The following is a 121,896-nucleotide window of genomic DNA, read 5'->3' as shown; positions in this document are numbered from 1 at the left end:
ATTTAACATCACAAATCCCAAACTTGAAGGAGTGAAGAAAATAAGTGAAATCTGGACAGGTTAGACCAGGTGCTGCAGAAGTTGTGTGTGTGTGTGTGTATGTGTGTGTTATGTTGGGGGCAGGCATACTCGGCTATATCAAAGTGTTGGGATTCTCTGAGGGCTTGTTCCCAGACAAAAAACCATGTGAGCAAGAAACTGGAGATATTTAGAAGCAGCAAAATTCAATAACTAGATATGAAAAAGAAAAACATTTTCTAAATTTAAATAATAAAAAATAAATTGCAATAAATAATATTAAAGACTAGGTTACTTTTCTATCCTCCCTAGAGAAAGTATTAAAAAAATCATTGCTACATAAAGAACTTCTCAAAGAATATCAAGCCAAAAAATGTAGAATAAATATTATAAAACTGTATCAGGCAGTTAATGATGATACTAACAATAGTAATTTGTTAAATTTTTAAAATTGTGATGTTTATGGTATTCATCAACTTTTAAAATGTTGTAACTTGTTTTTATGTATTTTCTAAGTAAATATTCTCTTTAGTACCTAAATTTGTATTCTTTTAGTTAAAAAGGGTCCTCCAAACTGTATGATTGTCAGACCCACAAAACCTACATCTGTCACCTGTTTTATGAGTCGAATATTCTGAGTCTTCTTCAGATGAGTCGGTTTTAACTAAAGCTTATTTCTCTCCGGCATCTTCCTGCAATCTATAAGAAGTATGAACATGGTGAAGTATCTGCTTATTTCTCTATTTTCTAAAATTTCAGACATAGCAGGCATGTTGTCTGAATCCTAAATGCAATAGGCAATGATTTAACCAACTGTTTTGTTATTACATGTACCAGTTTCCTGGAACTACCACAAAATGGGTGGTTAAAAACAACAGAAATTTATTCTGTCACAGTTCTAGAGGTTAAAAGTCTGAAATCAAGGTATCAGCGGGGAATGCTCCTGGTGAAGACTCCAGGGAAGAATACTTCCTTGCCTTTCCCTAGCTTCTGGCAGTTCTCACAATCCTTGGCTTCCTTGGTTTGTAGCTGCATCACTCCAGTCTCTGCCTCCATCTTCACATGGACTTCTTCTTTGTGTCTCTGTGTGCCCCCTCCTCTTCTTATAGGGACACCAGTCATTTGATTTAGGACCCACTGTAATTTGGTATGACCTCAACTTAATTACATTTGCAAAGGCCCCATTTCCAATTAAGGTTATATTTTGAGGTTCCAGGTGGATATGAATTTTTGGAAGGCACTATTCAAACTACTCCATTACATAACAGGCACATTGTACCCCCAGATGGGGATGGAGTGATTTGCATTGTTCCCATGCCATCTTATTTCAGCAAGTTCCACATTTTAAAGTCTGTAATTGACAAGATTTCAGTTCTAAGTATAAATACTCCTAGACCTACCTCTTTGATAAACCATTATATATTCATAATATTCTAAATCGAAAATGCATTTAATACACCTAGCCACCAAATATCATAGCTTAGCCTACCCTACTTTAAATATGCTCAGAAAACTTACATTAGCCTATGGTCAGGCAAAATCATCTAACCCTAAGATTACTGTATAATAAAGTGTTGAATATATCATGTAATTTATTGAATATAGTACATGATAGACTACAGTATCATTTTTCAGTCCTCATGGTCACATGACTTGGAGCTGTGGCTCATTACTGCCGCCCAGCATCACGGGAGATTATCATCTCATATCTATAGCCTCGGAAAAGATCAAAGTGTGGTTTCTATTGAATGCATGTAGCTTTTGCATCATTGTAAAGTTGAAAAATTGTAAGTTGAGCCATAACTTGGGGACCATCTGTACAAATCTCTGCATCAATAAAAAATCTTTGAAATGAAAGTGATTGAAACTCAATTTGAGCTTGTTAGGCAAAAGGGTAAATTTATTGGCACAGTAATTATGGTAAGGACAGGGAAGATGGAACATCGAGCTAGAGGCTCTAATCTGTATTATTCTCTTCCTTCTCTTCCTGTGCTTCTTTCTAAACAGTGACTTCATTTTCTCAAGCTGGCTGAAATGATGTGCACTATCCCTCTTCCTGGGATCATAAACTCATCGTTTCATGACTAGAGAGTAAATGTTCTCAATGTAAAAGTCCTGGAAGAAGGCTAATATTCCAAGCTTGAGGAAAGTTCTCAACCATGGGCCAATTGCTGTCCTAACAGGGAGATATACTGTTTTTGCCATAGCTTAGCCATGTATGTATTCATTCTTACATCCCGGACAGTGATGGGGTCTATTACTAGAAAAAATGAGGAAAAAATCTTAGGTAGACAAAAGGCAGATGTCTACTATCAATAAATCATAGTTCCTTTCTCCATTCTCTCCTGTACTCCTCCACCTGCCTTTCACATAATACAGAGAATTGGATTAGAAATTGTATGGATCGGTCGGGTGCGGTGGCTCACGTCTGTAATGCCAGCACTTTGGGAGGCCGAGGTGGGCAGATCACCTGAGGTCAGGAGTTCCAGACCAGCCTGCTCAACATGATGAAACTCTATCTCTACTAAAAATTACAAAAAATTAGCAGGGTGAGGTGGCGGGCACCTGTAATCCCAGCTACTTGGGAAGCTGAGGCAGGAGAATTGGTTGAACCCAGGAGGCAGAGGTTGTGGTGAGCCGAGATCATGCCACTGTACTCCAGCCTGGATGACAAGAGCAAAACTCTGTCTCAAAACAAAACAAAACAAGCAAAAAAATTGTATGGATCACACAACAAATAATAGCTAAAGCTAAAAATGAAGGTGAACAGTAGTTTTTGGTTTCAGTTGCAGCGCTCAAATGCCATCTAAAAAAACAAAATACATGTGAAAAACACTCTGTGCTTGAAAGTTCAGAGACCTGAATTTCAGTCCCTGATCTGCCTCTAACATGTGATCTTGAACAAGTGACTAACATTACTCTTTCTCACTATCAATATACCTGACATTATGAAAGTCAACAAGAAAGATTTAAAAAGTAGTTTAGGAAAATCTATATTTAAAATGATAGAATGCTCTATATCTTCTGATAAAGCTGTTGATTTAAGAAAATTAAATAGGAGAGAAAGTCTTGTATAGTGAAAATATCACTTAATTTGAATTTAAGAGTTCTGATTCTGTCTGACTCTCAAGTTATTTACTGATAGGCCCCTCAAGCTGCTGCTTCTATAAAATCAGTGGGTTATATTTAGTTTATTTCTTAGGCCTCTTCCAGTTCTAATATTCCATAAAAATACAATGAAACCTTAATTATCCAAACTTTATATTGCTTGCTTCTTATAAAATGGAAATGTGTTTATCCTTCTGGAGGTTTGTAGCATTTCTTAAATCTGAAAAATTCTTGGCTACTTTCTTTTCAAATATTGTTTTAGTCCCATTTTCTTCTCCTTTCTTTCTGTACCTTGAGTAAATCTTTTAATTGTATCTGATAAGTTTCTCATGCCCTTTCTGGATTCTCCATCCTCTTAACTGTCCATGTGTCTGTTTGGGTATTTTCTTCTGACCTACCTTTTAGTTTATAAATTCTCTTATCAATTGTATATATTTTGTTTTTTTAATAAGTGAACTATGAGGTGTTTATTGATAATTTCCTTGTACATATCTTGTATTGAATTCAATGATTGTACTTAATCTTTGGGTTGATGAGTTTTTTGAGTTTGAAAATTCTATCATCATCTTTTAAAATATTGTTCTGCCACCATGTCTTTCTCTTTTCTTTGGGTCATCCAGTTACACTTATGTTTGATTTTTTAACTGTGTCCAATACATATCTTAAACACCTGGTTTTAATTTTTTTCTATTTATTTTTCTAATACTTTGCTTTTATATTTAATATTTTCTAGGGACCTGTTTTTAATTTCATAAACCTCGTGTTCTGCTTTGTTCTATCTGCCTTTAAAACCAAATAAATTTTTTTAAATTTCAGATTTCTAAAAAATTTCAGACTAAGAATGTCCACTTAATTTTTTTTTTTTTTTTTTTGAGACAGAGTCTCACTCTCTCACCCAGGCTGGAGTGCAGTGGCATAATCTTGGCTCACTGCAACCTCCACCTCCTGGGTTCAAGCGATTCTCCTGCCTCAGCCTCCTGAGTAGCTTGGATTACAGGAGCACACCACCACGTCTGGCTAATTTTTGTATTTTTAGTAGAAATGGGGTTTCACCACGTTGGTCAGGCTGATCTCAAACTCCTGACCTTGTGATCCACTCGCTTCGGCCTCCCAAAGTGCTGAGATTACAGGCATGAGCCACTGCGCCTGGTCCCACTGATTTTTTATAGCTTCTAATTTTCTGTTGAAATTCTCCCACTCCTTATCTTTTGCTTTACTTTCTTTTATCGATCAATCTAAGTATTTTAAAGTCTGAGTCTCCTGTAGAACTCTAAGTCATTATCTCTATCTTACCGGTAAGGAAACTAAAAAATTTCATGAAGAATAAAATCCACTGTACAATGCATAATATAGTCAAAGATGCTGAAAAAGAATTGGTGTCTAAATCATTATTTTTCACTTTTAATCAATAAATATTATTCCTCTTTAGAGGCGGTAAAAAAATTACCCATATAAAATATACTGAAAATAAATTTCATTAAACATTAAATGATGAATAGTTCTAAATCTCTCTATCTTTTTTGAATTCATTAACTAGCACTTCAGAGCAAAAATAATGGTAGCTTTTGTTATGGCTTCATATTTCTTTAAAATACTGACTTAAAATAGATTTCCAATCTGAGGAATAGATAAGAACTAATGCCATTTGGTTTTAAACAGAATTGTGCTGTAATCCTCAAGCTAAAGGCATAGCAAAAAAAAAAAAAAAAAAAAAAAAAAGACAACATCACTGGAAATTTGCCTCAGTCTACTTACTGTTCACCATTTAATCAGACACTTTTAAATTCTGGCAGAAAGTCTAAGGAATTCATGGATCCACCTTCTAAGCACATCAAGGAGTGCTAATACACTGGACAGTTAGAAAAATGGCAGTAGAACATCTTATTTAAACTTTTGACATAATAAAATAATTTTTTCTTGTTTTGGTAACAATATTATTAATACTTTATAGTTGTGGCATACTACAATGTTAAAGATTCAATTAAGCAAGAGAGCACCATAATACACTTTAAATAAGACTGCTGTAACTTTCACAGGCACAGTTTCAAACAAGACTAGTCAACCCTCATTACTCATTAGGACTACTTCATATAAGTCAGCTTACCAGTAAGTAGCACTTTACAAAAGCCTCCTATCTACTGACTTACCATATAGGTCTTAGGAAAAATGTTTTATTTTTGAATAGTTATATGGATACTATAAAGATGGTGACTGTTATCACTATGTTGTGAAATTTCTTGCCTTCCTTCAATTTTTTTTTTTTTAAGTGGAGAAATGATTTTCTAAAAAGTCTGAGTCTTCTAAGCATGGCTCATCTCCTGGTAAAAATTGCAGTGCCCCATTAGTTAATAATGCCATCACAAGCCGTCCTTTTCTCTCTTCTAATGTGCCAAACAAAATTTGTGCAAGTAAAAGAGCAGGGCAAAGTTTTCATACTTCATAGAGCTTTAAGTAAGTTTATTTCATAGAACTGTGGGAGTGCCAGCCAAAGAGCTTCCAGTATGAAACTTTCAGTTAGTTGCCTTTATGGAGATGGCCACTGGCAGCCTACCACGTTGGTCATGCTCTGGTGGGCAGGCAGGCAGAAGGCAGCTTGCGCAGACAGCACAGGAAAAAGGCCTTCGGATAGAGGCGGCTTCCCAGGTTTGTGAGCTGCAAGAGCCAGGGGCTCCAGTAGCACAGAGCCCGGAAATCGGGCACGCAGACGGAGCGTGCGTGCAGGCACAGGAAGTGACGCAGAGGTGATGGGTCAGGCTTAGGCTCAGGCTGTAGTGACAGCAGCTGCGTGCCGGTCTCCTGGAGTTCCTGAAGGATGGAGCCTGGGTTTTTTTTTTTTTTAATTTATTTCTAAATTTCCCCCCTTTTCCCTCTGTGTTGGTCATTTGCCGTTGTTATTTTTGGCATGTTTTATAATTTTCAGTTGCTTTTCAGAATATAGATAGCATACTGTACATTCTCTATATGATGTTCCCACAAAAGTGCTGTTTTTGTTTTTTAGTTATAAAGCACTGTGTCCGGAATTGGTGGATTCTTGGTCTCACTGACTTCAAGAATGAAGCCGCGGACCCTCGCGGTGAGTGTTACAGTTCTTAAAGGCAGCATGTCCGGAGTTTGTTCCTTCTGATATTCAGATGTGTTCGGAGTTTCTTCCTTCTGGTGGGTTCATGGTCTCGCTGGCTCAGGAGTGAACCTGCAGACCTTCGCAGTGACTGTTACAGCTCTTAAGGCGGCGAGTCTGGAGTTGTTTGTTCCTCCGGGTGAGCTCATGGTCTCGCTGGCTTCAGGAGTGAAGCTGCAGACCTTCATGGTGAGTGTTACAGCTCATAAAGGCAGCGTGGACCCAAAAAGTGAGCAGCAGCAAGATTTACTACAAAGAGCTAAAGAACAAACCTTCCACGCTCAGCAAGATTTACCACAAAGAGCTAAAGAACAAACCTTCCACAGTGTGGAAGAGGACCCCAGCGGGTTGCCACTGCTGGCTGGGGCAGCCTGCTTTTATTCTCTTACCTGGCGCCACCGACATCCTGCTGATTGGTAGAGCCCACTGGTCTGTTTTGACAGGGTGCTGATTGGTGCGTTTACAATTCCTGAGCTAGACACAAAGGTTCTCCACTTCCCCACCAGAGTAGCTAGATACAGAGGGTCGATTGGTGCATTCACAAACCCTGAGCTAGACACAGGGTGCTGATTGGTGTGTTTACAAACCTTGAGCTAGATACAGAGTGCTGATTGGTGTATTTACAATCCTTGAGCTAGACATAAAGGTTCTCCAAGGCCCCACCAGAGTAGCTAGATACAGAGTGTGGATTGGTGTATTTACAATCCCTGGGCTAGACATAAAGGTTCTCCACGTCCCCACCAGACTAAGGAACCCAGCTGGCTTCACCCAGTGGATCCCGCACTGGGGCTGCAGGTGGAGCTGCCTGCCAGTCCCGCGCCCTGCGCCCGCACTCCTCAGCCCTTGGGTGGTCGATGGGACTGGGCGCCATGGAGCAGGGGGCGGCGCTCATCAGGGAGGCTCCCGCCTCACAGGAGCCCACGGAGGGGATGGGAGGCTCAGGCATGGCGGGCTGCAGGTCCCAAGCCCTGCCCCGCGGGAAGGCAGCTAAGGCCTGGTGAGAAATCGAGCGCAGCGCCGGTGGGCTGGCACTGCTGGGGGACCCAGTACACCCTCCGCAGCCGCTGGCCCGGGTACTAAGCCTCTCATTGCCCTGCTGCTCCGAGTGCGGGGCCCACCAAGCCCACGCCCACCCGGAACTCCAGCTGGCCCGCAAGCGCCGCGCGCAGCCCTGGTTCCCACTCGCACCTCTCCCTCCACACCTCCCTGCAAGCTGAGGGAGCCGGCTCTGGCCTTGGCTAGCCCAGAAAGGGGCTCCCACAGTGCAGCGGTGGGTTGAAGGGCTCCTCAAGTGCCGCCAAAGTGGGAGCCCAGGCAGAGGAGGCGCCAAGAGTGAGCGAGGGCTGTGAGGACTGCCCACAGGCTGTCACCTCTCAGCACTTCAGTGAATGACTTTGATCCAGTTGAGACTTAGTTTTAAGCTTTGTTATACTTGACCTTTTTAATTTGCTACTTACAGGATGTGACCATTAATCTTAGAAAGTAGCTTTGCCCAAGTCCTGGACCTAGGTTTAGCACGCTCCCTCTGGATTTAATTCTAATCTCTGACTCCTCAGTGCCGTTCAGCTGCTGAAATCTCTGCTCAGCATTCAAGCTTTCTGTTTGCTGTTTCCCACTACATATCTTGAAGGCTTGCCTTGTACATGCACAAGTCAAAAATTTACCCACAATTTGAGGGAAATTAGGATGCAGATTTGGGGACACTCTCTTAGCTTCCTGTCTTTTTCAACAGTTTGCTCCTCAAATCACAGCTCCTTTGGCGTCCTGAAACGCCAGACTTTGTCTCCTCTGACGTGCGAGACTCCTGCTTTCTTCTTGGGCTCTTTTCGCCTTCACCACAACTTGGAAAATGCCCCCAGGAAAATTCCGAGGTGAATGTTGAATACATCTTGTGTGCTTCCCTTTCTCAAGGATTCTAGCTGCTCAATATTACTTGCACTGGCTCTCCAATGCCTTTAGAGGATTGTTTATATATATATTTTTTCCAATTTTTAAACTTATTTTTGGTAGGAGGTTTAGTTAAATGTAAGCTACACTGTTGATTCCAGGGCCCAACATTTTATCCAGTGAATTTTAATTTGAACAGTTTTATCATTTCTAAATGTTATTTTAAGATTTCTTTTTAATGTGTACCCAATCATTTTTAAAACCTTTTGTTGCACGTTCCCTTTGTCTTCCTTTAAACAGTTTATATTTATCTATCTATACTTATGTTTGGATTCAAATAATTCCAAAAATTCTCTCTCTCTCTCTGTGTTTTTTTTTTCTTTGTATGCTTGTGATTTCTAATATTAACCGCAGATACCTTGATGTCATTTATGGAAGTTTTAAATTTCAGAATCTTTCATTTTTAGGAAATTTGTAAACAATGGATTTTATGCATTTTTTCCTTATTTATTCTGGGTCTAGGTTTTAGGTAAGAGGGCCTTTGAGAGTTTCCAGCCTGACAATATATACTGCTTGAAACAGAAAGTTATACATTTTAATTTTGAATTGTGCTCTCTGTGGAAAACTTGAAAAGAAATAAAAATGTTTCGTGATGAACTTATGTTCACCAAGCCTCTCAGACACTTAAATGCTTTGGCTGCAGAAATTCCAAACTCAACTTATTAAACTTTTTTATTTTATAAAGCTATATATTTTAGAAAGAAATCTATCCACCTGTTAGCTGAAATTCAATTAATTGTAAAGCATTTTTTTCTTATTTAATGAAAAGAAGAATGTCTTTTTTTCCATGATTCAATAATTGAATAAGTGAAAATAAGCTTTGGTTCAGTTTGAAACTTATGACAGATTGGTAGGTGAATTATTTATCAATGAAAATGAATTATCTATAAAACTACCCAAAGCAGTCCAATACTGTCACTTGGTAGACAAATTTAGCATGGTTAGAATTGACATATTTGAGGTAAGTAGGCATGGTCTACTTAATTATACTGAGACAGATAGAACGGGAAGAATTGAGACCTGAAACTAGACATTTCTGTTTGGTTTGGGCAGATTCTCAGGGTGGCAGATGAGGAAGAAGGTGGATAACAGGATAGAAATGAAATTTTGAGAAGGGAGTCCAGCCTAGAAGGTAGGATCCTATAAGTCCCTTGACTGCTAGGCCATTGTATATCATTTTAACTGCTACTTCCAAAGTGATTTCACAATGTCTCTCACATGATAGTTGCTCCAAAAATATTTTAAATGAAAAAAATAGAATAATAGAGGAGTCTAAAGATATGACAACAAATACTTCAGTCTCTAATAAGCGATTACAGGTTTCTCCATAATAGGGAGATACCTGCCAGGAGAAATGACTAAATCCATTCAATAATTGGGTGACCTCTCCCTTGATCAAAGTCTAAATGGGCATGACCACCTCTGAATCTCCTTTTGACCATGATAAATGAATATTTCTAAGGCCTGTCTTTCCCCACCTGATAATGACAAAGCTGATTTTTTTTTTGGCATGGTAAGGGCTTGCATGTATTCATCTAATCCTCACACCAGCTCTATGAGATTGATGCCATTATTAAGAAAGGTAAAACAAGTATTCAATTATGATACCCCCCTATTTCAATTACATTGCCATGACTTACCTCATTATAGCCTCATATAGGTTACCATAGACTAGTTCTAAATTTCAAAGGCAAAATGGCCAAAGATTTGAATCCAAAGTAGCGTGCAGACTACATTCCTGATTATATTTTAAGTCTTTTGTTAAGTATAAAAGAAGATAGTGAAGCAAATTCTGGATAATTTGCTGCATTAGTAACTTAATAATACAACTGTTTCTTGAACCTGAAATCGTGTGTTGGTCAAGGAGTCTTACCAACAGTGTCTTACATCTCTTTAGAGAGTGCCTAGCCGTTAGTATCATCCTTGCAAGAAAAGAGAAAATAATGAATGAGCAATTACATCTTACAGTATATTGAGCACTGTGCTAAGTGCTTTACATATAGCATGCAATTTAATTATTAGAACCGTTCTGTGTACTAGATATAATGCTCTTAGCTTTTCAGATGAGGAAACTGGGCAAAATTAAATATCTTGCCAAAAGCACCTACCTGAGATAGGAATCTTTTTGTTTACAAATTCGTTAACTCAGTTGAATGCAGATTTATTGTCATAAATTATATTGTCTGGCTATTTCTCTAAGCAACTAGTGCAAAGATAAAACAAGGAGTTGCCTCTGAACTGATGATTACCTCAGTCAAGGGTGGCTTAATTCCCTAAAGAACTGCAGTATAATGTGCATTCTTAACCAAAGCACTGGTCATTTCCTGTGGAAAAATAATTGGAGTGTGTTATATTTAGAGAACGACATGTTCATTCTTATAAAAATATTTAATTTTTTCTCTGTGTTATACTCCTTGGTATCTTTTCATCTTTTTATTTCGGAACTCATTCCAAGCTTCTAACCAAAAGCTTTTAGGCTTATAATTTTTGGCTATGCTACATGTTACATGACCATGGGAACCCGATGACTGCCTTTTGGAAAACAGTGTGATTTTACTATAAAAGGAGTCTTTATGGATTCATAACTGGTGATGGGCTGTTGAGGATTGATTTTTCTCTGGCATTTTTCCTTAGGCAGTCCCTCCACACCCAGCCATGAGTGCTCCTGGTTTTCATTCCATGGGCTGTGAGCTGTAGTCTCTCTCAAATTCCTTCCTTTTCTGGTTTCTACATGCTGTGAACTTGCTTTGAGAAGGGGCTTGAATCTATAGAGCTGAGTAGGTGAGAGTGGGTGGCTGGGCAGGGTATGTGATGTTAACACATTCTGTGTTTTTGATCCAAAGGATAAAATATCAGGAAGGAAATGGAACTCTCATAAAGAGGGGAAAAGGAATAGAACGACCTTAGATAAACTGCAGATATTGTTTTGAATCACCTCCCAACTTTTTGCTTTTCTGTCCTTCTTCTTTTGTCATCTTTCTGTCTTCCTCCTGGCCTGCCCCATTCTTTTTGGGGCTTCTCACTGGGGCAGTCACCTGGAGGGCTTGTTTCAATATCTATATTGAAACAAGACTGTCCTCCAGTTTCCGATTCCATAAGTCTCAGGTGGGTTTTGAGGATTTTCATTTCTAACAAATTTCTAGGTGAAGCTGATGCTGCTGGTCCAGGACCACACTTTGAGAACCACTGGCCTTGGGATGTGTTTTACCATCTTAGTATGTTCATTCATTCATGCATTTGTTCATTCAGTTAATGTCCAGGCAGTGCCTTACACATTGCATACTCCCCACAGAATCCAACTTTAGTGACAAGCATTGAGTAGGTCTTCAATACATTTTAAACTGTTGTACAACGTACATTTCTCCAAGTCTCACTAGCCCATTGATACCAAGCATTCTTTGGCAGGAGTGACTTGAACTGCACTGACTTTTACCCTCTGCTTCGTAGAACAAGAACTTCAGCACCTCTCCAAAAAGCACTTATTGTGTCTTAGGGATGCTTAGTCTTGTAGTTCATATGCTTATAACCCAGGCAGTTCTGGTTACCACACACAAGCCTCTCTCATGGATGTCTTCTGTCTGTGCAGCTACTTATGGGTAACTTACTGCTGCACCTGCTGCTGTTGCTGCTTTCTATGGTAACCATGAATTACACACCATGGGAGCTACCCACCCGTGCTCCAGAAGTTGCAATACCTGAGAGGTGATGGAGAGGATGAGATGCTCCCTGACCCTGCATCATATTTTCTCACCTTGCAAGCCAATGGCTGCTGATGCTTTGATATTGCACAGAATAATGTATGAAAATATCTCCATCAGTGCCTTCCTGTAGTTCTTCTTTTCTGGTGCTTGAATCCATAGTGCTGGGGAGGTGGGCGTGGGTGAATGGGTAGGGTATGTAACATTAACCCAGTCTGTCTTTTCCAATCCAGTTTTGCTATCAATTCTTGAAACCTGTGTATGTAGTTACATACCCCAACATTGTATCAGATATGCTATATATGTCTGAATCTCAGTAGGTGATCCAACTCAGTTCCAAAACTACCAGATACAGATGAATAAAGGATTCCAAATTTCTCTCTACATTTTCTCCTGCACTTTAAGGTGTTTGTTTATAATCCCAATGCATTTCTAACATTCCAAATTTAATCTAGTGAAGCCAGGGGCCTTCCCTTCCTTTAAATGTACTCTGTAGATTTTTTTCTTTTACATAAACTATACTTTAGGTGAGGAGAGAAAAAAAATAATTTGTTGGTCTCCACTAGTTTCCTGCAAGGAGCCCAAGGGTTGAGCAGTTTTATCCAATCTTTACTCCTTTACAAACACAGAAAACTACTGCTGCGTGGGTTGTTCTGTCTATGCCAAGAATGACCTAGAGCCAGTGTGTCTGTCCTGGTTTCTCCTTTGTGTGTGTGCCCTGGGGACAGAGATGGAGAAGAGTATCGAGACCTTGAGTGCCCATTTCTGAAATAGAGAAGCTTAGTTGTCTGGATTGTGTGGGGGCTTTTTGAAGAAACCCAGAGCAACCTCCAATTTTCCGAATTCTTACTTTATTCCAGATGACTCCGAATTATCAGGTTTTAGAACTATAAAACAAATGCAAATTATTCCAATCTGCATAAATTATCTAATTATTAAGAAGTGAAATAATAACTTTATACGTGTCTATCATTTCAAATATATGCAAAATTGGCTGTCATATGTTTTATCTGTTTACCATATCATGGTATGTTCACGCAGACATCGCCCAGCTTCTGGTCATGTGACAGGACCATTCTAACACAGACACAACATCAAATAACGGAACAAACGTTCCTAGGGAAATGAGGCAAATGGATTATTGCAGGAGATTTCCATACCAGGAAAATGGAGGAAGGTGCATGGTATAATAGTAGACAGAGGAGAGAATACCTAATACAATGCAATGCCAGGCATTTTATCTGCTGGAAATATGCTTATTTGGTGTTCTCTTTGTCATATATGAGTGATTAGGCTATGGCACATAGTGTTACTTCATAGACTTGTAAGACCAGTTCTGAGGAGACGGGTGATTTTCTCCAAAACCACTTCTCCTACTGCAAATAGATGTACTAGTTTAGGTCAACAGGAATGATGTCCTTAGGGGTGAGCAATCAAGTGTCAGATAAAAAGTGCACATATTTCTATAAAATATATTTAATGTAACTTCTTTTGCATACAGTTCAAAAGACAGATACAGTATAGAGTACTATTTAACACTTTTATGACAAAACTTCAAAGACTATTAAGTTAAAAGTTTTTCAGCTGCAAGCAGGGCAGCTTGGTGCTGTCCAGGCCTGGTGTTGGAATGGATAGCAAAGGCATTAGCAAATTCCATACAATAAGTAGGGCAAAGGTTGTAGCCAGGAGCCTATGCTAATGCTGGGATTTTAATTATAATAGGGTTATGGTCCTAGAAATCAGGACTATGAGGAGCAAGGGATAGGGTCCCCCAGTAGAGGAGCCTGGGCAGCACTGAACCAGGAACAAGGTATCCATCTGCAGGTCTGCAATCTGTACAACAAACCTGGGTCAACAGTGGCAAGGAAAAACTTAATACTTAGCTTTTCAGTGATTGGAGTCCTTATATATTGTCCTTCACTTTCCCAAGGGCTCTCAGGAGATGGGCAAGCTGCCACACAGTCACAGCAATTGACACACCTGACAGGAGTGGGGAAAATGAGAGTGCTGTGGGTGGAAGAGTGAGGCCCGATTCACTATCTAATCTGGTCCAGGAGTTGTCCCAGACTGAAGGCAAATAGCCTTTACCAAACTAGGATCTTACTATTGGAAGCCTTGAAGGATTTACGGATTACTTCATTGCCAGTGAAACCTAAGACATCATTTAATTGTAAAAAGGTGTTAACTTGCTCCTAGAACTAAGTATTTAACTCATAGTACAGTGAATTATAACTCCGCACATTAGAAGCTTTTAAAACTGTGGATTCCTGGGCCCTACTTTAGATCATTTAGAATCTCTGGGAAGATGGATGGGGCCTAGACACTCATATATTTTTGAAATTTTCAGGGATTTTACTGTTCTTTAATATTTAAACTTAATTTTTAAGTGACTGAAGTAATATGCATTTTTTATTGTAAACAAATCATTTGTTCTACTCTCCTTCTATATAGATTTATAACATATATACAAGGTATAAAGAATATAAAATAAATAGCTATTTATCTACCACCTTTTCCAATTGATATTGAAGGATAAGATTGAAGGATAAGATATATATAAATATGGAAAAGTACGGAAATCACAAATGTATAGTCAATGTGTTATCCCAAAATAAACATACTTAGGTAAATCCCATCTAAATGAAGAAATAGAACATTCCCGCAATCCTGCTCTGCTCATGTTTTTTCTCCATCACCATCCTTGCCCCTCCATAAAGATATAAAAAGTCCCCAGGTAATTCTAATGATCCCTGCCATTATCTTACTGTCTACTTTTTCACTTTATTTCTCTCATTGTTTTTTAAGAAGAGAAAGTACTTTAGGCATGAGAATTATTAGTCTCTCTGATCTAATAATAATAATGAATGCTTTGAGTTCTATATGTGCACTCACAGATTATATTGTAAGTTATACATGAATGTTATATTGTGGTGACAAATTTTCAAACACTCGTTCAAGGAATTTAGCTTTATTTTTCTAAAACTAAATTAAACTTCTCTGTGTCCCATGCTACCCGATGGCAAAAAACACCTTTCCATTCAGTTTCAACAGAGACCATGAGCAATTGATGGCAATTGCTTCCACATTCGAAAATAAGATATGGATCTGCTGTGCTAAGGGAGGTGGGTTGCTGCATTGGGAAGTCTGAGGTTGCTGGAGCAAATGATGGTGACCATGTCCATTGGATCACTTGTGGGGCAGTACACAGAGGCCCAAGTTAGAAAACCAGCCTGTGGGTCAGCTTAAATGCTGCCTAAGAGAACAGCCTGGAGAGATGAGGTGATCTCAACAGAACAGGGGGCTACCAAGTTCCAAGGGACTAAGGGGCCATCAACAGCCAGCTAGAGAGATGCTTTGATAGTGGTGTCTTTGAAGTAACTATCGCAGAGTCAGCTTTACACACCTGCCAAACCTGGAGAGCTTATAAGTCAATTTGCAGCAGTATCAATGGAGTAGCAAGGCCATTTCTGCTATTATTGCTTCTCTCTCCACTACCTTGGAACAGCCAGAGCCAGGCTCAAAGTGGGGTCAGTGGCTGGGTGAGTGGTTAAGGAATAAGAGCTCTAGGCAGGAACAAAAAAGAATGTAAGATGGATTTCCTCTGTCCCTTTTCAGTAGATTTTGGTTATGCTTTTTGAGGGACTGCTATCTTCTGGATAAATTCTGGAAATTTAAAAGAAAATTTTTAAAAAATGGACTATGATATAGAATCAAACATATTAATTAGTTTATGTATATTACGTGTCTGTATGTCTATGGCTAACAACTGGAGAACTTTTACAAAAATTTAAGTATGACTGGAAAAGTCATGGGGCCTGCCTGAGTTTCCATTTAAGAAAGTTGAAAAGAGATATCAGGCCACAGAACAGGTTTCAATGGGCAGTGGGGGGAATCACTAAAACTGTGTTCTGATTGTATCTGACAAGCCCCATTTATCCACTGTATTGGCTATATCAATATGTTGGCTACAAATAATTCAGCGTGCTTGTCCTCAATTCTACCATGATAGCTTTGCTGTGGTGCAATGGTGACTATCTGTCAAGGCCTGGGCTGAGGAGAGAGGCCTCCGAGCAGTTTAATGAGGCATCATGGGGGATAAAAACAAACACATTGCTGAATATTTCAAATGATCATTCCAAGGCTGCTATCTCATTCAATCATCAGAAGAAACCGATAGGGTAAGTGCTGTTATTTTTCTTCTCTTATACATGGGGGAAACTGAGGCTGAGAGAGGTAAGATTACTTGCCACAGGGGACCACACGTAAGAGGTAAATGAGGAGAATTTAAAGCCAGTCTGCCTGGCTTCAGCCCATTCTCTGAATATCATAGTTCAGAGTAGATAGTGTAGCCTCTACTAATCCCTATTGTGGCTATAGCAGGGGACAGTGTATTGTTCTTTTTCTAGGAGACATTTTCGGAGTGGGGGTGGGAAGGTAGTCAACGAAATTTACTAACTCACACAACTCTCCCTATCTCCTAGGCATTTCTCCATGAAAAAAATAGCTCTAAAAACAGCTAGAGGAGACGTCTGCTTATTATAACTGGCCTCTGCCAAAGGCTTACTTTTAATTGTGATAGAGCCAGGTCAGTTATTCCTTTGACTGTGGCAATAATAAGATGGTTATAAAATGCAGCTTTGATATGGTTTCCTTGCAAGAAGTTCACATTTTCTATCAAGAAAATAATTCTGTGTGTATGGAAGTATGTGTCTAAGAGTTTTTGAGTGCAAATAAAATTGCTTTGATGCCTGAATTCTCACAAAGTTTAGCCAAAATATCCAGGTACTTCCAGGCTACTGTCAATATTGGGATTGCTCCTTCTCATTCCTCCATGTGGCAGGACTTTTAAACAGGAAAAAAGGACTGAGTTTAGAGTGCTGAAATAACAGCCCGATTATAATTTTTGTCAGTTTACCACTTGGACGTTTATTCTCTCCTTCCATATATATTCCAACTCCTTGCTCTTTTTGCATTGTAAAATATAGTATTTTTAGGATTATACACCATATGCTAATCTTTTACCCACTCTTCAGTATCACAACTTTCTTTCTCTGTGGGGAAGAAAAATCCCTGTCCCCTTTCTGTCTTCTTGCCTTTTGATTCTATTTGCCATAGTCTAATTGACACCCCAAGGTCATCAGCCCCTGCCTTTGTGCTAGGACACGCAAACCACCCAGGCCAATCCCTAACCTGTTTTTTCAAAAAACCTCCAATCAGAGAGAATCCACGACTCCTTTTTGTGAACTGTTGCACCGTGCAACTGCACACTATAAATGTCTTTCCTTATCTGTGTGCGCTCTTATCTCATTGTTCTATTTTTTTCCCTTCATTTATATTAACTCTTTCTTACCTTTTTTTCTGAACTTCTAGGCCTTCTCTTTCCAGAACTGGTGGAAGACAAATGAAACGGCCAAGATGGTAAGGTGAGTAGTTCCTGGGAACGCTTGTGCTCTAACCCCAAGTTATGTGGGATGGACACTCGAGGGGTGATGGCATTCCTCATTTTACAAGTTACTTACTTGGCTGCGGCTGCTCCACCAAGATAGCAAACACTCTAGATCTTTTGAACTTCATGAGACTGACATTGCTGAGTCTGTTTGCGAACAGGACACTAGAGGGCTCCCAGGGGTTAAAAATAAGTGGAAATTTATTTGAATGAAAACTGATTCTCTACGGCATTTCTTTTTTCCGAATTTAAAATTAAAGTTTATTTTGTTAACTATTGTTTTTAAAAGCTTTATATCTCTTAAAACCATGCAGCAGTCAGTTTCCAAGTTTTGCTTTGCAATCAGTAGTTTTCAAGGGAGCTTTTAAAGCTGAACTGAAATGTTTGAAATGTGGAACACTCTTGACCATGAAATATGTTCTACTTACATGCCTCAGCCTTTAAAAGTTCTTTGCATTAGAGTCAAGGATTACATTCTTCCTGGAGCCAAGCATGGGGCCAGCTGTGTAAGTAAGGTTGCTTACTAGTTTCTTCTTTTTCTTTTTAATAGTGAAAAAACAGAACTAGAGATGCTTTTATTTTCTTTCAGCTGACTTCGGTGGAAAGAAAAGAAATAAAAGGCAGTCAGAGTTGTGTTGTGTTGTGTGTGTGTATGTGTGAGAGAGAGAGAAAGAGAGGGGGAGAGAAACAGAATAAATGCAACTGCTTCCAAGATATATGGACATTTATGGCTTTGTATTATACTAACAATGTAAGCTAATGGAACATATTATTAATATGAAGAAAAATTTGTACCATTAGACTAAGAGAATATGTTTCTAAATTTTATTGTTAATACTTGCTGCTTGTACTTAGTTAATTCAGGACTTTAAAAAATAAAAATGGTATAGTTATAGAGTATTAAAAAATCATCTATTACTTGTCTGAAGTTCTTTCTGAATTTCAAAAAGGAAAAGCCCAGGTTTGTCACATTTTAATGCTTTTGCTTCAGAGTCAACTTAAATGACTCTAGGTACAAGTTATAAAACACTCTTGGATTTTTGTGGCTTGTTTTCACTACTTTAAAGTGACTATCAAATCTATACATCTATCTCGTTTCCATGTTTTTAAATTTTATTTTTAAAAACATTTAGTGGTGATATTTATGAAAGGAAATGATTACTTTTTTTCTTGACTCTTGTAGAGGAACTTAAATGGTTTGAGACTGTGACTCAGTTAACTCTGTATCCATTCATTCCCAGAAACAAGACGCATTTCTCCTTGGGGAGACTGATAATTTAAAAGGTTTGTTGTGTCAGAAACATTCCCAGCTTCATCACCAACCCTTTCCTTCCACCTCTGCCCACTGGAGACCACTTATATCCCGAAGCGGACGTGACAGCTGAAGTCAGGAAACCATGCATCACATTAGCAGGAGCCAACTGCAGACTTTAAACTTCGTTCAACATGTGGATGCGGCAGAGAAATGACCTGTCCAGACAAGCCGGGGCAGCTCATAAACTGGTTCATCTGCTCCCTGTGCGTCCCGCGGGTGTGTAAGCTCTGGAGCAGCCGGCGTCCAAGGACCCGGAGAAACCTTCTGCTGGGCACTGCCTGTGCCATCTACTTGGGCTTCCTGGTGAGCCAGGTGGGGAGGGCCTCTCTCCAGCACGGACAGGCGGCTGAGAAGGGGCCACATCGCAGCCGCGACACCGCCGAGCCATCCTTCCCTGAGATACCCCTGGATGGTACCCTGGCCCCTCCAGAGTCCCAGGGCAATGGGTCCACTCTGCAGCCCAATGTGGTGTACATTACCCTACGCTCCAAGCGCAGCAAGCCGGCCAATATCCGTGGCACCGTGAAGCCCAAGCGCAGGAAAAAGCATGCAGTGGCATCGGCTGCCCCAGGGCAGGAGGCTTTGGTGGGACCATCCCTTCAGCCGCAGGAAGCGGCAAGGGAAGCTGATGCTGTAGCACCTGGGTACGCTCAGGGAGCAAACCTGGTTAAGATTGGAGAGCGACCCTGGAGGTTGGTGCGGGGTCCGGGAGTGCGAGCCGGAGGCCCAGACTTCCTGCAGCCCAGCTCCAGGGAGAGCAACATTAGGATCTACAGCGAGAGCGCCCCCTCCTGGCTGAGCAAAGATGACATCCGAAGAATGCGACTCTTGGCGGACGGCGCAGTGGCAGGACTCCGGCCTGTGTCCTCTAAGAGCGGAGCCCGTCTGCTGGTGCTGGAGGGGGGCGCACCTGGCGCTGTGCTCCGCTGCGGCCCTAGCCCCTGTGGGCTTCTCAAGCAGCCCTTGGACATGAGTGAGGTGTTTGCCTTCCACCTAGACAGGATCCTGGGGCTCAACAGGACCCTGCCGTCTGTGAGCAGGAAAGCAGAGTTCATCCAAGGTAACAGATTCACATGCTTCGTTATTTGCAGCTGTTGGGGATTCTGGTTCATTTTCTCTTTTCCCTCACTCTCTTTCTCTAAATGATTTTTCTCCACCCACGGTTCACATTTGGACAGCAGCAGCAGCAGCGTGTCTTTCCATGCGCTTGGCATTCTTTATTTTCCCAGCCTGGGAGGATATGAGAGTTCCAGGGAGATGCTGTATTGGACATGCAAGAGTAAGCCCATACTGTATAATCTTTGCTCCCCATTTCCCTCGCTGCACTTCCCAGTGGCTTATTAAATCTAATTAAAGCCAACGGCAATTTGCATGATGAGGAGAGGAAGCTAGGCTGGAGGCAAAGAACTTGCTGACAGTCAGGCATACTATTAAATAGGTTACTATGGGAGGAAGTAGAAGTTTTTAAAAGTAAGGGGGAAGCGGGTTATGGTTCTTGAGCAGATAGAATCTTCTTAAGCGGCGCAGAGCCAGACCATGTTAGGTTCAACCCCCCCACTTTTTTTTTTTCAATGGATTTAACTTCTTTATTTAACAAATAAAAAGAATGAGCAAAAATTGGTAATTTGTTCAGTATGTATACTAACTAGCTGTGTGGTTTTATCAAGCCCCTGACTATGGTCTATTGAGCCTGTCTTTCAAGATGCTCCCTTCTTGGGTGACAAACATTTTGGCAGGTTCTAACATATGTAGCCAGTTACTGCAGTTGCCAGCAAAAGGATTGGTCTGCGGTCATGCCCATGCCATATAAAGGATATTCTCTGAATATTAAAGCTCTTCCAGGGCTTGAATACAAAGTACAATGAGTCAGTGGCTTATGTTTGAATGCAGAATGATGCCAGAAGTTACAACTTTGAATCCAGATTGGCCCAAGAGGCTAAAATGTACCCCAAAGAGATTATAAGCTGAAAGGATACTTAACTTTCTCCATGTCACCATGAAATTTAGCATTTCAGTGAGGTTCCCAGGGAGCTTAGAATGGAATGGATTAAAATCCCTGGGAGTGGCTGAGACCCAAACTGCATTTCCAATGGCTTTAGCATTATAATTTTGTTTTAGAATGGATACTCCTGGAAGTACCAGTGATTTACTTAGAAAAATTGGACATTCCTTACCGATGGTGGTTCTTGTCTAAGTGCTCCAGATTCACAGGTATGCTTTGATGTCTCAAGTTTACAAAGCAGTCCACCACAATTATGCCAATGTAAGAAACCTTCTCAAACATTTAATCTAATGTTGATAAAAATGAATTTTTATTGGGTGCCCACAGTTTGCTAAGGATTATACAAATTGATTCATATGTGTTGGCTCCTAGAATTTTCATAACAATGCTATGAAGTGAGGACTATTATTATTTCCATTTAGTAGATGAGAAAATTGAGGCTTATTGAGACAAAGTAATTGGCCTAAACTCCCACAGCTAGTAGGTGGCTAAGCTGGGTTTTGACTGTAGACCCAGAAAACTTCAGAACATAACTTCTTAGCCACTGGACTTAGGTGAATATGTAACTTATCCAAACTGGAACCGTGTGGCGTGAAAGGAGATGCTGGTGGGCATTGGGACAATGGGCACACACTGACTGTTCTGAGCAGAGTAGAGCAAAGGATCCCCCTTGTTATGCTGTAATCCCATTCATTTTCATGTCATAAAGGCCCCAGAGAGGAGAAGATGAACTCCTGTGTATATCCTGAGGCAGGGTTCTCTGATATGTCCTTTGAGCTTCCCTTAGACGCTCTTGGATGGAAGTTGGGAGAATACAGTAGTGGCTAAGAGCCTGGGCCATGGAGTTGGACTGACTAGATTTGAACTTACCAATCATATGACTTGGAAATGTTGCCATGTCTCTTTATGCCTCAGTTTCCTCAGCTGTAAAATGACAATACTGCCTACCATATGAGATTGTTGTTAGTTAATACAGGGAAAACACTTAGAACCAGTATTTGCCACAAGATAAACCTTCAATAAATATTGGTTATTATTATTATTATTGTACCAAGCACATGAGGTACCAAGTTCATTGAATTCCTCACATAATCTCCAAGTCTCATGTGATATTTTGTTATGTGATAGGACTATGACTAAAACTGCTCAGTTAAACTTTTGTAATCACAAACCCTCTTAGATATTTAATTCTTTGCTCTGAATTTCCAGCATCTTTGAGAACAAAAATTCATTTGAAGGCGGGGTTTATAATCTCAATATAGCCTGGATATTTCTCTCTCCTTTCATATGGGAGTGGTGATGGAAATAAACTAATAAGGCTATACTAATATGACTCAATTTAATAAATAAAATCCCTAAGATTATCTCTCAAACAACATTCTGTCTTTGATACCTTCTTCTACTTAGTCATTTAGAGTCACAAAGTCAGGCCAGTTTCTCCAGGGGCTCATGAAATGATTTCATATAGTTATGAATACTCTACACAATATAATTCTACTCAAGCAGACGGTTATAGTGATGCCAAGTACATAAATAGAACACTTCTGGTCATGTTATAGACAGCATTAGGTTCTCAGTATCTCTACCCATCTACCTATTTCTAGTCTTTTCCTCATTGCGTCTTTCTTCCCTGATTTCCACGGAAGAGTGTAGCTTTCTTCTAGGGCCCTCCTATTCTGTTGGTCAGAGTTTGACTTTATTTGAGCCTTGCAGCCCACCCAGGGAGGCAACAGATCTCACCTAGTTACCCAGCATCTTTTTCAGCTTGCTCTATATCATTATATTATATAATACATATTTGTATTATAATCATTTGTTTAATCATCTGTTCCTTCCCACTACTCTCTAGGTCTGTGAAGGCAAAGATACTTCCTTTAGAATTGTATTCTTTAGAATTGCATTCTTTAGAATTGCATTTCTGTGTCTTAGCAGAGAGTCTGGCCCATAGTAGATGCTCAATAAATATTTTGAACGAATGAAGGAATGCGTTCATTGCTTGTTCCTTGGACTCTAAACAGTAAAACTATACTGGAAGCCACCAGCTGCTAATACTTAGGACATGTAATAACATTTTTAGTCTTAAGTCCAGGCTGGGCTTTCTCCTGGAGGATCTCATAAGGAATTCATTGTAGAGGTAATAAAAAATGTTTTTGGTAGCCTCCTTACAATGCAAATGAAAGGTTTATAGGGCTTATTCTTGTGAGAACTATCAATGTGGTGTGTTGGCATCACACTCTAGTGTAATTTGATAATGAGTTTTCTGCAGGAGGAACAATAGGATTTAATTTAGGTATATATTTCTCTGATGATCTGGCTTGGTCTGGGAGTAGATCTTTTAATATTTGAGAGAGTGAGAAGCCAGCAAAGCCTGTAAGTAATCTACCCTAAATGTTGTTTCTGTTCTGACTTTTGATTAATGTTTATGAAAATAGATTTATATCTGGCACCAAGAAAGTGGTTAGTCTGTGTTGCAAGTTGAATTTGGATATTTAAGTTGTCTTAGTTAATTTTTCTAAGAATCCTATGCAGTAGACTTTTTTTAAAATTATACTTTAAGTTTTAGGGTACATGTGCACAATGTGCAGGTTAGTTACATATGTATACATGTGCCATGCTGGTGTGCTGCACCCATTAACTCGTCATTTAGCATTAGGTATATCTCCTAATGCTATCCCTCCCCCCTCTCCCCACCCCACAACAGTCCCCGGAGTGTGATGTTCCGCTTCCTGTGTCCATGTGTTCTCATTGTTCAATTCCCACCTATGAGTGAGAACATGCGGTGTTTGGTTTTTTGTCCCTGCGATAGTTTACTGAGAATGATGATTTCCAATTTCATCCATGTCCCTACAAAGGACATGAACTCATCATTTTTTATGGCTGCATAGTATTCCATGGTGTATATGTGCCACATTTTTAAACCTCATTTTAGAGATGAAAGAAAGGCAAGAAGACTGCTCAAGGTCATGTGATGAGTTAGTTGTCCAGCAAAAATTTTTGTCTTCTAACTTCCAAGTCTTTTCTCTTTTCATAAATCTGCTTCCCTCAACAAATCCTTTAAGGGGACCTAAGGTACTCGTCTTTCTCTATCACCACAGCCTACTAGAAAGTTTAGTTATTTAATATAATGAAACAGATGACTTATACACTGATGCACAGATATAGCTATGAGAATCTCCTTTTTTTCCTCAAGGAGACAAAGCAACCTTAACCATAGCTAAGAGTTATTGAATTTTCCTAGATATATATACCAGGTACCGTTCTAAGTACTGTGCTTGCATTATTTCATTAAATCCTCATACGAATTCTACCAGCTGCACCCAGATGTCATTATGCCTGGGGACTCTGACGAACATTTAACAAATATGGAAGTTGAGGCCCAAAGTAATTATAAAATGGATATGTGATGTGAAAAGGGAGATGTAAGAAGGAGTCAAATGCTGTGATTTGAATGATCTGCCTGCCCTAGCCTTTCAGTTAAAGCTCTCTGTTGATTTAGTCAAAAGACAAAGAGTTCCAATTATAAAGCTCATCTTTAGGTTTTTTCTAAATTGGCAGGACTGGTGTGGGTGATCCAATCAGCTAGCTCAGTTTAATCTGGGACAAGATCTTGATTGTGTGACTTGATGAGTTCTAGATGATTCTTCTTAAATACAAAAAGATGTGTGAAATTAGTGGACTTACTGGTATTGTACTTTATAACAGACTATTTTCCGACAGGTTATGCTCCAAGACAGCCTAGAAAACGAGAAGGTGCACTTGAGGCAGGGCAAGATAGTAATTAATTAGGCAGAGCCAGCGGTGTGCCACAGTGTAAGATCCAGCAGCTACCACTGGAGCAGATTTTCTTCCTATATGTTTCTGTGTAGGAAGTCTTAAAATGAATTAAAATGTAGCATCAAAGGGCCTTAAAATGTTTGTGTGCAATAATGAAGTATTTTTCAATTGTGACAAAGAATCTGGTGTGATATATCACATAGTACTTACACTGTATTTGATGTGTGTTGTCTATTATACCACCTAACAATTTTACACAGCAGATATTACTCTTATTTTAAATAGGAGAATCCTGAGGCTCACTGAGCTTATAAAATGTGCCCTACGTCACCTACCTAGAGAGCAATGAAATTGGAATTTGTGTCCAATTCTGTCTCTGACACGGAAGTTTCCTCACGTTGCTTCTGTTAACCCACACTACCTCACAAATATAACTTACTACAATTATGGGATAATGTCAAAAATGTACAAATTTTAGCATGATGGTTTCTGATTTTACCACTATGCCAACATTTCTATTTAATTTCTTTTTTCTATTTAATAATCTAACATTGACAATATTTTTACTCAAGTGCAGTATTGATGTATCATTGTGAACACTGCTACAAGTTTTTTTTAATGCAAGCCAAGGTGCCAGTGCTTACCACATTTTCTTGTTTACCATAAAAAATCACGTGTATCAATGTGATGAACATATTTGTTTTCTGCCAAATTGTCCTTGCAAGAGTCTCAAATTATTATAAAAGTCACCAGATACTGTGTGGTCCTGATACATTTCGATAATTAAAAAAGTGAAAATATCCTAAAGTATTTATCTAGCATTAGACAAAGCAGACTATGTCCATGTAAAAATCAAGAGAATAAAAACAGAGAAAACCCAGCACCCTTCTGTGATCTTTGATTTAGCAGCTTTGCCAGAGCTTCTTCTGTAGTCTGCACAGTAGTGTGAATGAATCTCGAGGGACACCATTTTGGTAGCATTTAAGCATTGTACTATTTTTCATGCCCAGCATGGAAGATGCATTGTGTGTGCTTTATTTTTAGGATGCTGCTTTATTGCCACAGAGCTGTCAGACGGAATTAAGGTAGCCTAGTTCCAGGAATTCTGTATGTCAAGGCTGCTTAGATGACAAACTGCAGGCACCCCACAAACTTCCATTTAAATTCATTGTAGATCCCAAGTTGCTCACTGTTTTCCAACTTGTATTGCCTCTTCGTATTATAAAGTAGGAGAAATATATGGTATGTTTCTCACTCTCTTTTCAAGCCTATATGAGCAGCACTGTGAGTTCTGGGTGAATGTGCAGTTGCCGAGGCAGGGGGATGGCAGCTTTGCATTTTATATTGTTTCAGGCTCTCAGGTAAGGACACGGTCATTTTACGGGGGGTGTTGAGAATAATACAGATGTCCTCACAACTTGCGAACATACTGGCTTCCAAATCCTAGAAATCTTTGACGCATAGGCAAACTTTCTGAAAATATTTATTTAGGAGTGTGTAATCATGTTTTATTTTTTAAAAAGTTGGATTGAAAGTATGTTGTGTTCTTCCTCAGAAAAGCCCTAAGGCTATTTCTTTATGAATCAAATTGAGCTGGTCAGCTTAATACATTCATTCATCAGTGAACAAAAGTTTACTGAGCCTCGGCTCTAAGCAGCGCTGTGCTCCAGTGTCCTCTTGTTTGCTCACTACATAACTTCATAGGCAAACGGGGAACCGGGCAACCTTCTCTGCTGTGCTTCTGTAATTTGTCCTTGGTCCCACACTCTGCTGGGATAAAAGGGGTGATTAATGGTTGCCACAGTACCCACAGCATAAGAGATGCATGTGCCTTAACTCCATGCAATCTATTGTCTTCTATAGGATCACATTTATCTTTTCTTCCTTTAACATGTATTTATTGAGCATCTACTATGTGCTAGCCACTATCCTAGCCACTGGGGCTGCATCAGTGAACAAAACATTCAGGAATCTCTGCTCTCGTGGCACTGACACTAGAGGGCCATGTGTGAGTACAGTGTTCTGGAGGAAATCTTCCAGTTACCGATGTGAGGATTCACTAAGCACCTTCCCAAGCTCAAGGAGGTGGGCTCTTCAGTGGGAGTGAATCTGCTGCTGTCTCTGAGTTGATGTAAGGACCACACAGGTGCAGGAGTGCTAGATAGCTCTTTCTACCTAAGTTAAAAAAGAATTGTTACAGTTCCAATGTGTTTGTAATCAATTCAATTCAATTCAATGGCATTTTTATGTGTGAGGCACTGCCCCGGGTACTAGGGAAAAGTGGTACAGTTTGTAATTTAAATAGCTTTGTGTTTGGGGGTGTGGATGGGCAATGTAGACTCCTTGCAGGTGAATCCTGATTCTGCCACTTGCTAGCTAAGTGACCTGGGATAAGTTACTTAATCTTTTTGTGCTTTATATTTTATTAGCATAATAGGGATAATGATAATAAAAACAATGATGGTAACATTACTTACCTTAGAGTTGTCATGAGAATGAAATGAGTTAATATGTATAAAATATAACATTGCTTAACGCATACTAACACTCTTTTTCTTTTTTTTTCTGAGACAGAGTCCTGCTCTGTCGTCCAGGCTGGAGTGCAGTGGTGCGATCTCGGCTCTGCAACCTCTGCCTCCTGGGTTCAAGCAATTCTCTTGCCTCAGCCTCCTGAGTAGCTGGGATTACAGGCACCTGCCACCACGCCCGGCTAATTTTTGTATTTTTAATAGAGACAGGGTTTCACCATGTTGGCTAGGCTGGTCTCAAACTCCTGACCTTGTGATCCACCTGCCTTGGTTTCCCAAAGTGCTGGGATTACAGGCGTGAGCCACTGCGCCCAGCTAACACTCTTGAATGCTACCTTTTTCTTGCCATTTCTAAGCTGATGTAGCTCTTTGTGATATGCTTCTTTAGATTTTCTTAGTTGGTTTATCTAGATTGATGTTTACTTGAGTAGAATAAATGGGCACCTAAAATTTTTATTTAAAGAAGGACCTTGGAGCTTATGGTGGATAATAGTGAGATCTCTTATTTGTGGAGTGCTAGGCAGTTTGCATCCATTATCTTATTAAATGTCACAACAGTCCCCTACATCAGATGATCTTGTACACATTTCCCGAGGGGAAACTGAGGTTGAAAGAATAATATATGTTCCCTGAAAGCCCACAGGTAGCGGGCAGTAGGGCTGGGGTACAGACATGGGTCAATAGCTTCATTCCTCAAAGCTGTGCCTTACTGCCTCCCGCTATCCCTTCACATCATATGTGAGCCTCCAGTGACTGCAGCCTGGGGCTTTCCCAGTTAATCATCCATCCAGATTGCAACCACTTTTCCCATTGCCTTGTTGCCTGATTCCTGAATGTAGCCATGATGCCTAACTGTTCCCCTTCTCATGATAGTGATCTGGGGTCAGAAGGAGAGAGGCAGTAGTGTTTCCACCACCCCTATTTTCATCGTCCCAGTATATAAGAGATACATGGGAGTGGATAGTTGAGCACAAGCTGGACAGAATGAGGGCATCAAAACCTCTGCACATCCCTGTTTCTATGTCTCAAGCTTTTCTTTAATCCTTCCCAATTCATTTGAGTGAAGACAGTGAAATTACACCTTACTAGGATGTCATGCCAGGCAAATTTTTATTCTGGGGCCATGGACCATTCCTTAGACTCTAAGAGCTATCCATGAACATTGGGGGATTCTGAAAAAATGCATTCAGAATTTTTGAGTGCTTGCTTTGTTCTAGACACTGCATCAAAAGTTGGAGATCCAGAGGACTAAGAAGTAGTCTCTGTTCTTCAGAGCTCTCAGCTTGGAAGACAGGAGACAGTGAAGCAAACCTACCTTACAAAAAAGGTGTGATAAAAACCTCAATGGAGATATTTTTAGGAGGCCCTGTAGGCACAGAGAGGGAGAATTTAGCCTAGAATGTGTATGTAGGGGGTTGAGTGGGAAATTATAAATACTTTTGGAAGAGGTAATGCCAGAACTGGTTCTTAAAAGTCACTGTGGGTGGTGTGAGAGATGGGATGGGTGCAGAAAGTATAGAGAGAATAGACTATGAAAAACGTGTGAAAGCAGAGTGTGTTCAGGAAATTGCAAATAATTCTGAAAAACAACAGATTAGGGTTTGGGGGCACGATATGAGTTAAGCTGTGGTAAGTGGTGAGTGAGTGTGTTTTATGTCCTGCAAGGAGCCTGGACTTTATCTTGCAGAAAATAGGGAGTCACTGAAGGGTTTGAAGAAAGGGAGTGATGTCATGGGCTTTGCACTGTAAGAAGTAAGAAGGTCACTGAGGTCAGGAATTCATGGCTCCTTTAACTGGATTAACAAATGCTAAATTGTCCAGGACTGAGTCACCCTGATGTGACCAAGATTTCATCTGCAAAATGTGATTGTAGAGTCTGGCACAGTGACCACATCATCACCACCCTCTGAAGTCAAATTTGATTCCTGTTTTTTAAAGTGGAATATTGAGACAGGAAGAGTCTTGGAGTTTCCATTTATACAGCAGAAGTTCAGGGCAGACCTAGAAAGCAGAAGTTACTGCCCATTTGTCAGAACAAAGAAGAACGCTTTGTTTTCAGAGGAGAACTGGCGATTTAGGTTGTTTAGGTAGTTGGTGATGAAGTCACAAGACATTCTCCTTTCCTGCTTCCTTGACTTCACACTTAGCTAACTCCTGAGGAAGTATGGAGATTATTTTAACTCAGTCAGGCCTAGAGAAAACAAACTATGAAGTGAAAAACAGTTAGATAAATAAATATATGAAACGTATTCGGAATCACCCAGAGACCTATTTCTTTTTTATTATTTAATTTAATTTTAAGTTGAAAAATAATATTTGTATATGTTTATGGGCACAATGTGATTCTTTGATATATGTTTACAATGTGGAATTATTAAATTAGGCTAATTTAAAAATCCATCACCTTATTTTTTTAAATTTAAATTTTAACATTCATTTTTTAGGCTTCTTCAAATCATAGGATTTTTTTTTTGGGTGAAACATTGTAAATATATTCTTTTAGTAATTTTGATATATACATTATATTATTATTTATTATAGTCACCATTCTGTGCAATAGATCACTAAAGCTTATCCCTCCTGTCTAACCAAAACTTTGTACCTGTTGATCAACGCTTTTCCCATCTAACCCCCTCTCCCAGCCTCTGGTAGCCACCATTCTACTCTCTACTTTTGAGTTCAACTTTTTTAGATTCCACATATAAGAGAGGTCATGCAGTATTTGTCTTTCTGTGCCTGTATTATTTAAAATAGTGTCATCCAGGTTCATCCATGTTGTCACAAATGACAGAATTTCTCCCTTTTTAAAGGGTGAATAATAGTACTCCATTATGTTTATGTAACAAAACACATTTTTCTTATCCATCTTCTGATGATGGACACCTAGGTTGCTTCCATATCTTAGCTATTATAAATAGTGCTGCAGTGAACATGGGAGTGCAGACATCTCTTCGGCATACTGATTTCAATTCCTTTGGATAGATACCCAGAATTAGGATTACTGGATAGTATGGTAATTCTATTTTTAGTTTCCTGAGAAACTTTCATACTGTTTTCCATCATGGCTGTATTAATGCACATTCCAACCAGCAGTGCTAAGGGTTCCCTTTTCTCCAAACCCTCACCAACACTTGTAATCTTTTTGTCTTTTTGATCATAGCCCTTCTAACAGGGGTGAAGTCGTATCTTATTGTGGTTTTAATTTGCTCGAGGGCAAGTCCCTAGATTCAGGACTTGTTTGGCCATATAAAATCTATGCCTATGTAATCTACAGACTCCTACCTCCCCACCTACTGTTTTTAAAAATCATGAAAACCTTATGGAACTTTATTTCTTTTCGCATTAAAGTTTTCCTTCAATGCGTTGTTGACAGTTGCGATGGGGCCCAACAGAATTTTTTTCCTATAACAAAGATGCCACTCAAGTTTGACTGGCTTTTGTTTTCTTCAATGGGTATTATAGAGTTGTTTTTAATGAAGGACTTGAGCTGGACTGTCACTTGCTTTTTATCTTGTTCACAAGGAGTCTTGGAACATGGCCCGTGCAAGAGAAAGAACTTTTGATTTCAGAGCTCAAGACTTTTCTTCTTATTTTTGCTCAGTGACAAATGCTCACAGACATTCATTGCTCCACCCAACATGCTTAGCATTCACCTATAATTCCCCAAAACCGCTCAGCCAGTGCTCAAAGTGAAGGGCATTTAATAAATCTAGACAAAGAAGATTGTGTAAAGCACTCATTCTAAGTGAATTTTCATGTTCATCTTCTCAGAAGAATGTCTTCTTTGTGCTTTTGAATAAAAAATGATTTGGGAGAGCACCAAAATTCAGCATAAATATTCAGATTTCAGAAAAAAAGAAGCTTTCCTGGCAAGTCTCATCTTTTAGGACAGCTATATAACCTTTAATTCACATGAACACCCACATATCTTTTAAAACCCGCTTTCTCACCACTGTGACAGAATTTTATCTCTTCACTTGTTGAGATTTCTCTAGAGAGTCCAGTACTGCATCATTTTGACAAACCTGAATGTGGAGAGATGAATGCTTCTCATCTCTGAAACACTTCAGGGTAAGTTGCTTTAACCAGTTTCCTGTTTTCAGAGGCAATTTTTCTGTCATCTCTTCAAATCCATCAAGGTTCATTTAATTCTTTCAAAAGCCTTATATTAAAAGAAGTGGAATTCTCCTCAACAGTAGTACTCATTGCTCTGAGATCTGGAGTTATACTGACTACTATTATTACCTGCAAGGGCCACACACACATATATGTAGCAAGAAGGCCTGTATGTGGAAAGGAACCACAGCCATCTGTGACTCAGTCTGTCTTACTGCTCACCATGCTTTCTTCTTGTTCTCTGGAAATCCCCTTTCCTGAGGTGCACTGATTTCTAGCAGGGCAGGAAAGAATGTCTTTATGCGATAGTTGGCATTCAAAATATTTTGCTGAGGGGAAATGGATGAATTGGGAGAAAAACATAGGCTATTAATTGAAAACCAATTATACTTATCAGCTGAACACTTTATTTGGCAGTTTGAGAACACCTTTTTAATGATTAGTATAGAAAATTATCATTCCAAAAATTTGGTGATCTAAAATAGAGAAATGGTGACTGACATACAGTATACCCATAAACTAAATTAGGGGTTAACGTATAGCCTGTGGGTCAGAAATGGCCTACTGCCCGTTTTTATTTTGTGAACTAAAAATAGTCTCCATAATTTTAAATGATTAACAAAAATCAAAAGATTAGTGATATTGCTATAACCCTTGAGACTCATATGAAATTTAAGTTTGAGCATACACAATAAAATGTTAATGGAATAGTTACAACCCCTTGTTTATGTATTGTCCATGACTGCTTTTGGGCTACACTGGAGTTGAACGGTTGCATAGTTGAATAGTTGTGATATTTTAGGCCCTCAAAACCTAAAATATTTACTATCTGCCTTTTATAAAATTTGCTGATCACTGGGCTAGATTATTGCATTACAATTAAAGTGGTACTATTTAAAAATAATTAAAAGAAATATTTATAGTATAATATTTAGTGAAATAATTATGACAAACTGCATACAAGATGATCCCAAATAGCTTTTTTTCTTTGCATAATTTTTGCCTCTTTCTCCTGGTAGAAATGTAAGCTCCATGAAAGCAAAAAACTTGACATTTATCTATTTATGTATGTAGCTGCAGGTTTTAGAACAGTGCTTAGTGCACAGTAAATGCTCAAGAAATGGTAAAGGTCAGTTGAAGCCTGATGAATTATGTGATTATGTGATGTATATATGTAATAATCATCAGAGCAAAACCTTTCTGGGGCATGTGTTTATGTTAGGCACTATGCTGTGAATTTTAGATGCACGATCTCATTTTTTCCTAATAAGGTCAGTTTTGAATGTATGTTGTTGCTTCATTTTACAGGTGAGAAAAACAAGGTTTAAAAAGGTTACATAACTTCTCTAACGTTACAAAATGAAGACATAATGTGACCAGAATTCTGTTGGATTCCAGAGTCTGAGCTCTAACCACAAGTTATACTCTTTAAAAAAAATTCTAGAAGCAGTTTACCTATTCAGATGAGAAAGAAAGGGATAGAAAAATACTGGAGGTAAATATACAAATAACAGAGCCAATTATTGGGAGATGAGGTTATAGGTGATTTTTATTTTCTTAGCTATACATTTTTATGTTTTTCTATATTTCATGAAATGAGTGGATTTACCTTTAATTAGTTTTACAATTAGAAACAAATGTTTCTAAAGGGAAGAAAAACAGCCCAGCAGGTTTCAATTGTTTATGTAGATCATTTCCATATTTCTCCAAAGGCCTTATATGAATTGCTGAGGAAACTGCTGTCCCTCTGACCTGTGTGTTGATTTGTGTTGAAGTTCGCTGTTAGGTTTCAATTCCCTTTGAATACTTTCTAGCCCTGAGCATGCAAAGTGCTCTTTGTGTTTGTATAACTTTGATTCAAAGACACTGATAGAAGGAGCTTCTTGGTGTTTGTTTTTAGACGCCTGAAGTACACACCTTTGGAGGCTATGTGTGTGTTTTCTATTTGTATTTGGTTATACTGGCCCAGTGCTGTCTTCCACAGCATGATGGATTGCTTTTACCTGGAATTTATTCTTTTAAAATAAATTGGCATAGTACTTGGGATATACACATTTAAAATTATCTGATATCTAAGAAGATAATTAGGCCCCAGGAACCCCAAATCATTTACTAAGGTAAAAAGACATTGGAAGGAGAGAGAGAGTGCTACAAATGAAGCTCTTTTGTTATGGCTCACATTTCTTTCTCTACTCTTCTTTTAGTTTTGTATCAATGATTGTGGCATATTTTCCATAATCCAGTAGACTTTCCACATGCCCTGGCCTACATTGCAAGGCTAAAGGGAGAAAGATTTTTCTTTGAACAGAACTGGAATTCAAGTGATTAGAATAATTTAAGTGAATGCTGTTAAAACTATTAAGGTTAGTATAACACCAAACTCAGGAGTGGTTAGAGAGGAGGACTGTTTCCTGTGTTAAAGACTGGAGATAAGAATTCTACAAGATGGCAAGACAGTAAGGTGGCAAAATAAAAGTTTCTAATAGGCCATAAAGTTATATATTGAGAACATCTGAGGCTATTTAAGAGTGGTTTTAAAAATTCCTGTGACAAGTCTGAACATTCTAGTTGTAATTTCAGAGGCCTCTGTTGTTCAGGCCTGTTAAGAATGAGTTAAGTGGGCTTTATTGGATCTTTGTAATTTAGTTGTTTTTATCAGGTGCATCATTCTGATTTTTGGGTTATAAACAAAGCTGCTCCACACCATCTCTTTGTGACTTTATTGGGCAGAAATGGGGGCTTGGGAATGATGTTATTGGTTTTAAGCTTGAAGTGTTGTTTGATGTGTCTGGATCATGGTCTTCCTTGTTTATGATTATTTCACTGGGGCCCATAATTCTTTGTAGAGTTTAGCAATGAAAGAAATTGCATTTCTAAACTTCCAAGAGTGAGACAAAACAAATTGAGTGACAAGTTAAAAAAGATCATCTATGAACATGCAGTTGAAGAACTGACATTTGCTTAAATGCACTTGGTTGAGGTTATGTGTGAATAAATGATCCCTTACCAAGAGCACTGTTGTGCTTGCACAGTTTCTATCAGGAAAGAAAAAAACCTCTTGCCTCTTTTTTTTCCGTCTTTGGAGATTATAGTGATTGGTGTGAACCATACAATTTCACTTTTAAATTTGCGACTTCTAAAAATTCTTTTTCTTCCTGACATCATTATGTGGCCTCAGGAAATCAGACAGTTGTTATTACAAATAAAGAGCAGCTCCACTCAGACATTGAATAGACAATTATAAATGTCTGGATTCTTTCCCTTTTTGTGGTGGCTGCTTTTAGATGTGGAATAAAACCACATTAACCATAGGACGTTGTTATTGGTGCTTAGTAGCCTATTCCTGCCACATCTATAAAGTATCTTGTTTAAAATTTTTTTTCATTGTCTAACAATAACTTTCTGCTTTATGAGACTTCAAACAGGAAGCATTGAGGTATGAAAGTATTAAAACTTCAGAAGACAAAGGCATCATAAAATATTGTCAAATTATACTCTCACATTTGATAGGTGAGCGTGAGACTGTGAAAGAGTGAAGGACCTGCTCAAAGATACACCCTGAGTCAACAGTGTGCTGAAAGTGTGTTTGTTTTTCTGATTCCATAGATGGCCGCCCATGCCCCATCATTCTTTGGGATGCATCTTTATCTCCAGCAAGTAATGACACCCATTCTTCTGTTAAGCTCACCTGGGGAACTTATCAGCAGTTGCTGAAACAGAAATGCTGGCAGAATGGCCGAGTACCCAAGCCTGAATCGGGTTGTACTGAAATACATCATCATGAGTGGTCTAAGATGGCACTCTTTGATTTTTTGTTACAGGTAAGTTTATCAAATCAAGCAAACAGTTATCTAAGACTGGCACTGAGTTATATTAGCCTGACACTAAGGAATGTTCAGCACCTGGAGTTTTTATGAAGCTGGTGATAACTTCTATTCTCTTGGTGCAAAAATAATCGTGGTTTGGGCCATAATGGCCAAATGTAGATGAGGCCTCTAAGTAGCAGGCTTCAGAGAGAATACATTGTAAATGTTTCTTATCAGACTTAAAGAGGTACTAGACTCTTAATCTCTCCTGGACCAGGAAAAAGATCTGGAAAGGGAAGGGGATTCTCTACAGAATGCAGATTTTCTGCACAAGGGACAGCTTAGCAGGGCCATTTCAAAATATATCAAAAATACATCTTGGGGTAAAATACTTTGATTTCTTTCAGGGCCCACTGTCTGTCATGTTGGTGTCTTATTGCTGCAAAGAGAGTCTGTTTTGTTGGTCTTAAGTTCTGTTTTAATGTTAATGCCGGTCAACTGTGCCTGAATTCCAAAGGGAAGAATGTATAAGGCGGCATGCCCAACCACCCATTCCCATCATGGCCTGAACTAGTGTTCAGGTTTACTTTCATTTTTTAATTTTAATTTTTTTAAAATTTCAATAGGTTTTGCGGGGGACAGGTGGTGGTTTGTTACATGGGTACATTATTTAGTGGTGATTTCTAGGTTTTGGTGTACCCATCAACTGATCAGTGTACACTGCACCCAATGTGTAGTCTTTTATTCCTCACTCTCCTCCCATTCTTTCCCCTGAGGCCCCAAAGTCCATTGTATCATTCTTATGTCTTTGCATCCTCATAGCTTAGCTTCCACTTATGAGTGAGAATATACGATGTTTGGTTTTCCATTCTGAGTTACTTCACTTAGAATAATGGTCTCCAATTTTATCCAGGTTGCTGCAAATGCCATTATTTCATACCTCTTTATGCGTCAGTAGTATTCTATGGTATATATATACCACATTTTCTTTATCCACTTGACTGATGGGCATTTGGTCTGGTTGCATATTTTTGCAATTGCAAATTGTGCTGCTATAAACATACGTGTGCAAGTGTCTTTTTTGTATAATGACTTCTTTTCCTCTGGGTAGATACCCAGTAGTGGGATTGCTGGATCAAATGGTAGATCTACTTTTAGTTCTTTAAGGAATCTTCACACTGTTTCCCATAGTGGTTTACTAGTTTACATTCCCACCAGCAGTGCAAAAGTGTTCCCTTTTCACCACATCCATACCAACATTTTGTATTATGGCCGTTTTTATTTTGTATTATGTATACAAGATACAAAATATAAAATATAAAATACAAAATACAAAATACAAAATATAAAAATTGTATTTTAATTTGTATTTGTATTTGTATATTTATTTTGTATTATGGCCATTCTTGCAGGAGTAAGGTGGTATCACATTGTGGTTTTGACTTGTATTTCCCTGATCATTAATGATGATGAGCTTTTTTCATATGTTTCTTGACCATTTGTATATCTTACGAGAATTATCTATTCTTGTCCTTGGCCCACTTTTTGATGGGATGGTTTCTTTTTTTTTTTTCTTGCTGATTTGTTTGAGTTTCTTGTAGATTCTGGATATTAGTCCTTTGTCATGCATAGTTTGCAAAGATTTTCTCCCACTCTGTGGGTTGTCAGTTTACTCTGCTGATTATTTCTTTTTCTATGCAGAAGGCTTTTAATTTAATTAAGTTCCATCTATTTATCTTTTTTGTTGTTGTTGCAATTTGCTTTTGGGTTCTTGGTCATGAAGCCTTTGCCTAAGCTGATGTCCAAAAAGGTTTTTCAGATGTTATCTTCTGGAATTTTTGTGGTTTCAGATTTTATATTTAAGTCTTTCATCCATCTTGAGTTGATTTTTGTATAAGATAAGAGATGAGGATACAGTTTCATTCTTCTACATGTGGCTTGCCAATTATCCCAACACCATTTGTTGAATAGGGTGTCCTTTACCCACTTTATGTTTTTGTTTGCTTTGTTGAAGATCACTTGGCTGTAAGTATTTGACTTTATTTCTGGGTCCTCTATTCTGTTCCATTGGTCTATGTGCCTGTTTTTATACCAGTATCATATTGTTTTGGTGACTATAGCCTTATAGTACAGTTTGAAGTCAGGTAATGTGATGGTTCCAGATTTGTTCTTTTTGCTTAGTCCTGCTTTGACTGTGTGGACTCTGTTTTGGTTCTATGTGAATTTTAGGAGTCTTTTTTCTAGTTCTGTGAAGAATTATGATGGTATTTTGATGGGAATTGCACTGAATTTGTAGACTGCTTTTAGCAGGATGGTCATTTTCACAATATTAATTCTACCCATCCAAACACACATCGGATGCGTTACCATCGGTTTGTGTCACCTATGATTTCTTTCAGCAGTGTTTTGTAGTTTTCCTTGTAAAGATCTTTTACCTACTTGGTTAAGCATATTCCTAAGTATTTTATTTTATTTTTTGCAGCTATTGTAAAAGGGATTAAGTTCTTGATTTGATTCTCAGCTTGGTTGCTGTTGGTGTATAGCAGAGCTACTGATTTGTGTACATTAATTTTGTATCCTGAAGCTTTACCGAATTCATTTATCAGTTCTAGAAGTTTTTTTGGAGGAGTCTTTAGGGTTTTCTAGGTATACAATTATATAATCAGTGAACAGTGACAGTTTGACTTCCTCTTTACTGATTTGGATGTCCTTTATTTCTTTCTCTTTTCTGATTGCTCTGGCTAGGATTTCCAGTATTATGTTGAATGGAAGTGGGGAAAGTGGGATCTTTGTCGTGTTCCAGTTTTCAGGGGGAATGTTTTTAACTTTTCCCCATTCAGTATAATGGCTGTGGGTTTATCATACATGGCTTTTATTACCTTAAGGTATGTCCCTTCTATGCCAATTTTGCTGTGGGTTTTAATCATAAATGGATGCTGGATTTTGTCAAATGATTTTTCTGCATCTGTTGAGATAATCATGTGGTTTTTGTTTTTAATTCTGTTTATGTGGTGTATCACCTTTATTGACTTGCTTGCATATGTTAAACTATCCTTGTATCCCTGGTATGAAACCACTTGATCATGGTGGATTATCTTTTTGGTATGCTGGATTGGTTTAGCTAGTATTTTGCTGAGGATTTTTGCATCTTTGCTCACAGGGATATTGGTCTGTAGTTTCCTCTTTTTTTCTGTTGTGTCCTTTACTGGTTTTCCTATTGGGGTGATACTGACTTCATAGAATGATATAGGGATGATTCCTTCTTTCCCTATCTTATAGTGGAATAGTGTCATAGGATTGGTGCCAATTCTTCTTTGAATGTCTGGTAGAATTCAGCTGTGAATCCATCTGGTCCTGGACTTTTTTGCTAGCAATTTTTTAATTACTATATTAGTTAGGGTTCTCTAGAGGGATAGAACTAATAGGTTTGATGTATATATGAAGAGTTTATTAAGGAGTATTGACTCATACAATCACAAGGTGAAGTCCCACAATAGGCCGTCTGCAAGCTGAGGAACAAGGAAGCCAGTCCAAGTCCCCAAATCTCAAAAGCAGGAAAGTCGACAGTGCAGCCTTCAGTCTGTGGCCAAAAGCCTGAGAGACCCTGGCAAACCAGTGGTTTAAGTCCAAGAGTCCAAAAGCTGAAGATCTTGGAATCTGATATTTGAGGGCAGGAACCATCCAGCATGGGAGAAAGATGAAGGCTGGAAGATTCAGCAAGTCAGCTCCTTCCACCTTTTTTGCCTGCTTTATTCTAGCTGTGCTGGCAGCTAATTAGACGGTGCCCACCCAGATTGAGGGTGGGTCTGCCTCTCCCAGTCCACTAACTCAAATGTTAATCTCTTTGGCAACACCCTCACAGACACACGCAGGAACAATACTTTGCATCTTTCAATCCAATCAAGTTGACATTCAATATTAACCATCACAATTACCGTTTGAATACTACTGCTTGTTATTGGTCTGTTCAGAGTTTGTGTTTCTTCCTAGTTTAATCTAGGAGGGTTGTATATATCCAGGAATTTGCCCATCTCCTCTAGGTTTTGTAGTTTGTGCGTGTAAAGGTGTTCATAGTAGCCTTGAATGATCTTTTCTATTGCTGTGGTATTGGTTGTAGATTGTCCCAGGCTTAGAGGTCAATTCAGTTGGTTGGGGGCTTAGAATTTTATTTTTGGTTCACATCATCCTGCAATAATCATACTCATCATAGCTACCATTTATTGAGCTATGAGGAGTAGTCTTACCCCATTTGGGACGTGAGTAAACTGAGGTTTGATGAGGTTAAGTATCTCACTCAAGTTCTTACAACCACTGAAGGCTGGAGCTGGGATTTGTTGGGATCCGTTGATGGTAAAAGTGTCTTCTTTCCAACACTCTACACTGTGTTTCAATGGTCAGTTGGCCACGTAACTTATTTTCCTTATTTTCTTTCCAATTAAATTTATTGCAAATTTTTCATGAAGATTCTGCATTAGAGAATAATAAATATTGATCATCTACATAATTGTGTGACTCCTCACATTTTATAAGGTTTTCTTATGACTCTTTTCTCCCTTTGATAAATATCTCAGGACTTTCTCCACCCCCTTATTCTGATTACTCCCTTTCCCTTCACCCATTTTAGAAAAAAACTTTTCCGTTGTTGCATTGTTAACTAGTATCTTGTGGAAATTTAGGATGGCCTTAGAACATTTGGAAAACATTATCCTTTTGTTAGTTCATTATTTTGTGAGTGTGAGTAGGAGGAAGAAATTGCAGAGGGACAACAATGTAGGAAGAAAACCAGTTTAGTACAGAGTCACAGTCTACGAAATAGGAACTTTGATGGAGGAGAGAAGGATCTCTGATGTCAGTGGTGCAGAGACACCAGCAAGGACTGAACCGGGGAGTAGGACATTTGACTTGGCAAGGAGGTGGTTAGCAGCCACCAAGTTCTGCCTCCTTAAAGAGTGTTCAAGAGTCCTGCTATGAGGCTGTAACTGGTTTTAAGCATTATATATGCATTATCTCATTATTCCATTTTATTAATGTACTAGTTCTGTGAAGTAGGCATCCTTTCTCCATTTTATACGTAGGTAAACTGAAGCATAGAGAAGTTATTATCAAGAACTATGAAGAGTCTGGGATTTTACTTTACTTGGAAGCTAACAAGGTAGTCTGACACAGGTTGATAGACGTTAGCAGAAGATATGAGACTCCTGGGTCAGAGACAAATGACTTTATTACTTATGATATAGCAGGTGGCATCAGTTTTATGCTCCCTTGCCTCTCAAGTTCTATTGGGGTGATACAGAGTGGCCTTGGTGAATGCTTCAGACAGTGTGTTTATGTCACTCCTGAGAGACTCTAAGCTTAAGAAACCCCTCATTCTCTAAGGGGCTGCTAGCTAACCTGCCCAATATTTGCCTCAGATGGATACATTATCATCTTTGTCAGGAAACAAATCTGCCCTTCATCTCAGAATGAGATACTCTCTGGTGTGCTAACACTCTTAAAAATACATGCAGAGGCTGAGCACGGTGGCTCATGCCTGTAATCCCAGCACTTTGGGAGGCCGAGGCGGGTGGATCACAAGGTCAGGAGATCGAGACCATCCTGGCTAACACAGTGAAACCCTGTCTGTACTAAAAATACAAAAAATTAGCCGGGCATGGTGGTGGACGCCTTTGGTGCCAGTTACTTGGGAGGCTGAGGCAGGAGAATGGCGTGAACCTAGGAGGTGGAGCTTGCAGTGAGCCGAGATGGCTCCACTGCACTCCAACCTGGGTGACAGAGTGAGACTCTGTCTCAAAAAAAAAAAAAAAAAAAAAAAAAAACTTGCAGAACAAAATCTAAGATGTGCAGAAATGCCATGAAGAATTGTCTCTCAACAATTATCTAACTTGTTCAATGTTACATAGCTAGTAAGTTCGTAAACAGAGATATCATTAAATCTGGCTGATGGTGGATTCCATATTTTTAGCCATTGTTGTATAACTGCTACCAAGTTATCCTTGGATTAATGAAACAAGTCAATATGATAAAATGTAATAGTAATAAAGTGGAGAATGAATGAAAGGACCTAGAGTGAAGTAGGTAAAAGTTCTCACTATAAGATCAAGTGTTTGGGGAGTGGTAAGCAGAGATATTCAAGTTACTGAGAATGATTAGAAGGACAATGGAAAGTAAATTTTGAACCTGGCAGTGAAGTCTATGAGAAAGAACCTTGAGGTTTGAAGCTGATGAACATAAGACCTAACCTATTGTGAATAGAGGGCAAATCCTTATGTTCTCTAGTGACATGTATTTTAATTCTGAACCCCTCAACTAAATCTCATTCTACCCTACTGCCTTCATCATTTTCTTTTCTATTGAGGGAAACTCAATTTATGCAACATCTATTGTGTGTTATAGTGAAGAAAACAACCACAATGGTAGCAAAGTAGTACAATGTGATTATCCTCACTGTCCCACTCTAAGTTTTTAAAAAGCTATTTAGTTAAGAAAATATGGTGTATGAAACGAACGATAGATCCAAGGATTTCTGGATGACATAATATAAATTCTAATTTTTATGAGGTCAAAAGAGAAGAGCACTTTGCCATAAAATAGTGGAGAAAGAGTTTGAGTAGGATTGTAGGCTGTCAATGATAGAAAGGATAGGAAAAAGCATGAGTAAGAATATAAGTTTGGTACTGTTCTTATAACATTCAGGGCATTCTAAATATACCATTTGAAGCAGAGAGTTCTTTGAGGGGAGTAGTAATGCTTGCTGCCTCTAAGAGATATGATTCAACATAGAGGAAGAGAGATGTTTCTCCAAGATGTGTGTTTACTTTGTAACTTTCTACTATTCATACATGTTCCTGACTGAGCAAGAACAAATTCCAGCTGATCCCCAGTCTTCTTCTGAGTGCATCAGCAGCTTTAATCATTATCGTGCCTATTGTCTGTGGTCTTGAGGACGAATCTGAACATGTGAATTCACTATTAGGAGTTTTCAACAAAAATAAATATTTCAAATCTGTTGCCCTTCTGCCTGGGGTGGGAGGGCCTTTCTCTTTTTTGATGCTCCATAAGGTTGAGGTCTCTGCAAGACTTTACTAGAACTTACTCAAATTATAACACCAAGATTGGAGCTCCTGATTTTAGCTATGGCTAAAGCACAAAGCTAAAATCAGAAGTTAATCTGATTATTAGAAGTTAATTTGGTTAGTATTTACAGAAGTAATACGATTTTTCAAATCATATATTCAGGGATAGCAATTGAGAGAGTGGACTTACCTATTTTGTTCATTCAGTATTTATTTATTTCCCACAGTGCAAAAGGTAAGAGGCTAATTTCTTGTAGATGTTGCAGCATTTTACAGTTTCAGTAGTAAGGTATGAAAGTACCTCTTTCCTTTTCTCTTACCAACTGTGGGAAGTGGAAAGTAAATTAATATTTTTGCTAATCTTGTAGATAGTGATGGGGTGTTATTTATATTTTTCAGTTTTTCATTTTGAGTGATATTGAGGATATTATATTTTCTTTCCCTTTTTTAAAATAGAGACAGGGTCTCGCTCTGTTCCCCAGGCTGGAGTGCAGTGGTGTGATCATAACTCACTGCAGCTTCAGACTCTTGGACTCAAGTGATCCTTCCACTGAGTAGCTGGGACAACAAGCACATGCCACTACACTTTTTAAAAAATTCAAAAATTTTTTTTAGAGACAGGTCTCATCATTGTGCCCAGTCTGGTTTCAAACTCCTGGGCTCGAGCGATCCACCCACCTCAGCCTCCCAAAATGCTGGGCTTGAGCCGCCACACCCAGCCTCTATTTTCAAATATTTATTGATTATTTATATTTTACTTTCTGTGAATTGCTCATTCAAATCATTGTGCTTTTTTATTGCATTCTGTAGCTTTTTCTTATTGATTGGCAAAAAGTTTTTGTATATCATGAAAATTAACGTTTGTCAATCCTGTGTCTTAAATAATTTCTCTTACTTTGTTGTTCTTCTTTTGACTTGGCTTACAGTAGATCTTATTCCAGAGGAGTTTTACTTGTTTTTAATAAAATCATATCTTGATTCTTTTATTTCCTGTATTCACCATCATACAAGTTTTTTTTTTTTAATTTAAATTTAATTTTTTTTTTTGAGACAGAGTCACAGAGTCTTGCTCTGTTGCCTAGGCTGAAGTGTGTTGACATGATCATAGCTCACTGCAGCCTCAGTCTCCTAGCTCAAGTGATCATCTTGCCTCAGCCTGCTGAGTAGCTTGGACTATGGTATGTGCCACCATGGGCCTGGCTAATTTTTTGATTTTCAATAGAGACGGAGTCTCGCTATGTGGCCCAGGCTGGTCTTAAACTCTGGAGCTCAAGTGATGTTCTTGCCTTGTCCTCTCAAAGTGTTGGGATTACAGGCATGAGTCACCGTGCCTGGCCATAAAATGCTTATAGAACAATATCAGTCAAAAAAGTGTATTGAATAAATGAATAAATAAATGGACAAACAGGCCATTTTTCGTGAATGCCATAGTAAATAGTTATTATTATCTATACACTCTTTCTCATCAATTACACTGAAAATTTTATTTTAAATCAGAATAAATGCTTCATTTAAATGGTATTTAGGAATGTATTAGATGGATATTTGTGACAATCTTAGAAAAGTTATGCCTGAAGCAAACTAAAATCACTTGCTCTATGATGCCAGAGCAAGAGCAAGGGAATATAGAACCCAGTTGTTAATTTTCTGTACACAGCATTCTTTTTGTTTCACCCATTTAACAAATCTACATTCACAAAGGCTATGCCATTTTACTGGGTCTGTAAAATGTGAGAGAAGCACAAATAATCTTTTATTCTTGAAGCGTGGGGGTATAAACTGCCTAGACAAAAATTCACCTCCATTAGGATGACAAAGAGAGGTATTCTAGAGAGTGTTTGAGTCTCCAAGATTTGGTCAAACTTCTCTCAAAAGATTATATAAAATAACAGGAGCACATTCAGGAGGTAGAAAACTTGCTTTCTGACCAAAGAGACACTGTATTGTGTCACTGTATTGTATTGTGTTAGGAACTGGGACTCTGCAGTCAATTACATTTCAGTCCCATTTCTGCTACTACTGATTTAACCTCAAGAAGTTGCTTGAACCTCTCTCTGCATTGGTGTCCTCATCTGTAAAATAGGAATAATAATGGTGCATATATAGAGAGCTATTGAGATGATTAAATATTTTTATATACATAAGGCATTTAGAATAATGCCTAGTACATGGTAGGTGCTCAATAAGTATTACTTATGAATTAAGCAACTGATCATCCAGAAATAAGCATAGAAATAAGTAAGAATTAAATAAACGATATTATTTTATCATTATTTTTATTTATTAAATTATAAGCCATTCCCAAATAATTTCATTTGGACTTTCGTACTTATATTATAGGCCTTCGCCTATTAAGTTTTAATTATTTTTGACTAGTCTGTCTTGACAAACTATAAATTTCTCAAGGGCAAGTCCCTGTCTTTTTCAACTTTGTAAAATTCTATTAGCAGCAGAGTGTCTGGAAATGTCACACTTACTCAGGGCATGGTTTATTGAAAAAAAAAAAAAAACTAGTTATATTAAAATAGTAAGTCCAAAGTATCAGATTAACAATGTTGAAAGTGAAAGATATAAAGTGTTCTCACAATACATGTATATTTAGTTTTGTTACAGGAAGAGAATTAGAAGTTTAGAAAATAAAAGAATCAAACAAGTAAAAAATATTTAATATTTTCACTGTTTGATGGCATTCTTCATATACTTACATTTTCTAAGAATAACTGTTTATTTAATGATAAATTAATGGGTGTTAACATAGAGGAGGACCAACAAAGATATGTCTTGGGAGATATTTTTTTTCTACCGTCAAAAAAAGGCTGCATGTATTTCTTTTCACTTGATTGTAACAGACTTTTCTGAGCTCTTATCTGCTCCAGACACTGAGTAGGTTTAGTGCTGGTAATAAAAGATGAATGAGACTATTTTCCAGCCCTCAAGAGTTATACAATCTAGTAGAAGAGACAGATAATCACAGCAGAATATAGCAGGTGTCATAATTAAAAGTAATATTTTATAGAAAGAAATTTCGAGAGTGTAGACAGAAAATGTGACATGTAATCTAGAAATGGAAAAACCTGCAGAAATTAGGTGAGTACAAGAGACGGGAAGAGAGTCTATAAGAGAGAGGAATTTTAGCAAAGGGTTGAGGGTATGAAAAAGTTAACTGAGTGGGAGAAATGGTGCTTACAGAAATATCCTGTTCCCTAAAGGTGGTTTTCTTTCAGATGGCTGCAATAAACTTATATTCATAAATTCAACAGACAACAAGAATATAAGTTGGTATGCCTTGCCTCCTAGATTTGTCTCTTTTAACTTAACTCTGTCCTCCTAATTCTTATCTGACTTCTAAAGAATTATTTCCTGAATCTAATGAATTAGATTAAGAGGTGTTCATCTTTGTCCTACTTTCTCCTATTTTTGATTCTGTGCATTATTTTTTTCCCACTTAATGGTGTGATAAAAGTAAGAATAAAAATTCCAACCAATCATTGTTGAAACAAGAGGGAACTTATTACTGTTCCTGGAAAGATCTTTGTTTCTGCAGGAACAATCTATGTGCATAACAAAGAAAGATTCCAACTATGGCCCCCTTGATAGATGATGAGGATTTTTCTCCTGCTTGATGGTCAAGGGTCTTGCTGCCAGCTTTCAGAGGTGAGTGAGGAAACACACTCACAGTCAGGTGCTATAACAGCAAGAGACATAGTGCTCCAGGGTCCTGGACATTGGGATTTCAAATAGTTTGGGTTGGTTTTATTGCTTTGCTGAGTCAGAATACTGCCAAACTAAATGACCTCTAGCCATGTATTTATTGGTAAGTTCAAGCAAACGAATGAAATAGTTTCACATTTGTTTTCAAGCAAACAGTGAGAGATGATGTAGTTGGTTGTTGCCTTGGCTTCAAGTAGCAAAGAAAGTCTGGGATTAGTTGTCAGTATTGGGTAGCATGCTGAATTGGTGGATCTAGGAAGCAAAAACTGTCAAGAATCAGAGGGTTTAGAAAACAATATATTTCTGCTTTTTATTGTTTTTGAGGCATCTTCCCAATTTCTTTTTATGGAGGTAATTAGAGTGGTTCACTTGGTCACAATGAATCACTTACTAAGGTAAAGGATATGGGAATGTATGATGCTAGGGATTAAAAATGACAAATTCCAAACTTTTGGGTATGGACATGCTAAGCACTAAACAGTATTGTGGTTATTATAGACTTTTAATAGTGTACAACTAAGTTTGTCATAAATGAAATTCAAAAGTCTGACTTAGACACAGTTTCTACTATATGCATTTCCATAGTTTGTCACTAGAAGAAATTATTTCAGTATTGATTATGTTACTTAAGATAATTAATAAAATAAAATAATGATGTTATCTTACTTAAGGAAGCTTCAGAAGACTTTCCAAATTATCTGGAAACATTACATCTTATTCTTCTGAGTACTGCTTGCAATAAGTGAGCATATTGGCCAGAAAACTTGGTATTTATTGGGCACCTATGATGTGTTCATTGCTTTATATGTTTAGATGTATAGAGACAGGGAAAGTGATATAGAATAAGTACATATACAGATCTACTTGTGATACCAAGGAACATTTTTTGCAGGGAAATAATGTAAACAAATGGTAAAACATGACAAAAAAGTAGAATTTTATCAAAGAAGGGTTTGGGCTATTTTAATATTAGTAACAAGGAAGTTTGACTTATAGTTTTATTTTATTCAATTATTTTATTATGCTAAGTTTAATTTATGACACTGTATTTTTAAACACATCATCACATTTCAGGAGACAGCACAAAGGATTTTTTTTAATGCATGTGTAGGTAAACAATAATTTACTTTAATAGCAAGTGGTCACTTCATCCTCTCAAACTTGATGTCTAGAAGTAATTTGTTACCTCATCACCTAACAATCTGTCATCTTGACTGGCCTATATTTATTCATGACATTACTATTTTTGAAATATGCCAGGTTTGAGATTTTTGTGTCCTCTTTTAATGTTTCTCTGCTTAGTGTTTCATATTCAAGTAGCAGCGAACTTTCATGTTCCTCAAAATCATTCCTGTCACTTTTTCCTTTTCATTTCTATTAATGTTACCTCAGTCAGACTTTTGTCAATGTAGATCAAGATGCTGTAAGAGACTCTTAACTAATCTCCTGGTCTTTAGTCTTCCCCAACTGCCAATTAATGTGCAAATCATTGCTGAATTTATCTTTCCTATTTCCCTTTTAATCATATTGCCACTTGCAAAATAAAATCTCTAAAGACTTCCATTTGATTGGAAAATAAAGTTTAAATTTTTACAACATTAAAAAATTATTACAGAAAATTAAACATATTAAAAAGAAGACAGGATATTATAATAAACCCCTATGTGCCTGTCACTCAGCTTCAACAATTATCAGCTCATGATCCATCTTGTTAAATCTCTATCTCTGTCTACTTTCCACATCCACATTAATTTCAAGAAAATAATTGGCATTATATTATTTCATCTGTAAATATTTCAGTATGTATCACTAGGAGATAAAACACATAAGCACATTACTATTATCACACACAAAATAAAACTGAGAAGTGATTTAGTCAAATATCCAATCAGTGGCCACATTTTTGTTTCATAAGTGTCATTTATATATTTCAGTTTGTTTATTTGAATCAAGATTTAAATAATGCCCACACTTTGTGATTGGTTGGTGTGTCTTCTAATCAATAGACTTCATCTCTGTATCTTCTCTCTTCCCTTTCAATAGCTTGTTGAAGAAACCAGATCATCTGTTTTGTAGAGTTCACACTCTCGATTTTGCTGGTTATACTTTTGTGGTGCCTTTCTTTTGCCCTTCCGTTGTCTATATTCCCTATAGATTGGTGTTGAATTGATGATCAAATTTAGATTTGATTTATTTTGTCAAGTCTTCTTTGTAGATAGTGCTGTGTTCTTTTATCAGAAGACATCATAACTGGTTAGTCCTTTTTCTAATAATAGCAGCTATTGATGTTCACATTGATCCACCAGTTCACTGGGAATTGAAAAATGGTGATATATTAGTTATATCATTAATTCTTCATTTATTAGTTAGACTACTTCTTTAAAGAGAAATTTCACCTCATGTCCTGTTTGGTTATCCAGGGGTACAGTTTATATAGAAAAAAAATAACATTGCTTTTAATAAATCCAATGACCTAATTTGCTGACTTTCCAATCTTGCCTGCTATTTCCTCATACGGGGTGTGTGTGTGTGTGTGTGTGTGTGTGTGTGTGTGTGTGCGCGCACATGCATGTGTGTGTGTCGTAGTTTGGTCTATCCACTGTTGATTAAATATGCCCCACACTCTTGTTCATGGTCTATTCACCACTGCCTTTAGTGGTAGAGATTATATAGGTCTTTCTTTGAATGTTCTACGGTGTGGAGCTGCTCATTATGGTATTTGGTGCTGTAAGAAACCACAACATCGGCCGGGTGCGGTGGCTCACACTTGTAATCCCAGCACTTTGGGAGGCTGAGGCGGGCTGACCACGAGGTCAGGACATCCAAACCATCCTGGCTAACACAGTGAAACCCCTTCTCTAGTAAAAATACAGAAAAATTAGTCTGGCGTGGTGGCGGGCGCCTGTAGTCCCAGCTACTCGGGAAGCTGAGGCAGGAGAATGACATGAACCCGGGAGGCGGAGCTTGCAGTGAGCCGAGATTGCGCCACTGCACTCTAGCCTGTGCGACAGAGCGAGACTCTGTCTCAAAAAAAAAAAAAAAAAAAAAAAGTAAATACAAAGGCACTGACCTATGAATCTCCCTTTTGGGCATTAACATCATTTTTCTAGTGGAGACTTGACTTTTAAGACCACATTCTCTCACTTCACATAATTTAAGCATTTTTTCATGAAGGCAACTTTAAGAAAAAGAATAGCCTAGCCACCCTGACCCATGTTCCTTATAGGGGCATAGCTTATGGGATACCTGTCCTCAATAACCAGAAGGTACTTCTGAATGTTTTCTGATACATTCTGGTTATTGTGGCCAGATATCTCATAAGCTATGCCTCTATAATGATCATGGGTCATTACAGCATGTGCTGGTACACATCCTTTTCAGACTGATCTTTGTCTCAAAGCATATCTCTTCCGTTAAGAAACATATAGATTCCTCATATGTCTGCTTCCAACTTGAAAGCCTCTAGAACTTAATATATTCTTTCCACCTACTATCTAGCACTCATGCTCAGAGATTGCTGGAGTTGTTGTTCTAAAGCCTCATCTGCATAACATGTAGACTAGAAAATTGGTTAACATAAGTCTTTGCTCTTGAATCAGTCTGAATTAAAGGAGGAAATATCCGATCAAATCTGTTATATTTATAATTTCAAATTGCTAAGTGACAACCAGTTGAGCATTACTGGATTCATTCTAATTTTATTATTAATCAAAAGTGCAGTATGTATTTTTAAATTTTATGTCTCTTTTGCTTATTTCCACCCTTGTGGTGGATTTTTTAGACTGTGTTGAAATTGATCAGTGCATAGTTAGTATGCTTCAATCGTAAGTCTAGTTATAGACATAGCTGGGCTAGGATGAGAGACTTGAGGAAGCCTGTGTGATTTCATAAATAACCATTTGAGATTCAAACATTGTTTAACGTATTGCTGGGATTAGCTTTTGGGATTGGCTTCTTCACTAAGCCTGTGCCATTGAACCATAGACAGTCTGAGACCAACCTTGATGGGTATGTTCGAGCAAAGCAAGAGGTCAAAGCACTGAACCTCTGAGTAAGTCTGGTAGGATGCAAATATAACAGTTTTGGAAAAATGAACATGATAGTGTTGCATAGGAACATCTGAGAGGGCAGGCAGATACTCACTGGGCTCAATGTATATGGTTTTTGTATGTATTTTTTAAAATTTATGACTCATTATTGGCTAATGAAGAAGTACATTCAGAGAGGGTTAAGGGTTAAGTGAGAGCTGGTTCAACCAGTGCAAAAGTAGGGTAAGTATTCTATTAGTTTCATGCTCTTCCCAACCATATTCATGATGTTTATGGACACATATCACTAAGAGATATATGGAGCTTCCAAGAATTATTACTGTTGTATGGTCAAATTGAATGGAACTGTTTGGGGCATGGTTTTTGTGTGCCTTTCCGGGAGTCCATAAGGGTGAAACTATTTTCACAGTAATACTGAGACCTTTGTTTTTTCGCTTTTTTCAGTGTTGATATATGCAGTAGTAGTTAAATCTGTTGATGCTTTAGCATGAATAAAGGCAGGCACCAAACTATACCAGTGGTCATTGTACTCTTCACTGTCACTGCAGTCACAGGAAGAAAAATAGCACATGAAATAAATGCCAGATTCCCTTAAAATTTTTCTTGAAGCAATGAAAATCTATTAATTTTTAAAAATCTCTACCTGTAAGTCCCTGTCTTTTTAATATCCTGTGTGACAAAATGAGAATGTGTAAAGCACATCGACTGTATCCCATAGTGCAATGGTTGTCTTGAGGAAACCACTTACGTAATTGTTTGAATTGTGAGCTGAACTAGCTGCTTTTTTCATTAAATGCCATTTTAACTTGAAAGAACAATTCCACTTCTCTCATTTGTTTGGAAAGTATAGCAAGTTCCTTTAAAATATCTTATTTGTATTAACATATGATAGGTTATTTTTATATGAATTTAATGCATACTTATTTTTAAATTCTTGGCTTTAATTTTTCATTTAATAAGGTAAATAACCACAAATGAATACTTTTAGGGGGTCCTCAGTAATTTTTAAGAGTGTCAAAGAATTCTGAAATCAAAAGTTTGAAGACCACTGCTGTAGGTTATCTTTTCTGAAATAAACTCCCTTTTGTCTATATAAGATCTAGTAACTTCAAAGGTAATTACATTTCTGTGATTCTAAGATTCTGTGATTTTAAGATTTTGAGATTTCCACAAAAGGATGGGTAGGGGAAAACAGACCTTTTAGTAGATAGCTATCTGCATTCTGTTTCAATGAGTGAACTGAGTGGAGCTGGTATGCGTTTTTTGATTTCTTTCAACAAACATTTATAAAGTACCTGCACTGTATAAAGTATAATGTTGGTTGCTATAGAGAATACCCAGTGAATCATTCTTAGAGGCATTAAGTTGTAATCTTCGTGAAAGCAAGAACTTTGTCTTTTCTAGCAGGGGAAGCATCGTGGTAGGCAGGCGGATGTCTTTTGAAATCCACACGAGTCACTTGTTTCATCTCCTTAGGCAGGTTGCTATCCTCTCTGAACATTTTTCTTCAATTGTAATATGGGAAAAATATATACTATTCTGGATTATTTTGATGATTAGGAACTTTTAATGTAAAGTGCTTTGGCAGTGTTCTGAAATATTTTAGCCAGGTTATATAAAGGGCTTGATTTTGTAGCTATTTTCTAACCCAAGAAGCATAGAAACATAGAATGGAAAATTCTATATGTGTATGTAAAAGTAATTTTTAAGAAAAGTTTAATTCATAAGAGCAAAATTTATTTTTAGTGGCCAGAAAATAATTAGGCTTTCAAAATTAATTTATTTTTTCAAACGAGAACTGATTTTTATAAAAAAGTATAAGTTAAAATAGCTATTAGATTTGTTTGCTACATTATGTTCTGTTAACCATAACCAAAACTGAGTTTTAATATAGTAATTTAGCTTATCTTTACTTATTTTTGTCATTTTCCTTTAAAAATTTATATTATAGAAAAAAATTGATAGAAATTCTATGTTAATAATAAAAGTAATACACATCGAGTTAAACAAAAGAAGGTTTTCAGTGATACTATTCCTTCAGATGTAAATGAACATGTTTTACTTATTTCTAATTCGATTTTATAGATTTAGTTCCAAATAGAAAAGCATTTAAAAATTTTGTTACAATAAGGTTATTTCATTTCCATGTTAAATTTATTGCCAATAGCAATTCATTCTGTAAATCAGAATTTCATAAAATGCAAAAATTTTTTTTTAGTCTGAGTGTTCTTTTTAAATCTTTACAGGAAAATGGATGTGTCTTTGACAGAGACTATTTTCATGTATCTCTGCTTGTGCAAATTATAGAACATAAATTTTCTTTCTCCAAAAATAAATTTTTGCTTGCCTGGTGACTCCAGTCTTTCTGTGGCATAGTGATGTTTGGCTTCTGGTTCTTATTGAGAGGTGCAGTATATGGATTTTAAACATTGCATCTATAGAAATCGATCCAAATGTATAATAGCCTTAGAATATTTTTACTTATACGTGAAGAAATACTGTGTCATTACGTGTCATTTATTAATGTGGAAGAAACTAGAGATTCTTCCCTGGGTTGATATACACTGACATTTATTTTTAAACATGGAATTCGAAAGTAGAGGTGGAGTAGAGCAATGAATGCTCTTTACAGAGGCAGAGGCACAAGGGAGCCTATACCCATTGTTAGATTTCTATATTGCAGACTATTTTTACATTTCTCTTCATTCATCAACTGCTCTTCAAGTCACATATGCATGCTCACTAATTTAACAGTCACCTGTTGTCATGGCAGCAGAGAACAAAAATGAAATTCATTATTTTATGCGGTGAGAGTTCGCAGGTGATACAGGTGCTGGCGGGGGTGGAGCAGGGGGGAATACTGTGGGCTTTTGCTTTGTATAGCTCCCCAAGCAAGAGGCTGTGTCTGTATTAACAAGTGCCATGGGATTGTGGCACTTTGTCTGAGGTTGCATTCTCTACAATCTAGTGTCCCTTTATACACTCATTAGACTACATAGGGCCAACTCTAGTTCTGTTGATAATATGGCAACCATACAATGGTTTTCATCAAGACAAATTCATGTAAAGGGATTTTCCAGTGTAAATTATTAGCTGATAAACAAATAAGTCCATGTGTTTTTGCATCTGTCTGTCTGAAGGGGTGCTGATAATGATAACAATTCTCACTGTCTTTTTCCCTTTTTGAAATAATTAAAATAATTGTTGAAAATGGAACTTTTTTCTAAATGAGATATCCAATGAGGTAACTTGGATTGAAAGAAATCTTCCAGAAAACTGCTAATTATAGAAAAGCATTTCCTTTGGTTATTTCTGTAAACCTGCCTAGTATGTATTTATTGAATGCCTATTACATACATGGCATTGTGGCGGACGCTCTGTGAGATATGGGAATTCATTATCCATGGTTAGTTAATTTAGACCCACATAAAGAAACTAACCAAAAGCATGTAACAAGCACAGGCCATTCCATTATTTGGCCTGTTCAATTTTTTTTGCACTTTATTCAGTATATGCTACATTTAAAAAAAATTCGTTATCTTGATAAGCCACCATTATTTTGTTTATTTGACTGTTCCCAATACAAAACAGTGCTTTGGAGGAGCATCGTAAATAGCCAAATACAAAATGGGTGCCAACTTTCAGCAGGGTTCATTCAATAACAAACATTTATTGAGTACCTACTATGTGCTAGGCATTGGGTGAAAACTATGGTGAATGTTAAATTCCCCCAATTACATGTCTTATTGCATATTTATACTTTCTGTCTGATATCCATTCTTCTTTCTAAAGATGCAGTTTTTAAATGCTAAAATGCATCATTTGAAAAGAGATGCTGAGGATCTTAAGATGCTGACTTACCAAACCAGAAACACACACACCTACATATACACTTGTGATTATACCCTCACTTAGACCCTTAAAGAGGTAGAAAACAGAGGTGGAAAAACAGAGGTTTATCTAATTTAACTAACAGATTTGAATGAGAATAACATTTGGATGGTGGGAATTTCCTACCTATGTTAGGAAAAACATCCTCATTTTACCCTGTTTTTAGCTGTCAAGTACATTCTGTCTGTGTTCCCTTTAGTTGTCATTCTTTTGCTGTTTTCACCTGATGCCCTACCCCCTTGCCTTCAACCTTTCTTCCAGCTTTGCATGAGAAAATAAAAATGAAACTTGCAGACACATAAAAAACTTTTAGCTTTTTTTTTATGGGCACATTGTGTGTTTTGGGGGTCCTGCTATGTTGCCCAGGCTCGATTTGAACTCCTGGGCTCAAGCAATCTTCCTGTCTCAGCCTCTTGAGTAGCTGGGACTGTAGGTGCACATAACTGCACCTAGCTAACAATACTCTTCTTCACCTTTCTCTCTGACTACCTGCCCTAATGTTCCCCTTACTCTCAGTAATGTGGTCTTCTATTGTGCTACTCAAAGTATGATCCAAGGACCCATGCCACTTCATACCAGTTCATGATGAGATAGTGCAAAGTTACAAGTAAGCGTTTAGAAACTTTGATAATAATTTGATAGAATAATTTTGTCTGCTGAATCTAACAAGATGTTTATCTGGTATTTTCCATTTCAAAAACTTTATTTCTCTAATGATTAATCATTTTTTTAAACAAAACAATAGTCTACATAGAGAAGCACTGGCCAAATACATTCATTGTATCTCTAAAGATGCCTTTGGATTTCTTACCTCTATGCCTTTGCCTGGTTTTTAGCTAACACTGCCTGGCTCTTAAAATTTAACTGTAATGTCATCTCCTTCATGAGTTTTTCTCTGAAATCCTACTGAAGTTCTTTGTATTTCTGATGAAACTTTTATAACTAATATTTTAAATTCAGTATCATTTAACATTCTACACAAATGCGCCTCCTTTTTGCAGTATCATTTTGGAGACTACCCCCGAGAGATACAATCAGGATGGATAAGAGCATGGACTTTAAAGCTGTAGATACCTGGACTGGAATCCTGAGTTCTGTCATTTAAGAGTTGAGGGGACTTGGGGAGGTCAACTAGCCCTTTTTTGCCTCAGTTTACTCATTTATCAAATGAGACTATTGGTATCACCTGTGTCTTAAGGTTACTATGAGGATTAAATGAAATAATACATATGAAGCATTAAGTATACAGTTCCTGGCACATACTAAACACTCAATATAAAACTGCTATTAATATTTTTATTATTAATATTAGCAGCATTTTATATATATAAATAAAATAAAAATACAGTACTTTTTTTTTTTTTTTTTTGAGACGGAGTCTTACCCTGTCGCCCATGCTGGAGTGCAATGGGGCAATCTCGGCTCACTGCAACCTCCGCTTCCCGGGTTCAAGTGATTCTCCTGCCTCAGCCTCCTGAGTAGCTGGGATTACAGGCGTGTGCCACCACGCCCGGTATCTTTAGTAGAGATGGGGTTTCACCATGTTGGCCAGGCTGGTCTCAAACTCCTGACCTTGTGACCCACCCACCTCAACCTTCCAAAGTGCTGGGATTACAGGCATGAGCCAGCATGCCTGGCCAAAATATAGTACTTTTTATTGACTTCATCCAAGCATTGCCTGAAATTAGTGATTTAATCATATTGTTTTGAGGAAAAAGAAGATATGAAGAAACTGACACAATTTCTTGATAGACCCATTTTTGAAGACATAGCTGGTGTGGGTAGTGTGCATAGGGATGGAACATCTTTAGGTGTCTGCAGATTTCTAATGGGTTTTGGGGAACTAGGAGAGTGCTGCAGAGGCACCCTTGTGTAAGTGCTGCAAGCTTAAGTTGAATCACTCATGAGATGCTTTTTTCCTACAGGCAAAACTAACACTACCAAAGGAAAATGGAATTTTAAAAAAAGTTTAGAAGAAGGAAATATATCTAAAAATATCCCACCACCACCACCAAAAAATTTGGCTGGAACACCTGGGTTTTTCTGAGTATAATTTTAGTTAGGTAAACATTGAAAAGATGTATTTTCCTAAGAAAGGAAAGACTCATTTAATGGAAAATGGTGATTGGCAGTATTTTAAGATGCAGAAGATTAGTTTTGGAAAAGATATTCCTGTTTTAAAGAATAAGATGTGAATTTGAACAAGCAGCAATAATGAGGACTAATACTCATTATTGCTTAGCTGACAAAATGTATCCCCAAATAGCCTTCTTTGTAGGATAATTACCTACACAGACACGTAGATGTGCACTACAGTGCTTAATCATGCAGTAGTTAAGTGATTGTTTTAATGTGTGCACTAAACAAGTATATTAAAACCATATTATGGATTCATAGCTATGTAGGATATGCTTTATTAGGCTTTAAAAAATAGATAAGCTGTCTTAAAAGTAAGCATAAATATGCTCAATAGAAAACTAAATTAACTGCCTAACAAAATGGCACTGAATTTAAGGGAGTAGATTATGTTTTTGTGGTCAAGTTATTTTTGGTATATTGAATGTGAATTCAAAAGGAAGCCTATAAACAAAATTTCGAGAAGAGCTAGAGAAGATGAATTAAGAGGTACGTAAGCCCTTGCTAGACAAGGGCAATAATACAAAGACATAATTTACTATAGTTGGAGGATAAGGAAAACAAAGTAAAACCTAGATTATTTGAGACCTTACAGCTGATTTTACATCTGTAGGTGTACACACAGTGTTTGCACGCATGCACACACACACACACACACATATGCCCATCAAGTACATATATAGATCTGAAAAAAATGAGTGGCAACATTTTCTATAAGAGAAGTTGGGCTGAATGCACACACCTGTTTTCAGTAATAATGTCTCTTAGATCTGAATGGCACAACAGTCTATCAGGGAGGTGGTGAAATCATCACAGACTGTTGAGTGATTCAAAATTAGATCAGAGGAAGTACTTTAAAAGTACACTGTAGCAAAAAATCTAATGTTGGTAAGGCAATAAAAAGATGACCTAAATCAATCTTTTCAGCCTTTAACTTTTAATGCTTTTGTGTAGTTTAAAAATAGAAAAATATAATGTTTACAGAAGTACTGAAAGGGCCTTATCTCTAAAGAGCTTATTATTTAACATAAATATATGATATTCATGGTTTTGTTATAGAAACAGTACAAATATAGTTATGTATCTTAGTCCTTTCCCCACTACTATGAAATCCACAATGATGGAAGAACTAAGGGTTTGAAGAAGCATTTAAGAAATGTTTGGTAGCATTTTCTTTACGTGTTGTATTCCAAACACATATGTCCAATATAATAGACTTTGATATTTAGTCAAAATTAAATAAGATTTAAGTTTTTTTATTTTTAATGTTAATGTAACTAGATAAAACAATGATGATGATAAAATGGTATACAGATTCTTTGAGAATCATTAGTTAATGTGTATTTAAAAAAAGGGGTGATTGAATGGGAAGCAGCTTATAGAAAAGTTAGTTTTCATGTTCTTTCTGACCTTAACTTAAATAATTGGCAATCAGATGCAGTCAGTCTCTTTTATATCATTTGATTTCTCTTATATTCAAAGTCAGTGAAGGTACTGCATAAAATGACTGAAATTGAGAAGAAAGGGCTCAATAAAGTTTTCTAACAGTTTCTAATTTCTGCTTTTTTCATTTCATGTGGTATTCTAACCTACAGTGATTTGCTTGGGGCACTCTTGCTCACCTTTGGGAAACCTTATTCTCATGTCAATCAAATGCATATTAACAAGCAGTGGTAACTTACTGTTCCCTGGAGTCAGCCTATGTGACTTTTTGGATAAACTATGGGTTAGACTTATGGTCCCATGGATCAGTGGCTTGGAACCAATCTTGACGGAGCCCTCCTTTTCTGTGACTGTTTCTAGGCCAGCAGTGTACCCTTTGACTGGTGTAAATGCTTGGTCGCTCGCTTGCCACACATGTGACCAGCTTTACATAAACTTCATAGAAAATTGGCTTATGCTAACTTCTCTTACAATCCTTGATCTCAAGTATGCTGTTTGATACAAAGTCCATTTACATACAGAAAACAGAGAAGAAAGTCCTTTGTCCAGTTCTTGAAGCTTGCTCTGGTAGCAAAGGAAAACTAAATAACCATTTCAATTTTCCATTGGAAGTGGTAATGGTGGAGAGGTGCTGACCATGGGTAACATTTGTCTTGGTGCCTAGCTCACTGATAGGATGTAGAAGATGTTCAATAAGTGTTTGTTGGATAAACGAATAAATGATCATTCCAAAGTAGGCTAAATTTTGGCACTGCTTTTCTGCATCCCTTTCTAAGCAGCTGGTCTCCTAGACAGCTCCATGGGAGCTGCAGAAACACAGGAGGATGAGAAAAAGATGGGAATTTAATACCAAAAGAATAGAAGTGGCAGTGTCTGTCTAGCCATCTTTTGACTAGTTAGCCTAAAACCATTCAATATGACGTACTGGGGGAAAAAATCATGGAATTTTGGAGACAAACTACTTCGCTACTTACTTACTAATATTCTACCCAGGGCAGGTTACTTAATGTCTCTGAGGCTGAATTTTTCTTCATTTAAAATGGATAAATTACTGTTTGTCTTAGAAGCTTGTTTTGAGGTAAATAACTTTGGATGGTATGTAGGTGTGTCTCAACAAAAGTAACAGTAGTTTTCATTTTTTGAGTGTCTTATAGATGCTTGGGACAGGGATGGAGGGTGTACACATATTTTCGTCAATCTTTCTACCAGGTGTTCAAGGTAGAGTATCATTCCTGTTACTCAGGCATTTACATTGAGAGTCAGTGATGAAAAGGAATCTACACAAGGTTGCAGAGCTCAGAAGTGTGAAAGCAGAGATTTGACTTAAATTTATCTAATTCCTTTGCCCAGGCTTTATTTTACCTGATTCATAAATATTATTTCTTTCCTTGTCCAAAAGAAATGGAATTAAACGGTTCTTCTTTTTCTAATTAATCTGGTTACCCTCTTCTATAGGGTGGTATCCTTAACTCCCATACTAAACTTCAGTAGGCCCATTTTGTTCACTTGTTTAGAATCTAGCTGTGGCCTACATTTAGATAATGCTTTTAGGTTTTATGATTGCATCTCACATCTTTTCAATAGATTTCTTCTATGTAATTTCAAGTTAGATTACTGTAATACTAAAGTCCAGATAGGCTAGGGGATGCAATAAACTTTTTGTGGCAATGAAGTAACTCCAATTTCCCATAAGCCACTTGAGGGAGAAAACAAGACAGAGCCTTCCAGACACATAAAAGTACAACGGTGTTTCTTCTGCTGTGCATGGAGTCAGAGATTCTGCTGGCCATGTGTCTGTATGTGATGTCAGTGGGAACTTTGAATATTTAGGGTGGAGATGCCTAACTTGGATAATCTGACTTTGGATCTATTAGCAGAAGCTGGAAATGCTTATAACTATGACTGAGTCAGAAGGATATGAACCTTGGACTTGTTCTGACAGTTGCCTTTAATTAAATGAGCCTGGCCCTCTTAGATTCTGGCAAGTCAGCTATTCAGAAAGCACTGGTCTTTGAAAATCTTGTAACTTTCCCAAGTTTTGTTTTCACTCAGCATCTTGGATTTTGTGTTTTCCATTTACAGATTTATAATCGTTTAGATTCAAATTGCTGTGGATTCAGACCTCGCAAGGAAGATGCCTGTGTACAGAATGGATTGAGGCCAAAATGTGATGACCAAGGTTCTGCGGCTCTAGCACACATTATCCAGCGAAAGCATGACCCAAGGCATTTGGTTTTTATAGACAACAAGGGTTTCTTTGACAGGAGTGAAGATAACTTAAACTTCAAATTGTTAGAAGGCATCAAAGAGTAAGTTTTATAGTAACATCTGCAGGACATCACATTTATGTTAGATAAGTAGCAAGGTTCTGAGAAAACTCACATCTTACATCTGATCATTTTAACCCTTGAAAATAATTGTGAATGTGGAATCTGGGAATCGAGACCAAGAAGGGAAAGAAACCCAAGAAGAACAGAACCAGAGTGCAGCCATGGCGCCTCTATCAACAACCAATACCGCCTACAAAGCACATGCTACATTTCACATTCATGATGTTGCTTGGTTCTCATGTGGGTTTTGTTGGAAGAATGCAGGGACCTCTGGCATAGGATTTGGCAGAGGAGGGATAAGCAGGTGGCAGAGGCTCCATTATTAGGCATAAGATAGGACATGGGAAGAACTAATAGACGTGCAAATATTGACATGGCAGAATGTCCAAATTCATAATGAACTCAAGTGACTTTTATGAATGCAGTGGAAAATGACAGCCAATCTGGTAAGCAAGGCATAATCTCAAAGGAAAGCTGGCTGTAGAATTCAGCAGGAGGATTTCTCAGCATTTTGAAATCCTTCGAGGAGACATAGATTAAGGGGAAAAGTAACACCTGAAAGAGAGGGCTTATGGAGGCTAGTTAGGGAAGAATTATTTATTTACTTAGGGTTGACCAAGAATTCAGGGAAGATCTCAAAGATCTGAGGACATCCGGCAAGACTCAGAAAGAATGCAGAGTGGAGAGGGAACCAAAGAAGGAGTTCTGCAATGCAGAAGTTAAAACACAGTGGTTGCTCATGGCACACTTGATCATACATCTATTGGAAATAAAGGAAATTAAGACATTTAGTAATGGCAAGAACCCAGCTATAAAGCGTGAGCTGTTCAACCCCAGCAGTGGAAATTGTGGCTGAATGTCAAGCTCCACAGCATAGTGGGCAGAGCCACTCTCCATACTTCCCATCTTAGTCAGAAATCAGATTGACTAAGAGACTGTGGTAGGGTGGAGACCTAAAAATAGAAGGTTCATTGGTAAAATAGGTAACCAGCTGTGTGAAGCTAGGTGACTGCTGGAAAGCTCATGAGCAAGTCTAAAATTGAGGTTAGAACCCAAGTCTTCCAAATGCAAGTCCAGTATTTTTTTTTTTCTGTAATAACTGTGGTGTTATTTCTGTAGTAACTGTGGTGTGCTCTGTTACTATTACTCTTGTTAATAATATTCTGGAGCATATTTCTGTAATAACTGTGGTGTGCTCTGTTACTATTACTCTTGTTAATAATATTCTGGAGCATATTTCAATCATTCTTCCTAAACACTATGACTTACATGGTGTGGATTTTATGTACTTTAGCATTAAGAGCAATACTGTTCCTGTAAGAGTTTTATAAGACACGATTTTATAAGTTTTTGCCGGGTCTTGCTCTGTTGATACTTGTTTCTCACATCTCTTTGTGGATTGAAGGCAGGATATGTGGCAGGTTCTCTCTTTTAAGCTAAGGAAATTTTATTTATGGGAAAATTTAGTTTTCTAAGACATCACTTACTAAGGTGATATTACAGGGTCTTCTTGAATCCCTAAATTCCCTCTTAGAATTATGAGTGCCTGAAGAATACAGTCCATCCATTTCATACATTTATGTAAATGTGAATATCTTTATTTCTTCTTTCAAAGAAGATTTATGTTTAAATGCATTATGAGGAGTAATGGGTTTGAAATTAAATCTTCTTTGAAAATATAATTCACACATTGAAAAGCAAAAATGAAGGCTTTTCTAATCCCTGATTTATGCATTGAATATTCCTACTATTATATCAATGTAGTGCAGAGACAGGTAATATTTTTGCTTTCCTTTATGAAAAGGATTAGCCACTAAGGAGATCCAATGGTTTTAACGATTTCGTCTCATACATTCTGCCACAGCTAAATTAGTTGAAGGGCTATAGAACTGACAATTCATGGATTATTAACACTTCATAAAGCAAAAATGCTACTTAATACTAGAGCCCCTAATGTTTAGGCCCTAAACTATATAGTAATGTCTTCAGGGAACTCAGAGCATCTTATAAACATTCTTTCATTCCACACTTCCTCACATGCATTAAGCATGTCCAGCGCTGTGGCCTTTGTTCTTTCTGCAGCATCAGAACTGCTAGAGCACCTGATCCTTGGCTTTCGGGCACCCTCTGTGCCATCTCCATTGTGCTCCATTGAAATTTGGAAGAGGTGCTTAGAAGGCCTGAAATTTCTGGCAAAGTGTACTGTTTAAGCAAGTATATATGTTCTCACTATAGTTTTTGAGGTATAACTGAGTTTATTAGAAATGTACTCTTAAAACAATATTTTTACTGTGCTTTTATCAGCATTTTAATGAAAGCTGAGAAATGTCAAATTGGGGATTTAGCAAAATATTACTTATGTTTTTGATCTAGAAATTTTGCTAAGTCCTTCAGATAATGTACATGCTGGACTCCTGGCTTTCTACTTTCTAAACGAAGAAAAGCAAGCACAATGCATTCTTTTAAGGTAATTCAGCAAAGACCCCTCTAAATTGGTCTTAGGTTTTCCAGAGAGACTTTCATTGTGGAACTAAAACTTTTCTCTGAAACTTGAGTTTTGCTAAAATTATTTGAAAACATTTTAATACTCCAGTTAAATAAAATGATCCTAAATCCTCAGAGTTCCAGGAGTATGACTCAAAGACAATTCTTTCTTTAATTTGATGTTTCTGAATGAATCTTATCGCATTTTAGTACAAACATTTTTTATTATTTCACATAAATTCAGTTGTGTAACTTCTATTCAGGCAGAATACTTTATTGAAGTTGTCATTATCAATTTGTCTCTCATATTTTCTTGCATAAAATCCCACCCTGACACATCTGAGGATACTGTTCAGATCCTTGACAGATTAAAGGGGTTTTCACAGGTGAAATGAGCCTGACTAAGAAAAAGTATTTCTACCAGTCTAATAGGATCCTTTCTTATTCCATGCCTTTGTTTGAGTGTACAGAATGACCTTAAGTAAGATGTCTGTCATGTTCTGAATGGTGCAGAATATTCAGTTCACTGGAAACACTTTCTTCTAGTATATTATTATTAAGAGAAGTGTCATCTTGGCAGTGACAAAAATGTTTTGGTTCTCAAAGCTACCATTTGATAGTGTGATTTATGACAGATTAATGAAAGGCAGGACAGTTGGGTAAGGAGTACTATTCCCAAGCAATTACTAAGATTGAAATATCATTTTATCTTTTCAGGTTTCCCGCTTCTGCAGTTTCCGTTTTGAAGAGCCAGCACTTACGGCAGAAACTTCTTCAGTCTCTGTTTCTTGATAAAGTGTACTGGGAAAGTCAAGGAGGTAGACAAGGAATTGAAAAGCTTATCGATGTAATAGAACACAGAGCCAAAATTCTTATCACCTATATCAATGCACACGGGGTCAAAGTATTACCTATGAATGAATGACAAAAGAAACTTCTGGCTAGGGTGTTAGATATATTTATGCATTTTTGGTTTTGTTTTTAAATCAAGCACATCAACCTCAAGCCCGTTTAGCAATGAGGCAGTGTAGATGAATACGTAAAATAAATGACTTTAACCAAGTAGCTATAATGGGACTGAGCACTGTATGCATACTTAAAAAGGTTTTGAAAAACAAACTACTTGAGAAATATTTGTTTATATTTTTCTCTAACATCATGCTATGTGTGAATCTGAACATCTGACAACAGAAGTTTCGGTTATTATTCTAGCTAAGTTTTGAAAACATTTGTCATGTTGTTTAATAGAAGAGTGCAAACCAGAGGTACTGACTCCATTAATAAACCATATTTTGTGCCATTTTGAGTGTTCTGACCAAATACTAATGGGAATGATTCTTGACATTTTTCTGTTGCTGATTGTTAACATAGAGCAGTCTCTACACTACCCTGAGGCAACTCTACATTGGGACACTGAGGCCCACAGCCTTCAAGAGCATCAGAGCTGACCATACATTTAAACAGAAATGCTGGTTTATTTGCAAAATCACCAGTATATTTTCTATTGTGTCTATAAATAATCAGCCATTTAAGTACAAGAATCATATTTTCCATTCCTTTTTAGAAATTTATTTTGTTGCCCCTATGGAAATCATTCACATCTGACAATTTATATGTTAAAGAGTTTTACTCTCTCTATTTTGGTCCAATTTGTATCTAGTGGCTGAGAAATTAAATAATTCTAAAGTATGAAGTTACCTATCTGAAAATGTACCTACAGAGTATCATTTTAAAATGGATGTCTCTTAAAAATTTTGTTACTTTTACAAACGATGTAATATAATTTATGTACATTTTATTAATAATAGTAAATTCCTTAAAATTTGTTCTATGTAGTTATATTTAATTTGATTTAATGGTTACTGCCCAGATATTGAGAATTGGTCCAAATATTGAGTGTGTTTCAATATATTATCTGGCTTATTTCAACATGAGTAATATGAGCAAAATAAGTTAAAATCTGCCTCTGATCAATTTTCCTCATGGCTAGAGCTAAAACAGTAAATTTGGACAATATTAAGCCTCAAATAATCATCTCCAAACTCCCTCTAACACTTTTTAAATCAGATTGGAAGACATGGACAAATCAGGTTCATGTGTTGCATCTTTATGTCCTTTGCCAATATCCAAGATCATCACATATGGCAGATATTCACATAGAGTTTCAAATTCATAATAGATTACCATTACCCTCCTACCCTTACACATCCTACTCCTTATTTAAAAGTTCTATTTGTGACTTTTTCATTTCCCGAAAGTTTAGAAATACAATTTGAGAATGTTTATAATACATTCTCTCCTGTCTTTTCACAGTCACGTCTGTTATTGCTAAAATACACCACATTTTCTTTGTTCTGGTCAAGGGTAACTCAATATCTGTGTGAAAGAGAACTACTAACAACATTACAATAGAGGCTAGATTTGAAAAAAAATCTATAGATCTAATTGATACAATTGTAGAACAAAATGTCAAAATAATGTTTTAAGTATAAGAGAAGATGGGCCAAAGAGAGAGAGATCATTTGAAAATCTAATTGTAGCTTTTCTAGGCTCACATTCATGTACTACTTTTAGCACCCTTATGGGCTGTGCTCGCCCCCTGGACAGTTGAACTTTGGATTATCTTCCTCTTCAATTTTCCCTCTGTTGACCTGAGTGTCTCCCTCTGCTTCTACAGATTTATAGTACTCCTTGGCTCTTTTGAGTCTCCACTTTTACTCACTGTCTCTGGGATTTTTGAGATCCTTTTCTTCTCTTATAAATCATCCTCTTAATGAAAATTAGCCTAACAAAAGTTTGGAGACTGGAGTTCTACTTTGAGCCACTGACTTGAAATAACTCTTTTGGCACGTTGCCTGACATCTTATCTTACCAAGGTGGCGTATTTGCATTTTTACTGCTTAAAACATTTTTTTTTTTACCATCTTGATCCAGATTTATCATACTGATGGTAGGACTAACAGGCTTTTTAGAAGCTGGCTTTAACTTTGAGTCTCAAGCTACAATGCTGTTGGGCAGCCTGATCTTCCCACGTGAGGGTTTAACTTTGTTTATTTGCCTCCAGTTATTCCAAAATGCTTATTAAATGAAAGGCCCAGGAACATGTTCATTGTAGTCACCTTTGCTTTTTAACAATTTTGTTTTGTAATCAATGAGTAATTCATGATGAATTATTTTTGACTAATGGATAGCTGAAGGCCAGGCTTTTAATTCTAATAGGTAATGTTCTTCTTTTGTCTTATTGGAACAATGAGAATACTCTGTGCATTTCAAATGCACTCCGATTATGCTGTGGTTTCATTCACATAAGCACAATATGTGTTTTATTTATAACTTCATAACAAATTTATAATATAATAATTTACCTTAGCAGACATGCAAAAGCTTATTCTTGTGTGACTTACTTTCTTTAAGCTAATAATATAAAAATAAATATGTATCTTAAAAATCTATAATAAAACATTAGAAATTAAAGATATGTGCTTTTTATTTTGCAGATGAGTTCATTTGCTTTTGTAGATGTGTTTTCAAAGCTAGGTACAGAGGAATGTTTGCTACCTTTAGCGGTGAAAAAAGAAAGAGAGTCAAGAATTTTGTTGGATTGTGTTTGTGTGTGCATATATTTGATGTCATCATTATATTTGTAATCTTTGGACTTGTAATCATAGCCTGTTTATTCTACTGTGCCATTAAATATACTTTACCTTATACATAACGAATAAAATCCTTAGATGCAGACTTATTTACACACTGTCTTATGAAATTCTTATGTTTATGTCAGCACAGAACAAGCACACATTTAGAGCATTCATCTGAAAATTATATGGAAATTGAACATGGGTCAAATAAAGATGATAAAGACCTTTTTTTAAAAAATTAAGTATCATAAACAATAATCAAGAATTTTCATTCATGAAAGATAACTAGAATTGACTTGTCAGATAAAGATGATAAAAATTGACACTTGGGACTACTAGGGGGGACAAGTGTTGAAAAACTAACTCTTGGGTATTATGCTCTGCACCTAGGTGATGGGATCATTCATATCCCAAACCTCAGCATCACGCAGTATGCCCAGGTAACAACTCTGCACATTTACCCCCTGAATCTAAAATAAATGTTGAAAAAGAAGAAAAAAAAGAAAGAATTGACTTGTCAGAAAAATTATATGAAACGTGGAAATAGCCAGAAGAGAGTTTTGTGTGTTTTTACAGTGCAATGCTGGGCTTAATTTTCTATTACATGGGCTACTTAACAATGCAGGAGGGCAGAGACTTGTAGACTTTGGTTCCATAGAGATGCAAATAATTTCCTTCTGGTGGAAGAGATAACCTTAATGATTATAATTTATTACTCTGTTGGGCATTAACCAGTTTTAAATCTAGTCCAACAATCTTATCCTAATATTGCCTATAAATATTTAGCTTTTGAAATACTCTTTTAAATGGTTTTTACCATCTCACCAGTGCCATCATTAATTGATTATTTGAATAAAATCTTTATATTCATTTAACATTTTCATACGAATCAGTTTTTTATCTTTTGAAAATTTTGCTTTAATAAACATTTGACCACAGAGCCATATAATTTTATTTGCTTGAGAGTCATGATTTTACATTTTGGAAAATTTTACTTTAATAAACTTTCAAAATACAACTTATACAATTTTTTTTTTTTTTTTTTTTTTTTTTTGAGACGAAGCTTGCTCTGTCGCCCAGGCTGGAGTGCAGTGGCAAGATCTCAGCTCATTGCGGCCTCTGCCTTCTGGGTTCAAGGGATTTTCCTGCCTCAGCCTCCTGAGTAACTGGGATTATAGGCGCCTGCCACCATACCCTGCTAGTTTTTGTATTTTTAGCAGAGATGGGGTTTCACCATGTTGGCCAGGCTGGTCTGGTACTCCTGACCTCAGGTGATCTGCCTGCCTTGGCCTCCCAAAGTGCTGGAATTACAGGAGTGAGCCACAGCACTTGGCTGACTAACACAATTTTATGATAAAATGGGACCATGAAGTCAGCATCTTGTCCAACAACTTCATCCTCCTGATGGAGAAACTAAGGCTTAGTGAGGCAAAGTGACTTGCCCCAGTCTATACAAACTGTTGACCTAGAATCTTCAATGTTGAAACTGACTTAGAAAGTTGGAAATCCAAGATTTTCTCAGAGATTTATTATCTACCAAGATAAAATAAGAAATCCCAATTTTATAAACCTTGAAGGTTTTACATAGGCATATTGATATGTAGTAAAAATTTTAGAGCACTGTTTTATGAACATTTGGAGAGCAGAATAAACAAGAAAGCTACTTATATTATGAAACTTTTGATGATTACATTGCACAGTTGATCAAGAATTGACTATGTGTTATGCTCTGTTAAACAATGCAGATACACGAATTAATAAGTAAATTTTTAACATGTTAACCATCAGTCAAGACCTGTAATTGGGCTTTAAGTTGTATCTTTAGTAGCAAAAATGTAGGAAAACAATTCTTTTGAGAAGTGTCCAGAAATGAACTCTTATTAGACTAGAGAGGGGATTTGGTACTCACAGTAAGAGTTTGCCTATCTGTAGTTTATTGTCAATGATTGCTGCTTGAAATGATAGTTCAGAGTCACGTTGTGGCTAAATGATCTAATCACCTCAATATGTTCTGCAGACATCATCATGTTCCAGTGTCATGTTACAATAATAGATTAACACTGTTTTGCAACCTAATGAATATACTGATTTATCAGAAATGCATTAATTTATATTCTGTGTTGTACCAGTGGTATTTAGCCTTTTATGAAATCTGGGTCTCTTTGAGAAGCTGATTAAAAGTTCAGCTGTCTATACAGTTCTGTATATAGTTTCATGGGGCTCTCAGATCTGCAGATACCCATTTATGGAGCTCTTCCTTCCCAGGTCTATGGTCTCCCAGGTTAAGAAAGCTTGCTTTCCAGTGTATTTAAGAAGATGGGAAATTATATTATTTGCATTCAGAAGATCTTCACCTAATATATTTTAAAAGCTTTGTTTTTATGCAAAGGTGAAAACTTAGGTTTTGGTAAAGAATATTTAATGAGATACTTTATTTACCAATGAAAGCTGAGAGACAATTTACTTTACCAATTCTTAAACATTTTCAGCCCATACCATCAATTCCAAATTCACTACCATTTACTTAATCAACTATAGAAACAAACCTTCGAGTTTATTTTCACTTCAACCTTTAATTTATTAAAAAGTACCAGTTACCTGTTTTGTTTGCTGTGAAATACAAAAGATCTCAGATAGTCACTTTTAAAATTGTGTTTTGCACAGGAACAAAAAACCAAACACCGCATGTTCTCACTCATAAGTGGGAGCTGAACAGTAAGAACACGTGGATACAGGGAGGGGAACATCACACACCGGGGTCTGTTGGGATGTGGGGAGCTAGGGGAGGGATAGCATTAGGAGAAATACCTAATGTAGATGACGGATTGATGGGTGCAGCAAACCACCACGGCACGTGTATACCTATGTAACAAACCTGCACGTTCTGCACATGTATCCCAGAACTTAAAGTATAATTTAAAAATTGTGTTTTGGAGTATGAGAGAAATACAGTCAATGTTGAATGATTTACTGCCAGTGGTTTCCTGGGCATCACCATAATGCTCCTGCTTTTTATTAAACAATTTCCTAAACAAATGAATGCATTTTTCCTAAAGGAATTATTTCCTTGACATTTATGCAAAGAACTGTAACCATTTCTTACTGCTCTTTTGGACTGTTAGAGGAGTTTGAAGTGTCTATGCTCATGTCACCTTTTGCCCCACTTCCATTTTACACACAGCTGTCCTATGTCAAAATATGGCATCTTCACCAATTTTTAAGCTCTTTAGTCCTCCGGGATAGGGCTTTGCTGTAAGAAAGGTCTGACTAAGAAGGGTTGCTGGCAGACTGTTTTGCAACCTAAAAATGCACATGGTAAGCCAATGAAGTCACAGGAATCCTTTCTTAAAACGGCATTGCATGTGGTTAAATTTGTTCAACTTTTTTTTTTCATCTTAGGTACCATTTTATCCTCATGACTCTAAAGTGTATTTAGTTTGTTGATAAAAATATGCACAGTCATGTGTACATTAAGAAATCTCTATGTGTCTTCTTTTAAGAAAGTTATCTGTATTTTGTAAGAGAACTTGTCAAGATTTCTAAAGCTTTTGAGACAAAGAGCTAACAAATAAAAAAAAAAACTCCTGTCAGTGGCTTTAATCACTGCTGCAGAATAGCCAGCTGTGCTATATTTCGAAAGGCAAACTGGGCTGCAGCGAGTGGGACAAGTCACTAAATAAGACTGAAACAGCTGTGATTCTGCAAGATGTGCCCACAGTTTCTTTAGCTTCAGGACACCAGACGTTATTTGGTTTATAAAGTACCCTATGTTATTGGCTCTGCTTCTGTTTAGAAGAACAAGATATCGTGTTCTGTGCGCTCATTTCAGGCTCTCAAGAGTACCAAAAAACCCCATAATTCTCAGCAAACTAACACAAGAACAGAAAACCAAACACCACATGTTCTCACTCATAAGTGGGAGTTGAACAATGAGAACACATGGACACAGGGAGGGGAACATCACTCACCAGGGCCTGTGGAGGGGTTGGGGGCTAGGGGAGGGATAGCGTTAGGAGAAATACCTAATGTAGATGACGGGTTGATGGGTGCAGCAAACCCATGGCACGTGTATAACAAACCTGCACGTTCTGCACATGTATCCCAGAACTTAAAGTATAATAAAAAGAAAAGAAAAGAAAAAAAAAACTATGATCCAGATATTCCCTCTAACTTTCTGAGAATACATTATGATTAAGCTTGCAAGATTCAGTTCTTTTGAAAGGGAATGATCAAATAATTTGTAGCTCCTCCTAGGAGGGAGTCAATTTTCTTCTCTTTTAATCAGGTAACAAATGACAGTTAGGACTTTCCCAGGAGTTTTGGTGGCTATTATGGCAATGCTATTTGCTGTTCTTATTGTGTATTGCTGTTAGTATTCCTTTGTTGCTTGCGATACCAAAAGTTTTATCTCAGGTAGAAAGAATATGTTATGTTTAGAGAGGAGGGATGTGGCAGCATCCAGAGAAGCAAATTCCTAATTAAGGACAAATTTCTAATTAAAACCTGACTTTAGCCTGGGTTTTCTTTCTATTTTTTTATTATACTTTAAGTTTTAGGGTACATGTGCACAACGTGCAGGTTAGTTGCATATGTATACATGTGCCATGTTGGTGTGCTGCACCCAGTAACTCGTCATTTAACATTAGGTATATCTCCAAATGCTATCTCTCCCCCCTTTTCCCACCCCACAACAGGCCCTGGTGAGTGATGTTCCCCTTCCTTTGTCCATGTGTTCTCATTGTTCAATTCCCACCTGTGAGTGAGAACATGTGGTGTTTGGTTTTTTGACCTTGCGATAGTTTCTGAGAATGATGGTTTCCAGCTTCATCCATGTCCCTACAAAAGACATGAACTCATCATTTTTTATGGCTGCATAGTATTCCATGGTATATATTGCCACATTTTCTTAATCCAGTCTATTGTTGTTGGACATTTGGCTTGGTTCCAAGTCTTTGCTATTGTGAATAGTGCCACAATAAACATATGTGTGCATGTGTCTTTATAGCAGCATGATTTATAATCCTTTGGGTATATACCCAGTAATGGGATGGCTGGGTCAAATGGTATTTCTAGTTCTAGATCCCTGAGGAATCGCCACACTGACTTCCACAATGGTTGAACTAGTTTACAGTCCCACCAACAGTGTAAAAGTGTTCCTATTTCTCCACATCCTCTCCAGCACCTGTTGTTTCCTGACTTTTTAATGATTGCCATTCTAACTGGTGTGAGGTGGTATCTCATTGTGGTTTTGATTTGCATTTCTCTGATGGCCAGTGATGATGAGCATTTTTTCATGTGTCTTTTGGCTGCATAAATTGATAGACTGCTAGCAAGACTAATAAAGAAGAAAAGAGAGAAGAATCATATAGATGCAATAAAAAGTGATAAAGGGGATATCACCACCGATCCCACAGAAATACAAACTAGCATCAGAGAATACTATAAACACCTCTATGCAAATAAACTAGAAAATCTAGAAGAAATGGATAAATTCCTCAACACATACACCCTCTCAAGACTAAACCAGGAAGAAGTTGAATCTCTGAATAGACCAATAACAGGCTCTGAAATTGAGGCAATAATTAATAGCTTACCAACCAAAAAAAGTCCAGGACCAGATGGATTCACAGCCGAATTCTACCAGAGGTATGAGGAGGAGCTGGTACCATTCCTTCTGAAACTATTCCAATCAATAGAAAAAGAGGGAATTCTCCCTAACTCATTTTATGAGGCCAGCATCATCCTGATACCAAAGCCTGGCAGGGACACAACAAAAAAAGAGAATTTTAGACCAATATCCCTGATGAATATCGATGCAAAAATCCTCAATAAAATACTGGCAAATCGAATCCAGCAGCACATCAAAAAGCTTATCCACCATGATCAAGTGGGCTTCATCCCTGGGATGCAAGGCTGGTTCAACATATGCAAATCAATAAACATAATCCAGCATATAAACAGAACCAAAGACAAAAACCACATGATTATCTCAATAGATGCAGATGTCAAAAGGCCTTTGACAAAATTTAACAACACTTCATGCTAAAAACTCAATAAATTAGGTATTGATGGGACGTATCTCAAAATAATAAGAGCTAACTATGACAAACCCACAGCCAATATCATACTGAATGGGCAAAAACTGGAAGCATTCCCTTTGAAAACTGGCACAAGACGGGGATACCCTCTCTCACCACTCCTATTCAACATAGTGTTGGAAGTTCTGGCTAGCCTGGGTTTTCTAAATCCCAGAACTAGGGACCTTTTGAGTCCGATAATTCTTTGTCATGGGTAGCTGACCTGTGGATTGCAAGAAGTTCAGCAGCATCCCTGGCCTCTACCCACTAGATGCCAGTAGCAGCCCCTACAGGTGTGAAAGCAAAGAATTCTCTAGACATTGCACAATGTCTCTGGGAGGCACCATCATTTCCCAGTTGAGAACCACTGCTTTAGCCCATTGATAGTCCTTTATAAAGGGTAACACTTTTACCATTTTTTGGTTTTCTCACATTTCCTTTATGAAGATTTTCTCTGTCAAATTCCTTGTACTGTAATTTATGGCCACATTGTATGACATATATGTCATAGCCCTAGGAGGACTGATGGTTTGGAACAATGGATCCTTGAGCAAAGCCACACGAGAGTCAGAAGGAAGAAGCATCTTGAGTTCTGAAATAAAATGTAGAGGTGAAGAATAAATCTGGGAGCATATAATAAATTAAGTATCAGGGTGAAAATTTTAAAATGGGTTGTTGTTGCAGATAAGAGTGCTTGCAAATCTGTGCTTTCCATCCTCTGTCCCAGGACTCAGTATCTGTATTCTTTAAGAAGATAACCTGGACTGTAAAGAAGCTGATTCCCCTCAGGAACCTTGTGGGAGCCTCCTCTGAAAGAGGATCAAAGAAATGGAAAGTAGGTTTTTCCCTACCAGCAGTAGAGAAGAAAGAATAGCAAAATGCACTAGAGTGGAATTGTTTTAGCCATGATACAGTCAGCCGCCACGGAGCAGTGCAGTCACAGTGCCAGTCAGGGTAGGTTAAGTAAAGCTATGGTAACAAAATGCCTTTAAATCTCAGTGGCTTAAAACACAAAGGGAGGTTTCTCATAGCACATGTCCATCACAGATTGGCAAGAGAGTTTTACTCTTTGTAGAATTTTATTCTATTTTATTAAAATGTTAGCCTTTTTTCTTTTTATTGATACATAATACTTTTCCATATTGATGATGTACATGTGATATTTTGATACATACATACAATGTAATGTATTTGTAATGAACAAATCAGGGTTATTAAGATATCCATGACCTCAAACATTTATTCTTCACCTAAACAATTTATTTCAGAGCCCAGGTATTTCTTCCTCCTGAGCTTCATGTGGCTTTCTCAAAGCTCCCTTTTCCCAGAGACCCGGGCTGATGGAACAGCCTTAATGTTTCCATCTCTGTGCCTGAGCGGGACAAAGTTCTGAAGGGCCTTTCACTTCCACACACAACTCACTGGACAAAAGTAGCCGGGAAAGGAAAGACACTAGAATTATCTGGTGAATAATGTTAACCGCAGTGTGTGGTGAAAGCTACACGTGGCACCTCTCATTATAACTGAGACAGCACAACTTAAACTTATTATTGTTTTTCTAATAACCTTTTACTTTTGGGAACCTTCCACCACAATCCACCCTAATCTCACCTCTGCCCTGGATTCCAGGCAATAGTGAATAGGTCCTGTGGTGTACATGTGACTTAAGCTGGGCAAATCACAATCTTCTTTTTCAGCTCTGTTTCATGTCATAATTCATTGGTTCAAAATTGAACACCTGACCTAAGTGGGCCAATCTGAATACTTCCCTCAGAATTTTATTTTATTATAATGGTGAAATTTTTTCTTTTTAAAAATTGATACATAATAATTGTGCATATTTATGAGGTATATATGATATTTTGATATATACTCACAATGTGTAATGATCAAATCAGAGTTATTAAGATATGCATGGCTGGAAACATTTATCATTCCTTTGTGTTGGAAACATTTTAAATCTTCTCTCTAGCTATTTTGAAATATGTAATAAATTAAAAGTATATTGATAACTATAGTCGCCTTACTCTGCTATCAAACATTAGAACTTACACCTTCTATCTAACTGTATGTTTGTACTCATTAGCCAACCTCTCTTCATTCCTCCCATTCCCCACCCCCACCATATACTTCCCAGTGCTCTGGTAATCATTATTCTACTCTCTACCTCCATGAAATAACTTTTAAGTCCTGCATATGTGTGAGAACATGTGATATTGTCTTTCTGTGCCTGGCTTATTTCACTTAACATTATAACCTATAACTCCTTTAGAATATTAGAACTGAAAATGAGGAAAACAAACCAGGACCAAAGACTAAAGTAATAATGTATAATCTTCCAGTGATTTTAGCCATGATTTCTTCTATGTGAGCTGGAGAAACTTAATTGTAGGTAGAGAGAGAGAGAGAAGAAATATGGAAACAGGTACCCAAGGAGGATCTGATGTGAAAGGAATCTTGTGGCTTTTGATTTCTTCGTTAGTTGCTCTAAAATTTCCTCCTAGTTCTTGGTTTCTGTGAAATGACTGAGTATCCTTTTATAATTCACCTTTTAGCTAATGGTTAATCTAAATGGATTATTCTTCTGATATTTGCAATGAACAGAAAATCTATAATTTATTTCTAAAGAAATTTCTTTTTTTTATCAATTTTAGAAAGTATATCATTATTCTTCCTATGACAGATTAAAAAGTTTGTGCTCTTAAATTTTTCCCCTACTTCCTCCATTCACAAATTAACCTCTAAAAAATTTACCATCATTCTTACATTGTTACTATCCTTAATATTTACCTTCTGTTTCCTACTCTGTCACAGGTGCATTAGTTCTACATTTGAATGGATTTCATGCCCACCATCAATTACAACTTCTTCCTTCCTGATGTCTTTATTTTATTTCATTCATTTCATTTTTGACTGGCTTCATTATCAAGCAATTTTTACATACATACTCATAAGTTCCATCTTCACTGAGCTTTGTTCATTTGTGAATCTCATTCTGTTACGTTTATGTAAGTAAACAATGATCTGGCTGATATAAAATCTGGAGTTCTTATTTTTTTCCTTGAAAGTCTGTAGACATATTCTAGCACTGTCATCTGACATTGAACATTGCGATAAGATTTCTGAGGCAACTCTGTTTTTTTTCCCTCTATCTTTTAGTTGATTTGCTTTCCAATTTTAAGGCTCATTGAATTCTTTCTTTATTCTTGACTTTTTTCGTTTTTTTCGGATTTATTTTTCCTTCATATATTCTTTGAGGAATACATTCTCAGGACTCGTCTTAAAGTTGGTCATTCTGTATTGTATTTTCCTGAAACACAATATGCTATCAACATATTTATGTTTTACTTTATTTTAGGAAGATTTTACAATATATATTTGAACATATTTTTGGTTTTATTTGTTTGTTCTGTTTTCAGGTTAAGAAAAATTTATGATGTGTGTATGGCATCTGCTTTCAAATCAATTTTATTTTCTTTCTTTGCTTCCTTTTCTTTATTTTTTTCTTTATTATATGTACTATTTCCTCAAGTGTTTTCTTTATATACCTCATTCTATTTCAGCAATATCTATTCTACTTCTTACTGCTTCTAATCAGTTTTAATTCTTCCAATTACTTTATTATCTTCAAGTTTCTCTTCTGCTTTTCCAGCTCAGTTTTCATCTTTCAGTGGTTTGTTTGCTATAAATTTTTCATATTTGTTTTGATCTAGGTTTTCAGAAAAATTAAAGTTTTTGGAATTGAATTTAAATAACTGACATTGAATACTGCATTACCATATCAGCATCAAGATACAGATTTCCATCACTGTAGAATGTCTGTTGAGCAGTGCTGCTCTAGAGCACAGGTATTGCTCCGTACTTTTGTGTGGGATATACTATGCATTTTCTGTGCTCAGCAGCAGTTACTGTTTTGTTCTTGTCTTCTGACTTCCCTCCCTACCTACCACTCAGCATATCTAGGTTAGGGCTTTGTTCTCAGAATAATAAGACACAGTATCTCTAGATACTAGGTTAGGGCTTTGTTCTTGAAATAGTAAGACAGTATCTCTAGATACTAGGTTAGGGCTTTGTTCTCAGAACAATGAGACAGAGTATCTCTAGAGACACTAAGTCAGTCCTCCTCCTGTGCTTTTCCACGCTGCAGAACTAGACCCCCACAAATATGCACCCCCTTCCTCCCATCTCCAGTCTTTGAAGGACCAAATAAAAGATCCTTCTTAGGTATCTTAGAACCCAATTAAAAACAAAAAAGCTACACATTGCTTATTACCTGGGAAATATGCATAGTTTTTTTGGTTCTCCTCCAATTGGCGTAAATGCTACTATATATAGCTGCTATTTCTCCTAGGCTCTATTTTTGGTAGTAGTCATTTTACCAGTTTTATGCTAAATGCAGCATTCTTTCCCATAGTTTCATCCTCTTTATTTATTTCAGTGATTTGCAACAAATAATGTTTTGCTCTTTTTCCTATTTTGTTTTATTGAGAGGTTATTATAAATTCTTTCAAAAGGCAGCCATGTGATGAAGATATTCGTTAGAGTAGATTGGTGTGTATGTTGTGGAAAGGAATAAGGAAGACATGGGAAGTAATTTACAAAGCTTTAGGAGTTACATAGGCATGAGATAATCAAGGAATGAAGTAGGGTGGGACTAATTCTGAAGTGTTTTTGTACATAATTGTGGACCATTACATATTTTAATATTCAAAGGTAATTTACTAACCATTCTAAGAAAAATATCGTTGCTAAGGGAAACAGCTTTAAAAACGTTCTAGAAACACTATGCAAAACAGGCGCTTCAGGTTTTAAATATACTTTTCTTAGCTTTAGTCACACCAGTAGTCTTCTCTAAAGAGGCTGATCTAAACCAGAGAGAAGATCACCTGAGGATACATCATTGAGAAAAATTTAGACACACACACACACACACACACACACACACGGAACAGCCAATCCATATAAAGAGTTAGATTGTTTTCTTTTTCTCTTTTCATAATGAACAGACTGATTATTTTCACAGTTGCCTATACACCAAGCTACTATGATGACCAGGATAAGAGGCTCAACTCAGGCTGAGTTACCCCAAACCGTGAGATTCCATTTACACTTCGGGATTTTTGTGGCCCAAGTAGCGCTCAGCTGGCGATGATTAAAGAATTCACTTACTAATTTGATTTCTCTAGGGCTTTATTTATTCCTTCATGTAACAAATATTTATTGAGTGCCAATTATATGCCAGGAATTGCTTTAGGTCGTGGGATAGCTCAGGGAACAAGAATTGAATGCATTCGTCTCTAGTAACTTCCTTTCTTCAAGCCTTTAATCATTAAACTGTAACAGTTAATGTCTGTGTGTATAACAGAATCAGGAACATTAGCCAGATATTATTCATACATAAGAGAAATTTATTTTATATAGAATTCCCTTAGTCTTCCCCTTCTGTTCTTCAAATGTTCCTATTAAAAAAAAAACATTAGTTTTCAGACATCTTTGAAAAGATAATCAGAATCTTTTGAATAATATAAAATACCCTTTGCAATAGCTCTAGCCAATGTATTTTTTTCTTTTTTTTTTTTTTTTTGGTCAGCAATTGTGTATTTTGTGCAATTTTACATTCTGGTCTTCTTCCATTTTATCCTTGGTAGAAAAACACCTACCCTGTAAATCAAGACAAAGACTACAGAAAGAAATAGCTTGGATTTTTGCCAATCTTGGTAGTGTACTTTTAAATCAAGGAAATGTTCTAAAACCAATATTTAAATAGCACATTTGGCAAATTGTTCTGTCCCGAATAAAATGGATGACATTTTTTGAAGAGGAAGAGAAATGGGAAACAGAGAGGAGGTTCAAGAAGCCATTCTCTGTGAGCTGGCTTTCCTTTGTTGCAAAATAGTCCCCTTCAAGGGCCTTCAAAATCCTCAATCTCTTTTTTCCATTACTGGCAATACTCTTTTCTTCTTTTTGCACTTTGTTTCTGAATGTATTGCAAAATTGCTACCTCAATTTATTTTTTTCTAGGCGCCTTTTCAAGGCACTTTCTGACTAGCTATTCTGACTAGTAATAACTAGTTTCTGACTAGTTATTACTAGTTATTGAGGTAACTTTTCTGCAATGTCCAGCCATATCATTTGTGTAAAGTCTCTGGTGTATCTTCCCTTTCTCACTGATGCTGACCCTCTCCTGCTCTTGGCTGGAATGCAGAGACGCACCTTTGATATTCTGACCCTTCTCATGTGCCCTACTCACTCCCCTTAGTGCCCTCCGTACTTCCCTCCACTGCATTGTTACTCTCAAAGAGATCCATAGGTTTTTTCCTACTATCTAAGCAAATGATAGCCTCGCCCTTGCTGACTACCTCCACAAACCTCTTGCCTGTCTTATCTTTCAACTCTTTAAATGTTTCTTATGTAAGTATTGGATGCCATTAAAATCAATTGAAAGAGCAAAGGGCAAATAATAGAGAAAATGACACAATTGGAAACTTGGTCAGTTTATCTGAACTCATCTGGTATAAATTTTCCATTTACATTGGGAACATGATTGTATGTGAGGTCTAGAGAGTTGTGGACAGAAAAACGTGTATCAGATGTGCCACCTTAATAACAGCTACTTGTGTCATGTTCTTACTGCTAGAGAGGCATGGCACAATTCACTTCAAAAATAATATCTACTTTATTCTTCACAACAACTCTATCAGAAAAATGAGAAAATGGAAAGATGAAGAAGCTAATAATTTACTCGAGATCAAACTGCCAGGAAGTGACCAAACTGCCTTGGATTCAGATCCAAATCGGCTGGACTTCCCCACTTATGCTTATGGCAGCTGAGCCACACCGCTTTCCCAGGTTCATCCAGTGCTCTCTCTACTCTGTCAAACTGGCTTCCCTGAAGTAATTTGTATTTCTTATCCACAGTGGGATAAATTATAGAAACCGTAGGCAGGTGTGTAAGTGGAAAGATTGACTAATAGACATCTGATAGAGCAAACAGCCTAAGTCTGCAATATCTCTCTCAGGTCTGGCTTTACTCAAGTGTATGAGATGGTGGTAATCATCAATGTTCCCCAGTATCAGTACCTAACATTTAAAAGGGTTATCATGTTGGGCCATATGTTTGGGCTTCATGATTCATAGGAGGTGAAGAGGACTTCAACTCTCAATTGCTATCCCAACGCATTTGTCATGATGCTGAGTTATACAGAACTAGGGCACATGTAAAATAAATACCTCTTTTTGTTCCAAGCCTTGATGAGCATTTTTCTTGATGCATTTGGATTCCTCCAGTAAGAAAATGACAACGTAAAGCCATTCTTTACATTCGATGTTGTGAGTTTGAACAAAGGGCTGTGAGACTGCTATGATGTGAAAGCTGGCAAAGTTCACAGAACAAAGGAGGGCAAAGCCCCCTTAAAATCACAGCATTCCACTTCATTTTACTTTGTGTTGTTATGTCGAAAACTGAATTTGCTAGTTTGCAAGTAGATATAATGGCCAGTAGAGCTTGGTCAACTGATTAGTTAGTGTGTTTTAAAGCAAGAGATTGGAAAAAACAAAGAACAGGTTTAAACCCATATAAAATCAGCTCTGTACTGAAAAGAATTCTTACTTTCATTCAGAGTCATATAAAAAAGTTTATTTTCATGACCAAAAAGTGATACTTCATAAAATTTGATAGCATTGCTTTGATTGAAATATTATTTTTGCACTCTTGTTACCGGTTGTAGGGATGACAACACCCTTAAAAATAGCAGTAACACTCCAATATATATTCAACAACCCAATATCTATTTGGTTGGCTTATATAAGAGTTGGCTTATATTGAGGATTGGGAAAGATTGAGAGTTAAAAACATAAATGTCTCTTTTTATAGGCAAGCAGAGTTTTTTCTAATAATCCTGGGATTCTCTGTGCTGCCATCTCATCAGGAACATCAAGCAGCATTGAAGCTCATAGCCAAGGGGATATCTGAGAATTTGACACACAAAGTAATAGGAAGTTCATGACTTCAATCTAGTTTTCTTTGAGGGAATGAGGTGCTTTTTCAGGATGTTGTGTTCTTTCTTATAAAGACAAGATAATCTATTAAATCTATTCCACTGACATAACATAGAAGTGAGAGGGAGAAGCTGTTCCCAAAGAAGTGGTTAAGACAAAAGCCATTTTACAAGATGTTATTACTGAAAAGCAAACCTCCATAAATTCTATTTATCAAGATATGCACTTCTACAGTAGTTGATTTGTTTTTATTAATGTATTTCCCCATCAGAATCCAAAAACTCGAAGCACCTAGTTTCCAGTTAAGAGTAGCAAAATATTAAGTTATAAAAATACTGATAATGAGCAAAAAACTTGACTGTTGGACAATAGAAAAGAAAGAGACTAAGACATAAAGTGATTATTCTGAAGAAGTTTGGTATTGGATATAGGGCCTTCTGAAACATAGAAAAACCAGCAAATTACTCAGAACCAGGACAATAAATGTGATAAGCACCTGGCCGAGAGATGTCTCCAATGTCACAGCTACATAAAAGTTTCACCGATTCCAATATTACTTTTGAATATTAGAACCAAATTATAATGTATAGATATCTACATGATATAATATCTATGGATTTAATGCATTATATAAGATATATTGTTATACATATATGTATATATTCAATATACATAAATTCATCAAATATATATGAGCATATGTATATGCATAAATATGTATATAATTATATATATGCACTTAAATAACATATGTATGAATATTATAGGCATATTTCTCTATATTATCCAATGCATTAACTATTTTTTAATTGTATATATAGGTTATTCTATAGTGTGTGTTCAGTCATATGCATCTAAACTTGAAGTCCTTATGAATTCAAGACTAAGAGAACCTCTTCAGCTGATGTTAGCCTAGTGATCACTCCTGTTAAAATTTCTGGTAGGTGATAACTAATTGCTTTAACAAATGTTGTTTGTTACTGAATGCCTGACATATTCCAGGCCCAATAAGAAGTAGTGAACAAAACAGATATGGTTCTTGACTTTTTGAAGCTTATATTTAGGATAGAAGATGTACAGTCAAATTGAAAATTGCAATAAATATTCTAAAAGGTAACAGAAAGGATGTTGTATTAGTAGAGACTGGGTAATTTAAAAGGAAAGGAGGTTTAATTGGCTCATAGTTCCGCAGGCTGTATGGGAAGCATGGCTGGGGAAGAAACATCAGGAAACTTATAATCATGGTGGAACGTAAAGGGGAAGCAGGCACATCTTACATGGTGGGAGCAGGAGCAAGATGGGGCAAGGAGATGCCACATACCTTTAAACAGCCAGATCTCCTGATAACTCACTCACTATTGCAAGGACAATACCGGGGGAAAATCTGCCCCTATGATCCAATCACCTCCCACCAGGCCGCACTTCCAACACTAAGGATTACAATTTGACATGAGATTTGGGTAGTGACACAGATTCAAACCATATCAGATGTGTTACAGGTTGAGGGGCCAACAAAGCTTCCCAGAGACAGGCATATTTAAACTGAGATCTAAGCTTGAAGTGGAGGAAGAGCATTACAGGCAGAAGAAATAATATGCAAAAAATTCCAGACCTGGAAGAAGGTTCAGTATCATCCAGAAAATATGGTTGCTAACTTTTCTAAAGCATAATGAATGACAGCCACAAAACTTGGTTAAAGAGATCAGTGGGGCCCAGATCATGAATGCCTCCCTTGAAGAACCTGCTAAGGAATTTGGATTCTTTAGATGTGCAATGAGAAGATCTCCTTGACGTCTGTGTGGAAAATGAACTGGGGTAGGCAAGACTGAAAAAAGTGGAGACAGACTAGAAGACTATCCAGTAGCCCTAGTGAGAGATGGTAGACTATGCTAGAGGTAGTGGAGATAAAAAATGAGGTGTTATTAGGGGGTAAAATCAACTAGAATGGGCTATCAAGGTTTCAAGAAAAGCTACCGGATTTGTGACCTGAGCAATCAGCTTCATCACGGTACCATTAAGTGAGATGGGAAAGGTCAGGGGAGAAATAGGTTTGGTGAATAAAAACAAAAACACGATTCTGTTTAACATAGTTAATATGTATTCAAATGGAGATTCAAAAGCAGTATCTCAACTTTGGCACTATTGTCATTTTGAGCCAAGATAAGTCTTTGGGTGGGGGCTCTCCTGGGCATTTTAGGAAGTTTTGCAGTATTCTTGGCCTCTACCCACTAGAAACCAGAGGTAGCCTGCTCATGTTATGGCAACCAAAAATATCTTCAGACACTGCCAAATACCCACTGGGGATAAACACCACCACCAAATGAGAACTGCTAGGTTAGAAATATAATTTGGAAGTTGTTGGAATATAGATGAAATTTAGAATTCATGAAAGTGGAAGAAATCATTTAGGAAGTTTCGGTTATATCAAAATGGTATATCAAATAAACACAGAAAATCCCGCACTATCTTTGAAATAATTGACAAAATATAACAAGGTTATATAGTTAATGCTGAGAGCATAGGAAAGAAAGACAATCCCCAAGCATTAGGATATATATATATATTCCATATGTATATATCTATTCCACATACATCTATCTATTCCATAGATATCTATCTATTCCACATATATCTATCTATTCCACAGATGTCTATCTATTCCACATATATCTATCTATTCCACAGATGTCTATCTATTCCACATATATCTATCTATTCCACAGATGTCTATCTATTCCACATATATCTATCTATTCCACAGATGTCTATCTATTCCACATATATCTATCTATTCCACAGATATCTATCTATTCCACATGTCTATCTATTCCACAGATGTCTATCTATTCCACAGATATCTATCTATTCCACAGATGTCTATCTATTCCACGTATATCTATCTATTCCATAGATATCTATCCATTCCACAGATATCTATCTATTCCATAGATATCCATTCCACAGATATCTATCTATTCCATAGATATCTATTCCATGGATAGATATCTATCTATCCATATCTATATCTATAGATATCTATCTATTCCATATATATATCTATAGATATCTATCCATAGGCATATATCTATAGATATCTATCCCATAGATATGTATCTATAGATATATCTATCCCATAGATATATATCTATAGATATATCTATCCCATAGATATATATCTACAGATATATCTGTCCCATAGATATATATCTACAGATATATCTGTCCCATAGATATATATCTACAGATACATCTGTCCCATAGATATATATCTACAGATACATCTGTTCCATAGATATATATCTACAGATACATCTGTTCCATAGATATATATCTATAGATACATCTGTTCCATAGATATATATCTATAGATACATCTGTTCCATAGATATATATCTATAGATACATCTGTTCCATAGATATATATCTATAGATACATCTGTTCCATAGATATATATCTGTAGATACATCTGTTCCATAGATATATATCTGTAGATACATCTGTTCCATAGATATATATCTGTAGATACATCTGTTCCATAGATATATATCTGTAGATACATCTGTTCCATAGATATATAACTGTAGATACATCTGTTCCATAGATATATATCTGTAGATACATCTGTTCCATAGATATATATCTGTAGATACATCTGTTCCATAGATATATATCTGTAGATACATCTGTTCCATAGATATATATCTGTAGATACATCTGTTCCATAGATATATATCTGTAGATACATCTGTTCCATAGATATATATCTGTAGATACATCTGTTCCATAGATATATATCTGTAGATACATCTGTTCCATAGATATATATCTGTAGATACATCTGTTCCATAGATATATATCTGTAGATATATCTGTTCCATAGATATATATCTGTAGATATATCTGTTCCATAGATATATATCTGTAGATATATCTGTTCCATAGATATATATCTGTAGATATATCTGTTCCATAGATATATATCTGTAGATATATCTATTCCATAGAGATAGATCTATTCCATATATATGGAATATATATCTATGCCATAGATATATATATTCCATAGATATATATATATTCCATAGATATATATATATTCCATAGATATATATATATATTCCATAGATATATATATATATTCCATAGATATATATATATTCCATAGATATCTATCTATTCCATAGATATCTATCTATTCCATAGATATAGATATATTCCATATGTATATATACATACGCACACACACACTACAATAAGGAGATACATATATATATCTGTAATCTTTGGTTCATGGCAAATGAATTCCTTACATGTTAATTTTTTATTATGTACTTCTTTCTGTGGGGCTTGTTTTTTTTTTGCTGGTGTTTTCCATACCTAGCTGTTAGTGAGAATGACCATCCAGAGAAATTTTGCATTTCTTCCATGCTTCCCAAGGGTATCCCAAGGGTCAACACTCTAGGATATACATATTACATTATATGTGTTACATTATGTATATTAGATATATATATACACACACACTAGGATATATATATATAAAGATGATATATTCATAAAAAGATTAACTTTAAGATCTCTTTAATAATAGTCATCCATTTCTCTATAATCTGTGATATTTTCTTGGCTCTGTCTTCCAGTTTCCTAAGTTTCTGCCTAGTAATAACCTACCATTTGAGATATATATATATATATATATATATATTTATACATACATCCTAGTGTGTGTGTGTGTGTGTGTGTATGTATATGCATATACATATTTTTTTAAGGAATGAAACTCAGTAAGCATGGAGTGGATGCTTTGGTAGTTTTGGTAACGGAGGTGGAGTGTTACTACACCTGGGAATAGCCATGGGGCTTGGATTTTAATACCTATGTATGGACTTCCCAAGGCAAATATTCAGAGCTCTTTATGGAAAGCTCCTTCAGTAAAGTCTGGACCATAGTAAATTCAAGCTTCAGTGAAAGGTGGGCATTAAATATCCACCCATTGACACAGCATTTGATATGGAAGCTCATATTTGTCTAGTGTCTAGGAAAAAGTCTCTAAGCAATGAAATGAACCTATGTCATTTTGGTTTGGAGTACAAATTTGCAGTACCCGAGAAGGTCAGAACCCTCCAACAGAGAGAGTAATATAAAAGTTGACCCTTGGGAAGCATAGAAGTAATGCAAAATTTTTCTGGATGGTCATTCGCACTACAAGCTAGGTATGGAAGACACTAGCAAGAAGAACAAGCCCCACTGAAAGAAGTACGTAATTAAAAATTAACATGTAAAGAATTCATTTGCCATGAACCAGAGATTACTGACACAATAAAAAGGAAAATTATCACTGTAATTATTTGAATGAATAAATAATCTGAAGCAGACTATAATGGTAATATGGAAAATGATAAAAATATTGAAAGAAATTAACACGTAACAGAACAACAGACCGTGAAAAAACAGAATTCTTGAAATAATTATAATAAGTTAAATTACAAAGACAATGGAAATCAATTGGTAGGTTATTACTGGGCAGAGATTTAGGAAATTGGAAGATAGAGCCAAGAAAATATCAGATTATAGACAAATGGATGGCTATTATTAAAGAGAGATTAAAGTTAATCTCTTTATGAAGAAAGCAGGAGAATTACTAATACACATCTGTTAGGAATTCCAAAAAGATAGGATAAAATGAAGGGAGAAGTGACAGTAACTGAAGAGAAAACGCCTATGAATTTTCAAAATTGATCAAAGGTGTACATTCTCAAATTGAAGAAGAAACCAAAATCTCAATCAACATAAATAATTCAGTATAGGTGCAGTGAAGAAACACTGCAGAACACTAATAATATCTTTAAAAGAGAGATTTTCTAAGTAAAGAGAATAGTGACAGATGAGAAGTGGGTCTAAAACCAATTCCTCAGGAACTTCAGCAATTACAGAAGGCAAATTAAGCATATGAAAATATTTTAGAAATTAATATATGAATACATTTGTTCCTATGTAGTTTTGCTACTCACTGCAGGCAAGTGGAAAAAGAAAAAAACTCAAACTATCTAAAGATAATTTTTTACCTCTAGGGCACATGCCCAATATATCTAACATGAGGATTACAGCTAATCTGCTTCTTGATATGTCAGTTTGATCTTGGGACCCTTTGTCTCTCCTTATTACAACACAGATCAAATCAAAGATACTCAGCCTCAGCTCCAGAAATTTCACTCAGTGTTAAGAAACATGATTATCTTAATTTTTAAGTTTGCATTTATTCCATTAAACTGATGAGGCGTCAACTCTAAGTGAAGAAAATAATTTTTTAGATTTATAGAACTGAGGTAGAAGGTGGAATGTGACTCTAGAGGAGGGGCTTGGACACTGGACTAAATTGAGGACTAGCTAAAACAGGGACAGGGCAGAAACACCTTTTCATAAGACGCATCTGCCAATGTCATGTCAGTTTACTATTGCCATGGCAACATCCAGGAGTTACTGCCCCTTTCCATGGCAATGACCTGACAACCTAGAAGTTACCAGCCCTTTTCTAGAAATTTCTGCGTAATCTGCCCCTTAATTTGCACGTAATTAAAAGTTGGTATAAATACGACTGCAGAACTGCCTCTGAGTGCTACACTTAGCACACTGCCTGTGGGGTAACCCTGCTCCATAAGGAGCAGGACCTCTGCTGCTGCTGTGCACTGCCCTCTCAATAAAAATTGCTGTCCAACACCACTGGCTCCTCCTTGAATTCTTTTCTGGGCGAAGTCAAGAATCCTCCCAGGCTACGCCCCAATTTTGGGGCTCGCCTGCCCTGCATTAGAACTGAAATAATCAAGTGTGGTCTTTATAGTATTTTTTATCTTCTTTGCATGCTATTATATTTGGTAAATATTGCATGAGTAGTTGAAATTGATATATTATCTGAATCTTAGAAAATTTTGTATGTAACTGTTAATGTTATCTCTTAAAATCATTTTTAGAATTCCCAATGACTTTTAAAATTTTATTTTGTTTCTGACCATAGACTGATTTATTTTTAATGTTTTTCACTTTAGTAATATTACCAGCAATTTAGTTCACATAGACATTATTTTATATTCTTTTTCTATGCTCTTCTACTCATGACACATATATTTTATTGTCAACATTATTATTTTTAATATTTCTGTATCATCTGACTTTAGATATATCTCCATAAGTAGCAAATCTCTAAATTTGGTTTTGCAGTTCAATTTGAGAGTCTTTGCTTTTAATTAAATCAATTTTAGTCATCTTATTATAAATATTATTGCCCTTGGTATAATGTTAATTTCATACTGCCATTTTTTTTAGGTTACATATTTCTATTTTATCATCTGCCTAGTAAACCGTGTTTTATTTACTCATGTTAATAACAACTAATCTTTGTAGTTGCCAGGTTTATTGAGCACTTTCTATGTGCCAGATACTTTGCAAAGATTTTCTCTTTTAAGCGTTATAACCACCTGTGAGGAAAGTGCTATTATTGTCTCTGATGCATGGGCAAGGAGACTAAGCCTGAGAAAAATAGGCAGCTCCCCTAAGATCACAACAAATGTAGAAAGCAGAGTTGGATTCAAACAAGTGTCAGACTCCAGAGCCAGTGTTCTTAACTGGGAGGCTACGCCCCCCCATATATTAATGCAATTAATTTTTATAATAACTCTGTGAGATGTTATTACAATATTTTACAGATGAAGAAAATGGTGCCCAGAGAGGTTAAGGACATTGCTCAATTTCACAAAGCTAGTGAGCAGTAGGCCTGGGAATCTAGTCCCTGAGGGGTGACTAGGAAACTTGGAGGTTCAGTGTTTCCTTAGGAAATGATTGGGAAGGTGGATGTTTTAATTGTTTAGTAATTTACCAAGAGACAACAAAGCATAGTGGTTAAGAATCCAATACTGAGGCTAGACAAGTTCTGAGTCTGAATCCCAGTTAGGCCACTTCCTTGCCTGGTATCTTTGGACAAGTTGCCAAACTACTGAACCCTAAGTTCTTCATTTGTAAAGTGAGAATAAAAATAGCAATACCTAGCTGACTGGACTGTTGTGAGGATTAAATAGGATAATGCATTTAAATTTCCTAGAACACAGCCACCAGCATAGAGAAAGTGCTATAAATGTTAATTTTGAAAAACAAATAGAAGCAGTATCCTCCCCTCAGGCAGGCATTTTCCGCACTCCTGCATCTTCCACATCACCTGTCCTCTATTGATTGCTTCCCTCTGGCAAATCTCTTCTACTCAAGAAAAGCTTTGGTTCTTGTTCAGATTTAAGATCCTGAGAATGCACAGGATATTGGTGAGACTTCATAGGTATTTGATTATAAAGTACTTGGTATTTGATACCAAGTATTGGTATCAAATTCTCTTCATAAGTATTTGATTTAAATGTGTTCTTTGTTTATTTATTATTTCTTTACCTCTAAGCTTTTTTGTCCCTGGATTCTGCAGGCTTTTCTTTATGAGTGTTTATTTAGCTTTAGATTTTGTATATTTAAAGACAATATCTCAGTAACTTTTATAATATTTTTCCTGAAAATGTGTGTAGTTTTTAACTGTGTTAATATTAAAACCTGAACCTTAAAAAAATTTATTTAGCTCAGGAGGTTGCTATCTGCCTTCTTCTTTGAATAATACTGCATTTTTATTCATAACTTTAGTTTGGATCTTGAATCTCCGAAGAATTCTAATCAGTTGAGCTTTCTGCTTATGGAAAGAATTTCAGCAATGCCTCAGAATAAGGGAGGGGCAATGCTGCGTCCATGGATGGATTACCTTGGCCTTCTCAGAGGATGGTTTAGATATTTCTAGAAAAACAGCAGTCTTTATTATAATCCACTAGCTATACTGACAAAATAGAATAACTTTGGTTAAAGTAATCAAGTGAGAGGAAATATGCTGTAGTGGAGAGAACACTGCTTGGGGTGGGGGTTGGGGAAATGCACTTTACCTGAAACTGATGCCAACATGACCATTTGTGGATGACCTTGGACAAGTCCGCCCAACTTCTGCAGGCTTTATTTTGTTCATGTTGCATGTTAGTACAGCTTCCACCTCTTCTAATTCTATAGTTGTATCTTATTGGGAGATCTAATTACTCTAGATTAAATTTTATGTTCTAAAATTTTAAATCATTCAATTAATATGAGGAAAGGATGCTACTTTGAAGACTTTGAAATCAAAAGGAATATATTTTTTCTGTTCTAATACTTGAAGAGATTTCATGTGGAAGAGGGTAAAGAATTATTCAAAGCTTTCCTCAAAAACAAAAACAGAACTGTTGCTTGGAAGTTATAGCAATCGTAATTTCATGTTAATTTTATAAACCCTTTCACAATAGAGCTGTACATAAATTCTCTGCTTTTGAGGACACTTGAGAAGAGACCGAATCCCTTGTGAGATGGGTGAAGTGGATCTGACGCCGGGCTTTAGATCAGCGGTTTCTAAGCCTTGAAGATGCATGTCCTGTCAGACACTGGGAGAGAAAAATTGAGGCAAGGGAAAAATTGGTGACAAGAAAGAAGAACAAATATAAAGAGAGATCAGGGACATTTCAGAGTACTCTTTTCAGCCTTTTGTGGAAAAATACTGTGTTCTTGTTGCACATTAATCACTTATTAATTAAATACATTTAATGAGTGCCTAATTTACAAATAACAGCTTATAAATGCGCCTAAAGCTTACACTGTTGTGGGGAAAGGCAGATGATAAACTGAACAAATAGTAACACAGAATGTTAACTGGTCATAGGTGGAATGAGAAAAAAAATAAAACAACGTGAGGAAGTGGAAGATCAGCAGTGCTACAGCGGGGGGATTTAACTGTAAGTTGGGTGATTCTGGAAGACCTCAGTGAGAAGGTGAACATTTAGGAAATGCTGGAAAGCAGTGATGAAGTGAACTACACATGCATTTGGGGGAAGAGCATTCCAAACTGAGGGAACATCCACTGCAAATGTCCTGAGGGGCACTGCTTTGTTCTGGAAAACACAAAAGGTCAGCATGGCTGCAGTAAAGGGAGCCAGGGTGAGAGTTGCAAGGGATGGTGTCAGAGAAGTGACAAAAGACGGGGCCATGTGGGGACTTATGTGCCCTTGTAAGGATTTGGGCTTTTACTCTGATGGATTTTGAACAAAGAGGTGACTGGACCTAACTTCTTTTTCAATAGGATCACTTTGGTTGATGTCTGTTGAATATACTGTAGGGAACAAGAGCAGAAGCAGGGAGGCCAGGTAGGAAGCGGTTTTGGTGATCCAGGTGAATGATGAAGGTGGTTTGGACCACAGTGAGAGCAGTGACAGTAAACATAAGTGGTCAGATGTCTGACAGATTTTGAAGATGGAATTAACAGATTGTATGCTGGTCTCGGAGAAATAGAAGAGTCAACAACGACCAAGACAGAAAATAGCACAGGTTAGGCAAGTATTGTAGGGGTAGGGGTTGGGGTAGGAAGTTTACTTTGGGGCATTTTAAGTTTGGGGTGTTTATTAGTCGTGGAGGAGTCTGAAAAAGAGTAGCTGGCCAGGCATAATGTCTCATGCCTGTAATCTCAGCACTTTGGGAGACTGAGGCAGGAGGATCACTTGAGCTCAGGTGTTTGAGACAAGCCTAGGCAAGACAGTGAGACCCCATCTGTACAAAAAATAGAAAAAAATTAGCCTGGCATGGTGATATGTGCTTGTAGTTCCAGCTACTCAGGAGGCTGGAGTGGGAGGGTTGCTTGAGCCTGGGAGGTCAAGAGTGCAGTGAGCTGTCATTGCACCACTGCACTCCAGCCTGGGCAGGACAGTGAGACCCTGCCTGTACAAAAAAATAGAAAAAAATTAGCCTGGTATGGTGATACGTGCTTGTAGTTCTAGCTACTCAGAAGGCTGGAGTGGGAGGGTTGCTTGAGCCTGGGAGGTCAAGGATGCAGTAAGCTGTCATTGCACCAGTGAGACCCTGTCTGAAAAACAAAAACAAACAAACAAAAAAAACAGTAGCCAATGAGACAGGTGGAAAAAGTAAAAAAAGTAGCAGAGGAAGCTGTGTCTGAGGACTGAGAATTGACTATGACTATTCATTAGTGACCTTAACATAGTAAAAATGTGGTATTTTAATCTTACGGGACCACCATTGTATATGTGGTCTGGTGTTGGCGAAATGTCCTTATGTGTCACATGACTTTATATACTGAAATGTGGTTTAAGATGATAAGAAGTTAACTTTAAAATTCACTTAACTTGAAAAATCTAATATTTTTACAGTAATTTTCTTTTTTTTGTTGTACTTTAAGTTCTAGGGTACATGTATACAACGTGCAGGTTTGTTACATATGTGTACATGTGCCATGTTGGTGTGCTGCACCCATTAACTCGTCATTTACATTAGGTATATCTCCTAATGCTATCCCTCCCCACTCCCCCCACCCCACAACAGGCCCCAGTGTGTGATGTTCCCCACCCTGTGTCCAAGTGTTCTCATTATTCAATTCCCACCTATGAGTGAGAACATGCGGTGTTTGGTTTTCTGTCCTTGTGATAGTTTGCTCAGAATGATGGTTTTTATAGTAATTTTCAATGCTCCATATCTTTTTCCCCTCATCTTTCCCTATGTCAGCCCTAGAGGAAGATCTATTCATGACAAGGGAGAATAATTAACACCGTAAAGACTTGTTTGCACTCTGTGTGACCAAACCAATGAGAAAGTCAAGAGTGCCTTGAATTCATCTCTTATTATATTTTACGGAATGATCCACCAGTTAAGTTATACATTTTTATGGGATACATATCACCATGGTGCAGAATTTTATTATTATAAAGAGCCATATTTAACAATGAAAATATAAACAATATGGATTTATAATTTTCCTAATGAACCTTCTTAACTTGGGGTTAACTTAATTACATTAACCTTAATTCTCAAGGATTCATGAATTTGTCAAAGAGACTAACGTGCCAATATTCCAGTTTATTCTATGGAAGAATATCCTTATTTGGTCGAGAGAAGAAGTAAATTTAAAAAAAAAATTCTTTAAAAAAGATTTCTGGCCTTAAAAACAGAAGCTCCTGAGACTTTAATGAGAAAGCACCTCTGGTGTTGGTGGGGATATTTTAGTGAAGCTCCCAACAGAAAGCCTGGGGCTTCTTTGTTTTCACTGACAAGAGTCTGTGAATATCACAGATGATGGCAGGCCTCTGACTCACAGAGCACAAAGACCAAATTGTATGGTAAATTTTAGATTATTGTATTTTATACAGGGAGTTCTTGTTCTGTGTTTAGAGAATGATCAGGTATCCCTAAGGTATCACTTTGGCTTATGTTCTATATAGTTTTTTGTTTCTGTCATACCGTCCTTGACTTTTCTTGTTCTGCCTCCTCTGATGACTTTCAGTCAATCAAATGATGCATATTTATTGATGATCTTCCATACTTGCATCTTTTCTGTCACCTGTCTAATCATTAGGCAGTAGGACTGACCAAAGGAAAAAAAAATAGGACTGGAGAAAATGGATGGAAATGGAGACTGGAAGAAAATAAGTAAATCCTGGAATAAACTAATGGAATAAACTAATACACCTGAGGAATATAGGATCTGATTTCTACATCACAAGAGGTGAGGAAATATCAGTGAGATGTAGTGCTGAGACCTGAGAGCAGTAACAAGCATTTGTTTATGGCACTGTGCTAAACAGATGCTGTGGAGATGACATGGATGAATAAAATAAAATCTGCCCTTATGAAGTCTAGCATCTTGTACACACTAGGTGGTATGTGAAAAGTCGAATTAAAGCATCAAGTGGCTCCCTAATAAAAGTACAGTAATTAGGGAATAGCTATTGCACGAACTGGGTAATCTACAGCCAAAATATTAGTAAAATTTGAATCCAAAATTTTACTTTATGAAATGCCCCCTTGTTGAAGATTTTATTGCCATTCATTTTTTTTTAAATATCTCCAATCATCCAAACTGAAGAAAACGAGCTTTCATTTCAGTCTGGGTAAGTGAAGAAGTGAAGCAATAACAATCTCCCACCTTTGCTCCTGGGCCTGTGTGCTGGTAGCACCCTCCAATACCATTCTGCTGGAGGAGAGGTTAAGAAACAGCCCAGAAGCAACCCAAATGTCCACCAATGATAGACTGGATTAAGAAAATATGGCACATATACACCATGGAATTCTATGTAGCCACAAAAAAGGATGAGTTCATGTCCTTTGTAGGGACATGGATGAAGCTGGAAACCATCATTCTCAGCAAACTATTCCAAGGGCAAAAAACCAAACACTGCATGTTCTCACTCATAGGTGGGAATTGAACAATAAGAACACTTGGACACAGGAAGGGGAACATCACACACTGGGGCCTGTCATGGGGTGGGGGAGGGGGGAGGGATAGCATTAGGAGATATATCTAACGTAAATGACGAGTTAATGGGTGCAGCACACCAACATGGCACATGTATACATATGTAACAAACCTGCACATTGTGCACATGTACCCTAGAACTTAAAGTATAATTTAAAAAAAAAAGAAAAAAAAAGAAAAAGAAACAGCCCAGGGTCAGCTTTCAGAGCATTTGAGTTAGCTGTGAAAACTAGCACATTTCCTTGCCTGGGAGACCAGTGATAGAAGCCACCTCCTGGAACTCTTAAATCTCTGTCAGGATATTTGCCTGCCTGAGGTTGATAGGAGGGAATAAAAATTGTGCTTCCTTTCAGGCTAATTGACATGTTCACTGGGTCCCCATGTATGCTTTTCTGTAATCCACCTCCAAGCACAGAGATTGAATCTGAAACCTGGAAATTAACTTGGATATTCGTAACCAAGTTGACATAAGCAATGTCAGATAGGCAGAAGTAAGCACTACTAAGCACCGAAATCAAATCACCGTTCGATCACCTGCAATAGTTGGTCAGGAAGCATTTATTTACTATTTTTACAGACCATTACATTTCCAAATGCTTCCACAGAATTCATTCTAATTAGAGCAAATTATTCACTTGGTAGATGTTAGCTTTGATCCTGAATAACCTTTACATTATGTTCATTTTTTTCCTTTGCTAACGATTAGCCTATTCTATAAATCTAGGTGTTACTGGAAAGGGGTCCTGATCCAGACCCCAAGAAGAGGGTTCTTGGGTCTTGCGCAAGAAAGAATTCAGAGTGGGTCCACAGAGTAAAGTGAAAGCAAGTTTATTAAGAAAGTGAAGGAATAAAAGAATGGCTACTCCATAGACATGGGCTGCATGGGCTGCTGGTCTGTATACTTGTTATTTCTTGATTATATGTTAAACAAGGGGTGGATTATTCATGAGTTTTCTAAGAAAGGGGTGGGGAGCTCCCCCAGCTGAGGGTTCCTCCCATGTTTCTAGATCATCTAGGTTAACTTCCAGACATTGCCATGGTATTTGTAAACTGTCATGGGCTGGTGGGAGAGTCTTTTAGCATGTTGATGCATTATAATTAGCGTAGAATGAGCAGTGAGGATGACCACAGGTCACTTTCATTGCTATCTTGGTTTTGGCCAGCTTCTTTGCTGCATTCTCTTTTATCAGTAGGGTCTTTTTGACCTGTATCTTGCTTTCTCATCCTGTGACTAAGAACGCCTCACCCCCGGGGAATGCAGCCCAGCAGGTCTCAGCCTCATTTTATCTAGCCCCTGTTCAACCCGGAGTCAGTCCAGTTCCAATGCCTCTGACGCAGGTAGAAAGAAGAAATGCCGAAACAAACTTGTACAAGTGCAGCATTTGTGTGGCATTTCTTTTGATGTGTGTTTTGTGTAGATGAAACAAACATTAAAATTTTCAGAGATTTCTTTTATAACAGCAAATGTGTCCTATTTGTTTCTAGCTCTTTGACATTGGACAAATTTTTATTGTTGCTTGATCATCAGGGTCAATAGTCTGCTTTTCTGATTGGAGCTTGGATTTAATCACACTTCAAAAAATTATTTCATCTCAATGAATAATAGGAAGAACTTCTGCAACATTTCATAAAGCTGGCATTAGTGTGATGACTTTAACCTAATTACAAAGCTGTGTAATAAAATTTTACAATTCAAGGTGAGACTGTCATGATAAAGGCTAATCATAATGAATGCTTGCGGGTGCTACTTGCTTTCTTCCTCTAGGTAATACACACCACTAAATTCAATGGAATTCAGGCACAATCACTGGTTCCCACCCTTGTTGTTCATCATTCATTTTCTGTATTTTTCTTCATCTGTGGTTTGCTGTAGTTTTTTCAGCTAGTTCTGACCTTGGAGTGTTTTTTTTTTCTTTCTGGATAACAGTGTGGACAAGCATCTGCTTCTGCAGTTGCTAATGCCAAGGTTATTTGCCAAGAACAGAACAATGACTCTTAAACAAATTCATGAGAATGAGAATATTTTGCAGTTAAAAAATCATGAAAAATATGTTCACTTGTGGAGATGAAAGATGTTCATAAATTATACATTTGTTTTTGAACGGGCACAAAATCTCTACCTGTCTCACCTCTCACTTTCCTTACTCAGATGTGTCTGCATTTGATGTCGTGAAAGTTTCAGAATGGGCCTGGCATGGTGGCTTATGCCTGTAATCCCAGCACTTTGGGAGGCCAAGGTGGGCGGATCATCTGAGGTCAGGAGTTGGAGACCAGCCTGACCAACATGGAGAAACCCCATCTCTACTAAAAGTACAAAATTAGCCAGGCGTGGTGACGCATGCCTGTAATCCCAGCTACTCGGAAGGCTGAGGCAGGATAATTGCTTGAACCCGGGAGGCAGAGGTTGCGGTGAGCCGAGGTCGTGCCATTGCGCTGCAGTCCAGCCTGGGTAACAAGAGTGAAACTCCGTCTCAAAAAAAAAAAGTTTCAGAAAGATGGCCAAAACAATAATATTTCTCATTTAGCATAGTAACAGAAATCTCCGTAGGAGGTAAGCAGCAGCTTATTTTTTCATAGTTCTTAATTTTAATGCATCTCTTAAGTACATCGGCCTTCAGGGTTATTCGTATTTTGTACTGATGTGGGTACTATTGGGTGTGACATGTTTCAGGAAGATAGGTAAGGACATGGCCCATATTTTCAGGAGAAAAAGAGTCAACGTTATGGGCAGCCAATGCTTAAATCTCCACTTCCCATTTTTAAGAAGTGTCTATGGCCACCCCTCTTTCCCATACAGATTCTGAAAGATTGAAGGAGCTTGGCACAAGGGATAAGAAGTCCCAGCAAGCTATTTCTTTCATGATTTATTTTTTTACTTCCTGAAATCTCTGTTGCTTATTTTGACCTGACATCACCTGTGAAATGTTTTCAGGGGACACAGATGTGCTCTCTATTGTGCTTTGTGTCCTCCCTGCCCATGCATCTCCAGAGAGGGTTATGCAAACCAAATACCGTTATTTTATACTTTTCAATTCCAGTGAAGTCATGAGATGCTTTGTTAGAAATGCTACTAGGAAAAAAATAAAATTAACCCAGATTAAATTTTAGTTATCATTGCCAACTTCTCATCTTTTGTCACTTCATTAGGAAATTTTATGAAAAGCTTCTTACTGACCTCTTTATAAACATTTTTTTCCTTTTCCACAAAATGCTGCCTTAAAATTTATATAGAATAAAAATCTTAACTGGCTTTAACATGGTGATTATGAATGGATTTTTCATACTCTTAAAATGAGTTCTTCATAAACCAATTAACTAATTGTACGTTATCAGTTGGGTTATCAAAGAAGTTTCCGTTATGTGGACATAGTTTTTGTACTGAATGTATCTATATAAGCTACTTTAAGTCATTTCTGAATTTCTTATTGTTAAGAAATAAGTGACATTTGGCTGGGTACAGTGGCTCACGCTTACAATTCCAGCACTTTGGGAAGCCTATGCAGGCGGATCACTTGAGGTCAGGAGTTTGAGACCAGCCTGGCCAACATGGTACCAGCCTGGCCAACATGATGCAACCCTGTCTCTGTTAAAAATACAAAAAAGTTAGCCAAGTGTGATGGCAGGCACCTATAATCCCAGCTACTTGAGAGGCTGAAGCAGAAGAATCCCTTGAACCCAGGGGACAGAGCCGAGATCTCACCACTGCACTTCAGTCTGGGTGACAGAGTGAGACTCTGACTCAAACAAACAAACAAACAAAAAGAAATAAATAATACGTGACATTTCCCCCACCTAAAATCATGGCATCCTTTTTAGTTAGCCATGTGGATTCCACGATACTGAACTTGACATGAAAAATCCTGATGGTCAAAAAAATCGTTGCAACTATTAAACAAATATCTATTTTTCCCAATTCCTGAATAAAATATTCAAAATATACCAGTTAATTTTAATAAACTCACATTAGGACAAAATACTACAAGAAAAATTTTAATGCATATTCAACATTTTGACAGATTAACACCAAACCATATCTTACACAAATGAATCAATTTTACTTGTTTGAATTCTACAGAACACGAGTTTCTACATTTAGGGATGCTTTAAAACAGAATTCTTTTCATTGAACTGGTTGAATCAATGTCATACAGTGAGTTCTGTGCATGTGCCATGTGGGACTTAGACTTGGAAAAATCCTAATTTGGGAATAAGAGGTATGTGTGAAGGGGATGAGTGCTGGTTTCTAGCGACTGGAGGTTTCCATACACAGAGAAAATATTAACAGTAACTTAAGTTTTCCATTGTATCCATTTGGTGCAAAAGTAGTTGTGGTCTTTGTCATTACTTTCAATGGCAAAGACTGCAATTACTTTTGCATCAAGTTAACAATGTATTAGCCCTGAGCTTTCTTTCATAAAGTATTGTTCTGTGATAAATACAATACAGTTGCATTTAAAAGTTTTTGAAAAGTAAAAAAAAAGGAAAAGAATCACTCATAATTGTACTCCTTTGATGTTAACCACAGTTAACATTTTATTGCATTTCCTTCCATTATTTTTCATTTTCCATTATTTTATGCTCTAAATAACTTCTTCAGCAGAGCTTTTTCAAGCAGATATTAGCAAAGATCTATGGAGTACTCAATACACCAAATAGTTTACATGCATTACCCCCTTACATTGGCACAAATGCACCCGTGAGGTGGGTACTATTTATAATTTCTCTTCTATAGACAAGAAAATTAGGAAAGGTTTAGAAAGGTTAATTAATTTGTCCAAAGTCATATGACTAGTAAATTGCAGTGCGTGGCCTTGAATCCAGGACCTAACTTCAGAGCTCTTAATTTGAATGTTATGTTATAGTGTGTCTCTGGAAAGTTTATGTAGAGTGCAAATGAAATTATGTGGCTATTTCCAAGAAAAAAAATGCTACCACTAGTTTTGGTTAAAGATATGATTTGTGGGCTTCATGCTACTTTATGTAGATTGATTATATTATTCAAATGTATTGATCTAATTCTTATCAGAATTAATGTTTAGCAATATCCTTAAGGAATATTTGGCTTTGTAACTGAGTTAAAATATGTTTAACTGGATTGTTTTACCTTTAGTTTGACTACATTTTATCTTCCCCTGGATAGTTCCTCAATCCTTCCTTTTCATTGACTGCGGATACCTCGCTTAAACAATGAATGTATTTAATGATGCAAAGATACTTGCATCCTTTGAATGTTTCCTCTTTGATCTTTAAAAAAACAGATTGAGGCAAAATCAGTTATGTTCTTTTTAAAAATTCATTTCTACAGGTATAAAGCTGCAGTAGTGCTTAACATTTGATTGTATAGAAAATGGGAATTGGAGAAAGGATGAGTGAATTGCAGTGAAAAAGGTGTAACTTACAAAAAAGTCCATCTGAATTTTTATTGCCCAGTTACAAGGGCATAAATCATTATTTGATTAAGAATATGATTGTTCTATGTGTAGCTATCTTTTTTATATTCAGAGCTAGGCATCAGCAGCTGCCCAAGCAAACCCTTCAGTACTTATTTGCACAAATTGGAATGCTGAAAACTAGGAGAGTTGTCCGAAGAAAGCTAAATTTGAGATGGTTAAGCTGCTGCACACAGCCTAGAGGAGGTTTTTACTTTCATTTATAATTTTATTTATTATGTAAAGAGCAATAACTGCAAACGTTTGCCAAGTTGACATATTATAATATACTTCTGGGTCCTCAAAGTGACATGAAGAGGGGAGAATTCCTCACGTGGAGAAAAAAATTGGAAGCCCTCTCCTTGAAGTTAGCTATAATTAGGGAGGGAGAGCTAAAATTGAGATGATACTATACCATGTATATTTTTGTGAGTTATGCAGGCATCACCATGTCATAGTGAATTAAGAAATAAAAATAGGTTAGGTACAATTAATACTTAGGATTATCTGGCTCTGCCACTAACTAGAGAAAAAACTAACTTCTCTGGGTCTTAGTTTCCTCCTCTGGACGTAATGAAAAGATAGAATTTGTTGATTTCTTTTGATATCATATTTATTGCATATTTGGTGGCCTCACAGCTCTTAGTAAGGTGTTGAGCACATAGGAGGCCATAAAATAGCTGCTGACTAAGTGACTGATGAATCAGATGAAGGGGAACATGGATTCAACAAGATAGTGTGAGAGAAAAAGGAATACTGTATGAGCTTTACATGGTTGGTGAATAAGGTGTAAAGGTATTGAGGAATAAAGGATTCTAAATTTCCTATTTTATGGCCAATGCTTGATCTGAACATTTTTCTTGATTTCTATCAAGACCTTTATGCCTGAAATGATGGTCTTCAGAGGAAAACTGGAACACAGAATTCTACAAAGTATACAGGTAATCAGGTCTAAAGAGAATCTTTGCTTCAATGATTCTTAACATAACTAATAAGTTCTTCAACAGGTGCGTGTGTGAGGGGAGAGGGTAGTGTCTTGGGATGAATTGCATGCCCTCCAAAAAAGATACACTGAAATTTAACCTCCACCACCTGTGAATATGATCCTACTTAGAAAAGGGATCTGTGTACATTTAATCAAGTGAAGATGAGTGTGGGTTAATCCAATGTGACTGGCATCCTTATAAAAAGAGGGAAATTTGGACACAGATGCACACACAGAGGAAAACATGGAGAAGATGGAATCAGAGATTAAAATGATGCATCTGCAAGCCAAGGTATGCCAAGGATTGGTGGCCATCACCAGAAGCTAGGAGAGAGGAGCAGATATTCCCTCAGAGCTCTCAGAAGAAACCAATCCTGTTGATGCCTTGATTTCAGACTTCAACCCCCAAATGTAAGGGAATACATTTCTGCTGTTTTAAGGCACCCAGTTTGTGGTGATTTGTTATGGCAGCCCTAAAGAACTAATACAAGCAGAAAACTTCTTATAAGTCATTTTGTCTTGGTTGATGGACCAAAACCACATTCTGGTAATAGAAATGAGCTCAGGTAATAGAAAAGAGCTCAGGTACTTTCCTTCCTAAGTTGAGGGAGATAGAGTTGTGAGAAATCTGAGCATTGTGGCCTTGAGCTCAGCATTCTCAATGTTAGGAAGAGAGTCTTTATTTCCTCTTCTATATAGAAACTTTTCACAACAGCTCACAATCAACAATTTTTTTCAAATGGCAAGATCTTCTGGTTTTTAGTCTTTTGGTGAAAAAAAATAAGGTTTAATTATTTGAATGTTAAAAGATATAAATCATGCCTAGTATTCTGAATTTGGGTATATATGTATGTGTGTGTTTATAGGGCAAACAATTACAAACATCAGGGAGCTATAAGGAAGCCTCCCAGGGTGGGTTAATAGCTTTCATACCAACTATATGACACTACTTCTCCATTTGACCAACATGTAATGGCAGTTGTGTGACATGTGCCCACTACCTCTTCCATTTTCACCTCCCCCCAGTCAAATCAGGGGGAGTCTTTGGAGGACGGAGTCTATCTAAATGGGTTAATAAAGATGTGAGAAGGATTAATATTCATTGGTTAACCAGGTGTTACATGCCTATATGCTGGCTCTCTGTGCCAGATTCTTTGAACGGTTAAACAATATTAAGGCATAGTCCCTGTCTTTCAGGAATTTAAAATGCAATATAAAGTAGGGATCAAGAGTGTATATCTGGAGTCAGGCTTTCCTGGCTTCAATCCTACCTTTGCTCATATTCTCCCTAAGACACTGGGGAGATTACCTTCTCTCTGCTTTAGTTTTTCATTTATAAAATAAAGGTAATATGTACAAAGTTTCAGTTAGACAAGACCAATATGTTTTGAGATACTAGGGTATCTCGGTTAGAGGGTATTCAGTTAGACAAGGCAAATACATTTTGCATACTAGGGTGACTGTACTCGATGATCATGTGTTGTATATTTCAAAATAACTAAGAGAGTAAATTTCAAATGTCTCACCACGAAAACATGATAAATGAGGTAATAGGACACATTAATTAGCTTGATTTAATCCTTCTGCATTGTATACACATATGAAATAATCACATTGCACCCCATACATTTATACAATTAAAAATTCTATTAATAAAAAATGGGGATGATGATAGTAACTATCTCATATCTCAAAGCAGCTATTCATGTTTATATTAGACAGGACTCTCAAGAGAAATAGAACCAATAGGATACATAGATATAGCATATGTAATATAACTATATATTAAGAGGAAGATTTATAAAGCTATATATAAATATATAGCTATATATAAATATATAAAGCTATATATATATAAATATATATAGCTTTATAAATAAAGAGATTATATTTATTATTTATTATGAGGAATCAGGCCACATGATTATAGAGGCTGATAAGCCCATATCTGCAGGAGCAGCTGCAGGCAGGAGACCCACGGACGGTGATGCTGCAGTTCCAGTCCAGAAGCCACTGTTGTAGATGAAGTCTGTAGACAACTTGTTATAGAACCAGAAGGTGCCAACGCTACAGAGGTAGAACTCTCTCTTACCTGGGGAGGCTGTTCTAATTTAGACCTTCAGATGATTGGATGAGGCCCACTGACTTAATGGAGGGCAATCTGATTTACTCAAAAGTCCACCCATTTAAATGTTAATGTCATCCAAAGAAAACCTCAAACACCCAGAATAACTTTTGACCCACTATCTGGACACGCTGTGTCCCACCCAAGTTGACACAAAAAACTAAACATCACAATGTTAAATGTACTGTTTGAATTAATGCTAAAAACCACATGGTACAACACTGAAACATACAGAACTCATTGCATGCTAGACTTTACTATTTTAGTCTTGATAACTGAGAAATAACTAAGATCCTGAGCTAAGAAAGAATGGCTTGCCAGTGATTTGCACAGAGAAAGCAGTCTCTCCAATTAATTTTTTTCATCAACTGGATGAAAAAACTGGCATACCTCTTTTCTTAAAACTTTATATTTGAATGAATGTTTTTAAAAGGATTTTTGTGAATGTCACTTTCATTGCTTAAAAGTAAACAACAGTAAAATTTAAGCCACTAGATGTCAACTGTGGTGGGCAGAATAATAACCCCTAAAGATGTCCTCATCTGAATCTCCAGATCCTATGAATATGTTACCTTACCAGGCAAAAAAACTTTGCAGATGTGATTAAAATCCTGAGATGGGGATCGTATTCTGGATTATCTAAGGGGACACTTAAATAATTGAATCACACCGTTCCTTAAGAGCAGAAAACCTTTCTCTGCTGTGGTCAGAGGGAGATAGGACTACAGAAAAATGGTTAGAGAGATGCAAAGTTGGTGGTTTGGAAGATGGAGCAAGGAGGTCATAAACTGAGAAATGTGGGTGGCCTGTAGATGCTGGAAAAGGCGAGGACATGGATTGTCTCCTGAAGCCTCAGGGAAGGAATGCATCCCTGCTGTCATCTTGATTATAGCTCACTGAGACCTGTGTCAGACTTCTGACCTACATAACTATAAATAATCAATACGTGTTGTTTTAAGCCTCCACATTTGTGGTAATTTGTAACAGCAGCAATGGGAAGCTAATGCATCAGTTATCGAACATCATCAAAGCAAGATAGAAGAGAACACTTTTCAGTTCTTCGCTGTTTTCTTTAACTGTCTGTTTGATTTTTCCTTTGTGCCTTTAGTTTTATAAGAGGTGGGAGAGACCGTCCTCTTTTGCCCAAGATATGGTAACAAGGACTGAAAACACTCCCCTGCCTGATAAAATTTTAAAAGGCAAAACAAAATAAAAAATCAGACAATATATTAAAACTGTTTTCAAAACACTGGGCCTCAGGCATTGAAGGATAATGATCCTTGAAAGAAAAAAGTAAAGATTATCTTATCATTTCCCCAGTTTATGGCCCACTGGTTGCAGCACAAGATGGGGGAATCCAAAGGAAGCTCATTAAACTCCCTGAGTTGAAGAGTTGCACCTGAGGGGCTGGGGAGACTGAGGGGGCTAGCGTCCTTAGAACAGAGTACCGGAGGCAAGACAGCTGCACAGAGTTAGATCCCTGGAGAGCTGAAGATGACTCCCTTGAGTATTCAGCACATGTGTGTGATGAAAAAACTATTCAAGGCTGAGAAAACAACCATCCAAAAGGATTAGAGGGAACAGTACCTGGCACTCACACAGGATTGAGAATAGTTCCATCAGCCAGACTGGAAAAACTCATAATTCAAGGAAGGTCCTGTCTGAGAAGTAGGAAATTATTAGCCCTAGACTGAACAGCTCTCCAAAAAAATCAGAAAGGCAGGAAAAAAAGCTTAAATTATGTCCATGTAACCTAATTGCATCCCGGAATAAAGCACCAAAGGAGAAAAAATTCACAATGTTTTTCATCAAATTGAAGATTAAAAGGCATGCAAAGAAGTAGGAAGATATGATGCATCATCAAGAGAATATGTAGAAAATTGAAAGTGACCAAGAACTGCTACAGACGTTACCATTAGCAAAAATGGCATTAAAACAATCATTATAACCATATTCCATATGTTTCAATGTGTTCAGTAGGGACATAGAAAAAGACCTAAGTCAAATTTTTACAGGTGAAAACTAAATGTCTGATGTGACACATATATTGGATGGAATTAACAGCGGATTACACACTGCAGAAGAAAAAAAATTAGTGAACTTGAAGATAGAGTAATAAAAATTATCCAATATGAAAAAAAGAAAGAAAAAAATTGAAATAGTGAAAAGCATCAATGAGTTGTGGGGAAACTTCAAGCTATCCCAGGAACATGTAATTCAAATTCCTGAAGGAGAGAAGTGGAGGGGCAGAAAAAAATATTTGAAGAAATAATGGCAAAAAATTTTCCGTACTTGGTGAAAATTTTAATCACAAATATAGAGGTCAGTTCATTAAAAGGATATAAGAATTTTAAACATTGACATTCCTAATAACAGGGCTTCAAAATATGTGAAGCAAACACTGATACAATTGCAAGGAGAAATAAAAAAATCCTCAATGACAGTCAAAAATTTCAATACTCTTTTCTCAGTAAATTATAGAACAAGTAGAGAGAAAGTTAGCAAGACTATAGTATACTTAACAAAACCATCAACCAACTGGCCAGGCAGGGTGGCTCATCCCTGTAATCCTAGAACTCTGGGAGGTGCAGGTGGGAGGACTGCTTGAGCTCAGGAGTTTGAGACCAGCCTAGGAAATATAGCACAACCACAAAAATAAATAAACAAATAAATAATAAATAAATAAATAATTTGCCAGGCATAGTTGTGTGTACCTGTAGTCTCAGCCGCTTGGGAGGCTGAGGCAGGAGGATCCCTTGTGCTCAGGAGTTTGAGGCTACACTGAGCTAGGATCACACCATTGCACTCCAGCTTGGGTGACAGAGTAAGACATAATCTCAAAAACAAAGAAACAAACAAACAAACAAACAAAAAACTCAAACAAACTGGGTGTGGTGGCTCACGCCTATAATCCAAGCACTTTGGGAGGCCAAGGTGGGTGGGTCACCTGAGGTCAGGAGTTTGAGAGCAGCCTGGCCAACATGGTGAAACTCTGTCTTTACTAAAAATACAAAAAAATTGCCCAGGCATGGTGGCAGGGGCCTGTAATCCCAGCTACTTGGGATGCTGAGGCAGGAGAATTGCTTCAACCTGGGAGGTGGAGGTTGCAGTGAGCAGAGATCACGCCATTGCACTCCAGCCTGGGTGACAAGAGTGAAACTCCCGTCTCAAAAACAAAAACAAAAACAAAAACACCCCAAACCAAACCAAACAAAAAGAACTATCAACCAACTGATTTGACATATATAGATCACTCAACAACAGAAAAATCTGCATTCTTCTCAACTGTACATGAAACATTTACCAAGAAAACTCATATCATCAGCCAAAGCACAAGTTTTAATATATTTAAAATGGCTCATGTCAGCAAAATATTTCTCTGATCACAATGGATTGATATTAGAAATCAAGAGCAAAAAAAGGTATCTGCAAAATCTCCAAATGTTGAATGAGAAACCAAATAACATATTTGTAAATGAGCCACGGGTCAAATAAGAAATCAAAATGGAAATTAGTAAGTAGCTTGAACTGAATCAAAATGAAAACAAAATATTGAAATTTGCGTAACGCCATGAAAGTGGTATTTATGTGAAATTAATGGCAGTAAACACCTGTAGAAAATAAGAAAGGTCTCAAATTGATGACCTCAGCTTCTATGTTAAGAAATTAGAGGCCGGGTGTCGTGGCTCACGCCTGTAATCCCAGCACTTTGGGAGGCCAAAACAGGCGGATCACGAGGTCAGGAGATCGAGACCATCCTGGCTAACATGGTGAAACCCCGTCTCTACTAAAAATACAAAAAATTAGCTGGGCTTGGTGGCGGGTGCCTGTAGTCCCAGCTACTCAGGAGGCTGAGGCAGGAGAATGGCGTGAACCCGGGACGTGGAGCTTGCAGTGATCATGCCACTGCACTCCAGCCTGGGAGACAGAGCCAGACGCCACCTCGAAAAAAAAAAAAAAAAAAAATTAGAAAAAGAAGAACAAATTAAGCCCAAAGTAAGAAAAGAAACAATAAAGACCAAAGTGGATATCAATGAAATAAAAACAATAAAATAGAGAAAATCAATAAAAGCAAAAGTTGGTTTTCTGAGAAGTCTAATAAAATTGATGAAACTTTAGCCATACTAATTAGGCAAAAAAGAGAGAAGTCAGAAATCTCAGGAAAGAAATGGTTGACTTCACTGAGTATCCAACAGCTATTAAAAGGATAGAAAGGAGATATTATGAAAAACTTTATAAGTACAAATTTTAGAACTTTGATGAAATGAATGGATTATTTGACAGACACAAACTACTAACGCTCACTCAAGAAGACATAAACTAAATAGCCCTATATCCATCAAAGTATTAGAATTTATAGCCATTTTTTTTCCAAGAAAGCAAACCATAGGCCCAAATGGCTTCAATAATAAATTCCATTAATACTTAAGAAAAATATAAACTTACACAAACTCTTCCATGTAATTGAAAAGCAGGGAATATATCCCAACCCTTTCACTGAGGTCATCATTACTCTAATACAAATACAGGAAAGAAAAAAAATACAAGAAAAAGGCATTCCAATGAAAGAAAATTACAGAACATACCCTTTATTAACATAGATACAACATTTCTAAACAAAGTGTTAGCAAATTGAATCTAACAATATATAAAGAGAATAATACAAAATAATGAAGTGGTGTATATTGCAGGAATGCAGGATTTGCTTAATACCTGAAAATCAGTCAATGTAATCACTATATTAAAAACTACCAAAAAAACCATATAATCATCTAAATAAATACGTGAACTTAACAGTATTCATCATCCATTCCTGGTAAAAACTATCAGTAAACTAGGAATAGGAGAGAACTTCCTACACTGATAAACTATTTTCTCCTAAGGTCAAGAATAAAAAAAGAATGTTTGTTCCTACCAATTCTATCCAATACTGTATGGAAAATTGTGGCCAGTGCATTAGCAAGAAAAAAAAGACATTCAAATTGGAAAAGAAATAAAACTGTCTTTATTAGCAGATGCTATTATTATCTGTGTAGGAAGTCCAATGGAATCTACAAAAAAAAAAAAAAAAAGACTGTAACTAATAAATTTAGCAAGGTTGCAGAAAATAAGGTCAGTAGTCAACAATAATTTATTGTATTTCTATACTACCAGTAAATAATCATAAATTGATACAAAAAGTGCCATTTACAATAGCATCAAAAAGTAAAATACAAAAGACATGAAAGATTCATTTACTGAAAACTACAAAGTATTGAGAAAAATTAAAGAAGACCTAAATAAATGGCAGTATACCCCGATACCTTATTTATGTGTCAGAACATTCAATATTGGTAAAATGTCAGTTCTCCTTAAATTCGTAAATAGACTAAATGGAATCCTAATCAAAATTCCAGTAAGGTATTTTTTTTTTGTAGAAACTGACAAGCTGATTCTAAAACTCATATAGGAATACAAAAGACTTAGAATAGCCAAAACAACTGAAAAAAGGTAACAAATTTGGAAGACTAATGCTATAATACCTAGTTTCAAAACCATTTATAAAGCTACAGAAATCAAAGAATTTTGCACGGCCATAAAGATAGACAAACAGATCAATGGAAAAGAATAGCATCCAGAAATAGATCCACACATATATGGACAATCAATTTTTGAGGAAGGTGAAAAAATTCCATGGAGAAAGGATAGTCTTTACAACTGATGTTGGCACAAGTGTATATCCATATGCAAAAACAAATACACAAAACTGCATATATTTTGGTTCATACTGTATTTAATTATATAAAGAAGTTAATTCGAAATGAATCACAGACCTAAATGACAAATCTAAAATGATAATAATTCTAGATGTAAATAGAGAGGATAATCTTCTATCTTATGTTAGGCAAAGAAATCCTAGATAGAACATATCAGCAAAAGCACAATCCGTGAAAGAATAATGCAAGAAGATACAAGGACGTGTATCTGGGATATGTAAAGAATTCTCAAAACTCAATAATAATAAGAATGATAATAAAGGACCAACCCAATAAAAAGTAGGCAAAAGACTTGAAGATTTACAAATGGCAAATAAACACGTAAAAAGATGTTCACTCATTAATTATTAAGCAAATGCAAATTAAAACCACAATGGGAAGTCACTACAGACCATGCAAAAATGGCAAAAATTTAAAAACTGACCATACAAAGTATGGGCAAGAATGTGGAGGAACTGAATACCGGCATACTGATGGTGGGATTGTGAAATGATACGGCTACTTTGGAAAACAGTTTGACAGTATCTTTGAAAGTGACATATGCAACTACCAGATGATCCAGCCATGTAGTTCCTAGGTTTCTACCCAAGAGAATTACTCAAAGACTTGTACACAAATGTTCATAGCAGCTTGATTTGTAATAACCAGAAACTGGAAACAATCTGCATGTCTATCAACATGTGAATGGGTAAACAAGTGGTGGTATATCCATACAAAGTAACATGACTGAGCAACAAAATGTAATGAACTATTAATACAAAGACCAAAATGGATGAATTTTAAGATAATTAGGATTAGGGGAAGAAACCAGACAGAAAATAAATACATACTTTATAATTCCATTTACATATAACTCTAGAGAGTGCATGCTAATCCATAGTAACATAAAAGAAATTCGTGTTTACCTGAATAGGGGAGTATGAAAGAAATTACACATTTATGAGTGATGGAAACATACAATATTTTGATGGTGGTGATAAACTTCATGGGTTTATGTGTATGTCACTCTGTATGGGCTGTGAGGATTAAATGCATGTAAGTATGTGCAGGAAAAATCTAAAAAATGTAAAAAATGTTTATACTTATTAAATATTAATAAAATATCTGAATTGAATTATATCCCATATCAAAGTTTTTATAATTTTTCAACTCACTTTTTTACAGATAGAACCTTTCTTCTCATCTTCAGTGGTTTTGTTTTTCATCCTCTGCCTTCCATGAGTTTTTTTGTTGACTTCTCTTTTTATAGTTATTCTAATAATGCATTCATAATGCCATGGAGATCCACTTCTTTTGCTGCCATTAGCTTTCTTTGTCAGTGAGGGCAGTAGGCAGTGTAATGGTCTCTGGATTTAAAAAATCAACCCAGTAAATACCTTTTGGATGAAGAAGTGTATCGCTAAACAGATGATCAGAACGTCTCTGCTTTCAACAAACTCTATTGAAGTGTCGCGTATGATTGATCAGCTTTTAGATTAAGAAACCTAACATTTAGCATGTAATAAGTAACAATAGGATTAAACTCACTGTCCCCTTAATTAATAAAAATAATTCATAATAAGGAGATTGCTGATTACGTTGGACGCTTTAGAATAATAACAGGGAAAATGTAGGCTATTTCATAATTCTTACGCTTGGAGTTTTTCATTTTCAGTGGCTAATGAAAGAGTGAAATAATCTACAAAATCCTATCTACTCATAGATAGTGTAACTGGGACTACTGTAAGGAAATATCAGAATCGTAGTCTTAACTCACGCAGGGGTGGTAGAGGTGGGATGGAGAGTAGGCAGAACTGTGCAGTGGGTCAACTCAAATAATCCAATCTTTGAGTTCTGCCTTTGCTTTCCAGTATAGAAAGGAGATACAGGCTGGAGAAATCTAAAGATAAGGCAGCATAATTATAGCAAGTCTCTCAGTTAGGAAGGGCTATGTTGGTGGCACAAAATAGCCCAGCAATTTTCTTTCCGCTAAATGAAAGAGGAGGGAAGTATAAAGAGCAGTAGTGATTATTTAATAAGGGTTAAGAGCAACTAGAGACAAATAGCATTTCATCAGTGCCCTGTAATAATACTTTTTATTCCTTGTGTGTATAAACAAACATGTAAATAAAAACGTTTACATATACATTTATTTTCATAAACTATTTTTTAGAGATGCGTACATAAATAGCGTAGCAACAGCTTATGATGATGTTATTCAACCACAGCGGGTCATATTAAACCTGTTAGAGGAAGAGGGTGGAATCAACAATTTTCCTCAATACGGTCTACATTTTAAGAAATATAGAAGTATTATTTTGTATAGCAATTCATGAATGTTTCAATATGTGACTATGTGTGGTCTACTGCTTTAGAATATTGTGAGCCAGCCTGTCTTCCTGCCTTCATTCTCTTTCTTTCTCTTTCTTTCTCCCCTTCCTTCCTTCCTTCCTTTCTTTCTTCCTTCCTTCCTTCCTTCCCTTCCCTTCCCCTTCCTTCCTTCCTTCCTTCCTTCTCTTCTCCTTCCTTCCTTCCTTCCTTCCTTTCTCTCTCTCTCTCTCTCCCTTTCTTTCTTGACAGGGTCTCACTTTGTCACCCAGGCTGGAGTGCAGTGGTGCAATCACAGCTCACTGCAGCCTCAACTTCTCAGGCTTAAGTGATCCTTCTGCCTCAGCCTCCTGAGTAGCTGGGAATACAGGCCTGCACCACCACACCTGGCTGGTTTTTGTGTGTATATATATATATATGTATTTTTTTTTTTTTTTTTTTTTGTAAAGACGGGGTTTTGCCATGTTGCCCAGACTGGTCTTGAATCCTGGGCTCAAGCAATCCACCTCCTCAGCCTTCCAAAGTGCTGGGATTACAGGCATGAGCCACCACACCCTGAGTTATCATTTCCTTATCAAGCACTTTTCTTATAGAATTGCTTGTGGCCATCCATAATCTGAATTGTAACCAATATTCTAGACAGTTTTGTCCATTATATGGGTTAAGAACCTATAAAAACTGTTTCCATTTTGGGTTTTCTGTGTCACTATGGAAACTATCCATGAGTTAAGTGTTTGCGAATGATTTGTAGTCTTTGATGAAGCAAACTTTGAATGAAATAAATCTCTTCATTACCCATTTTTTTTCAGAAGGATTTTGTTTGTTTATAGTTTTTTACTTTTTTTTTTTTTTTTTAGAGACAGGGTTTCACTATGTTGCTGGGGCTGGACTCAAGCAATCCTCCTGCCTCAGCCTCCCAAGTAGCTGGGATTACAGACCCATACTACTGCATCTAGCCCCATTTTGTGTGTGTGTGTGTGTGTGTGTGTGTGTGTGTGTGTGAGAAAACTGTAGAATTTTTTTCCCCTTAAAATTCAGTGTCCAGTTTAGTTCTTTTAGTTTTTGTTTCTTTCGTTTGGTTACTGATGTGCTTTCAATTTTTGCTTCATCTATCTCACTAACTCTTTGCAAATTCCTCTGCTTCCTCTTATGCAGTTATGTGACAGCATCAAACAGCTGTCACGGCTTGTCTCTGAAGTGACCATTCTTGATCTGACATTTATTCAGTCCAGAATTGCAAATAGACAAAGATCCTTTCAACACCATATGTGGCCAAGATGCTGCTCTTTTTCTAATAATTTCTTGGCATGAAATTAGTTTTTCTTTCTTTTTTATAGCAAAATTTAGATGAAGCTAAGTTGGCAGAACATTATTATTTATAAAGCATAACCAAAGTATTTAAATAAAGTGTTTTAAAATATTAACTTCTCTAATTCACACTAGTTATTTATATTTTTTTTCTGACTTTTATTTTAGGTTCAAGGAGTGCATATGCAGGTTTGTTACACAGGTAAATTTCATGTCACAGGGATTTAGTGTATAGATAACCTTGTTACCCAGGTAACCAGCATAGTACTAGATAGTTTTTCAATCCTCACTCTCCTCCCCACCTCCACCCTCAATAGGACCAGTATCTATTTTTCCTTTCTTTGTTTCCATGTGTACTCCATGTTTAGCTCCCATTTTTAAGTGAGAACATGTAGTATTTGTTTTTGTGTTCCTGCATTAATTTGCTTAGAGTAATGCTCTCCAGCTCCATCCATATTACTGTAAAGGACATGACCTTATTATGTGTTTATGGCTATATCACATTGCTTATTTTTCTTAAAATGTTTTTAATATCTGTAATTACTAGGATATGTATTTAGAGTTTTATCCAAGAATATGGTGGGTTCCTAATATTTTTGGTAATAGAATTCTAATTGCAATGCTGTAAAATTAACTTTAGAGAATAAGCACATGAATAATTTAATATTTAAATAGGAATTTAGAAATTTCTTCCCCATAGATCTCCAGTAATATGACTAGAAACTATATGAAATTTTGTGTTAAATCTGGCTTCATTAAATTAATAATTATTTAATGATTCTGGGAAAAGAGTGTAGGTAACAAATTAATACTGTGCTGTCTTAGAAAATGCTTAAATTTTTTAAGGATAAAATTACACAATTTTTAGCTTTTCAATAGAATAATTTTTATTCAATGAGTATATTGATTATAAGTGAATCTTATACATTTAAAGCAATTATTCATTTAACAGTACTTTTCCAATTTTCTTGAGATAATACATGTACTAAAATAACAGAATTGTATTTTCTGAATGTTCTCTATTTTAGATATTTTTAAAGTTGTGCTGAGATATAATTTCACACAGCATGTAATTCACCCATTTAAAGTTCACAACTCAACGGCTTTTAGTAGAGTCATAGACTTGTGTAACCACCACTGCAATCAACCAATTTTAGAAATTTTTGTCACCCCCAAATAAAACCATATGCAGTACCCATTAGTGGTTGCTCACTATCATTCCCTGCTCTCAGCTAGAGACCTAGGAAATCTTTAATTTACTTTTTATCTGTACAAACTGCCTGTTTCGGAACTTTTACGTGGCTAGAATCGTACACTATATAGTCTTCTGTGGCTGGCGTCTTTCATGCAGCATAGTGTTTTCATGGTTACCCATATTTTAGCATGGATCAATATTTCTTTTCTTTTTACCGGTGAATAGTGTTCCATTGTGTGTATATACCACATTTTATCTATCCGTTCAACAATAGACATTTAAGTTATTACTACTTTTTTTGGCTAATATGAATAATTCTCCTATGAAAATTCCTATACAAGTTTTTGTGTGGACATGTTTTCATTTCTCATGGGTATATACCTAACAGTGTAATTGATGGGTCATATGGTAACTCAGTGTTTAACCTTCTGAGAAGCTTCTAAACTGTTTTCCAAAGTGGCTGCACCATATGACATTCCTACCAACAATGTATGAGTTTCCCAGTGTCTTCACATCCTTGGAAATCCTTGTCATGGTGTGTCTTTTTGATTATAATCATCCAAATGGGGACAAGTGAGTGGTCTCACTGTGGTTTTGATTTGTATTTCCCTGATAGCTAATTAGGTGAACATCTCCATGTGTTTATTGGCAATTGATGTATCTCCTTTGGAGGAAGATCTACTCAGACTTTTTGTCTATTTTTTAAATTGAGTAATTTTTCATTTTGTTATTGAGTTATAGACTTTTTTAAATGAATGTGGGTAGTCTCCCTAAAACAATTTTTAAAAATTGATGAGTTTTAACTGACACAAAAAAAGATTTCCACTTTTGATGTAGAGCTTGTTCTAATATATAACACTGGCTTTATGTAATAATATCAATTATTACTTACACCTGACTCCAAAATACATTATTATAGCAAAACATGATTTCATTAAGCAATACTTTAAAAATAATGCTATCTTTTCTTTCAAAAACATGTACAGAATATTTTAGAAAGCAAAAACTGCTTAGTGGTTAACAAATTATAGGACTTTTACAAAGAAGACTTTGGCATTTAGACAGTGACAATGTTATTTGAGTAAAAGTAATTTTTTAAAATGACGCTAACTTTTTCATAGTTTACCTTAATAATTTTCCCTTGAACGTCTGTGTAGGAAGATTAACAATGTTGTCAACACCAGCTATAGTTCTGAATCCTAAAAACTTGAAGTTGGCTGGATGTCATAACAGGAAATAAAAATATTTTCTGTGAAACAACAGTATTCTAAGATACTGATCCCACAGGTCCTTGGAAATACATCTTCAATTTTTAACATGGAAGCTTTTGTAGATTGGCAAGGTAAATTACAATATATGTGAAAATGCTAAGAACATGGTTTAGAAGAATGCAGGATTGTCAATATATTTTCTGAGACTATTCTCCAAAAGTCTCCAAGAACAATACAAATTATTTGTTAAAAAAAATTATGTTCTTCACATGGACACAGAGAGGGGAACATCACACACCGGGGCCTGTCGGTGGGCAGGGGGCTAGGGGAGGGATAGCATTAGGAGAAATACCTAATGTAGAAGACAGGTTGATGGGTGCAGCAAACCACCATGGCACACGTACACCTATGTAACAAATGGGTACGTTCTGCATATGTATCCCAGAGCTTAAAGTATAATAAAAAAAAGTTCTTGGCATTTTCTCATTTATACATATCCTTTTCACTCTAAAAATACTACATTACAAAATTTTAATTACTACAGATTATCTTCTTTTTATTTAAACAAATCATGATTAATGTGTAAAATGTTTCTTATAATCATTAAGTTTCCTGAGAAGAGAAATCTGTCCGGTGATTCATAGAACCACAAACACTTAAGTATATAGTATTAAGTATAATAAGTACTTAATACATGAATATTGAATAAATGAATTAAATATAAAATAAGTCTTAATTTTTTTCTGAGGTAACCTCTCTAGATATGGCACAGGATCTCAGGACCTGTAAGAGTAACTGGTGAAAAGGGAAATAAAATGCTGATCTGTTGATTTTCCTGGGAGACCTGCAGTTATTGGGATGTGTTCTGTGAGCTTCTGTCATCTAAACCCTAAGACCCTGTTAATCCCAATAAGACCGAGTGTCCATCGCATTCTTATCCCATGGGCACTTCTCAGCTTCATTTGTGTTCAATCCTTTTCAGGTTCTCCCAGGAAAAGAAAAGGACAAGGAAATATGAAGCTCACACTTTGATCTAATCTCCATTTTATTCCTTGTATATAACTAATTATATTAGTTTCTGAATTATTCATTCTTTTATATTATTCACTCAACAATTTACAAAACAAATGCTGATTACCATTGGAAAGATTGTATAAATTATCTATTCTGTACATCACTCCTGATACTGAATTCTTTTTTTTTTTTCCTTAGCAAATGCCATATTTTCACTTCAGCAAACCTGTGTGACAATGACCATGCAGGCCAGTGCTGAGAAATCATAAAAAATTAAAAGCATTTGACTGGCAACCAATCAATTATTTCAACAATTTTCTTTTACTTGTAAGAATGCAAGCAATCTTAGGCATGAGTTACTATTTTTAGAGTCCTAGTTATAATATGCTTCTTTCAATTCTAGGCTCAATTAAGAAATTAAAATTATATAGAAAGGAACAAGTATAACAACAGACCTTACTTCACCTCAGTCGTGAACAAATAACATTTTTCCCCTCATGATATAGATATGCTGTGGGTGAGAAAACTAAATTTCCTCTGCATTAAAAAGAAGATTGAGAAAGTAAAATATGGAAGGAATTTTTTTTTTGGAAGAAAGGACCTTAGAGATGTAAACTAGTGATTACTCAACTGCTTTTATTCTGCAGATGAGGAAATTTAAACTCAGAAACATTCATTTCATACATGAGAAACCAGACTATAAATCTGAAAACAGCTTATAGTAACAATTAACTATCTGCAACATATCCACCAAAAAGAAAATATGCAAAAAATAACCACTTGCTAAACAAATGCCACAAACCTATGGTCAAAAGATAAAGAACTTTACTCAAGCACTGCCAATCTTTCTTGTTCCAGAATTACTACCAAACTCACAGGGGTTCAAGTTCATCAGTGATTAGAAATAGAGATTAGAGGCCAGGTGCGGTGGCTCACACCTGTAATCCCAGCACTTTGGGAGGCTGAGGCAGGCGGATCACCTGAGGTCAGGAGCTCAAGAACAGCCTGGCCAACATGGTGAAAGCCTGTCTCTACTAAAGAAAAAAAATACCAAAAATTAGCTGGGTGTAGTGGCGGGCACCTGTAATCCCAGCTACTCAGGACAATGAGACAGGAGAATCGCTTGAACCCGGGAGGCGGAGGTTGCAGTGAACCGAGATTGCGCCTTTGCACTCCAGCCTGGGCAACAAGAGTGAAACTCCCTCTCAAAAAAAAAAAAAAAAAAATAGAAATATATATTAGAAATTAGAATTGAGGATAAAGCCTTCTAGTTTGTCCTCAGCAGCAAGTGATAGATGTTCTGTAAAGGAAAATAAAATGGTTTTTTACCCTTGATTGACCAGTTTTTAATACCATGACAAATTGGCTTTATTTTATTCTCTCTCAGTCATTCACACATACATATACAGTTATTATTTTTATCAAAACCATTTGAGAGTAGACCACGTATACCATGTTCCTTTACCTATTAATAGTTTAGTATATATTTCCTAAGAACAAGAATATTCTCTTACATAACCACCGTACAGTTAGCAAATTAAGGAAAGCTCACACTTTGATCTAATCTCCATTTTATCCCTTGCACAAAACTAATCATATTAGTTTCTGATTTATTCTTTCTTGATTGTTTTTGAAAAAATAAGCAGATAGATATATTGTCTTATTTCCCTAAATAGTATTGTTTTGTACAATAAGTCCATTAAAAACCCTGCAAAGCCAAATGATGTAAAAATATTTTTGTACATTTTGAAATATTTTTATACTTTCCTATATGTTCTGGCCTTCCTTCTTTCCCAACTGTTTTAAACCTCTTAGCACAAACCAAACCTAATTTTCCAAGGAAATGGTGCTTTTAAGCAATGAGGAATCTATGAGAGCTTCCAAACCAGGAATTAATATGATCAAATCTGAGATTTAGAAAGCAGACTGTGGCAGTGTATGAAAGAGGCAATAAAACAGGAGACGGTTACGAAGTTATGGTAATTTTTCAGGTAAGAGATGCTGAAAGTCTGAATTAGGATCACAGCAGGAGGAGTAGAAAGTGGAAAAAGTTGATCATCATCTGAATTTGGAGAATGAAGAAGAGGAAGAAAGTGAAGATGCTAGGAAGACATCGCTATCATTATCTGAACTAGGAAATGGAAGGTATATATTAGAGAGAAATATTAATGGTTTGGTTGTAAATCTATTGAGTTTCAGGTACTGGTGTCACATCCATGTAGAGAGGTTTAGGGTGCAATGTAATAACATAAAGCAATACAGAGAAAAAACAGGGTGCTGTACAGACTGGATGCTGAGGAAATAGTTTGCTTGATAGTTTCGTTTGCATTATTTTCACGCAGCACCATTTTCTCCTCTTTGGACCTGCACAGCTAGGACTGCAGTGAACAAGGGAAGATGCTCCTTCAGGGTTAAACCAGTAGATGAGGCTGATGCATAGTGGTCTTGGTTATATATTCTACACAGTTGCACAGAACTACTTAAAAATCTAGTCTTTATGAAAGTAATGATATACCAAAGGCATTTTGTAATAATGCATGTGGTGTCTGTAAAGAACTCTGAATATTGGGTGTTTTTTTAAAAAAATGTTCTCCCTGTAAGTTCTGAATGACATCTGAGGATATAATATGTGGGTATGAACATAGTTCAATATCCAGCTCCCACCCCTGTTCCTGGAGAACCCCCCATCCCCTGCCCACACACACAGTGGTTTTCTGGGAAGACATCAAACCTTTGTTGTTAACATTTTTTCCATGGACAATAGATTTCATTTTTTTCTACGTATAGTTTCCTGTTATGCCAGGAGAGAGGAAATGTTTTCTCTTGTTTCTAGCAGACAGACATGCATGGACAATGGGAAACTATGTTCAGAAGAGAGGAGGGAAACTTGCTCCCTGGCAGACAGGACAGCTTTTATAAGAATCCTCAGTACCCCGATTTTGATACCCCTTTCTTCTCTACAGCCACTTTTTAGTAACATGATTGCAGTGTTCATGTCTGATCAATACCTACAATGGCTGGCCGTGAATACCTAAGAAGAATCACAGCACCGGATGCGGCAGAAGGAAGAAGATATTGAATTAGAAATAGTGATGATAATCTCCCTTTTCAGGGACATTGATGAAGGTAAAGCACATTCCTATGAGAGCCCTGGTATCTTCCCTTTGGCCAGTAGGAGGAGTGGAGTTGGTAGAACCTGAGACCCAGGAAGGCCTGTGCCCATGTGGCCATCCTGACACCAGTTCAGATCTCTTGCCTTCAACACCTCTTTGCCATTTTTCTCTCACCTTATAGTCTGATTTAGACTCTGTTGATGACAAGCTGTGATGCACCAGCATAGTTCATTATGATTATAGTATTTATTTTCATTCTTATACTAATGCAACCATTATCTCAGCACACTGTCTTTCCATTGTCTTTCTGCTCATCTAAGAAGGGTTTATTATTTTCTGGACTCACAGGAGAAACAGAAGTTTTATATGTAGCAAGACAAAGCATCTTCACTGTGACGTGGGAACCTTGATTATATCCCTTCAGTTATTTTTATCATACATTTACTCTTCATGATATAATATTTTAATAACAGAACTGAAATTCTGTAGAATATTTGCTCTAACCATATGGTGTTCTTTGTGAAATCTTCACAATAGATCAGAAAATAAATTGTGAAATGAAAAAATAAATTTATTCGCCCACCACCTATAACTGATGTATGTCTGAAAGGAGAGGAAGATTAATGCATAAGAATAAAATATAAAACAAACAATGTCAGAATATCAGATGGATGCTTTTGCCCCCATGAATCAAGGGCATCTCAGTCACAGAAGGCACACTGCTGATACGATTTGGAGTTTTGAAATAATTTTGCTCTTGTAGGGGCCAAGGGAAAAACTTCCCCTTCACCCTCTGAAAGGTCACTGGAAAATATCAACTCAAAAAAAGTAAATTAATAAGAGAAATGGCATACAAACTTATTAGCATGCACAAAGGAGGATCATAGACTAATTAGCCACCACACAATGGGGGTACAGATGGTTATATACCCTTCTAGTTAGAGGACATGGAGATGCGGATGTATGGATTATTTTAGGGGGTTAGTAAATTATTTTTAGGGGAATTCAATGGGCTTGAACAACATACAGTGGCCTGGGATAAAGTCTGTTGGGCTTTCAAAGCAGACAATGGTTTGTGACAAAAGTCTGTCCAGATTTGTTGACAGATTTCCACTTTTTTTCCTCCAATAAATTCAGTTAATAAAAACTCAGGGAAGAGACCAGAGGTAACTGTTTTTGTCTTTGGTGGGTTCAGACTTTAGGCAGATCATGGAATTTCAGAGAACAACTTCTCCCTGTGCTTTGGGAGAGACAGAGGATTGGGAGTGTGGCTGGAGGTGGGGGTCGTCAGAGAGACCCTGAAGCTTCTTTAGTTATGATGTCAAAGCACCAGATTTTGGGGTATTGGTTTCTGAGCCCAACACTCCTCACAAGATCTGTCAATAGATTAATCAAGTAGATAAATCTATCAAGTAGATTAGAGTAGGCAAACTACCATATACCAGTAGGCAAATGTAGCCTGCCTCCTGTTTTTCCAAATCAAATTTCACTGGAATCCAACCACGCCTATTCGTCTACCTGTTGTCTGTGGCTCCTTCAGCACTGCAGTGGCAGAGTTGAGTGGTCGTGACGAAGACCAAGCGGCCTACAAAACCTGAAATATTTAATATCTGGCCCTTTACAGAGAAAACTTGCTGATATTTGAAATTGATTACATAGGTCAGGCGCAGTGGCTCACGCCTGTAATCCCAACACTTTGGGAGGCTGAGGCGGGCAGATAACCCGAGGTCAGGAGTTCGAGACCAGCCTGGCCAACATGGTGAAACCCCATATCTACTAAAAATAAAAAATTAGCTGGGTGTGGTGGCACGCACCTGTACTCCCAGCTACTCGTGAGGCTGAGGCAGGAGAATCGCTTGAACCCAGGAGGTGGAGGTTGCAGTGAGCCGTGATCGCACCACTGCACTCCAGCCTGGATGACAGAGTGAGACTCCGTCTCAAAAAAAAAGAAAAAAAAAAAGAAATTGATTACACAGTTACAAATCAAACAATACAATAGCTCATGTCATTTTCTTTCTATGTGGAAGAAAATGCAATATGATTTATTCCAGGTTGTCTCTTTGTTTTAATTTTTATTGCTTTTATTATGTGAAAATTGGAAATAACATTGGGTTTCCAACTTATCTTCTTAAACATATTTCCTTTTGAAAATATTACCAAAGTTAATGGTATTGAGTTTCTCTCCAAATTTTGTAAATAGCATAACAATCTCATTATAATCTAGGTATTATCTCTGTTAGCAATTGCCATTTCAATTATTAAGCAAAGAAATATGCTGATATCTTTGTTAACATACTAAGGGTTAAAAAACTTTATTTTTTAAGCTAAATTTTAGTTTATCTTTCTAATCATTTTAATAATCTGATAACCAAATCTAGGAAAGTATAAATCTCTTTTAGGATTGATCTCAATTTTTCTTTTCTTATTCTTGTACACTTCTTTAAGAGTAAAATAGGGAAATCACTTGTTTTGATGATGGTATGATCAAAATAAGTCAATGTCCAAATCCTGAGTAAAGGCAATCTTTGATGGCTCCACTAATTATAGATTCTGCTCTAGAAATACTGACTAATGTGAAGTTTTTGTAAGTAGGTCCCAAGATAGAAATGGCCCCTATCAGTGAAGTGAGTTGAATAGAGACTTAAGAAAGAAATTTTCTCCAATTTAATGACTTAGAGCTTTTTGAGTGCAAGTGGATGGAAATCTGAGAGTGTTACAAAGAGCAATGAGTAATGACATATCAGGGACAATTTAAGTGAATGGCTTTTGAGATTAAAGTGAATATCTGCATGAAAGTACTTCAGGGAGACACAGTAATTGGAATTGGTTCTCACATTGGTAAGCTTCCCTGAACATCTGCAGCTCAATGCGTTTGGTATTGACATGGGGAATTGTTTGAGCCCCTTAGCATCTAGAGATCCTTGGCTATTTAAAATGGAAAATGCTGGTGTATATCGTAAAAGGAATGATTACTATCCTACTAATTATTTTGAATTCTAAATGAAATTCTGACTCATCAAAGGCAAAGGTTTACTTCGAAGGATTGTAATATAGTAAATATTATAAAACGTAGAGTTGCAGGCATAGATAAAGATGGGCTGTATTTGAACACAAAATAAATTTGAAATAAAGCATGGGCATTTTCTATACTTTTTAAGTATTTATATTTTTTAGTCCTGCCAGCAACTTAGCCTAGAATAAACTCACTGCTGATTTCAAGTAGACAATTATTTTGTTGGTGTAAATTTTCTTTAACAACACATTTTATTTATGTGTTTGATTGGTTAGGCAAGTGAAGCACAAAATTTAAAAGAAACAATATGCAGTACAATGTAAATCTTGCCTCCCACTGCTGTCTGACCGATGTCTAGTTATCTTTCCTGGAAGTAATCACTGTTACCATTTTCTTCTCTGTCCCTCCAGAGTCAGACTGTGCTATGCAAGCATTTTCTCATATGTTCTTTTTAATAATGCAGATAGTACCATATTCTTCACACAGTTCAGGACTTTGATATTGTACTTTAATAATATACATTTAAGATTCGTATCTATCCAGCACTTCATTATTTTTAATACCTCATAATATTTTATTGTATGAATATACCATAATTTTTCTCAACTTTTTGTGCGTCTGTGTGTTTGTGTGAGGGGTGTGTTTGTATGAGTGTGTGTTGGGGGGCTCAAATACAGAGGCTGTATTACTCAGGTTGTGTCACACTATCCTATTGGGCTGAGTCACCTCTATTGCTGTATTTTATTTGCCTTTTCCTTCATCTTTGATCCCTAAATCCATTTTTTCCACACTCTTCCTCCACCATAAGCATCACTTTAACATGTGTCATATTTTTTCTGGGATATGCATGTGCTTTTGTAAACTGTAAAATACTTTTGTGAGTGTGTCTTTAAAATCATAGTAATAGCATTATGCTATTGCTCTAGTCCACACTTCATGGTCACTGCTTCTGAATTGCTCCATGATACATGTCTATTAGTTTTAAATAATGTGTTTATTTCAGTAGTTTACCTATTAAGTAGTTAAACAACATGTCTATTAATTTTTCTAAATTTATTTCCTAGAAATATACACATAGGATGCTTCCAGCTTTCATGATCAAAATAATGCTGTAATAAACATATTAATACATACTCTTGTATGGATCTGTACATGATGTTCCTATATCCAAATGTAGCATTGCTGGTCATTCTCATAATTATTATATATTGCAAATTGTTCCACATATCTGCTATATCAGGCTGTACTTTCACCTGAAACGGTTTCTATTTTTTCCTATCCTTGCCAAAACTTGGCATCATATAGCTTCCTAATTATTTTAATTTGCTACATATGCAATAATAAATAATTCTTTTACATATGACATTTCCCTTCCTAGTCAC

General features: G+C 36.8%; 1 protein-coding gene across 6 annotated transcripts; it reads left to right on the top strand.

Annotated features, from left to right (window-relative positions):
* Window positions 1–5,861: 5,861 nt before the first annotated feature.
* On the top strand, window positions 5,862–65,735 carry GASK1B (golgi associated kinase 1B). 6 transcript variants are annotated; one of them, XM_054485808.2, is made up of 9 exons: window positions 5,862–6,199; window positions 15,899–16,067; window positions 16,371–16,474; window positions 17,260–17,312; window positions 18,577–19,710; window positions 20,769–20,861; window positions 34,677–34,891; window positions 59,262–59,488; window positions 62,711–65,735. In XM_054485808.2, exons 5-9 carry the CDS (start codon window positions 18,801–18,803, stop codon window positions 62,916–62,918), a joined length of 1,653 nt encoding a protein of 550 aa, XP_054341783.1. In that variant the 5' UTR covers window positions 5,862–6,199; window positions 15,899–16,067; window positions 16,371–16,474; window positions 17,260–17,312; window positions 18,577–18,800; the 3' UTR covers window positions 62,919–65,735. The 6 variants fall into 6 exon arrangements, with proteins under 6 accessions (XP_054341783.1, XP_054341785.1, XP_054341787.1 ...); XM_054485810.2 differs by lacking the exons at window positions 5,862–6,199; window positions 15,899–16,067; window positions 16,371–16,474 and having other exon boundaries at window positions 17,203–17,312; XM_054485809.2 differs by lacking the exons at window positions 5,862–6,199; window positions 15,899–16,067; window positions 16,371–16,474; window positions 17,260–17,312 and adding an exon at window positions 17,564–17,841.
* The last annotated feature ends 56,161 nt before the right edge of the window (window positions 65,736–121,896 follow it).

The sequence above is a fragment of the Pongo pygmaeus genome, chromosome 3 (genome assembly GCF_028885625.2).
Source record: "Pongo pygmaeus isolate AG05252 chromosome 3, NHGRI_mPonPyg2-v2.0_pri, whole genome shotgun sequence".
Taxonomy (NCBI): domain Eukaryota; kingdom Metazoa; phylum Chordata; class Mammalia; order Primates; family Hominidae; genus Pongo; species Pongo pygmaeus.
This window is presented reverse-complemented; position numbering and strand designations above follow the sequence as displayed.

Coding starts and splice junctions, on each gene's coding strand:
- GASK1B (XM_054485808.2), top strand. CDS start 18,801: ATGACCTGTCCAGACAAGCCGGGGCAGCTCATAAACTGGTTCATCTGC. Junction 19,711..20,768: donor GAAAGCAGAGTTCATCCAAG/GTAACAGATTCA, acceptor ATTTTGTTTTAG/AATGGATACTCCTGGAAGTA. Junction 34,892..59,261: donor TCTTTGATTTTTTGTTACAG/GTAAGTTTATCA, acceptor TTCCATTTACAG/ATTTATAATCGTTTAGATTC.